The sequence below is a fragment of the Macrotis lagotis genome, chromosome X, assembly GCF_037893015.1.
Source record: "Macrotis lagotis isolate mMagLag1 chromosome X, bilby.v1.9.chrom.fasta, whole genome shotgun sequence".
NCBI lineage: Eukaryota > Metazoa > Chordata > Mammalia > Peramelemorphia > Peramelidae > Macrotis > Macrotis lagotis.
The window spans coordinates 604,218,102-604,362,280 of record NC_133666.1 but is presented as its reverse complement, the minus strand read 5'-3'; the positions used below and the strand labels follow the sequence as shown (position 1 = coordinate 604,362,280).

At 34.6% G+C, this 144,179-nt stretch overlaps 1 long non-coding RNA gene across 1 annotated transcript; it reads right to left on the bottom strand.

The window, feature by feature from the left end:
• Nucleotides 1-22,911: 22,911 nt before the first annotated feature.
• Nucleotides 22,912-127,049, bottom strand: LOC141503419 (uncharacterized). The gene is made up of 4 exons (XR_012472835.1): nucleotides 126,979-127,049; nucleotides 111,422-111,493; nucleotides 74,903-75,024; nucleotides 22,912-23,079 (listed from the first exon to the last, which is right to left on the bottom strand). It is a non-coding gene; the product is annotated as an uncharacterized LOC141503419 (long non-coding RNA).
• Between the last annotated feature and the right edge of the window lie 17,130 nt (nucleotides 127,050-144,179).

Here is a 144,179-nt window from a genome sequence, read left to right as displayed (position 1 = left end):
TAAATAAAATTTTAAAAAATATGAACATGAATATTTAATTAATTTATAAAAACAAAGAATTGCCAGTTATTTAAATGACTGAATTAATCCTTCTGTTCAGTCCATGATGAGTAGCCAAACCACTCTATCAGATTAGTACAAATGATCGTATTCTTGAGCGAATCACAGCTTAACTTTACTGGTAGCCACAACTATTGTATCCTTATGGTTCAAAACTCTAAAATTTTCTCTGATCCTATTCTATCTTTTCAACTCTTCTGCCTTCATACACCATTCTTCATCCTCCATTTCACCCCTTCCTACTCTACCAATCCATTAGCCCTCTTCTATGTTCCCTCCCTTTTCAGTACTGACTCTCTAGTTAACTAATTCAACCAAGCAAACTCCTATACCTTTAAATCCTCAGCACCTTTATCCTCTTATTTATTAAACTTTTTCAACCCTAACCCTAACCCTAACCCTGGGAGATAATTTGCCATTATAGATGTATGCTATCTCCTCTCAACCACTCTTTCATTGCTGCCAGATTATCCTTTTACTCTTCAGCAATTCAGACTCTACGTATGTCTGAAAAACTGTCACAAACCTCCTTTCCTTTCCTCAGGTCTCCTCTATTATACTTACCTCTTCCCTAAATGCAATCTAATCTCTGTCTTTTAAATCCTTACATTGTTTCAAGTCCCAATTCAGCAAAAACTCTTAATAATTGCTTTCCTGAGGAAATACAAACCCATCAATGATGAATTTCTTACTTTCCACCTCCCCAAAACTTATTGCACCTTAAGGGAATAGTGGATTCAGTCAAGAGAGTTTCAGCCCTGAGAGGTAGGAAGACCTGAAGTCAAATCCAGTCTTAGATACTTCATCTTTGTGGCTCTGGGAAAGCCATTTTAACCTTTGTTCCCCTCGGTTTCCTCATTACACCTTGCTGACTGTAAAATGGGCTTAATAATATCACTTACTTGAACCTAGTAACTAGCAGGTTCTTTAGGTGCTTATTCCCTTCCCCTCCTTTCTTCCCTTGGTCCTATCTCTGTTAAAGGGGAAAAAAAACCCAGAGTAAACCCTTCTCTATATCAGTGTCAAATATCCAAGTTATTCTGACAGTGAATAAATATTTAATCAATTACTAATTACCAGGCTCTGACCTAAGCACTGGAGATATAAAGGAAAAATAATAATAACCAAAACATACACCCTATGCCCTTGATTCCATATCCTCTAGTATCCTCTCGAACCCCATCCTTTTAATAATAACCTTTGTTTTCTTAAGTCTCTCCTTATCTATAGCTCTTTCCCTTTGGTGATGTTCAGGTCTCTACTTCCAATCAATCAATCAAAATCATATATTATTATGTGTTAGATACTGTACCTTTACAAAAAACAAACCCCCAAACCCCTCTTATTTGGCCCTGCCATCCTCTCAAGTTATTAGCCTGTAAATTTGCCCCCCCCACACTTTCTAACCCCCTTCAAATGAATCTGCCCTCTTTTCTCTGCTCACATGACCACAACCTATGGTTCAGGCATTCATCCCTACTTATCTAGCCTTTCCTTATAGTGTTTTAATTGGTCCATGCTTCTAGTCTCTCTCTCCTCTCTAATCCATCCTCCAAAAAGCCACAAAATCAATCTTCCTAAAGCACAGTTCTCAACATGTCAGTCCCCTTCACAAAAATCTACAGTGAATTCATAATGCCTGTAGGATAAAATATAAACTCTTCAGCCTGGCATTTAAAACCCTTCATAATCTGACTCAAGCCTACTTTTTCAGATTTATTGAACATTATTCTCCTTCACATTTTCTGTGGTCTTCTTGTTCTTGCCTGAATTCAATATTCTGTCTCATGTCTCTGTGGCTTTACACAGGCTATCCCTATACCCAGAATATTCTACTTTCTAATCCCTAACTTTTAAATCCTTACATTTCTTCAAATCTCAGGTCCAGCATTAACTCCAAAAGAAACTTTTTCATGTCTCCACAGATTTATTGTCAGTCCCTTGACTTACTTAACTGTATTCAATATAGTATCACCTGGTAATATTTCCTTGATTTTAGAGAGAGTTTCTCTTTTGTTTTTGTAACTACAGAATCTAGAAATGTGGTTTGCAAATAGTAGATGTGTTAGAAACATTTATAGAAAAGAACAGAGCTTAGACCAGCAGAGAAGGCGGAGCTTTGTTAATTAGAATCTTTTAATCAAAGGAAAGCAATTCAAAAAATACCAAAAAGAAAAAGGAAAAGAAAATGGGTAGGAGGCATCATACATGTCAAGTGTAAAATAATACTGCACAGAATAAAATTGATTTTCTTAGAAATGAAATGATTAGTTACTAGTAGATATGGATCATATTAAAATCAACCACTTGTGTGCTCACAGGCTAAAAATCAGTTAAAGACCAAAGTCAAAAGTAAACATCAAATTAAAAAGGAGGGTAAAAATGCGAAGACTGCATACAATTGCAAACAGATTCAAATTGATCTTTACAAATGACATGCTGATGCAGAAAAATGAGAAATATAAAAGGGCAAAAATGCTGTTCTTGATCATTGCTATTTACGGAGAATATATAATCACTGTGAACTGTCACTACCAAGAGGAGGCTAAAAAATAACACCTCAGAAATCACCTAAGCAGAAATCCTTGATGGCTAAGGGCAACGAAAGTTTCCAATCATTAAACCTTTTCTGTACAAGCCCTACTCATTCTCTTCCATAGGTTTTATTATTATTATTATTATTATTATTATTATTATTATTTTGTTTTTTTTTATTTTTAGGCAACTTGAATTAAGGGACTTGTTCAGGGTCACACAGTAAGTATCTCAGATAGATTTTCAACTAAGGTCTTCCTGACCAGTGCTCTATCTACTGTACTACCTAGCTGCCCCTTCTTTTTTTTTGATTTACTTTGTTTTATTTCATAGACATTTTTATTTTGTTCCTTCTTCCTCAGCTGCATATCCCACCCTGTTTGCCTAAAGATATTGCTACTCATTTGTCAGTCTAACTCAAGTGCCACCTTCTCCATGAAGCCTTCTTTCATACACTAATTGGTAGTGATCTCCTGCATCTGACTTAATAGTACTCTACTTATACCTCACTGAGGTATTTTTCATATTATAATTTGATCTCTATTTTTCCCATATCTATATTTCCCCTCTTTGCCTACCAGACAGTAAAATCTTTAAGAACAAAGTGAGGGAATTTTCGAATTCAACATAGAATGGTAGACCTAAAAGAGATCTTTTGGATTATCTGGCTCATCCCCTTTATTTTACAAGGAGGAAATAAAAGGCCACAGAGAGAGGACATGACTTTCCCAAGATAACATAGAAATTGAGTGGTAATGTTAGGACTAAACTCTATTTTTCCAAATCCTAGAATAGATTATTTTCCATTACACCTTGCTGCCTGTCAGTTCTAAATTATCAACTCAGACAATGGGATAATTTCATATTTAGAGTAGAGTGGGAAATGAAGTTTTTCTTTTTTGTTTTTTCTGATTCCCCAAGAGGAAATTGTCTCTCCCACATTGGAATTCATAAATCTCCTGTTTGAATGTATCACATTCTTTCTTGTATTATCTATATTTATACATGTCTTAAGCCACCTATTAGAATGCAAACTCAGTACTCTGAGTAGGTGTAAATCAAGATTTGTTTAATGCCTTACTTATGTTTATGTAAATAGTATTGAGAAACTTCCCAGCTGAATGCCAGAGACTAGGTCACTTATCCCTCTTTGGTCAGTTTTCAGTCATATAGACTGGATCAAGTTTGACCCTTAAGTAGCCTGCCTCTGTTGAGAAAAAAATTCTTTTTCTCATATTCTTTAGTCACCAATTCACAGTATCAGCAGTCTCATCCAAATACATTTATCTTTATGCTTTATCATCTAATTTTTGAGTTTTTTTTAAAAAACTTTTTTTCCTCTCTCCCCCATCCCCCAAATCTCTACTGACATTTTGTTGTAGGCAGGAACTGGCCAGTCTGATCTAGAATCTCAGGTTTAATAATGAAACAAAATGAAATATTTGTTGAAAATCTAAAATTCATAGGCATGTTTCAGAATGGAAACTGGAGCTCCTCCTGTAATTCTGTACTCAAGTGACCAGAAAGCCTAGAAATCTTAGTCCCCTGAGTCAATCAAGTGTGGGGGGATAATTTTGATATATTTTAAGAAAGAAAACTATTCCATCCTTCTCAGGGCAGGGTTTTGAAAATTCTAGGTCAGTCTATAGGTCAGGAAATATTATGCCTAAAATACTTTTGTTAAATCTATATTGGAGGTTGCCTAGGTGATCAGTTCTCTCTCTATTGTGTTTTGTGCAACTCTGTGTGTGTGTATGTGTGTGTGTGTGTGTGTATGTATTGCTTTGTGAGTTAACAGCAGAGTGCAAAGTAAGACATCTGTATCCTACCATTTCCCATTAATGTCCAAGATAGGCAGACTGAAGATGCATCAACAACTTGTGAGACAAAAAATAGAAGTGGAAAAAAAGGGAAGAAACATGAGGCAATAGAATTATATTTGCTATTGAAATCTGCACTGAATGAATTATCTAGATGAAATTCTCTTTCATTTTGATGCCAGGTTTCTGATCTATCACGCCAAGAACGAACAAACTGAGAGACTAAAATCTGTTTAAGCTGCCACACACACAGAGTACCTTGGAAAGCAAGAGACTGCCTCTTGGAAAGGCTCTCTGGTGAATATGGCATAGAAATTTCATAATCCAGGGGAAGTCAGTCATAGTCACTTTGCTCACCACTAAATTTAAAATAGAACAAAGATCTGACATTTTGTACTTATATGCTACATACTAATGGTAGCTATATAAAGAATTCCTGCAGGACCAGCTAGGAAGGTAAATTTGAAAAGGGAAAGCAAACAAACAAATTACACACACACACACACACACACACACACACACACACACACATACACACAAACATAGATATATAGATATACACATAAAACATAGAGATGTAGATATATGACAAATATAAAAATAAATGTTTATAAGAGATGTAAAATATATGAATGATATATATGATACATGCATAAAATGTATTATACATATTATATACATAGATATATGTCCATATATTAATTTGTAGTTAATGTCCAGTCATATCCAACTCTTCATGACCCCAAATTTAACTTTAAGATCTATGTTAAATCCTCCTTATAAAATTTAGGTTTTTTTTTTTTTAAGCTTATGGACCATTGCTGCTAAGATTCACATGGTCCAATTCTATTTCTTTTTGGAAATTTTAATTTAGATGAATAATTATGGGTTCAATAGTTCATATAATTCAATAGTTCAAAGGCTCTGGTTAAGAATATTCTTAACACTTAACACTGTGTTTGCCACCTGACTATAAGTTTTTAATTTATATTTAATCTAATATTTGATTCAGAATTTTTATCAACTGTTCTCCCATTCCTGGAATGTCTTCTTCCTCATTTCTGTTTCCCTTATTTCCTTTTATTTCCTTTTATTTTAATTTATTTTAATTTTATTTATTTAAAGCAATGGGGTTAAGTGACTTGCCCAAGGTCACACAGCTAGGCAATTTGAGGTTGAATTTGAATTCAAGTCCTTCTGACTTCAGGGCTGTTACTCCATCTACTGTGCCACCTAGATGCCCCTTTCCTTTAAGTTTCAACCGAAATTACACCTTCTATAAGAATTCTTTCCCACAGTCCTCATTAATCTTAGCGTCTTTCCATTGAGACCATCATCCATTTATTTTGTATATATGTTATTTGTAAATAGTTGTCAATATGTTGTCTTCTCCATTAATAAGATCCTTAAAAATAATAGTGACTATTTTTGACCTTTCTTATTTCCTTGCACTTAGGAAAATGTCTAGCATTTGTGTTTAATAAGGTTAGATTACTGACTGGATTCATTACGGTTAAGGCAAAATTTCTTATTAGAAATGTTTAGGTAATGAGATCGCAGATTATATTATTTGCTGTTGTTCAGTTGTGTCTGATCATGACCCATTTGGGGTTTGCCATTTCTTTCTCTAACTCATTTAACACATGAGGAATGAGGCAAACAAGGTTAAGTGACTTGTCCAGGGTCACAGAGCTAGTCATCTGAGACCAGATTTGAACTCAGGATGAAGAATCTTTCTGACTCCAAGTCCAGCACTCTATCCACTGTGCCACATAGCTAGCTTAAATGATATTACAGTGACTATAAATAGAAAGAAACAAGGAGAAAATGTTTTAGATGGTGGACTTTAATTCAAGATGCAATACAGTCTTATGCTCTAAGATGACTGTTGAGTTCATAATTCTCTTTGATGTCACCTTTCTCTGTCAAAGCTCAGTTATATTTTGCTCTTCTGTGACATACTATAATACCATGCTTTTTTCCAACATTTTAATGTATCTGGTTCCCTAGCTTGATAAATTATAGACAATCACCAGGGCAAATCAAGTTTTGTCAAATTAACTGAATATGATTCTTTGAAAAAGTTACCATATTTTGAAGGAATTTTTCATATTTAATATAAAGTGTAGAGTGAGATTTATTTATTGGACATCATATCATTTATTTTAATTGGATTAACATGAAGTAAATTGATTATCCAACCTGTTTACAAACTCATGCATACATACACACACCTACGCTCCTCTACTTCCATAGAACAGTGTTTTAAATGTCATATAGCCAAATATTCTTTTTTTAAAATAATTGTTTTGCTTTATTTATTTAATTTTTAAAATTTTCATCCATTTGTACAAGCATATTTATTTCCAAGTTATAAAATTTCCCTCCACCCTTCCTTCTCACCCCCCTCCCCTCAGTAAGGAACAATCAGGTTGTTATTTTACATGTATATTTTGTTAAACATATTTAGAAATTAGTAATTTTTGGCATGGGGAATTAGGATTCTGGGGAAGAATTACATAAGAGATAATTTTTAAAAAATGTTCATCAGATTCAGTAAGGGTAGTTTTTATTCCTCTGGTTGAGGATAATAAAGGCCATTACCAGTTGACCTAGCCCTCTGGATTGTTGAGGGGAGTTGCTTCCAAAAAGATTGTTCATCTCATAAAGTTTTTGATGTGTACATTGTTCTCTTGGCTCTACTCCCTTGGCTCAGTGTTAGATTCTGTAAGTCATTCTATGCTTCTCTAGAGTCCGATCATTTATGGTTTCTTATAGAACCATAATATTCCATAGTATTCATGTACCATAACTTGTTTAACCATTCCCCAATTGATAGGCATCCCTTCAATTTCCAAATCTTTGCCACTTCAAAAAGAGCTGCTATAAATAATTTGGAACATGTAGAACTTTTCCCATTTTTTTTTGCAATTTCTTATGGATATTGTCCTAGAATTGGAATTAGAGGGTCAAAGGGTATGAATGGTTAATTGCACTTTGGGCATAGTTCCATATTACTCTTCAGAACCAAATATTCTTAATCCCCAACTTTTATGGCACAAAAATGTTTTCAAAATAGATCTCTCATTTCCTCCACTCTAACATTTGTCTAGTATTAACTGTACCACTTAACCAAATGAGAGATTACATTCTAGTACTTTTATTTAATTGCAAATTCTCCTGTCCACAGAACAGCAAATATCAAGAATAATAGAATAGATAACAAGTTTTCTCCAATTCACTTTTCTTAATGCCTTCAAAAAGAGGAGAACAAAATAACTATTGTCATTATTGTTAATACAATATCATTATTATTATAATGGTTTTAATTTATAGTGCATTTCATTTGGGGGACAGCTCTAATTATTTGAAGTTCTTCCTAAGATGTTCATATTCTATATATGAAGAAAATTTCATAGTAGTATTATAATTTTGCCTTTTCTTTTACATACCACAGAATGTGTGTACAGATCTGTCACTAAGCTTGTCAAAATCAACTCAAAAATCCACCTGTCTTATTAACACCTTCTAATGCGTTTGCTTCCCCATCCCCTTTTTTGCTTTTTCTATTTACAGCAAATCAAAGGCAACTTGGCATTTATATTACCCAGTCCTTTTCAGACTATTGACATATATCCATGAAACAGTACAGTCTAATAGAAAAAATCAGTGGATGGAAACCTGAGGACTGAACTTAAAGTCTCATCTCTGCCACTTAATAGCCGGGTGACTTTGCCTTAAGTCATTATACCTTCATAAACTTCAGTTCCCTCATCTGCGGATTTGGATTAATAGTATCTGTACTCCTTTTCTCATAAGATTGTGAGGAGAGCATTTTGCTAATAAATAATTAAATGCTAAATAAATTTGAGCTAGTATTTTACTTGTAATTTCAAGAAGAAAAAAGATATTAGAGATAATATTTGCCTAACCAAAGCTTTAATAGTGAATTTCAGGTAATAACAATAATAACTGAAATTTGTGTAGCCCTTTGAGGTTTGCAAAGTAGTTTTCTAAACAATATATTTTGTGAGTTTGTCCTAACAACAGTTTGAGGAGATAAATACAGAAAAGTCATATCTTACATTGTGCTTATGTTCTGAAGTCAGTCATATGATTAAAATACCTAATCAAAACTTTCCTTAAAAATTCCTTAAAGTGCCCACACAATATAGTGTATTGTTTTTAAAAAGTTTGAACAAGAGTAGGTATAGGATCCAGTTTATAGGGGGAAAAGTAGTTGCTATGAAAAGAATTAGATGTAAAATTAATTTTTTACACCTGTCAACCAGACTGGAACCGGTCTCTAATCTGTGCATGACCAGAGCTGAACAGAGCAGGCTACAGACAGAAGAGTCAGGGATCAAAAAGAAGTTTAATTAATTTCAGAGTGAAGAAAATGGCTCGAAAGCAAGGACAAATATGCTGGAGTCCTACCCTATTGGGAGGAACCTGAGGCAGAATGGGGAATATCTCAATACTTATATTATGGTTGCCTAGTGAGTGAAGAGTAATGGTAATAATATGACAAGTTTGATTCATGCTTGTCCAAGCTCAGAGACCACCTGATGCTGGTGTGAAGCAGTTCTGGAATTTTCCTATGGCTAAGGTCATCCAGAGGGTGAGATCTGATTGTTATTGTGTACAACTCAGGGTACAACCTGTTTTCTGAGTCCTTCACTCTGAGAAACCAGGATATTTCCTAGTATCTTGAGACATCTAAGTAAGTTATTATTTAGGAAAGATTTGGAAAGGGGAAATGAGGGTTAGTAGAATATGGAGCTTGGGACTAGAGCTTAAGACATAGTTGTCTAGAGTCATACAAGTTAGTATGTGTGACAGGTGGCCTGTGAACCCCAGTTTTGTGTTTTGAAGGCCACCCCTTGACATATCATACCACCCTAATATTTCTCTACCATAGAAGCATTAAAATAAACCATTTGTTACTTCTTAAGAAGCTATGTTTTATCCATTTTTCTCTAGAACAAAACAATGCCTGATTCTTGGAAATAGGCCTCTCCTCTCGATTTCCTACTTATCCAATACTTTAAATAATGTTATTTGTGAATTTCTTATCCACCTTTCATTTTTTTCATTGTTTAAATTAATGACCTTGAGGAATTTTCATGCTCTTAAAGTAATCAGTTCATGGAATAGCTCTCAAAAGCATTTCTGCCTTTCTAAGTTAATCACTAAAAGGAATAGATAAAGATATTCTCAGTAGCAACATCCCAAGCAGGGATCAGTCTTTAGAATACATACTTGCATTATCCTCACTTTAATAATTCGTTATTGGCATAGCCTCTCCTCTCTCTCTGTTCTCTCTCCATCTCTGTCTCTCTGCCTCTGTTTCTCTCCCCTTCCTTCTCCTCCTCTCCCTTCTTTCTTTTTCTTCTTCCTCTTGTTCTGATTCTTGTTCTTCTCCTTCTCTTTCTTCTTCTTTTGCTCCTCCTCCTTCCTTCTCCTTCTTTTTCTTCTTTTCTTCTCCTTTCTTCTTCTTCAGGGGACAAAACACTAAACTTATTCTCATGCCTCTCTGGTTTATCTCCTTGGTGAGTACTTTTTCTTTTCTTTCTGTTAACCTGTTGAAACATGACTAATCTGATGTAGAGAACTCTACTACTGGTTACACTGTTACTAAAAGTCATTATGGATTCTCTGCTAAGTATTACATTAATATATTTTATGTACACATTTGTGATTTATTATCTGTCATTCAGAGGGAAAAACGTTAAGGGAAATTGTTTATAGTTTCTTTATATTATTCTGTGGCTCAGTGACCATCTAGTCTTACTTGACTTCAACCAAGATATCAATTCACAAATAGGGCTTATCTAAAAGTCAATTCTTGCAATGATATGGTTAGAAATGTTCTTTGACAAATTCTGGGGGTGACTAGCTGGCACAGCAGGTAGAGCACTGGCCCTGGAGTCAGGAGTACCTGAATTCAACTCCAGTCTCAGACACTTAATAATTACCTAGCTGTGTGACCTTGGGCAAGCCACTTAACACCATTTGCCTTGCAAAAACCTAAAAAAATATTCTGATGCAAGAACCACTGTTTGATCCCTGAATCTGTGAATCCTAAGTGTTCTTGGAAGCAAGTAAAATAGATCACCTAATAACCCCATGCGATGGAGGAGGCCCATTCCTTGTATAGAAGTCCCAAAAGTCTTAGTGCAGTTTTAGGATTCAAGAACTTAATGACTTTTGGGACATTGCTTTAAAAAAAAGATTAAAAATACTTCAGGCTGGTTTACATTACAAGGTTTAAGGTTTTGCATCTCAGATGTTGCTATTCACTACAATGATAATGATATAATGATGCTTGTCCTTCAGTCTAGTCAAAGATCATGGCATCAGAGAAATGATGCCATGAGAAGCAACTGAATTAGATTTGAGTGAGAAAGTGCTGTGCTAAATCACTAGCCTTACTTTCTCCTCCCGAGTCCTCTAGGTCCAGGAGTTAGTAAATCAGGACAACTGGGTGCTAAACACTCAGGGTTAAGTGACTTGCTCTAGGTCACACGGCTAGTATATGTCGAAGTCCTGAGGCATGACTTGAACTTAGGTTCTCCTGACTCTATAAGTGGTACTCTATGCACTTCACCACCCTAGAAGCAGCAGGGTTTATAGACAGAGAGATCACACACTCCCTTCTTTAACTGGAAATTCCTCAAGTTTGATCAGTAGGCATTTTCCTGTATATTAGAGTTGAAAGATGAGCTGAATTCATCCCCAAAATATCCTTTAACAAATTTGACTTCAGATTTTTAAATTTGTGCATCTTTCATGTCTTAGTGTGCCTACAGACCTACCACAAAAGAATTTAATTTTTGAGGGTTTGCTTCTGAATGTTCAGGAGAAAGGAGAAAAGCCTATTCAACTACCAATCCCACCAAACCCAATTCATTAGTACAACCTAATTGACCTAATTAGTCCAACCTAATTGACCCCTAAATGCCATCTAAAATATTCTTAATCAATGATCATTTAACCTTCACTTGAAGAGTCTCCCTAAGGATTAACCCAATAAATTCCAAAGCAAGATATTCATCTTCCAGGAATTCATGATTTCCTTGTATCAAATCTAAAGTTCTATGATCTGAGGCAAAGCAGAACAAATTTAATCCCCTACAAACTCCTGTCAAATATTTGAAGACAGTTATTATGCCCTCTCTCCTTATCTTCTCTTTTACAGGCTTAAATATCCTCAGTTCTTTCAATAGATTCTGGTTTAACATAAATATGGATTCACCATGGATACAATCTTGTTTTAACTAGTCTGCTTTTCAAGATGATTATGTAGGTCTATAAGATAATGGATATTATATTTTTCTATAAAACTTTATTATATTAATTTAATTTATCATCATAACCAACATCACTATACACTGTGTGTATGTGTATATATGTATGTGTGTATGTGTGTGTGTGTGTGTGTGTGTGTGTGTGTGTGTGTGTGTGTGTGTGTAATCAAGCAATAATGGTTGGGTGCTAAGGATAAAGAAGAAGAGAAAGAAGTTGAAAAGAATTGTGGCCAAAAATGGTTTTAACTGGAAGTTGCCTGTATAGTGATGAACCTCTCAACACTTGGCGAAAAGACTGTCCTCTGATGACAGGCACACAATATGTCATTTGAACCCATTATCAAAGTCTTTCCATTTTGGTAGGAATACCAGAGTTACTATTGCTTTGCCAAAGACTTTGACCAGTAACTGGACCAAATCAAATTTTAATTAGTAGAATACTAGATAATCAGTGCTACTGAGATCCAATTCTTCCCCAACACATTTTTGTGATCTTAGGAAAGTCACTTACACCCTTTGGGCCACAATTATTTCATTACAAAATGAAAAGGTAGAAGTTGAGGATCTGTAATGGTCACACTAACTTTTGATCTTTGATGCTATGATTCCATGCTCCCAGAAAGGAGACTAACAAAAGTCTCCCTTTCTTAAAGAATGAAGAGAGACATAGACAAATTAAATGAAATGGCATCTTTATTCTGCTACCCAGTGCTGTATGCCAGGCTAATAAATATTATTCCATAATGGTTGGGAAGGCCAAAGGTGGTTTGAGAGTTTTAAGATGATAATTTGTTTTACTATATTAAATTATTAATTTATATCATAAATGATAACAGGCATAATTTTTTATTCTAAGCAACACAACTACAAAAAACCAATCATTGTTAAATACAGTACATTATACATAATAATAATACTAGAATTGAGGTAGGGAAAAGTTTGAATAAATCTCCCACTTGAATGGGACATTAAACACAGAAACAGGGTGTGAAATCACAGAATTACACGTAGTAGGATTGAAATAAATGTTTTTTTGAATTGAGCTGCAATGAATTAAGGGGTGAGAGAGGAATATACTTAAAGAAAGGGAAGAGGAGGGAGAAAATGGAGCAAATTATCTCATATAAAAGAGACAAGAAAAAGCTTTTACAATGCAGGGAAAGAATGAGGAGCTGATAGGGAGTGAGTGAACTTGACTGTCATTAGAACTGGTTCAAAGAAGGATTAACATACATACATACTCAATTAGGTATAGAAATGTACCTTACTCTACAGGAAAGTAAGAAAGGAAGGGGAAAAGAGGAGTTGGGGTGGGTTGATAGAAGGGAGGAAAGATTGGGAGAGGGATATTCAAAATCAAAATAATTGAAGAGGGTGAAGGTGAAAGAAGAGAGTAGAATAAATGGAATGGGGGGGTAGGATTAGAGGGAAATACAGTTAGCAATAGTAACTATGGAAAAAAGAATTGAAGTAGGTTTCTCTGATAAAGGCCTCATTTCTCAAATATATAAAACTGAGTCAAATTTATAAAAATAAAATTCATTCTCCAATTCACAAATGACCAAAAAATATGAAGTTTTCAGATGAAGTAATTGAAGTTATCTATAAGTTGAATGAAAAAGTACTCTAACTCACCATAGAATTGATCATCAAAAATTAAACAAATATAAAGTATCATTTCATACCTGTTAGATTGGCTAATAAGACAGAAAAGGAAACTGACAAATTTTGGAGGGGATGTAGGAAAATGAGACATTAATGTACTGTTGGTGGAATTGTGCACCAATTCAATCATTTTCTAGAGTAATTTGGAATTAATGCTCAAACGTGTAAAAATTATGCATATCCTTTGTCTTAGCTATACTACTACTACTACTACTACTACTACTACTACTACTACTACTACTACTACTACTACTAGGTCTGTATCCTAAAAGAGAGAAAGACTAAAAGGTAAATGCCCTATTTATGTACAAAAATACTTATAGAAGCTCTTTTCTGTTAGCAAAGAATTGGAAATTGACGGGAAGACTATCAAATTGAAGAGTAGTTGAACAAATTGTGGTATGTGATTATGATAGAATAATATTCCCCTATAAGCAATGATGAGTGGTTTACTCTCAGATAAACCTGGACTTATATGAGCTGATGCAAAGTGAATGTAAAATGTAACATCAATATTGTAGAATGATCAGATGATCTAACTTTTCTCAGTCATACTATGACCTAAAACAATATCCTCAAAGAAAGAACCGATACATAGATTAAAGCACGCTTTTTTTCACTTTATTTTTCTTGAGGGGTTATTTTATGGTCTATATTTTGTTTCACAATATAGTGACTATTATGGAAATATTTTGCAGGACTACACCTCTATAGCCTATATCAAGGTGGGGGGTTGAGGAGGGAGAAATGTAGAAAATTTGGAGCTCAAAATGTTAAAAAAATTATAATTGTTTTTACATCTAACTGAGGAAAAATAAAATATTAAATAAAGAACTAGTTACTAGACTAAATAGTAAAAGTGAAGTTTAAAGTGCCCCTTCCCCCCATCCCCACACAAAGAGATCATAATTAACTTAAAATCCCACATCAAGGAATAGAGTATGTGCGGCTAGGTGGCCCAATGGATAAAGCACCAGCCCTGGATTCAGGAGTACCCGAGTTCAAATCCGGCCTCAGACACTTAATAATTACCTAGCTGTGTAGCTTTGAGCAAGCCACTTAACCCCATTGCCTTGCAAATAAAACTAAAAAAAAAAATAGAGTGGAAAAATGAACAAAATAAAACAATAACAACAAAGAATGATGTTGATTTAAAAAAAACTAGCTTGGAAACAGAGAAGATCAAGAAACAAACACAGAAGTAGAAAATAAAGTCAAAACAGTTACAGAGACTTAAGAAAAACATGAATTGGATACAAGTTCAACAAAAATTCCAGGAAGGAATAAAATTATAAAAGTTGTAAAGGAAAATTAGGTAAAGAAATGAAAGTAAAGAAAGGACATTATGAACAGACAACAGTTTTTTTTAAAAGACACAAGAATTTACTAAACAATTTGGTCAAATGGAAAAAAGAGGTATAAAAATTCACTGATGTAAAATAGCTCTGTTTAAAGTAGATTTGGAAGGGGCGGCTAGGTGGTGGTAGTGGATAAAGCACCAGCCTTGGAGTCAGGAGTACCTGGGTTCAAATCCAGTCTCAGACACTTAATAATTACCTAGCTGTGTGGCCTTGGGCAAGCCACTTGACCCCATTTGCCTTGCAAAAACCTAAAAACAAAAGCAAATTTGGTCAAATAGGAAAAGAGGAACAAAAGCTCATTGGATAAAAAATTCTTTAAAATTAAAATTGAGCAAATGGAATTGCATGATTCCATAAGATATCAAGAAACCACAAAACAATGTTAAAAGAATGAATAATAGAAGAATGTTAAATATCTCATTAGAAAAAATACTTAAACTGGAAAAAATGAACAGAAATAATTTAAGAAATATTGGACAACATGAAAGCCATGATCAAAGAAAGAGCATAGATATCATATTTCAAGAAATTACAAGAGGGTAAAGTAGAAATTGAATGAATTGACTTTTTACCATCTTAGGGAAATCTCAAAACAAAAACTCCCAGGAATATTATTACTAAGTTCCAGAGCTTTCAGGTCAATGAGAAAATATTTTCTCCTTTCTTTTTTTTCTGATGAAAGATAAAAATTTAATTCAACAATCAAGATCTTCACATTCATCACTTTTAACAAACAAAATTTCTAATATTCTTATAAAAATCCTACTTAACTCAAATAACAGTCATTGTTAGGGACTTAATATCAATTAAAAAAAACACTGAATTGGGGCAACTAGGTGGCATAGTGGATAAAGCACTGGCCCTGGAGTCAGGAGTACCTGAATTCAAATCCAGTCTCAGACACTTAATAATTACCTAGCTGTGTGGCCTTGGGCAAGCCACTTAACCCTGTTTGCCTTGCCAAAAAAACTAAAAAAAAAACAACACTGAATTTAGTGCTATTAGCATTTACTATTAGTACAAGTCATCTTTTACTTAAATAAAAAGAAACATTTCTGAGTTCAATACAAATTTCCATCTGATAGAAAATAGCTTGGCACTTTGCATATTGAACTAATAACATTGAAAATGCATTGGCATGATTATTGCAAAAATGGGAAAATGTTACATATATCTTTTAAAAACTTTATAATTATGAGGGCAGTTGAAGAATTCTATATAGAAATGGCATGTAAGACTAAGTCTCTCTCTCTCTCTCCCTTTGTCTCTCTAGATAGATACAGACAGATAGATAGATAGATAGATAGATAGATAGATAGATAGATGATGGATTGATAGATAGATATAGATACATGTATAGATGTTTTGTATGTGTGTATGCATGTATCCAAACATATAATCAATTGATATTGCAAATCTTACCAAGAAGACTCCTATTGGAGAGGGGAAAAAAAGGAATAAAAAAGTGAAAGTTACAAAAGAAAGGTAGGTAAAATAAAGTAGTGATTGGAAACAAAACAAACTTTAATCAAGGGACAAGATTAAAAGAAAAAGAGAAGGATATACAGAAGAAAAAAGGATGAGAGGAAATGCATAGCAAATATACTGTGAATATGAAGGAGATGAACTCCATAAAACAGAAATGGATAACAGACTAGATTACAAACCAGAATCCAAAAATATGTTGATTTTTTTTTAAAAAGATTTTACTTATTTTGAGTTTAAAATTTTTTTCCCCTAATCTTACTCCCTCCCCCTACCCACAAAAGGCAATTTGCCAATGTTTACATTGTTTCCATGGTATACATTGATCCAAATTAAACGTGATGAGAGAGAAATCATATCCTTAAAGAAAGAAACATAAAGTATAAGACATAGCAAGATTAGACAATAAGATATCAGTTTTTTTTTTCTAATTTAAAGTTAATGGTCCTTGATCATTGTTCAAACTCCACAGTTCTTTCACTGGATACAGATGGTATTCTCCATTGCAGACAGCCCCAAATTGTCCCTGATTGTTGCACTGATGAAATGAGTAAGTCCATCAAGGTTGATCATCACCTCCATGTTGCTGTTAGGGTGTACAGTGTTTTTCTGGTTCTGCTCATCTTGCTCAGCATCAGTTCATGCAAATCCCTCCAGGCTTCCCTGAAATCCTGTCCCCCCTGGTTTCTAATAGAACAATAGTGTCCCATGACATACATATACCAGAGTTTGCTAAGCCATTCCCCAACTGAAGGATATTTACTCAACAATATGTTGTTTACAAAAATATATTTGAAACAGAGAGATACATAAAATTAATATAAGGAACTAGAGTAAAATAGCTTATGCTAAAGTTAAAAAGGCAGGAGTAATAATCATGCTTTGAGATAAAGTAAAAATAAAGAAATAGATCTAATTAAAAGAGATACCCAAGGAAAGTACAATTTGTTAAAAGTAACCATAGAAAATAAAGTGATAATAGTAGTAAACGTATAGGTTTCAAATAGCATAGTATCAGTATTCTTAATGGAAAAGTGAAATGAGTTGAAGAATACTTAAACTATACTAGATGGGGATTTCAACTTTCCCTTTTCAGAGCTAGAAAAATCTAAACATAAAATAATTAAGAAAGAAGTCAAAGAGTTGAATATAATCTTAGAGAAGTTAGATATGGTAGACATCTGGAAAAAACTGAATGGTATTGGAAAGGATTATATATTTTTTTCAGCTGTATATGGCACTATCACAAAAGCTGGCCATATATTAAGATATAAAAATCTCAAAAGCAAATGAAGAAAAACAGAAATATTAAATGCAAAAGGGTGCATAATGAAATAAAATTAATTTAATAAAACACTGCAGAAGAATAGATTCTAAGTTAATTGGAGGGTAGCCATGTGGTACAGCAGATAGATCACCAATCTTGAAGTCAAGAGGACCTGAGTTCAAATCTGACCTTAGATAGTTGATACTTCCTAGCTGTGTGATCTTGGGCAAGTCACTTAACCCTATTTCCCCACCAAAAAAAGAAAAGAAAAGAAAAAGAAAAAAAGTTAATTGAAATCTAAATAATCTTATCCTAAATAATAAGTTGTTCAAAGAACAAAGAAACAACTAGTATTTTCATTAAAGAGAATAACAATGAAATAATATTCCAAAATCTGTGGGATGCCATCAGAGAAGTACTTAGGGGAAAATATATATATATATAATATGTATATATATACATATATATATATATATATATGTATACATCAATAAAAGAGAGAAAAAGCAAATCAATAAATTGGGCATGCAACTAAAAATAAAAGGAAAAAGTTAAAATTCCCAATTAAACATCGAAACAGAAACCCTGAAAATCTTGAGTTTAATAAAATTGAATGTAAAAGAACGACACATTGAACTAACAAAACCTGGAACTGGTTTTATTGATGACAAAACTATTAAATAGATAAACAATTATTAGTTACTCTGATTTTAGAAAAGGAAAGCAAAGAACCAAATTTGTAATATCAAAAATAAAAAGGAGGGACAGCTAGGTGGCGCATTGGACAGAGCACCAGCCCTGGAGTCAGGAGTACCTGAGTTCAAATCTGGCCTCAGACACTTAATAATTACCTAGCTGTGTGGCCTTGGGCAAGCCAATTAAGCCCATTGCCTTGCCAAAAAAAAAAAAAAAAAAAACAACTTAAACAAAAAAATAAAAAGGGTGAATTCACCAACAATGACGATAAAATTAAAGCATTTATTAATGCTGTTTTCCCCAGTTGTAAGTCAGTAAAACTGACAATATAAGTGAACTTAATGAATGTTTATACATATTTAAATTTCCCACATTAACAAGAAAGAAAATAGAATACTTAAATAATCCTATCTTTGAAAAAAGGAATTAAATAGACCATTAATGATCTCTCTAAGAAAATCCCCCCAGGACCAGATGGATTCACAAGTGAATTCTACCAAATCTTTAAGGCACAATGAATCCTAATACTATATAAACTATTGGAAAAAAAATAGGTAGAGAATGAGTACTACCAAAATTTTTTATGACAAATATGATATTAATACCTAAAACAGGAAGAACAAAACCTGAGAAAGAAAGCTATAATCCAATTTATTTAGTGAATATGAATGCAAAACTTTAAATAAAATACTAACAAGGAAATGATATTTTTCTACTACTAACTATCATGACTATCATACCCTATACCCTATAACTAATTGGAATTTATTCCAGAAATGCAGGGATGACTCAATATTTGGAAAACTATCCTTATAATCGATTATAACAAAATAATAATAATAAAAGTTATGTGAATGTATCAATTAATAAAGATTTTGACAAAATTTAACACTCATTCCTGTTAAAAAAAAATACTAGGAAGAATTGGAATGAAAATCAAATGATAAGTATTATTTATTTCAAACCAAGAGGAAGCATTATCTGAAAGGAGGATGAACTTGAAGTTTTTCAATAAGATCAGGAGTGAAACAAGGATGTCCATTCTCACTTGTATTATTCAATATTTTATTAAAATGGATAGCAATAATAATAAGAAAAGGAAAAGAAATTGATAAAATAAAAATAGACAGGAACAAAACCATTACTCTTTGCAGATGATATGATGACATATTTATAGAATCCTAGAAAATCAACTAAACGCTATTTGAAATAGATCTCCACTTCTGTTAAGTGGCAGAATATAAACTCATAAATTACCAGCATATCTATAAGATAATAACATATTAAGAAATCCCACTTAAAATAACTGATACAATAAAGAACACTTGAGAGTCTACCTGCCAAGACAAAGCTAAAGGATTATATGAACATAATTACAGAATGGTTTTAACACAAATAAAGACATGTCTAAAAAAAGAGAGATATTAGATCTCAAGGATAGGCCAAACCAATAAAATAAATATAATAAGTCTGCATAAGTTAATTTTTTATTCCATGTCATATTAAGCTACCAAAAACTTTTATATAATGAAAAACAAAATAAAATTCATCTGAAAGAACAAAAGATCAAGAATATCAATGGAAAAAATGAAAGGAAAAATGTTGAAAATAAAAAGGCTTAGCATTTACACCTTTAAAATTGTATTGCAAAATGGTAATCATCTAAACAATCTGGTATTGACTAAGAAATGGAAGCGTAGATCACTGGAACAGATTAAATACACAATACACAGCAGTAAATTACTATTGTAATCTAGTGATTTATAAACCCAGCAATCCAAGCTTCAGGATTAAAAACTAAATATTGATAAAAATTTCTGTGAAAACTGAAAAATTTGAAACTGACATATACCAACCTCTCATAGAGTATACAAAGAAAAAGTCAAAATGGAGAAAAGATTTAGACATAAAAATGTTAGCATAAGTAAATAAATAAATCAAGGGAGCATGAAAAAAATGTACCCATCAAATCTATGAATAAGGAAAGAACTTATGCAGAACAAGAAATAGAGGAGATTATGTTAAGTTAAAATGGATAACCTTTATTATGTAAAATTAAAAATTTTGCAGAAGCAAAATGAATAGAGCCATACTAAAATAATAACAAAATTTTAACAAAATTCTCCAAGCAAGGTCTAATTTCTCAAATATATAGGAAACTGAGTAAAATTTATAAAAATAAGAACGATTCAGGAGCAGCTAAGTAGTAGGGGCAGCTAGGTGACTCAGTAGATAGTGCACCAGTTCTGGAGTCAGGAGGACTTGAGTTCAAATCCAGATTTAAACATTTAATAATTACCTAGCTGTGTGACCTTAGGCAAGTCACTTGACCCCATTGCCTTGCAAAATATAAATAAATAAAAATAAGAGCCATTCTTCAGTTGATAGATGGTCATAGGAAATGAAATAAGAAGCTTTCAGAAGAAATTAAAGCTATCAATAGTCATGTGTAAAACAGTTCTAAATCATTTCCATTTAGAAAAATGAAAATTAAAACAATTTTGAAATACCAATTCCCACCTGTTGGATTGGCTAACATGGAAGAAAAGAAAAATGACAAATATTGGAGGAACAAGGAAAAATTGGGACACTAATGCCTTCTTTGAGGAATTGTGAACAAGTAAAACCATTCTGGAGAATCCCTGGAGAATAATTGGAAACTGTGCCATAAAAGTTATAAAACTGTATATAACCTTTGACCTAACTAGGATATGCTCTATACCCACTACTAGTTCTTTCATCCAAAATGTATAAAGAAAATGGAAAAGGACCTATTTGCACCAAAGTATGTATTTATATATGTGCATATATATATGTAGCAGCTCTTTTGTGGTGGCCAAGAATTGTAAACAAAGAAGATAGCCCTCAAGTGAGGAATTACTGAACAAGTCGAAGCACATTATTGTGATGGAATATTACTGTGCCATAAAAAATGATAAGCAGGATGGTTTAGTAAAATCTGAGAATAGGGGCGGCTAGGTGGCATAGTGGATAAAGCACCAGCCCTGGAGTCAGGAGTACCTGGGTTCAAATCCGGTCTCAGACACTTAATAATTACTTAGCTGTGTGGCCTTGGGCAAGCCACTTAACCCCATTTGCCTTGCAAAAAAAACCCTTAAAAAAATCTGAGAAGAAATATGAATTTATGCAAAGTAAATTGAACAGAACCAGTTGAACCATGTACACAGTAAGAGTGATATTCTAAAGTTTATCAACTGTGAAAGTTATTTTGATCAAGACAATACTCCAAGTCAATTTGAAAGGACTAATGTTGAAAAGTATTATTCACCTCTAGAGAAATAACTATTGAATTCTGAATGGATTGAAACATATTTTGTTTGTATTTTCTTTTGCAAAATGACTAATATGGAAATATATTTTCCATGATCTCATATGCATAATAAAAATCAAAAAGTTCATCTTCCTAAGGAGAGGCTGGTAGCAAGGGAGATAATTTGGAAATCAAACATTTAACAAAGTTTTTTCATGATATGTACTTGAGAAATCTTTAATGAAAGAAATTAAAATAATTTTTAAAAGAATCTTTGAATAGAATTTAAAAACAACTTGTGTCTATGTTTCCTTCATATGGATAACAGCATGCAGAGATTTCTTACCTCCATTTATAATATACATATTGGATATAGGACATTCATATTTCTTTCCAGAAATTACAAAAGATGAGAAAGTTTCACCTTTAAGCCTATAAACAGCTGAATGACATCATTGAAATAGTTCACCACCTGAATCTCTTCCCAAGAAGGCAATCACATTTTGTATTTTCTCAATAAGTAACAACTCTTTCAATCAGGACTGAACTATCCAATATTCTCTGTAATTAGAGGAAAACAAGGTCTGGGCTCCTTGTTTCCCGATGTCACAGGTTTCTTTCACTGCTCCTCCATCCACAATAATCATGTGATTTTTTTATTCCTCCAAAAGGCAGTGCTGTCTGGGAAGTCCACTTCTTCTAGACCCAGGGAATCCATTTGTGTCACAAAATTCCTGGGCAATCTGGAGAAGTCCTAATAATACTGTCAGTTGTTATCTACATTCATAATTGAAGAAATGCTTAATTTAATTCAGAGATTAGTGAAGATAAAGATATAATTATATTCACATTCTGAAATCTATTCATAGCCACTTTGGACGTTTGTAGACCCCTAGTTAAAAACATTTAATGTAAATTATCTGATCCCCAAATTCTGAAACTTGGGATCGCTAGAAACTGTGGTTACTCACAAAGCAATTTCCAAAGGTAGCATTGTCCAGTGAATCTCCCTTTTTGAGATTGTATCTCAGGTATCAAAAATCCCCATCTATAACTAGGAGATTAAGTTGCAAGAACATTATCCATGAGCTTCCCTCTTGTGCTGTATGATAATAATGCACGTCAGCTTCTGCTTTATGCTTTTTTGCATGGAGTCTATGAATGTCCCAGCTGCTACCATCTCTTGGGAGAAATGAATCCACTCTCAAATCTCCAGGCATTGACTAGTGCTTAAAAAGCTATGGGAATGCAGATGTACATCCATGTGCTTCTGCCCCAAAGCAATCATTTCCACTTTCTGGGGGGAACATCTTAATCATGTATACAAATGTTTCCTCTTACCAACAATGAAGGACTTGGTTGGACCTATTATGCTCTGTTCTGTCTTCTCATTAAAAGAAAAACTCAAAAAGGAGAGAAAATTTTTTATTGCTCTCATTTATAGCACAAAGAGATCTGTAAAACCACTGTAGCTTAAAAGGTCTCCCGCTACATCTTGGCCCATGAATGGCCAGTGGATCCTGATGATTCTGGAAGAGAGAGGCCAATAACTTTGCATAGAACTCCCTCACTTAAATTCAATTCTTTTGAATGTCTTGGCATCACTTCCCTGAAAGAGGAAAAATAATTACAACTATTGTTATTGATGTTAAGTTCTAATCCTGAGTCCCAGATACCTATATTTCTTGGGGTTCACTCAGAATCAAACAGGATACATCCCTGTCCTCTGAAGTAGCTGCCAATGGACAGGTACACACTATCCATGGGGTGATGTTTATAGGAATTCCTGAGATGCAGACTCCTCAGTTAAGCCTAGCTCAACTATGAATACCACCAACAATGCAAAGGTTATGGTGATGTAGGGTTTTAAGGTTTAAAAAGTGATTTAAAAATATCTGATTTTATCCTCACAATAATCCTATGAGGTAGGTTGCATTTTACTCCCATTTTATAGATAAGAAAACTGAGGTAGATATCAGGTCACAGCAGGGCAAATTCCTCATTTCTAAGATTACTAAAGTCATTTAGATTTGACAATTAAGAGATCATTAGTAAAGTTGCATTCTAAGTACATTATGGAGAATATAGATACAGTATACTGGGCCAAAGGACTCTTTCAAGGTATTTTTCCTCAGAACAGGACCAAGAATGTCTGTAATATTTTTTTTAAAGCTACTCATATTGTCATTTAAGACTGGAGAATAGCGTAATGTGAAAATGCCTGGATCAAAGACTTGAATTCAAATCATGATTCTTTTGTATTTTACTACTTCTGTGAACTTGGGAAAATGAAAATCACCTTTCTAAGTCTAATTATCCTATGTTTTAAGTGAAGATTTTGGGCTAGAAAGATTCTAAAGCAACTACCATCTATAAAACTATTATCTTATTATTTTCAATATGCACTTAATTTATTCCAATAAAATTTATTATCTCTGACTTGTCAATCAGCAATTATTACATTTGTTCTTCTGATTCCTATATGTTAAAGCATGAATTAACAAATGAATAAAAAATATAAATGGTACCTATTTATCATGTACTGTTCTATTTAATCACTGAATACTTACACAAAAGTTTGACAGTTCATACTTTCAAGGAACTTATATTCTAATGGGGGGAGGTAACAGACAGGGGAATTTGGATAAACAAGGATATTTTCACCTGAGAAATCATAGGGATAATGATTGGATCAATAGAGCAGTCAATCCATGTACCTTTACAGAAATAGTGGTGGTATTGATTTGATTATAGTTTTCAGGGAAAATAAAAGTGGGGAAAATGTGTGGGACAGGGAAGGGTAGAAAAAGATGCTGGCATAAAAGAACATGCGGGATATAGGACCAACTGAATATAACAAGGTCTTCCCAATCAGGACAGCATGACCCAGGACAAGTTTCTTATATAGGTTCTCCAGGTCTTGATAACTGGAGATCATGCCAGAAGGTGTACCAGCAGTTGAGGCAAATCAAAAAATGGCAGTTTTTTACTTTGCTAATTTCCAAAACATTCATTACTACCACCACTCCATGTTCTTCCATTGTATTAAACAATTGAACAAACAAACAAACAAATGGTAGATGGAAGTGGGGTGAGGGCTATGGGAGGAGGAGGCAGATACAGACAACAAGCATTTTATTAAGCACCTGTGCTTATGCCTATTAGGTGCCTCTTCTGGGCTCTGTGTTAAGGGCCAGAAAGAAAGATTGTCTGTAGCTACCATCACTGCTTCAATCCAGCAATCTAGTCCTGGTCTGGTCTCAGCTGTCTCCAGTTAGACCCATCTACTGTCCATCAAGCCATTTTATCAAATGAGATGATGATTCTTTTTCAAAATTACAGGAGATTGGGCTCATTAATGCAGACAGGCACACAGCTCTTGGCATAATCTGTGAGAAGCTTCATCAATTATTAAATTCAGATGTAGAATTCATAGTCTCCTGAAACTCATTCTGCAAGATGAAGTCAACTCTGAAACTCCTACCTCCTTAGAACATATCCCTCCCCAGATACTGAACTTCATTATGATCCAGATTAGGTAATCTTTCTTCTCCACACTCTTTCTTTGCAGCTTCTGCTTATGTGTTGAATTTCTCCCCACTAGATGTGAGTGCCATGACTTTCTTTATATCTTAAGCCCTTACTACCTTACCTGAGACATTTGTTGTTCCATCCTTTCAATCTTGGCTGATTCTTTGTGACCTTATTTGAGGTTTTCTTGGCAAAGATACTGGAGCATTTTGCCATTTCCTTCTCTAACTCATATTATAAATGAGTAACTGAGAAAAACAGGGTTATGGGACTTGCCCAGGATTACACAGTTATAAGTGTCTGAGCCTGGATTTGAACTCTCGAACATAAGCTTTCTGATTTCAAGCCCAGTGCTCTATCCATCACACCCACTTGCTACACAGAAGCATTAAATAAATGTTTATTGATTCTGACTGACTCTATTTGACATACTCTCCCTGAAATCCCGAGAAGCATGGGACTCAACTGCTAATCTAGATCCAAGGCAATGGGATGAAGGAGAATCTCCCTAACTTCCCTTTTCTCTTTCTTCCTCCTCCTCTTCAGTATTCTCTTCCTGAAATCCATCCTTTTTTATTCCACTCTCCCCACTCTTCTTCACATTTTTTCTCTTCTTCATTCACTTTTTTTCCATCATTCCTTTCATCTCCTTCTTAACCTCTTACTATATCATGTGGCTCCCTGTTCCCAAGATGATGAATTCAAGTATAAGGGTTACACATCTGGCTTTATGGTCTATTTGGGAATGATGTTTCCTAGAAATTTTTGTGGAGTTCATTATTTTTGAGCCATTTGATAAGATGAGAACATTTTTGGTAGTATAATATATGGATTAGAATTCAGACAGCAGAACAAGAAGGAAATGGAAAAGAAACAACTGTTGGGATTTATCCTTTATGTCTCTCCAACTGCAGTATAGGGAAATAATAATGTTCTTTAAAGAAAGGAAGCTATCTAGGTGGTCCAGTGTATAAACAGCAGACTTGGATTCAAAAAGACCTGAATTCAAATCTAATCTCAGTTATGTATTAGCTTGCTGGCCCTGGACAAGTCACATAATCTCTGTCTCAGTTTCCTCAAATGTAAAATGAGAATACTAATAATAGCACCTACCTCCCAGTGTTGTTGTGAAGATCAAATAAGATAATTGTAGAATTTTTATCAGAGTACCTAACACAAAGTAAATGAGCTATAAATATTGGCTATTATTATGGGTTATTATTATTATTATTATTAGTTGTAATACTTTCTCTTTATCCAACTGAGAAACCCATAGTATTCAATGGTGGTATTATAGACACTAACAATATTCTTTGACACAATTAACTGCAATTCCAGCTGCTCCCATTTTATTTGAGGAAGCAAGATAAGTCTAGAATGCTTAGTTTGGATCTTAGACTAGAGCAACCTAAGAGATGCAGGGAGAGGGGGCAGTTTTTGAAAATGAATGGTGAGACTGTTCAATTCAATACAATAAACAAAAATTAAGGGCCTACCACATGAAAGGTCTAATCGGTTGTTGTACATAGTACCATGCTCAAGTAGAGTCTAGTCCACAATACAATAGTGTTTTCCATGTTCTGGTTTTCTGCTAAGACTGGGAATAGAAATACAATAAGAGAAAACTAGTCCATCTCTTCAAGAAACATACAATACATTTTAATGGAAAAAGACAACACATAAAAGGGAACTAAAAAGTACAGCAGCATGTGGAGAAATCTGGAACAGAGTCAACCCAAAAGCAAAGGAATGAACATAGCTCACCTGGGAACTTTGCTGAATGGAAGTTCTAAAAGGGCCTCACCAATCAGAGGAGGAGGTACAAGACATTGAAAAAGAAGACCATAGGAAAAGAGGCATGTTCTAGAATGACAATAGAGTAAGAGATATTTTCTGGGGTGAGACGCCTGCCAAGGCATGCCAAGCGTAACAAGAGTGGGGCTTGGAGAAGACAGAAAGAGTGAGCTAAAACTGCCCTTTGTGGTTTTTTTCTGCCTCCCTTGAGATGGCATAGTCTGTTACTCTTCATTTTAGGCTTTTTGGAAGATGGTAACTGGAAGTAGGGAAATATTTCTTATACAAGATTTTCCATAAAATGACTGAATCTAATGTCTTATTCCCCTAACCATATCCAGATAGGTTTTCATTAGGAAACAAGACCACTTTGGTAATCTGAAACAGGATTAGGAGGTTACAAAATCCAAGACACAGAGGGAGAAGGAATCTGTCTGTGTGTGTGTGTGTGTGTGTGTGTGTGTGTGTATGTGTGTGAGAGAGAGAGAGAGAAATACATCCTAATAGATAAGTTCTTTATTTCCATTTTCCCCTAATATTCTTGTTAATTTAATGTTTTCAGTTGCTGAAGTTGGCAGTGTTCTTCAAATTTAATGCCTTAATATTAAAGATTTATAAGATTCACTGGTTTGGGTCAAAATGCAGTCAGAAGAACAGATGGAGCCAAAAGTGATTCCTCTCCATTATCTATTTGTTCAGTCATCATATTCTCCCAATCTTTGCTTTGGAAGGTTCATTATTGCTCAAGTCCAGTCAAATCAACAAGTATTCATTAAGAGCCTACTACAAGTGTCCAATTTTGTTAATAGCTTAAGAATAAAAAAAGTCAAAAATTATCCTTTATCTCAAAGAGTTCAAAGTCTAATAGAGGAGACAGCATGCAAATAATTATGTATAAAAAAGATGTGCACAGAATAAACTGGACATAATCTAAGAGAAAAAACAGTAAAAAAAAACCAGTAGCATTGAAGAGGACAAGGAGAGGTGTTGTTCGAAAAGTAGAATTTTAGCTGAGATGTGAAGTGCTTTATGCAAAAAAAAAAAAAACTTTAAAAAACAGGGCAGCCAATTGATGTAATTAGATAGAACACCAGGCCTGAAGTCAAGAAAACTCATCTTCTTGAGTTCAGATCTGGTCTCCCACACTCATTAGCTATGGGATCCTGGGCAAGATACTTAACCTGTTTGCCTCAGTACCTTAACTGTAAAATGAGCTGGAGAAGGAAATGACAAGCCACTCCAGTATCTTTGCCAAGAAAGCCTCAAATGGGTTCACAAAGGGTTGAATAAAACTGAAACATTTAAACCACCACAACAAAAAATTCAAAGGACAGCAAGGAGACCTGAGCTGATTCACAGATTACATGGAGGGGAGTAAGGTTTAACAAGATGGGAAGAAGCCAGGTTATGAAGGACTTTAAAACATAAACATATATTTCAATCTGGATTAAATGAGAAATCACAGTGATTCAAAACTTGAAATTTAGGAAGACCATGTAAGTAGCTGAATGAAAGATGAATTACAATGAAGAAAGATGACCTGAGTCAGGTAGATCAACCAAGCAGGCTATGTCAATAATCCTGGGATGAGATGATGAGGAATTGCAACATATAAGCAGAGGCGTATGTGAGAACTGTTATGAGAATAGAGCCAGGCTATTGGCTATGTTGGAGTGGGGTGAATGAGTGAATTAGAAATTAGTTGACAATACCACCTAGGCTGTGGCATGACCTGGGTGAAAGGAAGTGGGAAAGAATGGTTAGGAGGTAGAAGGAGAATCAGGTGTCATGGCAATTTCATACTTGAACCAGATCTCCTAACCTGGCTCTCTGTTTTCTACTTTCTTTCCTTTCAATTCTTCATGAGCTGAAGTCTGGAGGAATTCACCAGAAGGCAAGTACTTGAGCCTTAGCTCTTTACTAGCTATATAACCATTTCATCTCTTAAATTCTCAGTTTCTTCACTTGTATGGATTAAATAATCTTCAAGGTTCCTTCTGCCTCTAGCATCCTACATTTTAAAGCCCATTCTGGCTCTGACATACCGTGTCCTTACATTTTACAGTGCAAAGTCCCTTCCAGCTACACCATCCTATGATTCTGCCCACTTCAATAATTTTGAAGCAGGCACTACCTAGTTAGGGTGGGAACAATCTATCTAAATGAAAAACAGTTCACTCACTAGATTTTTTTAAAAAGCATTTTAGAATAAAATGTATTCTCTACTATATGAGTCTGCATTATGTTGCAGACATTATCCAAAGGTCAGCAGTGGATCTTAGGCCAAAACAGGTGTTAAAGACTGGGAAGGAAAAGGGATTACTTTTTTGATGTGGCTACCTGCTGTCTCCCCTGACACTTAATATTCCATCTAAATGCTTGATTGTTTCACAGAAGTGCATGCCCTTAATAAAGTGCTTCTCTCTCTCTCTCTGCATCTCTTGACATTGCTCCTTTTTGATCTCTTAAAAAAATAGTCACCTTAATTTATTCTTTTATGAAAATGATCATCATGTATATGTTAACATAATTGATAGAAGAAGCCCCTCACAGGAAACCATTGTTTATTACTTTCCTAATTAAAGCTGAAAGGAAATCCTTAAAACTATCTGCTAATATTGGACAGGCTGCTAGTATCAGAAAGGAGGGGAAATCAGAGGAAAAAAGAAGAGGAAAAATTATCTGGGATAAATCCTCCCTGGAGATGCCTGTTATTATTATTGCTTTTAATTGTTTTGGAGACAAGAGGCTTTATTAGAAGACTCTTGCCTCTTTCTGTCCAACTTTACTCAATTCAGCACAGCACACATTTACTATATGTTTGCTAAGTAAGGAACACTATGGTTAGCGTTGAGAATATAGGGATGGGAAAAATGGCAGTAACTAGATCCACTGGGTTTGGAACAGGTTCAAATTCAGACTCTGCTACTTATGGCCTGCTTTAGTCAGGCAAATCACCTCATCTCTGTGGGTTTCAGTGCTCCATCTGACAGGGTTGGATGAAAAGAACTTTAAAGTAGGTCTCAGCTCCAATTCCTATGATAATAAGTAAATTTGTCATTATGTACATTGGGAGATCAAAAATGGAAGAGATGGGAAATAGACAAAAAAGATACTCCTATATTTAAGACCTTGAGGGTGGTTTTCATGGACCACAAGTTCAAAGTGAATTAGCAATGTGATCTGGATACCAAAAATAGTTAATGAAAAGGTAGGGTGCATTTGGAATATAATTGAGCTCATGATAGCATCAGTGATACTCCCCTTTATTCTATCCTGAATAGTACATATTTGGAGGACTGTGTTCAGATTGAGTATTACATTTTAGGAAGGACATTCAAATGCTGAGGAGAATCTGAATAAAGGTAACCAAAATAATGAAAGTCAAGTTCATGATAATACTATGATCAGATGTATTTATCCTGGAAAGAAAAGAGTGATAAGCATGATAGCTGTCACCAAGTATTTGAAGAGTTGTAGCTTGGAAAAGTAACTAGAATTGCTGCATTTGGTCCGAAATTGTAGAGTTAAGAGCAATGGTTGAAAAGTTACAAATAAACAAATTCATGCTTGATATAACAAAAATCCTCCTAACAATTTAAAGTGTTTCAAAGTGAACATGGGCAACCTTAGGAGGCAATAATAACTGACATTGTTTATTGTTTTACATAGGCTAACTTATTTTAAATCCAACAACAAACTAATGCTGAAAGATAGTTTTTATAGGTAATAACCTATCCATTAACTCAAAAACTGTGATTTCCCTATCAAGTTATTTTTATTGATATTTTATTTTTCCAAATACATGTTATGAAAGTTCTTCACCATTTATCCAAATTCCTATGCATATTTTTAAGTTACAAAACCTTTCCACCCCCTACCCCTCCCCCCAGCGCTGAACAGTAGGGTTAATATTGTACATTCACATTTGTGTTAAACATATTTACAGATTAGTTATTTTTGGTATGAGGAAATAGGATTAAAGGAAAGAAATACTTAAGTGGTATTTTTTGAAAAGTGATTCAGATTCTGAAGGATTTTTTGTTTTGTTTTGTTTTGTTTTTCTTCCTGTGGATGGGGATAGCATTGTCCATAGCCAGCCTAATAGGGTTGTCCTACCTCTCTGAACTGCTGAGAAGAACTACATCCATCAGGGTTGATCATCTCACAATGTTTTTATTAATGTGTACATTGTTCTCTTGGTTATGCACTTTTCACTCAGCAACAGATCCTGTAATTCATTCTTTGCTTCTTTAGAGTGCGACCATTTATGGTTTCTTATATAACAATAATATTCCATAATATTTGTGTACTATAACTTGTTTAGCCATTCCCTAATTGTTGGTCACCTCCACAATTTTCAGTTCTTTGACACTACAAAAAAGAGCTGTTATGAATATTTTGGAAATGTGGTACTTTTCCCATTGTTTAGGATAACTTCTATAATTGGAATTGCTGGAACAAAAGGTATGACCAGTTTTATTGATCTTTGGGCATAGTTCCATATTGCTTTAAAGAATAGTTGGATCGATTCACAATTCAATTAATTGTTTTAATTTGGGTTTCTCTAATCAATAATGATTTGGAGCATTGTATATAACTTTAATTTCTTCATTTGAAAACTGTCAATTCACTATCTAGTTTCTTTGACAGAAGGTAACATCAGGTTTTTTTGAGTCCAAGTTCAATACCAGACCATGTTGTCATGTTATGTCCTCTATCAAAGGAAATTTACAAGAAATAATTGGATGACAATTTGTGACACTTATTCACATATACCTTAGCCTAGGTGGTTTCTGTAGCACCTTTCTTCTGAGATCGATTACTTTTTTGACTATGTCCATTCAATTAATTCCAAATCCATCTAATTGCAATGTTTTAATCCATTTTTCAGCAATTAGTATTGAATAATTTATCAAAAGAAATACTAAGATCTATATAGCAATTCTCTGATCTAACAGATTAGCAAAGTGCCAAAAAAAGGAAATTAGGTTAGAAAAATTAACTGCTCTTGTGTAAGACACAGGAATTCTTTAACCACCACTCTCTTTTTCACGTGTTTATTAACCACTTTAAAAATAAAGCATGCTATAATTTTTCCAGGATATTTTGGTCTATTTCTCTGACTTATAGTTTTTCAATTCTGTGCTCTTTTCCTGTTGTGAACATTGAATATTTCAATATTAGGGTAGCATTTTCCATCTTCTAGCATTTCTACTCTATTTTCCCTATAATTCAAATGTCAGTGACAGTGATTCAGCAATATCATCATTGTGTTCTTTCTTTATCCATACATGCAGTTCATTTGGGCCTGAAGATTTGAATTCATCAAGGGTAGATAGATGTTTCCTATTTCGTTATTAAAATTGAGTATCATTTCACTATTTTCCATTTTTGTTCAGTTCTTTGTAACTCAAAAACCATTGTCCTTGGCAGAAAAAAAATGGAGAAGTTATGTCTTCTTTAAAGATGCTATTCACCCCAGAAGTAGCACTATCTTTTCTTTGGTACTCTTCTTTCCCTGAAATACATCTCTCTCTCTCTGCCTCAAACAAACCAAACCATTCTTGGTTGGGAATTTTTCTCACAAGACTCAATCTTAGCTTTAGCACTTCTGATACTGTTTTATGGGACCATGTCAGGCTTTTGTATTCATTTGATGATACCTGCTCATGTTAGATATGGAGTCCAGAAAGACATTGCTTCATATCCTGTCCATATTTGATAACTATGTAGCCAAGGACAAATCACTAGAACCAGAGTTTACTTTTCTCTTCCAAACAATGGGGAAGATAGACCCTTAGCATCTGTCTTTTAGTAGCAGGGTTATGAAATTCAAATAAGTCAACATATGTAAAATACTGTGAACTTTTAATCAATATATAAAAATCAATTATTATTATATCCTAAGGTGCCTGAATCACTCATTAATTTATGAAATTTTGAATTAGGGGCAGGCATGACCAAGTCTTTTTGATATTCTTTGGAAAAGACCACAACTGGCTGTGAGAAATATGGTAGGATTCACACTTTAATTAAGCACAGAGGTTATGGGGGTAGTAAGTCCATAAAAGCAGAGACAAGTAGCAAAAAATACACAGGCAGTTGATGTGAGAACAGGGAATAATATAGTGAAGGAAATCATCTATATGTGTCTACTAGATTGCTGATAGGGAAGGGTTGGGAAAGAGAAGAGGCATAGATCATTACTCGTGTAACCATGAATTATAGTTAGGAACTCATCACAGCATGAATTCAATGGAGAGACAAGAATGTTTGAGGCGGGGCAGAAGTTTGAGGTTTCGTTTTTTTACGGTTTGGGGGAAGAAACACACTAACTCTTATCTATACCACTTTGGGGTTAGTTCATTAACATACCCAAATGATTTCTGAGTTTTCATAAAATTTCAAAGTTAATTTGTCCATATCATCTCAAAATTATCATCAACTTTTAGTCTTATGCAGGAGTTATTGAGCTTATTTGAGATTTGGATATCATTGAATACATAACCATGATAGCAAAACCTGGACACCTGCCCCTATCTTCATATAAATTCCTAGGATGTGATATCTGGTTAATATAGAATACAATTTATAAATTATGCTCCTTTAATCTTTGGGAAAGTTTGTACATATCTTCCATGTTCTCCTTGCCACTATATATTAGTTACATATTATACTGATTGAAAGGGGGAGGTGGTCAGGGCAGAAAAGAACAAGCTATAATATTAATGCAGTGATCCATTTCCACTTTGGGATAGGTCAATTTGTTTTGAAGATTTTCCTTACATCAAGTCTAAATGTACCAATTTGTAACTTTTGCCCATTTTCCTATCTCTATTTTCTTTGGGTCAAGGAAATCATCAAGTCTACGGGTCTTTCACCTTTTGTGGGGGGATGGGAGGGATGGACCCTTTGGCAATTTTATGGAATGTAGGGTTGGTTGATTGGTTGTTGCTTCATTCTTGAAGAGGACCAAAATGACATCATTTTTTTGAAACAGTCTAACTATGGCTGATTAGACCAATATGAGCTTCTAAGATTTCCAGAGGTTGGTTGGGAACAACTAGTGTATGAACATTTAAAGTAGGGATGCCTCTAAATTAGCATATCTCACATTTCTTTTGAGCTGCTACAGTTCTACTTTGTTCATAGAGTGCAGAGCCTTCTTTGATGCAGGTATATCAAGTGCTATGCCAGTGACTTTAATGTCTCACAGTTTTGAAGTTTTTCAGAGAGACCTTGAGAGTGTACTAGTATTGCTTCCTCTGATTATCACTTGAGCACTTGCCTTACATGAGTTTCCATAAAATAGTCCTTCAAGATTTAGAAAAACATATCCAGCCTCTCTGAGTTGTGTTTTTTGTAGTAGTTTGAATGCTCGGAAGTTTTATTTGAGAAGGGGCCTCAGTGTCCAATAACTCATATTTCCAGGTGATCTTCAGAATCTTTTTTTTTGGCAAGATAATGGGGTTAAGTGACTTGCCCAAGGTCACACAGCTAGGTAATTATTAAGTGTCTGAGGTTGGATGTGAACCCAGGTCCACCTGACTCCAGGGCCAGTGCTTTATCTACTGCACCACCAAGCTGCCCCCTTGAACCTTCCTAAGACAATTCAAATGGCAGCAATTCAGTTTCTTTGCATAGTACTTATTGTTTAAGTTTCACAAGCATAATCTAATGAGGTCAGCACAACAGCTCTGCAGACCTTTAAGTTAGTGTCAAATATCTCTTTTTTTGCCACACTTCACTTTGAAACCTCCTAAAGATAGAAATAGCTTCTCTGGATACTTGCCATGAATAAAGTTAATTTTAATTTTTTTAAATAATTGAAGAAAATGTTAAAATTCAGCTAAAATTAGTGAAAAAATTTTTTTCTCAAACTCCCTGAAATCTCTCCATAAAAACTTTTGGTGTTCATGGACCAAATTAAGAAGTCAATTTTTGCTCAATTCCCTTAGTTAACAAATGAGAAAACTGAGGACCACAGAATGTAAGTGCTTACCTGGGGTCATGTACCAAAGTGACTGTAAAAACCCATATGGTAAATGGACATGAAGTCATACCACAAGGAATTAGCTAAAGATATTTAGCCTGAGAAAGAAAAAAAAAACTTAATAAGACTGTGATATCAGTCTCCAATTTTTTGAAAGATTTTTATGTAGAAAAATGAATAAGATTTGTTTTTGTTGGCATCAGAGATAGAATTAGGAATAAAAGATGAAGGAGGCAATTAATGGAAGACATGTTTCAGCTCTATATAAAAAAAACTTCATAACAAATACTGTATGTGATCTGAAAAAAACTGCCTCATTAGATAGTGAACTCCCCATCCCTGGAACCAGACAGATTGGAGATAGAGGCCCATATGCCACGGATGTTGTACATGAGTTTGCAGCATAGGGTTTCAAGTAGAATAGAACTAAATGACTTCTAAGCTTCCTTTCATCTCCTAAATTTTCATTTAGGCTTGTGATTATGAGATGGAAGTTCTAATTGATCATTTGAATTAGATTAAGATTAAATTAAATCTCCTTTTATTCTTTTCCTTCCTTTATAATATTGCCCTTCCAAAGACTCCCTTGCTACCATCACAATGCCAACTTTGTCCTAATGGTGGAAAAGTAAACTTAAAAACTTCTTTCTAAATAGGATAATAAATAAAGCTGGCCAAAGCAAAATGAAAAAAAAAAGAACAAAGAAAACAAGCAAGCACTTCTCTTTCATGTTTTGCAAGGTCCTCCGAGATTTCCTTTCTGAGTGTAGATTTTCTATTTCTGTTTAGGGAAATAAAGATATTGAAAATAAGCAAGCTCCCCTTAAGGTTTGCTATTCAATAGCTCAGCAGTTTTTTCCTTCCTATTTTCTCATTTTCCCATATATCATCTGACTTATGTTCACTCTGCTGTTTATTCTTGCCAAATACAAGCCAACTACATTTCAGAAAGAAGATGGGGGAAAAAAGAAGAAAGAAACAGCCAAACAAACAAGAAAATCTAACACTACTTTAGTGTACAATTCCTCCAGCAGTGCATTCAAAATGATGATTCAAGGTATACCTGGGGGAAAAAGAGTGGTATCAGTAAATGCATGTTCACTATTAGAATATAGTGTTATTAGAACTAAAAGGAATTTCATTTCAAGCATTTATTAACTATATACTATATACAAAATATTAATCTAGGTACTGGAAATACCTAGATAGAAATAATAATTATCCCTGCCTTCAAGAAGCTTGATTTCATGGTTTCAAATATTCACAATTACAACATCGAATCTTTAATCTGAAAGATTGTGGAACATAGAATGTTAAGACACAGCAGGTTATGACAAAGAATACAGAATGTTAAAGTTAGAAAAAAAATTAAAACATTGAGTATTAGAATTATCAGTGGTCCAGAGTAAGCCCTTACTAGCTTTTATAATTAGATTTAGATATGGACATGCATATTGATATAGATATATGTAACTTTAAAGTATGGAAAATGCTTTACAAATATAATCTCATTTAAATCTCACAACAGCCTAGGAAGGTAGGCTTTATTAAAATTCCCCTATTATAGATGAAGAAACTGACACAGACAGGGGCTAAATGACTTACCCAAGGTCATACAATTATGACTGTTTATGAGATTAGATTTAATGTTCAAGGCTCCAAACTAAGGCTCTGGATAGAAACAAGCAAATTAGGATTTAGTCCTGAGAATCTCTAAAATGAGAGATCCAGTTTCTTCTTCCACCATTATACCTTTACTGTGTAGTCCTGAGGGTAAAAATCTGAAAGTTTAGGCATGGTTCATAACTAGGTTCTCTATTCAAAAGGATTAATAGGATCCCAAGTGGAAAGTACTCAACTGTGCTAGTTAAGCCAATTCAGCAAACATTGATTAATGTGCCTACTATGTGCTAAATCCTGGGCTAGGTAGTTTAGGACATTACATTAACAAAAGGCATTTAGCCCTGTGTTGTTTAACATTTTTTTCCTATTGACTTGGATAAATACATAGATAACACATCCATCACATTTATAGATGATGCAAAGCTAAGAGGGATAGCTTAATGCTATTGTCAGGATCCAAAAGCATCATAATAAGTTAGAGAATTTCATCTAAGAAGATGATTTGAAATCAGGATAAAAATAAAGTTTTATACTTGGTACGAAAAAATCAGTTTCACAGAGCTAAATTGAAGAAGGCATGCAGAGACAACCGTTGTTTTGAAATGATCTGGAGGTTTTAGTGGACTTCAAGTTCAACTGGAATTATCAGTGTGATAATTTTTTGGCATCCAAAAAAAATTAATGTGAATATGATCTAGTTCAAGAAAGGTAGAATTCTCAGGAATAGAAGGGTTATGATAATCCCTCACTGTATTTAGCTTTCATCAGGCCTTAGCTGGAGTATTGTTTAGTGTTCAGTTTAAGAAAGATAATGAGTTTGGAATGTCCAAGGGAGGACCATAAGGAAGTTAAGCCCATGTAATATTACGATAGGTTGAATGAATTGTGCATGTTTAATCTGAGAAAGACAGGGAAGGGTTTTATATCTGTTGTACTTCCTAACAGAGATGTCCAAAAGTGGAATCGGCTGCTTTGAGAAGCGATGAATTCTCCACATTTGGATGTTTCAACATAGAGACTATATAACTTTGGGTATATTGTAATGAGAATTTCTTCTATATATAATTTGGATAAGATGATTTCCACTGTCCCTTTCAAATTCAAAATTTAATGATATGTGTACATATGTATATAAATTATGAATGAAATATTGTTTTGTCTAAACTACATACATGGCATTGTGAGTGGTTCTGTAATATAGTATCATAGGGAGTTTTGGAATTTAAAAGTACTTTTGAAGTCATTGAGCTCTACTCCTCCATTTTATAGTTGAAAAAAATGAGACCCAGAGCTTACTAATCATCATGCAGTTAATAGGTACCAGAGAAGTTATTACAACCCAGGTCTTATGACTAGAAATCAGATTGTCTTCTCTAGACATTACTAATGGAAAATAGACTGCAACAACATAGAATACTGCAAATACAATGGTACATTGAGATCAACTAATCCAAGTTCCCTTATACAAGGAAAGCGAATCCCAGAAAAGTTAAACAAATGTTCCATTTTCAAAAGGTCATTGATTTTGTGGTGAAAGGGGCTTCAAAAGACATTTAGGATACTTTTTTCAGGTGGGAAACTGAGACCCATAGAGAATATGTGACTGACCCATGTATGCATATCTAATAGGTGGCACATTCAGAATTTTACTATGAACACATCCCCCCCACTCCCAATCCAGTGTTTTTTCAGTATGCCACACCACTTCTTCCAAACAATTTATTACTGCATTTTAAGCAGACAATTTATGTTATTTGATTCAGCATAACTAATACTTCACTGATTGAAGACAAAGCTGCTGATTCAAATAATATAAATTGTTCCAGAAAATGAACACTGAAAACAATGAGCCAAGAAATCTGAAAAGCGAATACCAACAGGTATTCTTGGAAGATAGAGGTTTATAGGATATCATTTAAAACATTATTTTAAATTCTTCCTTGACCAAGGAAAAGGAAGGGATGAATTAGGCTAAGTAGAATAAATCTAAATCCTCTCACATGAAAACCTGCATTTTTAACTGTTTCAAGTTAAATAATCTCAAGTTGCCTCAGCTCTCAAATGTCAACTGAGTTTTGAAAATAAAAGGTTTGCATCAAATACCTTTGATAAGGAGCTGATATTGAGATACATTATTTTTTCTATTACTAATAACCATTTATTAACTGGGGCTGAGGATTTTTCTTTTTCTTTTTACTTAGAGACTAGCACTTATAAATCAGCCAGTCTCTAAAAGACTGGGCTGATGATGAAAACTCTTCAGGAACATTCTCATCAATCTTGGGCAGGATCTCACCCAACAGGGAGAGCTTAATTCTGATTAAAGTGTAAAGAGAATCTAATCTGGATAAATTCCAGGCCTAAAAAGCATTGATCTAATGCTCTTGAAAGCCTTGTGATATTCAACTTAAGTATTCAGGTGGACATGGAATCCTTTGGCCACATATGTGGAGGCAGTTGAGTCTCATAACAAAGTGATGTTTTCAGCTGGAGGAATTGAAGCCTTTCAGCTCATCTCCTCGTATTGTTCACCAATCAAGGCTGATCTCTGACTGTCAGGGGCACTTGCTTTTTCTGAAGATATTTAAGCATTTGCTGATCTCCATGGTTTATCTTTGGTTGCCAAGAGACACCAATGACTATCAATTTATTGATTATTTGTTAGTCTAATTAATAAATTGCTTATTAATTATCATAAACTCTATTTCTTGGACTTTTCATTCATCTCAATATTCATTGTGCCTGGGAAACTTAATAAATACTGAATCATTAAAAGTCATTCCCTAATGGTCAACAAATAATTATCAAAAGAAACATTTATGTTATAAACAACTTCATGAAAAAATTGATTCCAAATAATTTTAAAAGAATTGAATTTTAATTGAGAATTTTTATTTTTTTAAAATTTTAATTTAATTTAATTTTAATTGAGAATTTTAAGAGAATTGAACTTAAGAGAATTTTTAAGAGAATTGAAAATCAAAATAACCCTGGATTCATTTCACTCTCAGAGAAAAAAAAGGAATGACTAGCACTAATTGTAGAAAGATAGACTCAGTAATATAGTGTTATTGGAGCAATGGGCCATTCCAATCATCCTGGGAAACAATTTATCAACAGATAACAGAAAAGAGTACCAAGAAATGACAAAAAAATGTCCATTACTTTGACCAATTATCGCACCATTTAGTATATTTTCCAATTAGATCAAATATATAATGGTTTCTTATACACCAAATTATTTAGAGCAGAACTTTTCATAGTAGCAAAGATTGACAAACCAACACTTGCATTCACCAACTAGATGTGAAATAGCAAACCAAGTAGATTTATATAAATAAATATTACTGTATTACTGAAATATACTTTAAGAAATAATGCATATGAATAATGTGGGGTGTCATAGAAATCCTATGGGATCTTATCCAAAATGAAATAAATAGCTAAGAACATAAAGTTTACAGCGATAATAACATACATGGAAAAGACAAATATAATAACAACTGAAAAGTAAATATTATGTAATTATAATGACTAAATTTGCAACTAAAAATCATTCAAATGCATGGCATTACCTTCTCTGAAGAGCAGTGAGGAATAAAGTATACACTGTTCAATTTGATTAATGTGTTTTTTGCTTAATTATATTTTTCTTTGGTTTAGGGATGTTGCTCTTTATGGGTGTAAAATGATATATTGGAAAATGGGAATAATGTAATGTATAAACAAATATTTTAATATTTTAAAAATAAAAATCATATATTGACAGAATATTTTAATTCCAGATATGAAAAATATTTCCATGGAGAAGGTGGCACCCGTGCTCAGCTTTGTGGAAAGGATTTTTTAGAAAGATTTGTATATCACAAACTGCTATTCTCTAAACAACTTGATCTCTCCTTTTGATCTAAAAGGAAATTTTTACCAGAGTCATTATCAATTCTTTGTCCTCTTCCTAATCCCTTTCCTATAAACCTCTTTTCTCATGTTTTGTGGGTCTTGATTTCCCATACCCTGTTACAACTAATCCCTTGTCACTGAATGAGGAATCGTTCTTATCCTCCTTTATTTTTGTTTGACCTGCTTTGAAGTACTTCTATTCCAACCATATTTTGAATGGAAAACTGTTTCTGAACCTGGATGGCACTTATGAAATAATGGGAAGTGAAAGAAGGAGGAAAAGCATAAGGCCTAATTGGAGAGAAACATTAGGCAAGTGCATTGGAACATGGGTTTCATAGCAGAGAATAGCAAAGAAGTCTGTGAAAGTTGGTAATGACTAGATGAGGGGAGTCAAACCTACCAGATTTGGGGATATTTCAGGCTATTCCCATCTGCAAGTACTATTATAGTACTTTGTCTCTTTGGTCACAAAACTATACAAACAGATAAAGAAGATTTTATAAAGCAAAACAAGTCTGCAATAGCACTGCAAGGATATGGATGTTAGAGACTTTTTCTTTAAATGCAGGTTAGTTTGGGGAAGCACTAAGCTCAATTTTTAGGATCTTTGAATGCGCTTGGTAACTTCCATTTCTCATAAGGGTTTATGAGGAGAAGAGTAATCTAAATGAATGATTTAATGATTCTATTTAGATGTTATATGCATATAGTCCTGATAATGACTGCTGCTTACCTAATTCCTGGAATTTAAAGTCTAGGGAGATAAGAAACAGATACAAATAAAATTCTTACATACATATATATATATATATACATACATATATATATACATACATATATATATATATATATATAATATATATATTATATATATGTATTGCCCACATTTAGAAGGAGGAGGCCCTTCTCAGAAAGGATCCTAGAGTCTGTACTGATTAAAATCTCAGATTTGTCCTTAGAAACCTGGTTTTCAAAGGATAGCTCTTTTTTTTAATCCTTCTCTGTGGCTTCTCATGATTTTACCATGGAATTTTGGATGGAATTTCCAAAATAAAACTTAAATTTGCTTCATAGTTAGCCAACATTTAGTCTAAGGAAGACCTTAAACATAAAAGTTATTCTATGTAAAAAGTGGTCAGTATCAGCTATAGAAAAGTTATGTATTTCCTCCCACAACAGAAGTGTTGAAAACACAAATGATTTGAATACATTAAAATATAAACTGTAAAAATTTTAAACCTATAACCAGATATTTTGTTCACATTAATCTCTAATATGAATTGCCAGAGGAGCAAACCAAGGTTCCAATCTAATTGAAGAAGGAGGAATGGCTAATTGTCCTGAATGTTCATTTTTGCCTCCAAAAAAACAGAAATCATCTCTTCTGGATAGTTAGGACCCAGAAACTACTGACTTTTCAAACTTTTGAGGTATCCCTCAAGGTTAGAAATGGCCATCTCAAGATTACTGTTTGTTCACCTTTGTTTAGTGAATGAAATACAAGATATTGAGGCAAGCAATGGTTTCAATTTCTTAGGCTAATCTAGACAATCCCATGACCCCCTCTGCCATATAACAACTAAAACTACTCCTGAGGAGAGTGAGTAGAAAGACATCCACTTAGTCCTCATTGGAAAGCAAAGAAGGAGATAGCAGAGATCTGATCTACTTGCTTTGAAGAGGTGGAGAGAGAGATGAAGACTTTGGTTTGTTTAAAGTATACTGAATCAATGATTCTTCCCAGGTCTATTGCCAATATTTTTTTTTCTACAGCTTTTCTCCTCATCTCTAATCAGAGAGACAAAGGGATCACCATTCAGGAACCTCTGGTCTTGGATGCCCTCCATCAAAGGATCACAGAATATATTTAGCCTTATCCTATTTGGCCCATTCCAAACATCATATAAGCTCATTAGATATATACAACTGCAAAGAAGTTGGTAAGATTTGATGAAGTAATATCTGACTCAAGCTTTTAAACGATGGAAAGGAATTTGACAAGCATAGGAAAGGGTATGATTATACACAGGCAGGAGGAATGACTAAAGCTCTGGGTCTAGAGTCAGGAAAACTCATCTTCTGGAGTTTGCATTTAGCTTCAGACACTTTCTAGCTGTGTAAGCCTGGACAAATTATTTTAACCCCATTGATCTCAGTTCCAGAGAAGGAAATGGCAAACCATTTTGCTAAGAAAACCCTAAATGGGATCAAGAAGAATCAGCCATAACTAAAAACAACTGAACAATGTGAAGAATGAAGGCAAAGGAAAGAAACTGAAAGCAAGGAGAACAATTTCTGCCTCCAGATTATCTCCTCTTATGTCAGTCCTTTAACATGTTGTTGCGGGCATGGTGTTATTGCTTTATTTAAACACCACTTCAGTGATTTCCCATTGTTCATTAATAATAATTAATAAATAATACTTAATAAAGCATAAAATCTTCATGTTGGCATTAAAATTCTCCACAATCTGGCTTAGATTTACTTGTTTTTCCCATATTCTCTTATCTCCCTCCTCTGCTCTCATCCCCCAATCTGAACATTCCTTGACTCACTGTTTGTTTCTCATGTATAAAATGGTCTCCCTTTTAAGTCTACAGTAAAAAATTCTACCCTTCTTCCAGACTTACCTAGGGCTTTATGAAACATTTTTATGATCTATACTACCCGTCCATCGGAAATGTAATATGAAATAATGGAAAAAGGGGTGGCTAGGTGGTGAAGTGGATAGAGCACCAGCCCTGGAGTCAGGAGTACCTGAGTTCAAATCTAACCTCAGACACTTAAAAATTCCTCAGCTTTGTGACCTTGGACAAGCCACTTAACCCCATTTGCCTTGCAAAAACCTTAAAAAAAAGAAAAAAGGGAGAAAGTGATAACTTTGAAATCATGACAACTAGATCTAAATCATTCTACTAACACCTGGTGACCTTGAGTGAATCAATTCCAGTTCTAGAGCTCTGATCATAATGCAAATGATATTGTCCATCCTAAAATTTCTCATTACACTGTCTTCATGCCTAACTCATTATCACAGGATCATAAAATTAGATCTAGAAGGGACCTCAGAGGTGATCTGTTCTATCACCTCAATTTTAAAGATGGGGAAATTGAGACAGTTCATTGACTTGCCCAGGGTCACAGAGGCAAAATTCAAATGCAAATTTTCCTAATAAATCCAGAATTGTAGCTACTACATCTATTAGCTTCCTTCTTCTCCTTTTTTCTTCTGTTTGTTTTTATGTTTTTTCTTTCCATCAGATTATGAGCTGTTTGAGGGAAGGGGAACTAAATTTCTATTTTCATATCTCTTCAGCATAGAACACTTGGCCTTCTTTAACCAGATCTCTTGAAAACCCAACATGCTAATCCTTGGAATTGCATAATCTCTTTCAAACATATGGAAGATTAAATAGATTGAGAGGAAAGAATACACATGATCTTTTGAGGGTTTCCCAGGAGGATTCCATTTCTTCAGATAAGCATTCCATTCATTTATATCTTGTTGCTGTTTTAATTGCCTGGAATCCATCAAATTTATCTAGCTCTCTCCCTTTCCCATTCATGTTTGATCCCATTGATTGATTAGTTTGTGTACAAAGAATGTAGCTCCCTTACTTTAAAGGGAAATTAAAAATGGAAGGAATAAAATAATGTAAAAAAAAATCCTGCAGTATAGAGGGAAGTGAAGAGTTTGGTTCCAAATTTTCTGAAAGGTTGAAATTCTAACACCTAAGCCCCCCCCCAAATAAAAGCCAACTTAAAACTGGGGAGAAAAAAGTTTCCTGAATTACTTTCGAAGGGTTCCACCGACCCTCAGAGAATTACCCCCAAAGACTGGAATGAAGACTAAAGAAGAGCGTGTGTTGTTTGTATTAAACACTCCCAGGCCCTCTCAGCTTGACACTGATAGTAGCATCTGTCCATTGTGGATGCTCCCCCCCAAAATAAGGGCCTTTGGAAACCATTCTGATAAATAATCCTTTCCCTTCAGCCAGGGTCAGCCAGGCGGGCACTGTCGCCTCTGAGTGCCTCTGAATTGTCTGGGACAATTAAGTCGTCAATTGAGCTTCTACCATGTTTTGTCTGAGACTCAAAAAGGAGGCACTTAGAGCTTGTCTTGCCACACAGAGAGATGAAAACAGGATTCCTTTTTCTCTCTTTAAATGCTTTTCTTTTTCCTCCTCCCTGTTGTCACTTGCACCTCAGGCACCCTACAAATAAATAAACTGAAGGGGGAGGGGAATTAAAACATTCCTGCATTGTACCCCACTAGAAAAAAATTTCTCTCTGCCTCAGTTTCCTCATTTATAAAATTGAGGAGATAGGACCAAAAAATAACCCTCTGAAGTCTTGTCTAGTTATTTTTATAATCCTATGATTAGGAGTTAAGCAGAAATATAGAGATTCAAGGAAAATGTAATGAGAAACTTAAGGAGGATAAAATAAAAGTAAATGAAATAACTATAAACAAGCAAGCACAAAATGAATTCAAATTTGACTTTAGACACTGGATGACCTTAGCTAAGTCATTTAATTTCTTTTTTTGCTGCAGTTTCCTCAGCGGCAAAATGGGGACAAGAACGGTGTTTTCCTGGAAGGGTTAAAGAGATAACCAGGACAGTTAGATGGTACAATGGAGTTCAAACACCACCTTGAGCCCTTGACACTTATTACTTGTATGACCTTGGACAAGTCACTTGAACTTTCATCCAGGGCTATCTCTAGTTGCCATGATTCTTATCTAGTAACTGGACCCAGATGACTCTGGAGGAGGAGGTGAGGCTGGTAAGTTAGCACAGTACCTCCTCATTCAAATTCAATTCATGTGCTTGTCATGGCATTACCTCCCTGATATCAAGGTCTCCATCAAGAACAATGTCACCATGGAGACAGGTGGCACAATGAATAGAGAACAGGTCCTAAAGTCAGGAGACCATGAGTTCAAAGCTGATCTCAGATACTTAATATCTGGGTTACCCAGGTAAGTCACTTAACCCTGATTACCTTCTTAAAACAAAACATCACCTGAGAGGCATGATAGAGAAAGAGGATGAATCAGAAGGTCTATTTTCTAGTCCAAATTATGGCACAAACTTACCATAGGACCGCTTGGTCTCAACTTCTTTATCACATAGGAGAATTAGGGTACATGATTTTAATGATAACTTTAAGGTCTAATTTTGAATAATATCTATGGCTTCTAGATAAATACTAAAATGGTTCTTGAGTTTAGTCTAAATGGAAAATTTCGAGAATGTAAGAGAATTTGATTACAATGAAACTTCTCCTGATATGATCTTAACTTGATCACCTTTACCAAACAATTTGTTTCCCTGGGCTTCAGTTTCCCTTATAAATCATGATTAAGCCTAGAATGGATGAACTCTAAGGTACCTTTTAATTCTCAATTCCACTGGACTGTAAATAATTTGGTGAAGAGAGCACCCTCTAACAATGTAGGTTAGTACCTTCTCTAAAATTTATAGTCTTATAAATCTGTCTAGGTCATTGACTTGTCCAGGGTCACATAACTTGCATGTGTTGAGAGTAAGACTTAAACTCCAATTTTCTTGAAGTTGATTTTGACTTTCTCTCCACTATTAGGCTGCCTTCAAAGAAATAGGGCCTAGAGGAAAATTCATTTGAAATGACTATATTGAAGAATCAATTAAGCAAGATGCCACAGAATCCCATTGTGCTAAACAAATCTAAGCAAGAAGTTTAGAAATGTAATTATGGAAAACATTAAACTGCCATAGCTATAGTAAAAGGGCAGAGATGGGCCTACTGTCTGCATTTCTAACTATAATCAGAATTTGGAAGGGGACTGGGATATACTTAGCAGGTATCTTTGATTCCAGACCTGTTTTGGCTAGCAATTAGTTGTATTACTTTGAACAGGTCTTTCACCCAGTGCTGGGGATCAATCAACTTCAAAGGGTCCAAATCATCTCTAGGGTGCCTTTCTTTGTTCCATGTTCTAACAACTTGTTAAAGGGAAGCTTACAGAGTCTTAGATTCATAAAGCTACTCAGACGCTATCCAAATGTCAACAGATTCAGAATATCTGAATTCCATTTCTGACAAGAATTATAATCATGGTTTTACTTGTAGACCTGTAGTAATGGCACTACCTCCTCAGGCAGCCTATTTTACTTCTGGTAAGATCTAATTGCAATGGATTTTTTCTCCTATATAGTGGAAAACTCAACTTCTTCTTTTCGATTACATACCATGCACTTCAACAACAGCTAATTTGTATAGTGTCTAGAGGACATTAGGCATTAGGGAGATGCATCTTCATGAGTTCAAATCTGACCTTAGATATTAATTAGTTATGTGACCTTGAGCAAGTCATTTAATACTATTTATCTTGGTGCCTCACCTGTAAGCTGGAAAAGGAAATGGTAACCATTCCAGTAGCTTTGCCAAGAAAAACTCCCAAAAGAATCAGACACTATGGAAACAAGGGCACAATAAATATCTTCATTCAAATTATTAAACATTTTTTTTGCAAGGCAATGGGGTTAAGTGGCTTGCCCAAGGCCACAGAGCTAGGTAATTATTAAGTGTCTGAGGCCAGGTTTGAACTCAGGTACTCCTGACTCCAAGGCCAGTGTTCTATCCACTGCATATTAAACATTTTTTAACAAAAATGGACAAAGCACAGATGACTATTTTTATTAGAGATATGCATTTTATTAGAGATCTGCATCTAAGTGGTCACCTAGCTATAGTTACTCAAATTTGTATATATTATTCAGTAAATTTTGAATCTACTTAAATGTTTTATATCCTCATTCATATCTTCATTTTATCCTCAATGACATCAGAAGAACCTTTACCAAAATTCCTTGGTAAAATTTAACATAACCTAAAGGAAAAAGATATAGAATTGGAATTAAAGGACTTAGTGAACTTAGTGACCCACTGGTGACTCCTTGTGGAACAAATTGCTTCATCTTTCTCAGTCTCAATTTTAATGATTTGTAAAGTGGAGTGTTAGGGGAAAGGGAGGATTAGATAATTAGGGCAGTTAGATTGCACAATGGACAGAACTCTGGGTCTGGAGTCAGGAGGGCTTAAATTCAAACCCAGTCTCAGACACTTGCTAGCTTTGTGACCCTGGACAAATCATTTAATCTTGTTCAACTTGGTTTCCTCATCTGTAAAATGAACTGGAGAAGGAAATGGCAACCACTCTGTTATTTTCACTGTGTCTCAGTCTATCTGTTTTTGTCTCTCCCTTTCTCTCCGTGTCTCCCTTTCACTATAGAGTGGAAAACTCTCCAACTTGTTCTCTTTGATTAAATACTATATACTTCAACATCAGCTAGTTGGATTAGTGTCTAGAGGACTGTCACTCTGTTTCTCTGTCTCTTTCTCTGTCTTTGTCTCTGTCTCTGTCTCTGTCTCTGTCTCTGGCTCTGTCTCTGTCTCTCTCTCTCTGTCTCTCTGTCTCTCTGTCTCTCTGTCTGTCTCTCTCTGTCTCTCTCTGTCTCTCTCTCTCTCTCTCTCTCTCTCTCTCTCTCTCTCCTTTCTCTCTCTCCCTATCTCTCTGTTTCCCTGTCTTTTTGTTCTTTTTCCTCTCTCTTTCTGTCTCTCTTTCCAGAGTTCATTTTCTATATCTAATGATCAAATCCATGATCTAAGGAATGTTCCAGGTCTAATCATATATATTCTATAATCATAGCATTAGAGCTTCATACTTTTCCCCCTTCATTACCCATTTGTTTGTCAAGGTCTCCAAATCATCAAATTCTCCATAAATCAATTATAAATTAAGGTCTACTATATTACAGGATGACATTAAGATAGAAGCCAGGAAGAAAATTTTCAGATTTTTAATATAAATATACCATTCAACATTGTTCACCTAAGGATAAAGCTAGCTTCATACCAACACCTCATATCACTTCCAGGGTAGTCAGCTCTATCTCTCAATCTTTAAGGAAATCATTTCCCTTTTTATTCTCAGGGGTTTATGGAATCATATATCAGACACTTGATAACCCAAAATTTCTTGTTTTCTCCTTAATAATCCTGCTTTCTTTTTCATAATCCTTCATCAAGTTAAGAAATTGTTTGTCTCATAGTTTCTTCTCATAATAATTCCAAATTGTTCCTCTGCTTCCTATGAATTTCCTTCATTTACCTTCTGTGCTATTCCTAAAGATGCTATCTTGTTCACAATTCTCCCTATATTTGCCTAGCTTGAGACAATTTTACGTGTATAATGTTCTATTTACTTTGTGGATATCATTGAGTGACAAAAATTTCCTTTTTTTTGAATTTTTAGTGATATATTTTGTTTTTACATCATCCTTCTAATGTATCAAAGAAAATAAATTAAATAATAATAACTAATATAGGTACATCTTCTAAGAGTTTCTGCATGCCAACAGTACCCTTATATAACAAAAGAAGAAAAAGTCATTTTGAGCTTGTTCATTTCACTTTATGAGACTGAGTTAAGCTATTTCTTGTTTTGTTTATTTGCGAATTTTATATTTTTGTAAGGAAATCATTACTTTCTGTTTAAAATTAACCTGTAATATTTCAATTGGATTGAAATCCCTACAAATTCTTATCTGTAAATCACTTAGTCACTTCTTTGTTTAGCTGTCACTCTCATCTCTTTAGCAATTGTAAAAAGAATACTTTTTCCTTGAGAAATAGAGATCCAAAGCTTATTGTCTTTGCCAATATTAAAAATATTTGAGCCCCTAGGGGCAAAATATCACCATTTGCATCTTTTACATGGAGCACATCAAAGAGCCAAGATGTTTTTCCCTATTTGTGATTATGCCATTTCAACCCATTAGCTCCACTGATCACTATACAAAGGTTACTTGTATTGAACTTGATGAAATTGGTGATCTTGCCAGTTTCTAAACCAATCTGAATAGTGCCACATATGTTGAAGAGGGGATCTGAGTAATGGATAGTAAAGACATCATGAGTTACCGGATGGGGAATGCATTTTGTACTCATAAAGATTTTTCTCATTTTGTACAATTTATACTTGGTATCCCTAACTGTGATACAATGAACAGCAAATTTTCCCTTTATGTCATAAACCATACAGAAATTTTCACCTGTCTGCTCAATGCTAATGACATCCATAAAGTCAACAGGGTAGGTAATATCAGTGCAGACTTTACCATCAATCTTGATGAGTTGTTGCATTCAGATCTTCATTTCTTCTCCAGTGAGATCTGAGTCTGTTTCTCAGGAAGATGATGAGTGGGAGACTCTCTCTAATCTTGTGGGAATCCATGGATGACCTTGGAGCAAAACTTCCTGTTAATTATCCAGCATCCACTGCTTTAGAGGTGTTACTTGCTTTAGATGCTTCTTGGGACCATGAGCCATGGCAAAGTAGTACTCAAGGTAAAATGAGAAATTTACTCAACTGTAGAGTCAGAAACTCCATTTACTTCTAAATAGGGTGTGTTTGGTCAAGTCACTTCACCCCTCTGGACATCAGTGTCTTTATCGGCAGCAAACTAGATATCCCAGAGTGGCACAGCAAGAGACCATGTGTTTCTCCAAAAACAGAACTTCCCAGGGATCTGTCTTGCTTTTCCCTTCAAAGAGGGATATTGAATGAGGCATTTCCAGGTTATGTGACCAACAGTATAGAGGACTAGAATTTTTCTCTCATCTCCCCCAAATTCTCAAAACTCCCACAAATAAGAATTCTAGACAAAAGATAAGGTAATTGTCTCTGCTGGCCAAGGCAGCAAGAAATATAGGCTAACCACATTATGAACTAAAGAAAGTTGATCCTTAATGCTTATTGTGTGCTCACATAGCACTCTCTTCCCCACTAGTCCTCAGTCTCTTGAAGGACAAATAATTTACTTAGAAAATCCTATGAAGTCAGTAGTGATACTAATGAAGCCCATAGCTTTAGCAAAGTTTCAAGCATAAAATAAACCTTAAAAATCAATATCATTTCTATGTAAAAATAACAAAAATAAGTTAAAATAATAGGGAAGAAATTCTCATTCCAAGGAACTCTAAACTACATATAATATTTAAGGATCAATATGCCAAAATATTTATATGCCTCAATGATAAAATTCTTCTTAAATAAAATTTTAATAAATTAAGGTATAGGGCCTGTCAATACAATGAAAATGGCCATACTTCAAGGTTAATTTATAATTTTAATTCTTTACCAATCATACTATCAAAAGGATATTTTATATACTAGCCCATCAAAAATAACAAAATTCATTTGGAGAGTCAAAAGATAAAGAATATAAAAAAATTAAGGAAAGAGATTAAGGGGGAATAATACTTCCATATATCAAATTATATTATAAAGCAACTATATTCAAAGTGATATGATATGGGTTAAAAAATAAAGAGGGGAAATTAGTGAAAGAGACTAGCCAAGATAGAGTAATAGAACTTAATATCTCAGTGTTTGATAAATTGTAAACAAAAGTTTAATATGAAATAACTCCATATTTAATTTTTAAAACTGATGGGCAAATTTGAAAGCAGTCTTGAAATTGAGTTTAGACAATATCACATACTGTTTTATATATGTATATATGTATGTGTATGTTATTATTAATTCAATATAGATATGTGACAATATTTAAAGATCACACTATTAAAAATTGAAAGAGAAGCAGATAGTATATTTTTCATTGGGTTTTGGTAGCAGATATACTATTTTTTTTTAGGTTTTTGCAAGGCAAATGGGGTTAAGTGGATTGCCCAAGGCCACACAGCTAGGTAATTATTAAGTGTCTGAGACCGGATTTGAACCCAGGTACTCCTGAATCCAACACCGGTGCTTTATCCACTATGCCACCTAGCCACCCCAGTAGCAGATATACTATTAAGAAAACAAGGAATAGGGGCAGCTAGGTGGTGTAGTGGATAGAGCACCAGCCCTGGAATCAGGAATACCTGGGTTCAAATCCGGTCTCAGACACTTAATAATTACCTAGCTGTGTGGCCTTGGGCAAGCCACTTAACACCAATTTGCCTTGCAAAAAAGAAAAAGAAAAAAAAGAAAACAAGGATTAGCAGAAATTTCAAAAGATAACTGATTACATGGAATTAAAATACTAGCATTCAAAATGAATGTACTTAAGATAAGAAAGTTATGTGTTCAAAGGGAAATAATCTTTATGGCAAATTTCTCAGAGAAAATCTTGGTATACAAGATAGAAAAGAGGTCAAAGGATATGAATGAACAGTTCTCAAAAGAAGAATTGCATAATATTAACATGGAAAGAAGTTCTAATGAGTGAAAATGAAAGGATTTTTTATTAAAAACAATCCTGAGATTTTACCTCACAGCCTACAAACTGACAGGTTGACAAAAAATGGCAAGTCAAAGTTGAAAGTGTTACAGAAAGATAAAGAGACTAATGCAATGCTGTTAAGCTATGAATTCACATATATTTTAGACAACAATTTAGAATTGTGCAAATAAAATGATAAAAAATGTCTATTCCTTTTGATTCCAATATTCCACAACTAGGCATATGACCCCTGAAAGTCACTGATGACACAGGAAGTCCTCATATAGCAAAGAATTGGTAACAAGGTAGATGGTCATTGACTAGGAAATAGAAAACAAATTGTGATGAATGAATTTGATGAACTATTACAACGAATGCAGAGACACATGGAAAGGCTTACATGATCTGGTGCAGAGTCAAAAATACAAAATACATAATCACTATAGCAAAGTAAATAGAAAGAAAAGAAACCACACTAAAAAAAACCCAGAAATGAATATAGCAAAATTGAAAGGAACAAGCATGATCTCCCTAAAAGGAGATATCAGAGGACACATCTCCCCATAACTTCTGAAGAGGTGGGGGTGAAGAGGATCAATGGGGTAAAATTTACATGGAGTATGGAACATATTTTCAGACTTTTTCTAGGTATTGATTATTTTGCTGATTAGTTTTTTTTCTCTTTTTTAGTTCCTTTACAAACATTTTATATGAGATGATTCTGTGGGAAGTCGGAGGGACAAGGACAGTGGGACAATTTCTAGTTATAAAAAAACAAAAGATATAAATTTTGTTTTATGAAAGATAAAAATTAATGTGATATGAAGGACATTGTGATGGTGCTCTATTGTTATAGTATTAGAAAGTGATTCACAGAGCACTTTGAAGTTTTCAGTGTACCACACAAAGATACTCATATGTGGTCTCACAGCTATGAAGTAGGTTCTATAGGTATAATTATCCTCATTGAATAAACAAGGAAATTGAGGCTCATAGACCTCAAGTGACTTAATGCACAACCAGTAAGTGTAAAAGGTGATATTCAATTCAAGTCAAATCAACAAACATTTATTAAGTCCTAATTGTGAGCCAGTGACTGAGGTAAGCACTGGGGGACACAAAGGAAAGGAAAAAAAAAAACAGTCCATCCTTGCCCTTGGGACCTCACATCCTAATGGAGGAGATAGCATGCAGAATGAATTTATGAGAAACATAGAGAATAATAGAAGACTCTCTTAGAGGGAAAGGCATTAGGTGAAGGGACACAGAAAGGCTTCCAGGTCTTCCTGATTACAAGCCCAGCGCTCTATTTCTTTTCCTATGCATGGTAGATTTAGCTAGGATGTCTTTAGACATTTTTATTTTCTAGGAAATGTATGCCTAATAAAATCTTAGTGAATGAATGACGTCCCTGCTCTTTGTCAGGACTGCTAAACATGTCATCATATGATTCTACCCGTCCATTACTCCGAGATAGAAATTAGAATGGGGGGGGGGGGGGAATTGGCAAGAAGGGGCAGTAAATGAGTTAAGTTTTAAATCTTTCAGTTGCCATAGGTATGGGAATGGTACTTATCCATGTCACACCACTTAAATTCACTGACTGGAGACTTCTTATATTTCAAGTTTTGCTCCAGTCCTAGTCCTGTTTCAAGAAGTTAAATAGGAATGGACGAAAAAAAATCCTGCCTAAAGGTGAAATTGAATGAAATAAAATGCCTCATAAATAGAATGATATTTTCTCCTTTGTTCATCAAGAAGATACAGACCCTGGAGGGAAGAAAGGTAAAGGGGATAACCTTTTAGACACTCCCTACTTTTCTCCCTCTTTTTAAATGTATGCCACCTGCCAGACTTATATGACTCCCCTCTGAATGGGACTCATTACTTCCCTCCTGGGCATTTATATTTGAATGCATTACCCATGGTGCCCTTGAGGTGTGGCCCAGAGCCAGAGCATAGTGGAATAAAGGCCATGGGGCAGAGGTGAGGGAAAGGGTAAAGCTGAAATGGTAGATGGATTTACTCGTGGCACTTTTTAAGGCTAGAAGAATGTAAAGGTTACAGTCAGTCAGAATAAAGAGGCAGGAAAGTTAAGAAGTCATACCATTCACTGTGAAAGTTTTCTCCTTTTTTCCCCTTTCTTTTTAAAAAAGACAAAAACCTGTTTGTCTGTAGAAGAAGAAATTCACATAATACGTGGTCAGACTGAGGACTCAGTCATCATTGAGTTGGAAAAAACTTCGCAGTCTTAGTCACCAAGGGAAAAAATAGTATAATCTGGATTTTTCTCATAAAATTAGATTATGTGGTGTGAGGGGTGTAATAATTCCACTACCCTCCCAAAATGTGAAATGTTTTCCTGGATTCTTCAACAAATCCAAAAGGCTTTGGCCATTTCAAATGCCATCCTTTACTCCTTTAACTGGTCAATTTCTTGGGAGGGTTCAACAATTTGCACATTGGAGTCATCTCAAAAAGGAATGGATTATGCAAAGGACTAAGGAGGCTCTGTTTCTCTGGAGATCTTCCAGCAAAGTCTGAAGGACCACTTGTAAGAGGGATGTAGGACTTAGAAGGGAGATTCTTATTTGGATTCTAGTCATACTAATTGACCACCAAGGTCTCTTCCTACTCTGAGGTTCTAGGAGTTTATGAGTCCCTTGTCACTTGAAGTTTAGTAGAGACTGAATGCTTATTTATCAGGAGTTCTTGTTCAGATTCAAGTAGTTCAAGACCTGGATGGACAAATCTGAGATTCTTCTGGGAGTCTCACAGGAGTAATCGTGTACAGCTGGCCAGGCGGTAGAACTGACAGAAGAAGAACTTTATATATGGAGTATATTAAGGTAAAGCTACAGAGACAAGCAATAATAACTGGTCTAGGAATGGGGGTGAAGGGGAGAGATCTTTTACAGTAAAGTAAAAGTGGGGAAAAGATGGGGGAGACAGAGAGATATGAGGTATTCCTAGGCCTGAACAACTTTGTTGTAGTTAGACTAGGGATAGTGAAGTGTGGTTTAGGGGTACGGGTAATTATAAATAAAAAAAGAAAAAACTGATCAAATAAAATCAAAACAATTTTATTCATTGTGAAATAAATTATTAATAGGGAATAATAGATGCTGGCACCTAGGACCTTTTTGTGATAATTTGAAAGGAAATATGTAGGCAGGTAGTCTGTATGGGGTATGGACAAGTGACTTGGTGCCTAATCCCCAGCAACACCTAGTCTCTAAATTTACTTTAAAAAAAAACTTCATGAATGATAGTTTTTGTTTTAGTAGGGAGTTTGTTTTAGACTTTTAGTATCATGCTCCGTTCTAAGAACTGTATTTGAAAAGGGAAAATGAAAAGTTGTCAAATATCCAAGAGTAAGGGAAGGGACTGGAAAAAATATCCTATGATAATAAGTGGGAATAATTCAGTGTCTGCTGCTTAAGGAAAAAAAAAACATATTTCTTCTTCAATGCAGGATATCAGCATGAATAAAACACATTCAGAGAAAATGGGAAGGTGTACTAGGTGGCACATTGGATAGAGCACCGGCCCTGGAGTCAGGAGGACCTTAGTTCAAATCCAGCTCAGACAGTTAATAATTACCTAGCTGTGTGACTGTGGGCAAATCACTTAACTCCATTGCCTTAAATAAATAATTTTTTTAAAAAAGAAAATAGAAAAGAAATATTAACCTCATATGCCTGGGTATGTGAAGAGACAACTAAAAACAAGAAATCAAATTCTGTGAATTCTGGGTAAGATTTTCTTGATATGGAAACCATCATCATGATTCTTGAGCCACTGAAACTTGCTCACCATTAACATTTTTACCATATTAATTTGTTTTTGAATCACATACAACCTTTCAATGTGATCTTTCACATCAGTTCCTTGTAGTATTGCAATTAGGTCAAATTTTGTTCAACAAACCAAAATCTCTGACCCTTTCCTGAATATGAACCTTCTGGCCAGACCCCTCTCCTATTCACCAAATTATGTTTACTTTATCTACTCCAGGAATATAAAGGTCATCTCCACCTATCCCAAAACTTATCCTACTTAAGAATGTGACAAGAAGAAATGGAATATTCTCAGTAATACAATTTCATGACGAAAAATGCTGTGCATTTCCAGAGAAAGAACTGATGGTGTCTGAATATAGATTGAAGCCTACTTTTTTTAACTTTATCTTTATTGAGGTTTTCTTTTTTTGAGGGTGGGGTCTATATTTCCTTTTATAAGATGACCATTATAGAAATATTTTCCATGACTACATATGTATAAATTATAGTTAATTGCTTGCTTCTCGGTGTTGGGGGTAGAGGTTTGGGGAGGGAGGAAGGGAGAGAATTTAGAGCTCAAAGTTTTGAAAACACATGTTAAAATGGGTTTTACATTTAACTGGGGAAAAATGAAATATTAAATAAAATGTAAAAAAAAGTGTTAAACCAGAAAAACTTAACCTGGTCAAAAAGGAAATTGCAGGAGGAAGAATAAGCAGGAGACAATAGGTGGGCATAATCACCCTCTTCATATATCTAAAAAGCTACCACAGGAAATCTATAGTAGACCTTCTCTTTCTTGCTACAGAGAATATATCTAGGATCAACAGATTGAAGCTATGGGGAGTTCTATTTTAATTCAATTAAAAAACCTTCCTAATAATTGTAGGAATTTATGATATTTTAAGGTTTGTAAAGTATTTTACAAATATTATCTCATATTTATCCTTATAAGAACCATAGGAAATAGGTGCTTTTGTGTTCTCTCAGTTTACAGATGAGGAAACTGAGGCAAGCAGAGCTTAAGTGGCTTGCCTGGTGTCATCTAACTAGAAAGGGGCAGCTAGGTGGTACAGTGATTAGAGGATCCACTTTTCCTAGTTCAATTCTGGCCTCAATGCTTAATGGACAAGTCACTTAAGTGCTTGCTCAGTTTACTCATCTGTAAAATGAGCTAAAGAAGAAAATGGCAGACCGTTCCAGGGTCTTTGCCAAGAAAACCCCAAATGGGGTCACAAAGAGTTTAGACATGACTGAAAGATGAATAAACAACTCTAGTAGCATGGCTTGCAAGTATTTAAAACTTAATTTGTACTGAGGGCTTCCTACCTTCCTATCTCTAAGTGCAACTGTCTGTCTACTCACCCTACTGTCTACTTGCCTCAACAACTATGTTCTACAACAGTAGAATGGAGATTATTTGAGAGGAAGTAATTCCCTTCACACTGCTTCCTATGATCCTAGAGCATGAATTCAAAAAGCATAGCTAAAGGATTTATAGGTAAAGGGAAGCAGCTAGGTGACTCATTGGGTAGAACACTAGGCCTGGAGTAGGGAAGACCTGAGTTCAAATCTGTATTCAAACACTTAGTAGCTGTGTTACCCCAGGCATGCCACTTACCCTTGTTTGCCTGAGTTTCTTCATCTATGAAATGAGCTGGAGAAGGAAATGGTAAACCATTACAGTATCTTTGCAAAGAAAGCTTTGAATGGGGTCATAAAGAATCAGAAGCATTTTAAAAATAGCAACAATTAAGCTTATAAGAGGTCTCATGTAATCCAGTTCAGTCTCATCCTATCTCATCATTCAGCTAAGTGGTACAGTGAAAGGAGCGCTGGGTCAGAGTCAGGAAGACTTATCTTTCTGAGTTCAAATATGACCTCAGACACATACTAGCTATCTTTCTAGAATGCTAGCCATCGGCAATATGAACTAAAGAAGGAAATGCCAAACCACTCTAGTAACTTTGCCAGAAGTTACTGGCAATATGGTCTAAAGGATCTCAAAGATATGAGCACAGGATCTCAAAGAGTCAGACACAACTAAATGACTGAACAACAAAAAAGGTTTATAAGATTAAAAAATTGACAATTGAAAGCAGGTGTCTGCTGGAGTAAACTTTCCCTAAAACTGGCTCTTGAAACAGAGTCTATTGTTGGAATTGATTGTCAAATTTTCATCATGAGCATTTATACCTCAAAAATCAGGAAATGCTACAAATCAGAAATTGACTTACTACTACTACTACTACTACTACTACTACTACTACTACTACTACTACTACTACCACTACTACTGATGATGATGATGATGATGATGATGATGATGATGATGATGATGCTTTTTGTCCTTCATTTTCAAAGAATTTTACATTTGGGAAGTGATGTCATGAGAAGCACATGAATTGGATTTGAGTGAGCATTACTCTATTGTCACCAGCACTATCTCCTCCAGACTCATCTAGATCCAATGCAGAGATATGGATCAGAATGACTAGAGATGGCCCCAGATGCAAGGCAATCAAGGTTAATTGACTTGCCCAAAGTCACACAGCTAGTAAGTGGCAAATAACTGAGGTTGGATTTGAAGTCTCATCCTCCTGAATCCAAACCTAGTGCTCTATCCACTGTACCATCTAGCTTCCCCTTCTTACTTATCTAAATACTTATTATATATATATATATATATAATATTATATTATATTATATTATATTATATTATATATATTATACATCTAAATACATATTATCACATATTTTCATATATATATATATATCCTTAAGGACATGATGAAGAAAATGTTAATATACTAATACAGATTAAACTTTAAAAAGTGTCTAAAGCCTACTTTATTTTTTTTTCTTCTGGAGAACTGATTACTAAACACTTACTACTTTTCCCTTACCCACCACAGATGATCCCTGTAATATCAGAACCATGAGTGGAACCCTTTCTTTCCAATAGCTCACAGCCTTGTCATCCCCAGAGACATTCTAACTAGAGTCCAATGGTTCATGTGACCATTATGTAAGAAGTGAGTCTTAAAGAATAAATTTGGGGAGTAGAGTAAAAGAAGGGGTAGAGGCTTAAAGGAAAACACAAGAGTCTATTTGTTGGAAGATCAGTCTTCGGAGCTGAGGTTCACAGCAATGGCTGTATGCTAACCAAGCTCAGAGGTAGAATTGAAAAGCATCCAGGAGTTGTTCTAAGTACCTTTTGGCAAGCATGCTTATGTTAAGGGTGCAGGAGGAAGATCAGAGGAAATGACCTTGAATAGAGACAGACAGCACTCAATCACAGCAAGGATGTGCCAGAACCACAATTGCTTCCTCTATTACCCTCTCTTGTTCATTATGGTTTGGATAGGTCCCAGGAGAGAAACAGGAAGCATCAGAGATAAAGGTATTTTTAGCATAAATAGATTCAAGGAGAGAAAGGACTGGGAAAAATATATCTTGTCCCCAGAAAAATAGTCAGATCAAGGAGGATTTTTGACAAAGTCTATAGTTTACAACTAGACCAGACTTTATAGGCCATAGAGTCTCACCCCCTATTTTTATAGATGAGGAAACTAAGGCACAGAGAATTTAAGTGACATGCTCAAGATGCTATAGCTAATAAATATCTGAAGCAGGACTCAACTCAGGTTTTTCTGATCTCAAGTCCAAAGTCGATTCACTTTGCTTTGTTGCCTCTTTATCCTATTTTCTTTGTGTATGATGATAATGATGATCTTCTCTGACCAGCATAACCATGAGTAGTCAAACATTTGCTTTGCAGATATGTTTGGGACCTGTTGTCATGGAAGACAAACTGATGAGAATGAAGGAAGAACAGAGAAGAGCCCTACCAAGAGTGAAGTCATATGCCAGGATGTGGTCATCACCTGGAGAATTTGATACATATCTTTCAACCCTGTCCCTCTAGAGCACTGAAAGGAAATGTTAGACAATAGATAAAAATATGAAAATGTTCCTTCTCCCTCTCAAAGAGCCTGCCCAATATCAAGTGCCCAGAGGCAGGCCATGTTTATATCAGATTATTAGGTCTGGCTATGCCAACCTTTTCAATTCATGTGGCCTCCCTTAACTCTCAACTCCTCTACCCCCTTTTGGTCTGTTTATAATTGTTTAACATTCCTTTGTACTTGAGGGTGGCATTTAGGTGATGCAGTGGCTAAAGCACTGACCTGGAGGTCAGAAGATCTGAGTTCAAACCCATCCTCAGATACTTCTTAGCTATATGATCTTGGACAAGTCACTTAGCCTCCATTTGCCTCAGTTCCTCATAGCATAATGAGCAGAAAATGGAAAATCATTCCTGTATCTTTGCAAAAAAATGGACAATTCTACAGAGTCACAAAGAGTCAGACATGACTAAATAACTAGACAACAACAAAACTATTTAAGGTTTGTCAGCATCTTGAAGAAGGAAACCACAGGTTTATAAAAGACACATTGTCATATGGTAGAAAGATCTGCAAAATATATGTATTATCTCCTTAGAACCTCATCTCCTAATGTCAGAGGAAATGCATATATTCTCTGACTATTTTCTATTGACTTTGAGGCCTATCTTAACTATCTACTGAGCTGGAGCTCTGTGGGTATACTTAAAGGGGTGACCTCTCAGGCTTCTCCTTTCCTCTCCCCTTGAAGTACAAGGATAACTGCCTGAATTCTGGTTTGGGAAGGTTAGAAGGAAGCTTTGAGCTAACTCATAGTAACTATTATTGTTTTACTTCATTCATATGATCTTGACATTATTGAAGTATGTCCCCACAGGAACAAACATTCCATCTACTTATGATTAAGCTTTTACCTTGTCATGGGTATGAGTGGAGAAATAGTTTGATATAGTGGATAGAGACTCAGGAAGACTTGTGTTCAGGTACTATCTCTGACACATCTCTGTAACCCTAGGCAAGTCACTTAACTTCTAAATTCTGTAGGCAACCCCTGATACCTTTTTTTATATGATATTTTTATGCATTAGGAGGGTAAGATTCCTCTCTAAGAAATTCATTATCTCCATAGACGCATGCACACATATATTCTTCACATGCATTATTTTGCCCTACACTCAAAAAAGCATCAGAGAGTACTTCTCAAAAACCCAAAACTCTAGAAATGGTCCAACTCTGTTTGCTTATTATTTCATTCCCAAATGTCTTATAAGCAATCAAAAGAGGGTATCTAACTTAGTTTATATCTATACATGCAATAGGACCAATCTCTAGTCAAAGATTCTAATTTAGAAGTCATGACTTGTCTCCTCCTCATGTCACAGGATAAGGACTTGAGATCTAGTATTTTTTCCCCTGAATGTCATGTTGCCAGGCAAGATTGCATATGGTGTTTTGTTACAAGTGCCTCATTATTCATGGAACAGGGTATGTTGTTACACAAAAATAGGCACTGGTAAAGAAACAGAAACTTGATACCATCATTCCACCAAAAGATTTCTGACCACTTGTTCAATTCTCTGGTTGACAGAAAGCATGTCATATTCCCTTTGACACTCCCAAACATTCACTAAACTTGGTAGCTTCTTCCTTATTTTCTAATCCCAATTTTAGGTTGCAAGGCAAAGTAAAAGGGGTTACACTTCACTGGATTGTTGAAAGGAAAAAAAGGATTATAAATCCTAATCACTTTAGAAATCTGAGCCATTATTATTAGTACATTGAATCATCAGGTGAAGAACTTCTAAAGGTTTCTAGACTACCCTGTACCCTGAGATGAATTCCTTCTATAAAATTTTAGGAAAGCTACCATCCAAATCTTCACTTAAAGACCTTTGAGCAGGACATATTGAGGCAATCCATTCCACTTTTGGGTAATTAAAATCTTTAAGAAGAGTTTCATAATATTAATTCCTAAAAATAAATTCTCTGAAATTTTCTGTTGTTCCTAGATGAAATGAAATATTATGATGAAATATGAGATGAAATATGGTCCAATCCCTAAGTTAGGTAAGCTTCCAAGCAATTGTACAGAGGAGAGGGAGGAGAAATGTAGAAACTTAAGCTACCTCTTGCATAAGTAAATGCAATACAAAGGAAAATGTGGTCAAGGCAGAACAGAAAGATTTGTTTGCATGTGGGAGATCACAGAAGGCTTTACAAAAGCACCTAAAATAGAAAATAAACAAACAGAACTCTGACAGATAGAAATGAGAAGGTAGCCTATTCCAAGCATGGAAGCAGCTTGTGTGAATACTTTGGCAGGAGTATGCAAAATGACACTAATAGCTATCTGTCCAGTTTATTTGTAGTATAGAAATATCAAAAGAAAACAATAGGAATATGACAGGAAAGACAGGTAAGAGTACAGAAGGGAAAGTGATTGCAAAAACTCAAATTTATACACATGAATTTATTCAAGAATAATTATAGAGTAATGTAAAAGAAAATGTCAGTCATTTAACAAGAATTTATAAAATAATGTAGTCCAAGACTTGTATTAAGTATATAAGTATATAAGTATATAAGTATATAAGTATAAGGCAAATGAAAGGCAGACCCTGACCTCAGAAAACTTATATTCTAATGCAGAAGACAACACATAAAACGAAATAAAAAAGTTGGGGACAGTATAATTTTGGAAAAGAGCAGGCACCGAGAGAGTAGAATCAGAGCTGAGATATGGGGTGAAAAACCTCTCAAGTCCTACAGATCTGACTAAATGTATATAGGACTAAAGGTAAAGGAAGGACCAATCAGAATGAAAATGGAATTACAACAGCAGAATTTAAGGGAATGGAAGCAAAATGTAAGGGAACTTACAGAACATGTCATTCATTAGAATATGTCTCCCTTCCCCTCCCCCCCCCAATTAAGTCCCTTGAGGACATATTCTATCTTTGCTTACAAATAAGCACTTAGACTTGCTGACTGAGTCAAATTCCTTAATTGACAAGTGATGAAACTGAGGCTCAGACAAGTCAGTTGAGCTGTCCAAGTTGCAGATTGTTAAATAGTAGAGCCGGAACCAAAACCCAGATTTTTTTTTTAATCTGCCTCCTTTCCTAGTACACTTTCCATTATTTCACATGGCCTGCCTCTTCACATTGGAGAAAGTTCCACACATTGATAGCTAACGTGTCTATATTTTCCATTTTGAATTTTCCATATGTTGTCCAATATTCATTGAAAGATTCAATAAATAATTCAATTGAATTCTTCAATATTCATTTAAGAATCAATTATTTAACCCCTCAAATGATATTGAATTTCATTGATAATGGAGTTGTATGGGAAGGGATACAATGAATATATTTCCTTATACATAATTATAATTCTAGTATCATTATAGTATTTTGATTGATGATTAATTAATTAACAAGTAGAAGTGGCAGTTTTAAAACAATTTTCAAGAATTAAAGCCAAAGCTTATTCCTCCAGATCACATAGCCTCTTACAAAAGATCAAGCTAGCAAGTGTAGTATTGGGTAACAAAGAATGAATCAAAGAAGAATCAATGTTATCTGAAGTCATCAGAGGATGCTTCATGGAGTAGACTGGCCATGAACTAGTCCTTGAGAATTCCTCTATTCTGAAAGTGAAATCAGTAAAGCATGGATCAAAGAGAGTAGAAAGAAGTCAGAAGGATGCTTTGTATACCAGCTCCTGGTAGTTGACAAGTAACTCAGAAAGATATTGTACCCTTGTCAGTTTTGACTGCAAAATACACTAGATTTCCCATCACAAGAACAGTTCATCCTATATATCACTCTTCAGCTTTGGAGAGGAGCTGCTATTCCCAGTCCTTGATCTTAGGAGGCTTAATATCTTTAGAACAGTCCTTCCCACAGTCACCTGGACCTATAAGTCATCATCTCCTTTTGTAGAATTTCATGTTTTTTCTCTCCTGTGGTCATATGTTGTTGCTTTTTATCTTCTAGCACTGAGAATGTGATGAATAAGGGTAGTGAAAGAAGAAGCAAAGTGATAATGATAAAAGATAATGGCAATATTCTAATACATACCTCTGATGCCTCATCACAGTATGGACATGACCCTGAATTCCAAGTAAAGCACAAGCATTAGCAACTGAAACCACTATCAAAAGGCATAAAGGACAGAGTCAGCAATGAATGGACTGTGTTTGTTGATCAAGATCAGTCTAAACAACAATGAAGAAGCTTATCACCATAAGACTGGCTACCAGGTATCAGATTTGCCTTAGCCTCAGTAATTTATGAAATCACATTCTATTTGTTGAGGGTTTGGGATCTTCATCTCTCCAAAATCAAATCATAGATCTTTGGAGAATTATAAACAGAAGTCTGTTCTCAGGGTAATACAAAGAAAAATAAGATTTGACTTCAAGGTTTGTTGAATTAAATTCAAATTGAATTGAAGAGACGAAGTCATTCAGCTAGCAATTAAAGGCACAAGCCCCAGAACTATCAAAAACTGAAATCTGAGATCCAAAGCTAGTACTCATGATTGAATTGTCAAAAGTCAGAGCAAATTATGAACCTGTGGTTAAATTCATCATAAGAATAAACTACATTTCTACAGCACCTTATATAATTCAACAAGTCTTTATCCAATAGTACTGTGCAAGCCACTGACCTAAGAGGAGGGATTACAAAAACAAAAAGGAAATAATCCCTACCCTCAAAGGATTTACATTCTACCTGAAGGGAATTGATATGCGTAAAATAAATGTATGTAAATCATACAATAAATAATTTCATGAAGATGGGGGGCAGTGTTTTGGAGATCAGGGAAGTGAGGGTAAGAAAAGCCCTAATATAGAAGTAGGTGATAGATTTAAAGGAAACTAGAACTTGAAAGAGGCAGAATCTATGAGGATAGAGCACATTTGAGCTACAGGAGGCTGCAATGCAAACACTAAATGGGAAAAGGAATGGTTTGTTGTATAAAAAGCAGCTAAAGAGACTATTACAAAGTACTTTTTTTATTCAAACAGGAAAAAGCTGTGTAGCAGATACTCTCATTTTCATAGTCACAGACCTGGAGAGTTGATATGCCCAAAGAGCAATAAAAGTGTACTTACCCCTTGATCCAGCAATTCCATTACTAGGTCTGTATGCTAAAGAGATCATATAAAGGGAAAAAAGATCCACATGAACATGCATATTTTAACAGTTCTTTTTGTGATTGTGAAGAATTGGAAATTGAGGAGATACCCACCAATTGAGGAATGGCTGAACAAGTTATGGTATATGAATGTTATGGAGTACTATTGTTCTTTAAGAAATTATGACTATGGGGTGGTTAGGTGGTGCAGTGGATAGAGCACTGGCCCTGGAGTCAGGAGTATCTGAGTTCAAGTCTGGCCTCAGACACTTAATAATTGTCTGTGTGACTTGGGGCAAGTCACTTAACCCGATCACCTCGCCAAAAAAAAAAAATCATGAGTGGGTAAACTTCAGAAAAAAGTCTAGAGAGATATGTACAAACTAATACTAAGTGAAGTGAGCAGAAGCAGGAGAATATTTTACACATAAACAGTACCACTGTGTGATGATCAACTATAAAGGACATAGCTCTTCTCTGCAGTTCAATGATCAAGGATAATTCTAAGACTTAAGATGAAAAATGACATTCATATCCAGAGGTAAAAAAAAAAACTATGGAATATGAATGCATATAAATTCATGTTATTTTCACTTTTTAAAACTTTGTTTTATGTGTTTTTCTTTTTTCATGGTTTTCTCCACTTTAATTCTGATTCTTTTTTAATTGATATTTTATTTTACCAATTACATGTTATAAATGGTTTTCAACATTCATCCATATGCATATGGATATTTATGTCACATAAGTTCTTTTCATGCTCTCTTTCTACCCCCTCTCCTCAGCAACACACATACACACACACACACACACAAAGACACACATACACACACACACATTTGCGCTTAATATGTTTACAGATGGGGCGGCTAGGTGGCGCAGTGGGGGAGGCTAGGTGGAGCAGTGGATAAAGCACCAGCCCTGGAGTCAAGAGTACCTGGGTTCAAATCCGGTCTCAGACATTTAATAATTACCTAGCTGTGTGGCCTTGGGCAAGCTACTTAACCCCACTGGCCTTGCAAAAACCTAAAAAAAATATATGTTTACAGATTAGTCACTTTCTGTATGAGCAATTAGGACTAAGGGAAAAGGAAGAAAACTATGAGATAGGAAAGAAAAAATTAGAAGAATTTTTAAAAAGTGAAAAGTTTATTTAGAATCTGTAGGGTGGTTTTTTTTTTGGGGGGGGGGGGTTTGTTTAGTTTTGCTTTTTTTGTCTGAATGTGGATAGTATTGTCCTTAAAAGTCTTCCAGGGTTGTCCAAGCTTTCAGAACTGCTGAGAGGAGCTGCAACCATCAAAGGTAATCAATTGACAATGTTGTTATTAATGTGTACAATGTTCTTTTGATTCTGCTCCTTTCACTCAGCATCAGTCCCTGTGCTTCTTTTCATGCTTCTCTAGAATTCAATCATTCTTGTTTTCTTAAAGAACAGTAGAACAGTAGTACTCCATAACATTCATATGTTATAACTTGTTCAGTCATTCTCCAATTGATGGGCATCCCCCTCAGTTTGCAAATCTTTGCCACTACAAAAAGAGATGCTATGAATATTTTGAAACAAGTGGGACTTTTCCTTTTTTTTTTATAATTTCTTCTAGATATAGGCCTAGTATTGGCATTGATGGTCAAAGGGTATGATCATTTTTATTGCTGTTTGAACATAGTTCTATATTGCTCTCCAGAATGGTTGAAGCTCTACCAAGAGTGCATTAAAGTCCCAGTCTTTCCACAACTTTTTCAGCATTGGTCATTTTCTTTTTTTGTCATCTTAGCAAATATGATAGGAGTGAGGTGATACCTCAAAAGTTGTTTTATTTGCATTTCTCTAATCAGTAATGATTTGGAGCATTTTTTTCATATAATTATAAACAACTTATTTTCCTTGTTTGAAAATTTTCTATTCATATCCTTTGACCATTTTTCAATTGGGGAATGACTTGAAATATTATTAATTTGATTCAATTTACTATATATTTTAGAAATGAGACTTATTGGGGGTGGCTAGGTGATGCAATGGATAGAGCACTGGCCCTGGAGTCAGCAGTACCTGAGTTCAAATCCAACCTCAGGCATTTAATAATTACCTAGCCGTGATGTCTTGGGCAAGCCACTTAATCCTGTTTGCTTTGCAAAAAAAGAAAAAAAAGAAAAGAAATGAGATCTTTTTCAGAATCCCTAGCTTTGAAAATTGCTTCCCAAATATGTTTCCCCTTCCAATCTTGATGGTACTGATTTTATTAGTGCAAAAACTTTTTGATTTATTATAGTGAAAATCATCCACTGTGCAATTTATGATGTACTCTATTTCTTGTTTGGTCATAAATTTCTCCCCTTTCCATATATCTGACAGATAAAGTATTTCTTGATATGTTAATTGGACTATGGTATCACCTTTTATGTCTAAATCCTTTACCCATTTGACCTTATTTTGCTACAGCATGTTAAATGTGAGTCTATGTCTAGTTTTTAAGCAAACCATTTTCCAGTTTTCCTAACAATTTTTGTCTTTGAGTTTGTCAAACAATGATTACTAGTTATTTACTACTGTTTTTGTTACCTATCCTAATTCACCAGTCCATTATTGTATTTCTTAACCATTACCAGGCAGTTTTGATGACTACTTCTTTATAGTCTAGTTTTACATCTGGTAGAGCAAGCCCATCTTAATTTATCTTTTTATTTCTTAAGTTTCCTTGATATCCTTGACCTTTTGTTGCTCCAAATGAATTTTGTTACTAATTTTTTCATACTCTGTAAAATAGTTATTTAGTAGTTTGATTGGTATTTCATTGAATAAGCAATTTAATCTAGGTAATATTATCATTTTTATCACATTAACTCCACCTAACTGAGTAATTGACCTTTTTTCAATTGCTTAGATCTGACTTGTGTGAAGAGTATAGTAATTGTTTTCATACAGTTTTGGTGTTTGTCTTGGATTCCCAAGTATTTAATGTTGTCTGCAGTTACTCTAAATGAAATTTCTCTTTCTATCTCTTGCCTTTGGACTTTGTTGGCCATATACGAAAATGCTAATGATTTATGAGGATTCATTTTATATCCTGCCACTTTGCTGAATTACGCAATTCATTGATCTTCTCTTTCCCTATATTATTCACATAAGTACTTAGAGATATAAAATTTCCCCTAAAAACTGCTTTGGTCACATTCCATAAATTTTGGTATGATGTCTTATTGTTTTCATTTTCTTGTATGAAATGATTATTTCTGTGATCTGTTGTTTGATCCATTCATTCTTTAAAATTAATTTTTCATTTATCTTTCGGGTTTTTTTTTTAGGTTTTTTGCAAGGCAAACAGGGTTAAGTAGCTTGCCCAAGGCCACACAGCTAGGTAATTATTAAGTGTCTGAGACCGGATTTGAACCCAGGTACTCCTGACTCCAGGGCCAGTGCTTTATCCACTATGTCACCTAGCTGCCCCCATTTATCTTTCCATGACCATTTATTACATATAATTTGTATTGCATTATGATCTGAAAAGTATGCTTTTATTATTTCTGCCTTTCTGCATTTGATTGTAAGGTTTTTATACCCTAGGCTACAGTTAATTTTGACATAGGTACCATGTACTACAGAGAAAAGGAATTTATTTTCTGTTCCCATTAAGTTCTCTCCAGGGGTCTATAATATCTAAGTTTTCTAATATTTTGGTTATCTTTTGTACTCGCTTCCTGCTTACTTTGTAGTTAGATTTATCTAGTTCTGAGAGAGGGTTTGAGGTTTCCCATTATTATAGTATTGCTGCCTATGTCTCCTCGTAATTCATTCAGCTTTTCCTCTAAGAATTTGGATGCTATAATACTGGATGCATATAACCTCTTGGCCTATGGAGCCTTTTAAGAAGACGTGGTTTCTTCCTTATCCCTTTTAATGAGATCTACCTTTGCTCTTGCTTTGTCTCAGATGAGGATAACTACCTCTGATTTTTATTTTTTACTTCCATTGAAGCATAATATATGTAGCTCCAGCCTTTTACATTTTCTTGTTTGTATCTCTGCTTCAAATGTGTTTCTTGTAAACTATATATTGTAAGATCATGATTTTTTTTAACCCATCCTTCTCTCTGCCTCCATTTCATGTGAGGGTTCATCTCATTCCCTTTTACAGCTATGATTATTAATTCTTTATCTCTCTCCATGTTATTTTTCCCATTTGTGCTTTTCTCTCTCCTTTGTTCTTATTCCTCTTTACCTATGTTTCCCCCTTTAACTTTTCTTCTGAATTTTAAGTTTACTTTCACTTTTACCTTCACCTTCCCTTTTGCCAATTCCTTCTTCCCTTTTCTTTCCCTTCTACCCCCTTCCAGGTAGGATAGGATAGATTTTTAAAACAAATTGGGAATGTATGCTATTCCCTCTCTGAGCCAAATTAATTTAATAGGATTTATTCAATGTTCACATCCTCCTTTCTTTCCCTCTACTATAATAGGTCTTTGTCCCTCTTCACCTGGTTTTATTTATCCACTAATGTCTAACCTTCTCCAAGTATACTGCTTTTTTATTGTTTTAACCCTGTCTTGTACTTAAATCCCCTTTGTCAAAATATAGTCCTCCTTTTATCTGACCTGATAGAGGCACTGTTCTCAAAGGTTGATTGATTAATTGCTTGATTGCTGTATAAGTAGCATTGCCTCATAGCAATTAACCATCCCTCTCTGTCTCATCAGAAAAAGACTTCTTAAGTGTCATGAATCACATAAGATTATAATCACCTTTTCAAGTATCCTCCATGGACACACAATCCTCATGAGTCAAAACATCATGCAAAGCCAAATCATTTTCATGAACAATTTGTACCCTCCCAAGCCTACACCCTCCAATTGTAACCAAAGTGAAAAGCAAAGCAAAATCTCTTCATGATGTTGTTATGTCCAATACCTCTAAAATATATTCTCTTCCTCTGTCTATATAGCTCTCCAACCATGATCCTACAACCCTACCCAAATTAAGTATCAGGTACACTCTCTCCCACTATCACTTTAGCACCCAACCATGGTACTAAAATTCTTGTAAATTAAAGTATGGATTAAGATAAGATCATTTTCTAAATATGCTCAATTTTTCAGGGTAGTAAATTCTCGGTTGTAAATCAAGGTCCTTAGTCCCCTGAAATATCAGCCCCTCCCCAATCCTTTAATGTACTGTGATTAGTACTGTGTAATTATGATTGTATTTCGTTTGGATTTAAATTGTTTCTTTTTAACTACTTGCAATATTTTCTTCCTTGTTTGAGAAAATCTGACTCTGATAGTCCTTAGAGTTTTTAAACTGAGGTTTCTTTCTGCAGTTGCTCTGTATATTTTTTCAATGGCAATTTTGTCTTCTTGATCTAGTATATTTGGACAGTTTTCCCTGATAATTTCCTGAAAGATATTTTATAGGCATATCTTTTTGTTATAGGCTGTCTAGTAGACCAAAATTTTGTAAATTATTTCTTCTGAATCTATTTGTTAGTTGTTCCTAGAAGGTACTTTATATTTCTTCAATTTTTTTCAGCCTTTTGATTTTGTTTGATGAAATCTTGATGTCTCATAGACTCATTGGTTTCTATTTGTCAATTCTAATTTTAAGGTTTTATTTTCTTCATTTAGATTTTGTTTACTTTTCCAGCTAGTTACTTTTATTTTTTGCTGAGTTGTATTCCCTTTCCAGTTGGTCAATTCGAGTTTTAGATGGCTTACAATTCCTTTCCTAAAAAGTCAATTTTATTTTTTGAAGAACTACATTATTTTACTAGCTGCTTATTTTTAATCTTAAAGGTGCTGACCTTTTTGGTCAATTTTTCATAATTTGCATGCATAGTTCTCATTTTCCCCCCCATTTTACTTCTTCCTATCTTCCTTGGTTTTTAAATTCTTTTTAAAGCTATTCTATGAGGTTTTAGATTTGAGTACAATTCATAAATTCCTTTGAGACTTCCATTGTATATAACTTGATGCTGTTTTCTTTTTCTGAAGTGGCATTTTTCATCTTTATCTACTTAGTAACTTTCTATGGTTAGTGTTCATTTAGTCTTTTTTGTGCATTTTGATTGTTTGAGCTCTGCTCCTGAAGTATAACATATATAGACCCAAGATTTTGTGCAGGGGTTGTGTCTGATCCTTTATTTATCACTAGTCAAGAGGTAGTCAGGGTTAAGTGATTTACCCAAGGTCACATAGCTAGCAAGTGTAAAGTTTCTGAGCCTGGATTCAAACTTCTGTCCTCCTGACTCCAAGGTCAGTGCTCTAACCACTATGCCACCTAGTTTCTCTGTTATCTGGAAATCTCTAGTCTTCTTATTTCATATATGGCCACTGGACTGTGATGTCTCTGGAGGAGAAAGTGAGATTAGTAATTTAGCACAATATCCTCTCACTCAAAATCAAATTCATGTGCTTTTCATGGCATCACTTCCCCTGATATCATAGTCTTCTTTGAGAATGAAGGACAAACATAATCATCAACTGGTCAGGATGTTGTCTATGCAACCCAGGCATTACTTCTGCAGAGGTTTGTTTCCTCCGTAATGTCCAGACTCAGTCTATGCAGAGGTTTGTTCCCAATTCAGTCTTGTCTTTTGCCTCAATAGTCCCACAGTTCAGATTTTTGTCTGGGATTGAGACCCTCCCTGCTAACTTGCTATCTAGCTGCTGGGACCTAAGCTATGCTGTGGTTTGAAGCCTGATGCTGGCTTTCCTGGTCTCCCCCCAGATGGGCTTTGCCTACCCTTTTCACGTAAGAAGAGACAGTCATCACTGAAGATACTCCACGATATCTACACTTGAAAATTTGCTTTTATCTTTTATTTTTTTATAGGATCTATAGCTTTAATGTTTGTGTAAAAATTTCATTCAGTGTTGTGTGGAGAAAAAGTCCACTACTAACTTTATGCTACAATCTTAACTCTGCCCCAGAAAAACTCCAATTCTTTTGCAACATGGGCAAATTTTAGAAATCTAGTGTACAGAATTGCATTTGCTCATCTAGGCCAGAATACTTGCAAGCATCAAGACTGCTTTGAGGAAAATGATGAGGAAATACATAAGCTACTAAATGAAAAATGAGAACTCCACAGGGTTTACCAGTAGAATGATTCATCCATTTCTAAGAAGGTAGTATTTAATTCTGTCAAAAGTAAAGTAAAGGTGAAGCTTAGGAAGATGCAGGACTCTTGACTGAGTAAGAAGACAAAAGAGGGGAAGTTAGGTGGTACAGTGCATAAAGCATCGGCTCAGGAGTACCTGAGTTCAAATCCAGCTCCAGACACTTAATAATTACCTAGCTATGTGGCCTTGGGCAAGCCACTTAACCTTGCTAAAACCTAAAAATTAAAGAAGACAAAAGAAATTCAGATAGCATGCAGATAGTAACAAATCAAAGTGCTTTTATGATATCTTGAAGGCTACATATGGGTCAAAGACCTGTGATGCATCTCAACTACCCAGTACTAATGGATACACATTGACTAACAATAGAGACATGATCATAGAGAGATGGACTGAAACTATTGAATGTTTTTTCAACATTCATCCATATATATATGTATATGTATATTCTTAATTTACAAAATTTCCTTTCACCTTCCCTTCCAACCCCCTCCCCTCAGAGGTGGTCAGATTAACATTGTACATACATATTTTTGATAAACATGTTGACAGATTAGTCATTTTCAGTATGAGGAATTAGGAATAAATGAAAGAGATCATTTTTATAAAGTGTTCATCAGATTCTAAGAGATTTTTTAAATTTTGTTTTGTTTTTCTTCCTCTGGGTGTGGATAACATTGTAGATAGCCAGTCTAATATTGCTTAGAGGAGCTGCTTCCATCAAAATTGATCATCTCATATCTCACAATGTTGTTGTTATTAAGTACATTGCTCTCTTGGTTCTACTTCCCTTCATTCAGCATCAGATCCTGTAAGTCATTCCATACTTCTCTAGAGTCTTACCATTTATGGTTTCTTATAGAACAATATTATTCCATAGTATTCAGGTACTATAACTTGTTTAGTTAAAATATTTATTTGGCAGTTTGATGGTATGGCAATGAATAAGTAATTTAATTTGGGTAGAATGGACCTAACCATGAGCAGTTGACATTTTCCCAATTATTTAGATCTTACTTGAGAATTACTTTATAATTGTGCTCATATGGTTTCTGGAAATGTCTTGGGAGTTAGATTGCCAAGTACTTAATGCTTTCTATAGTTACTTTTAATGGAATATCTCCTTCTATCTCTTGCACATGGGCTTTGTTATTCACATAAAGAATTGCTGATGATTTATGTGGGTTTATTTTCTATCCTGCTACTTTGCTGAATTTGTTTCAAGGAGTTTTTTAGGTGATTTTTTTTCAGGTTCTCTAAGTATATGATCATATCATATACAAAAAAATGAAAGCTTTGCTTCCTCATTGCCAATTCTGATTCCTTCAATTTCTTTTTCTACTCTTATTAATAAAGTCAACATTTCTAATACTATATTGAATAGTAACGGTTATAATGGGTATCCTTGTTTTCCCCCATGATTTTATTGGAAATCCTCTGAGATTATTCCCATATCATGTAATATTTGATGATGGTTTTAGATAGATACTATTTTTTTAAAGGAACACTCTATTTATTCCTAAACTTTCTGGTGGTTTTCATACAAATGGATGTTGTATCTTATCAAAGGTTTTTTCAGTATCTATTGAGATAATCACATGATTTGTTAGGTTTGTTTTTGATATGTTCAATTATGTTGTGTTTCCTTAATGTTGAACCATCCCTGCCTACCTGATCAGGGTATTATCCTAGTAATAACATACTGTGTCTCATTGCTAAAATTTTATTTAATATTGTATATCAATATTTAATGGAGAGATTGGTTTATAATTTTCTTTGTTCTGGTTTTTCTGGTTTATGTATCAGCAACATGTTGGCATCATAAAAGGAATTTTGCAGAACTATTTTTTGAAATAATTTATGTAGAATAGGAATTATTTATTCCTTAAATATTTGGTAGCATTCACTTGCAAATCCATCTAGAAACCTTTTCTTAGGGAGTTCATTAATGGTTTCTTCAACTTCTTTTTTTCTGAAATGGGGTTATATAAGTATTTTATTTCATCTACTGTTAACCTGGGAAACTTGTATTCTTGTAATTATTCATCCATTTCAATCAGTTTCTCCTAATTATAGGCATACTGTCAGGCAACATAACTCAGCATTATCTCTTTTATTTTCTCCTCATTGTTGTTTAGTTCGCCCTTTTCATTTTTGATAGTTTTAACTTGGTTATATCCTTTCTTTTTTAAGTAAGATTAAACAAAGATTTATGTATTTTATTGGCTTTTTCATAAAACCAACTATTTATTAGATCAGTGATTTTCTTACTTTCAATTTTATTAATCTCTCCCTGGATTTTCAGATTTTTTAAAACTGGTATTTAATTAAGGATCTTTAGTTTTTATTTTTCTAGCTTTTTTAGCTGCATATCCAATTCCTTGGTCTCCTCTTTCTATATATTTTATTCATATAGGCATTTAGAGATATAAAGTTTCCCCTCAAAACTTCCTTGGATGCATCCCATAAATTTTGGTATGATGTCTCATTAGTATCATTTTCTTGGATATAATTATTGAATATTTCTATTATTTGCTGTTTGATCCATTCATTATTTAAGATTAAGTTATTAAGTTTCCAATTAGTTTTTGGTTTATTTTACCATAACCCTTTATTATATATAATTTTATTGCATCACAATCTGAGAAGTGTGCATTTATTATTTCTGTCTTTCTACATTTGCTTGTAAATGTACATGATCAGTTTTGGTGCAGATGCAATTTAATGCCAAGAAAAGATATATTCTCTTTTATCCCTATTAAGTTTTCTCCAGAGGTCTATCTTATCTAAGTTGTCTAAGATTTCATTCACCTTCTCAACTTCAGTTTTCTTTATTTTGTGGTTAGCTTTATCTAATTCTGAGTGAGGGAGATTGAGGTCCCCAACTGTTAAAGGTTTTCTGTCTATGTCTCCTTGTAATTCACTCAATCTTTGTCTAGGAATTTTGATGTTATACTACTAGGTGCATACATATTTAGTAATTTATAGAATTTCATTACCAATAATACCTTTTAAGAAAATATAATTTCTTTCCTTATGCCTTTTAATGAAATTGATTTTTGTTTTTATTTTATGTGAAATCAGTATCGTTATTCCTGATATTTTTTATTCAGCTGAGGGGTATTTTGCTCCATCCTTTCGCCTTTACCCAGTGTGTATCTCTCTGCTTCAAATGTGTTTCTTGTAAACAACATCTAGTAAGATTCTTGTTCTTAATTCATTCTGCTATCTACTTCCTTTTTCTGGGAGAGTTCATTCCATTAATATTGTTCTGCTTTTTTGTGGTCAAAAAGAACAAGATTTTATTTTATAGATAAAGAAAATGAATCTCAAATGGGCATAGTGATTTGCTCAATTCTTACCTTTGAGAAGTTGCTAAACCAAGTCTTGAATGGAGATTTCCTGGCTTTAAGTAGTGTTTCCTTTCCCAGTCCCTATACTATTTTTCATCCAAAAAAAGATCTTCCTTCCCCCTGGCTCCTTTCTGAGGACAGAACATAATAAAAATAGCTTGCTTTTATATAATACTTAAGACTGGAGAAATATTTTACAAAATATCATCACATTTTTTCTTCACAAGTACCATCAAGTGGGGGTGAGTGGCTGATACTATTATCTTGCCCATTTTACAAATAAAGGAGGTAGGGTTTAGTGACTTGTCCAAGGTCACCTTGGAATTCAGGTCTTCCTGACTATCAGACTAGCAAGTTATCCACTGAATCACCTAGATACCTATTTGGTCCTCCAATGCTTCTCAGCTGAAATCTCTGTAGGAAACTGCCAGGAGAGAACTAAGGGTTTTTTGTTGTTGTTGTTTGGTTGTTGTTTTTTTACCTGCTCCAGTAAGTTAGGGAATGGAAGAGGAATGACAAATGAAAATTATATAATTTTACTAAATCAATGAAGTCAGGTAGATCTCTTCCCAAAAAATCCTTACAGAGATATAATTCACAAGATTCATTAGTTTAAGAAAATTTCATGATCTCATTCTCACCACACTTCAGAATTTATGTTAATATAATCATGTCCTAACTATGAAGAAAAGCTTGCTGAGCCAAAAAAGAATTCAGTGGTTGACAAGGTTATGTCCTACAACTGAGAGGCACCTTGGCATGGTTGAAAGAAAGAAAGATTTTGAGTCAAGAAAACCAGAGTTTTAATCTTTACTAGCATATTTAATAACTGTGTAACCCTGGGCAAATCATAGAACTTCTTTGGTACTCACTTTCTTCATCTTAAAAATGAAGATAAAAATAGACTTCACAGGGTTATTGTAAGGATCATATGAGCTAGCATATGTATGAGAGCTTTTCAGCCCCTTAAATGTTATATAAATGTTAACTAATATTATTATAAGAACTCACTACAAGAGACCCCACAATCTGTTTCCTATTCATAGCAAGCTACAGTATCATTGTGGCTTTGATTTAATGCCAACAAAATCTGCAACTTGACTCAATATGATAAATTTAATTCAACAAGCATTTTTAGCACTTAGTACTTGCCAGAAATTGTTTAAAGATTTGGAGATTCAAAGAAAAATACAAACAATAATCCCTGCCCTCATGAATGTTACATTTTATTGTAGTGAAATAACATTCACATTGTAGTAAAATAAGATAAATGAAAAAGAATTCAAGGAAGAAAGATAACTGTGAGAAGTTTTGAGAAAGGTTTCCACTGGGGTGGCTAGGCTGGGCAGTGGATAAAGCACCCGCTCTGGAGTCAGGAGTACCTGAGTTCAAATATGAGCTCTTTTTGGCTCTGACTTACTAATTACCTAGCTGTGTGGCCTTGGACAAGCCACTTAACCCCATTTACCTTGCAAAAACCTTTAGAACAAAGAAAAGCAAGAAGAGGGGTAGCTAGGTGGCACATTGGAAAGAGCACCAGCTCTGGAATCCAGAGGACCTGAGTTCAAATGTGACCTCAGACACTTACTAATTACCTAGCTGTGTAACCATAGGCAAGCCACTTAACCCCATTGCCTTCAATAAATAAAAGAAAACTTTAAAAAAAAAAGAAAAGCAAGAAGACATTTCTTTAAACTGAATGTATCACACATACATGTATTGCTATTTTGAAATATATATGCTATTAGGGTTTAATAAATTATAAATTATTTTTAAAACATTATAAGGGGGAGCAATGAAAACTGTATTGAGAATGACTCTTGGAGTCAGGAATAACTGGGCCTAAGTTTTACCTCAGACACACACTGGTTAAGTGACCCTGGACAAGTAATTTAACTTCTCAATGCTCTAGGCAGCCCTCTTAAGACTATCATTTACAGAAGTTCAGACCTGAATTGATAATGGGGACTTACTCAACTAAAAGTTTTTTTTTAAATCAATGAAATTGCAGGTTATAAAATCACAGGGCAATTCTCCATCCTCATTAAAATTATGGTATTTATTTTTTCCATCATGAGTAAACAGATATGTTTTCCTTTTTTGGTCAATTTTGCCACACTAAAGGGTATATGATAGAACCTCAAAATTCTCTTGAATATCTATAATTATTTATAGCATTTGTATTTCTTAAAAAGTTATCTACTCATATCCTTTGGCAATTTATCAATAGGAGAATGACTAATAAATTTGCTTATCATGATAATTATTTTCCTTTTTTTTACTTTAGCTAAAATATAATACATTTACTCTAGTCCCTTATATTAGTCTTGTGTGCATATTTATGTTTCAAGTGTTTCTTATAAGGAGCACACTATTGAACTCTACTGTCTCATTCAAGTATCCTCTTTTATTTCATGGGTGAGTTCATCCCATTCATATTAAGTTATGATCATTAATTGGGTATTTCCTTCTATTCTATTTCACTGCACTTTTCCCTCTCTGTTTCCCATTCAGTCTATGTAAATAAAGGAAGGTAGTGAGATAATAGTGGTATTCACAGGACTAGAGTTCTCATTTTGGTGCAATCAGCTTCTGCTCCATTCTCCCTCATGTTGAGACCATTTACAGCTTCTGATTCTTTATAAGTGTCCTTTTGAGATACAATCTTCTTAGAGCTTATTTTGCTTAGGAATGATTCATTCTTTAATCCTCCCTTCTCCCTTCTTCCCTTTTGCTACATTTTGCTCATTTCTATACTCAATGATATATCTTTACTTCCCTCCTTTCACACATGCAAATGAGAATGAGATTCAAATGCTAATCACTACCCCCTCCTACTTCTATTTTTATAGATATCTATCTACTCATATACTCTAAATATATGATATAATTTCACCCAACCTTCCATTCCTTTCCTGATCTAATATTTAACTCTTTCCTTCTCCTTTCATTGATCTCATAAATTCATTATAACATGCTAGAAACACTCTCAGAGTTTATCTAATAAAATTTCCTCTTTGAACTCTGATGCTATAGAGTTCTGAGGGGGTACATGCATCATCTCCTGTATTAGAGTATAAATAGTCTATCCTTTGTTTTGTCCATTGAAATTTCTTGTTTACCTTTTCATTATTCTCTTGGTGTTAGTATTTTTAGTTTAATGTTCCCTGAGTATTCTCTATTTCATTAAAGATCCATTTTCTTACATATAGTATTAGACTCAGTGTTACTTGCTATATGATTCTGGGTTGTGAGTCTATATCCTTTGCTTTTCTGCAATATTGTATGTCAGGCTTTCTGCTGCTTCATAGTGGTGGCTACTTGTGCGATACTGACTGGCTCCTCAATACCCAAACTCTTTTTTTTCTTGAATTCTTGCCATATTATTCATGAATTTTTGTCACTAAAAGTTTGAATTTTGATATTTCTTTCATAAAGTGACCAGTGCCTTCTTTCTTTATCCACTATATATTCTTGATATAGGAGATATAGGTATTTTGTTAATTTTTTCTTGAAATATCATTTCTAGGATCAATTATTGGTCAATTTTCACATAGACTAATTATTTCTAAATTATCTCTCTTTGAAATGTTTTCCATTTTGGGGGAGGGAATATATTATTCATTGCTGTTCAATCATCTTTGACTTTTGTGATCCCATTTTGGGATTTTCTTTGAAAAGATATTGGAGTGGTTTATTATTTTCTTCAGGTTATCTTCTAGAAGTGGAACTAAGACAAGCAGGGTAAAGTGAATTTCCCTAGGTCACACAGCTAGTTATTGTCTGAGGAAATAATTGAACTCATGAAGATGGCCTTTCTTTATTGTACCTTTAGTACTCTATCCACTGCCTCACCCAGCTACCCAAGTTTCATATTTTTTCTTCTATTTTTCAGTATATTTTGCTTTATTTGAATATTTTTGTGAATCCATAATGTCATTAGCTTCTTTTCAACCCTTTCGAATTTTTAGGAAATTATTGCTTGGGTAAGATTTCTTACTCCTTGTGCCAACATGTTAATAGCTTTCTAATTTTTCCCCATTGCTATAATTTCTTTTCTGTTTTTTCTCTAGTATTCTTATTTATAAAAATAGTTCAAGTCTGTGAAAAATGTTTAATTCTAATTCTATTTGAATTTATGCCCAGGCTATGTTCTACTTTAAAACTTTGATTATAAATGTTTTATAATCACTTTTTCTGTGATTTTTGTTTTTAGTAGATTTGTCTCCATTAAACATATTATACATATATGTGTATAATATGTTTAACTACATTTGCATATATTAATTGTGATTTTTGTTTACTTGATATTTCTTTCATTTTATTTGGTAACTTTGGACTTAATGTTGGAATTTGGCTCTGTGTATCTCTGGAAGAAATATTGCTGTCTTCTTATGTCATTGAGTGTTAGGAGAAGGGTTCAGGGAAAGGTTAGACTGGGGAACATATAAGTTTTTCCCAAGTTTTCTCTTCCAAGGTAAAATTTCATTACTGCCTGGCTGGTCTGAATTTCACAAGTTCCTGATATGTGCTTGGATCTGTTAGCTTGCCCCTGTTTGGGAATTTCAAGTGAATTTTGCTGTTGAATTCAACCTTAGTCAGATGGAAGGCCTAACTACTTTATTCTGGCAGAACTGCTTGGTCCTACTTTGATCTGGAATTTCTGACTTGCTTATTACTTTGCAAGTTTCAGATTAGACTAGAATTGAGATTAAGACCCTGTAGTTAAAAACCTATAACTTCTGCTTGCTCCTAAGATTCCTTCTTCCTTGTTTTGTGACCTGGCACCAATTATCATGGAATACTGCCTTTAGTCTCATGTCCCCCTCTTTAATTTTCCACTGGTGTCCATGGTTTATCCAGTGAATGAAGAGTTACCATTTGTACTTTTTTCTACAACTTGATAAGATTTGGTTCTTCTATGTGAATCCAGGACCTTTTCTTGTCATGGTGCATACATAGTCTTGCTTGTTTTTTTTTATTTTATTTTATTTTATTTTTTTATTCTGTCACTGTACTGGAAGAATCTTCACCGCTATGTCTGACTAGACTTTGTCCTCATTGTTTGAACGTTTCTTTGTCTGTCTCCCTCTGCTCATATAGACTGGAAAACATATTTCAAGTATTTCTTTTTCTTGGATTGACCAAAACTAGAATTTGTCTGGTGCATTTTTTAAAATCTGTGTGAAAAAGGTCTGGTAGGGACTTCAGAGTGTTTCTTCCTGTTTCTCTACCATCTTAATTCTGATCCCCTAAACAACTTGAGTAGTATCTATGTACTGGTTAAAATAGGAAGTTCCTGAATTGAAACAGAACAGTTGGAAAATCAATCAAGTTACTTAAAGAGAAATGAAATCATCCCTCTTTTCTATAACTGAAAGTGATTTCTCTCACTTAAATCTTTTTGAGAGGAGCTTTTCTTTGTCCCATCACAATTGTTTATATCCACATCATTCCTCCCTCCCCATAGTCACCACAACAGATTGACATCCTTTGAGGACAGAAACTCTCAATTTTCATTTCTGGATTCTCAGCACCAATCAAAATGTCTTTTCTATAAGTTACTTAATAATTACTTGTTGAATTAAGTGAATTGAACAGAAAAGAATGTATCTAATTTGAATTTCATAGAACTGTGAAATTATACAGCTAGCCAAAAACTTGGAGATCATGTAATTTTTTTAAAAAGTTTATATAAAGGGGAAACTCATGGCCAAGGAAGTTTTTAAAAATATTTAGTCAAATACAATATCATAAAAGAAGCATTAAGAAATAACCTGTTGGGGGTGGCTAGGTGGTGCAGTGGATAGAGCACCAGCCCTGGAGTCAGGAGGACCTGAGTTCAAATGTGACCTCAGATTCTTAATAATCCCCTAGCTGTGTGGCCTTGGGCAAGCCACTTAACCCCATTGCCTTGCAAAAATGAAAGAAAGAAAGAAAGAAAGAAAGAAAGAAAGAAAGAAAGAAAGAAAGAAAGAGAAAGAAAAGAAGAAGAAGAAGAAGGGAAGGAAGGAGAAGAAGAAGAAGAAGAAAGAAAGAAAGAAAGAAAGAAAGAAAGAAAGAAAGAAAGAAAGAAAGAAAGAAAGAAGGAAAGAAAGAAAGAAAGACAGAAAGAAAGAAAGAAAGAAAGAAAGAAAGAAAGAAAGAAAGAAAGAAAGAACTTGTTAATGTGCAAGACTTTATGCTAGGTGGTAAAATTTCTTTTAAAAGTCCAGCTTTTAAAAAGTTTACAATCTATTGAAAGGGAGCAATGGATAAATAAATAAGTATATATATATGTATATATATATATATATATATATATATACATATATGATAATTTGAGAAAAGGAGACTACCAATAACTAAGGGACTGAGACAGTTTTTAAGAGGGATTCAGAGTCTATGATAAAATTAGAGATGATAGAAGGCAGAGAGAAGGAAGAGGTGTATTCCAGACAAAGCAATCAGGGGAAAACAACATTAGATAGCATATCCAGGATTGGTTTTATGATAAAGTCTGTTCAAGAATCATACCATGATTTAGAAAGTTTTTGTTTTGTTTTAGAGGAGACTTTAAAATAGTCCCAAAAGAAGCACACAAGACAATATAGTTTAGTGTAATTGGCAAAGGAAATCCTAAAATCTCAGAAGTTGGAAGGCTCATCAGAGATTATCTAGTGCAATCTGTGCCACAGGAAGGAGTCTCTTTTAGAATCTATCTATTAACTGTTGTAATGTCCTGAGAGTAAAATATCCACTGTTATCACTTTTGGAACAGCCTAAGAAACTTCTGGACAACCCTCATTGTTAGCCTTGGCATCTTCTACTTAATTATGACTTCTGGAGTCAAGTAGAAGAAATTCTTGCCTGGCTTTCCTACATCCCTGGATTGCTTTCCTTCTTGACCTCATCCTCTGAACTTTGAGTAATTCCTTCAAGATGCAGCACAGATTCCCACGTTGTGCAGGAACCTTTCCTAACCCTGAATACTGTTATTCAATCTAATCCAATAAAAATTTATTAAGTGCCTACTATAGAAGAAGCATTTACTAAGTAGCCTCCTTAGGGTATATGGTCAGTAATATGGTGGGGGGAGGGGCGAGAAGAGACAACACACAAAAGAATTCAAGAAAGGATGATGGAACAAAAACAGGGTGTACCCCACAAATGCATCTTGTTCTGTGGAGTTGAAACCAGGCAGAGTAGAAGATGTAAAGTGGAGTGAGCTGAGAGTCCAGCGTTGATTCTCTATAGGTACTGAAAGGAGTTTGGTATCTACCTCCAGCTTCCATTATTGCTGGACTGCAAAGTTATGGGGCAATCATGAACAAGTTTGACAGCATGGGCAGGCATGAAAAGGTGGTCAGAAGGAACACCCAAATTTCTGAGATTTTTAGATCTAAACTGAGTATTTGAAAAATGGTAATTTCTATTTCAAGAAGCTTTTATAAGAATCAAATACAATAATATACTTAAAGAGCTTTGTAACCATTAAGCATTTTCAAAGTGAAAGTTACTTTTCATTATTATTAATATCACCATTGTTATCATTGTAAAAAGCATATAGATGCACGCAATCTCACATTAGGATGTATAATGGAGTTAAAGAATAATAGGAATTAAGAGGGTGTCAGTAATTTAAGGTTCCTTTGCCTGTAACAATGAATTATTCCTTCATCATATTGTTTCCTCCTTCTGTAATTAGTTTTTTCCCTCTGAGTGCTTGCAAACCAAGTTGTCCTGACCTAGAAACAAGTTGACTTTCTTAATTTTTTTCCACTCTAAATGATGACCTTATATGAGATAGTTACAGAATTCTTGTTCATCCTGCTGCACTATTTTCTAAGATTACCTTCTCAGTTGACCAGAGAAGCTTGCCCTCTGCTTTGACAAATTCAGTCTAGTTCACTGCTGTGTCATGAGAAGGCATAACTCTCATCAGAGAAATGAGGCAGAGAATGAAGGAATACTTGGCACTTAACACCTTATCCTGGTACCAACTGCTTCGTGTACCCTTACTAAACTAAGAAAAAGAATCACAGAATTTTAAAGTTTTAAGTGACCTAGACAGTCAGATAGTCCAAATTCTTCCAGAAAAGAGTATCCACTTTATATAGCCAGTAGATATTTATCCAGTTTCTGCTTGAAAACTTAAAAGGAGGTAAGAATATACCCCCAGTCATGGAATGATAGATATTATAAGTTGAAGAGATATTAAAGAACTTATATCCATGATCCTTTCATTTTACAAAGGAGAGATTGAATTTCTTGCACATCACAGGTGCCAAATAAATATTTGCTGAATTTTTTAAGTGCTCAATCATTTCAACTCTCGATACCAGATAATAATAATCATAATCATAATCATAATGTTTGAGCTTCATTTTTCAAAGAAGACCATGATGAGGTGATGCCATGACAAGCACATGAATTGGATTTGGGTAAGGGGCTGCTGCATGAAGTCACCAGCCTTACTTTTTCCTCCAGAGTCATCTAGGTCCAGTGGTCAGATATGAATCAGGATGACAGGAAGTGACCCTGGATTTGAGGCAATCATGGTTAAATGACTTGCCCAAGGTCACACAGTAAGTAGTAAGTGTCTGAGATAAGATTCAACAACTGTCCTCAACTCCAAGGCCAGTGCTCTATCCACTGTACTGCGCAGATGCCTAGATAAAAGACTCTAATCAAAACAATCCCTCTGAAATCATAATTCAAAATATGAGTTCTACTGTCAAAAGCATTATAAACAGAGAAAAGTGGATGAAAAATGGAGTCAAGTCCTGTCAGCTTAGACATTATGAGAAATCAATTAATAGTGATCTTATTTGCTTTACTTCCAGAAAATAATTTACTTCCTGACCTTTGCATCTCTTATTTATCACTTTAATAGTCATGAAAATAAAACTCAGTCTACTAATATTGGCACCTGGGAAATATTTGGTTAAGGATAAGAGAACAGTGACAGCCATGGTAGTAGCATAACTGACCATCTGATCATATAAAAAGAGAATGACCTGTTGCCTCTGCAAAAGTCCTAGTTTTACATGCAGAAGTCTAACTGATGATCTTTGTGCTTGAGAAAAAGCATAAAACATATCTGTAAAGAGAAGCACATGACAAAATGCTCTTGATTTCTGAGGAGGATGTGGGAAAGGGAGGAGTTGCCAGGGGAGCTCAACTATGATAGGGCCTGTAGGGAATGGCAACTAAATGACTATTTCAAAATTGTAGGTTTTTAATTCTATGATTTTGTGTTGCAAAAATGTCCTAGTTTAAATAATTATTACTAAATACTAGAAAGACAAAATGGTAGAGTAGCAGAGGAGCTACTTCATCAGAAAGATCTGGCTTCAAGTCTCTCCAAAGATCCATGCTGATTGTATAATACCAGGCAAATCATATTCTCTCTAGTGCCTGGCAACTCTCTAAGACTAAATTGCAGAGAAGGTGCCAACATGGACTGGTATAGGAAATTCTATACCAGAAACTCCTTACATTGAGATGATTATAGGTCCAATATGAAAACAACAAATTAGCTGCTAAACTCAATGTTCCCTAAATATTATTACCAGAGAAAAAAGTCCCTATTCCCATCTTAGTTACAAATTTTTCCAGAAAGTTTTGGGGGAAAGATGGTCCCTGGATAAGAGTTGACAAGTTACATAATCTTAGATATGAAAAGTTAAGAATTTGTTTCCTTACAATAGTAGAAAGTAGTCAAAGACCATGAGATTAGATGCTGGAAGGTACCTTTTATTCCTCACTCTAACTTCACTTCCATCTCTCTCCTTCCCCCACTATTGTTATTTCATATAGGTATCCAAAATCAAAACCTTGTTGAGGGGATGGAGCCAAGATGGCAGCATGAGGGCAGGATTTCCCAGAAGCTCTGTTCCAAAACATTCCAAAAAACCTTAAAATTATGATTCTTAAATTTTAGAGAGGCAGTACCCACATAAAGACCCAGTGACAAATCTCTAGCTCAAGGTAGCTTGAAGATCTGTGGGAAGACTCTGTCACACCAGGGTCAGAAGGCAAGGCAGTACAGCCAGGGTTGCAGTGTGCTGGAGTGAACAAGCTCCAGTCTTCCAGGAATAGCCCACAGGACCTCTGGGTCCCTGTGGCAACAGAGGCTATATCCAGGCTTCCCCACCCATCCAGGGATCACCAGGCATAATTTGGAAAATCAGCAGGGAAACTTTGCCAGAGTGAGCATGGAGTTCAGAAAAGTGTGGTCCTCAGCACAACCATAGCACTTAGCACAGCCAACTGTCCAGGAAACAGAAGCAGGTATGCAGAGCCACCCAGAAGAGAGCTGTCCAGCAGCTGTTTCCAGAATGTTCAGCACACAAAAAAGGTAAGAGGGTGGAGTGAGACTGTAGAGACCTCTCTGCTATCCTTGGGACAGGACTCTGCTATATTTTGTCCACATTCAGCCCCTGGTTGCAGTCTTGGCCTCCCCATTGCCATAGACCAGGAACCCTCTTCACAACTCCAGAGCAGAGTGCTTGTGGTCATCCACAGACCAGAGCACAGGCAAGGAGAGCAGTCAGAGCTTCTTAGGGGAATTTAGGGAAGAATTGAGGGGGTGCCCCAACAATACCTCAAAAACTTGGGAAGCACCTCAAAACCAGGGCACAGGTTAGAGAACTGAGTAAACAGAAAAAAGGAATCTCACCATAAACAATTACATTGGTCCCATGGAGGTTCAAAATACACACTTAGAAGATGATAAAATCCAAGCTACTATATCCAAAGCCTCCAAGAAAAATAGGAGTGGATTCGGGCTACGGAAGAACTCAGAAATATTTTGAAAATCAAGTAGGGGAGATATAGGAAAAATTGGGAAAAGAAATGAGAGTGATGCAGGAAAAACATTAAAACCAAATCAGCAGTTTGGTCAAGGAGATACAAAAAAATGCTGAAGAAAACAATGTGTGAAAAACCAGTTTAGGTCAAGTGAAAAAAACAGTCCAAAAAAGTTAATGAGGAGAATAATTACTTTAAAAAAATTAGTCAGATGAAAAAAGAGATAAGAAAGTTCTCTGAAGAGAAAACAACTCCTTCAAATATAGGATGAAGCTAAAGGAAGCTGATGACTTTATGTAAAATCAAGAAACAATAAAACAATACTAAAAGAATGAAAAACTTAAAGAAAATGTGAAATATCTCATTGGCAAAACAACTGACATGGAAAACAAATACAGGAGAGACTCTATAAAAATTATTGGGCTACTTAAAAGATATGATCAGGAAAAGAGCCTTGACTACATTCTTAAAGAATTTCTACAGGAAAATTACACTGATATGCCAGAAGCAAAGGATACATTAGAAATTTAGGGAATCCACTGATTTCCTGAAAGAGACCCAAAAAAGAAATAACTCCCTATAATAAATAACTCCCTATATTGTAGCCAAATTCCAAAACTCTCAAGTCAAAGAGAAAAAATTACAAGCAACCAGAAAGAAACAATTCAAATATTGTGGCATTGCAATCAGGATTACACATGATTTAGTGGTGACATATTAGTGGCTTGTAGGGATTGGAATATGATAATCTGGAAGGCAGAAGAGCTTGGAATGCAACCGAGAATCAGCTACCCAGCAAAATTAATCATCTTCCTCCAGGGGAAAAGATAGACATTCAAGGAAATAGGGAATTTCAAACTTTCCTATTGAAATATCCAAAGCTGAACAGAAAGCTTGGTCTTCAAGTATAGGACTCAGGTGAAACAGAGAGGATGGACAAAAAGGGTAAATATAATGATTTTGGACTGCTTATATTCCTGCACTGGAAGATGATACTGATAACTCATATGAACAATATCAATTAATAGAACAGTTAGGAGGAACATATTTAGACAAGACACAGAAGAGAGCTGAATATGAAGGTATAATATATTTTAATATTTCATTTGTCTTCCAATTATAAACAATAGTATAGTTTCTACCAATCATTTTTGCAAGATTTTGAATTTTGCAATTTTCCTCCTATCTCCCTTTCCTCTTCCCCCAAGAGAAGACAATCTGATAGCTTTGACATTGTTTCCATGATATGCACAGATCAATATCAAATGTGTTGAGAGAATCCTTAAGGAAGAAAGAAAATATTAGAGATAGCAAAATTATGTAATACATAGGACAACTTTTTTAAAAATTGAAGATGATAATCTTTGGTCTTCATTCAAACTCCACAGTTCTTTTTCTAGATACTGATGATATTCTCCATCACAAATCCCCCCAAATTATCCCTGATTGTTGCATTGATGGAGTGAGGAAGTCCATCAAGGTTGATCATCATCACACATTGTTGTTAAGGTATACAATGTTCTGGTTCTTCTCATCTCACTTAGCATCAGTTCATGCAAGTCATCCCAAGCTTCTCTGAAATACCATCCCTCCTGATTTCTAATAGAATAATAATGTTCTATCACAAATATATACCACAATTTGTTTAGCCATTCCCCAATTGATGAATACCTCCTCAATTTCTAATTCTTGACACTACAAACAGAGCTGCCATGAATGTTTTTGTACAAGTGAGCTTTTTCATGATCTTTTCAGGATATAGACCCAGTAGTGGTATTACTGGATCAAAGGAATGCATAATTTTATTGGCATTTTGGCAAAATTTCAAATTGCTTTCCAGAAAGGTTAGATCAGCTCCTAGCTCCACCAACAATGCATTAGTGTCCCAGATTTCCCACATCTTTTCCAATATTGATCATTTTCCTTTCTGATCATAGTGGTCAATCTGAGAGGTGTGAGGTGGTACCTCAGAGATGCTTTAATTTGTATTTCTCTAATTAGTAATGATGTAGAGCAATTTTTCATATGACTATAGATAGTTTTGATTTCCTCATCTGCAAATTGTCTTTGCATATCCTTTGACCATTTGTCAATTGGGGAATGGCTTGTGTTTTAATAAATTTGACTCAGTTCTCTATGTATTTTAGAAATAAGTACTTTGGGGGCAGCTAGGTGGTGCAGTGGATAAAGCACTGGCTCTGGAGTAAGGAGTACCTGGGTTCAAATCCGGTCTCAGACACTTAATAATTACCTAGCTGTGAGGCCTTGGGCAAGCCACTTAACCCCATTTGCCTTGCAAAAAAAAAAAAAACACCTAACAATAGAAATAAGTACTTTGTCAAAAATACTAATTGCATAAATTATTTCCCAGTTCACTACATTTCTTTTGATCTTGGTTAGAGTGGTTTTGTTTGTGCAAAAGCTTTGTAATTTAATATAATCAAAATTATCCAGCTTTTTATAATGTCCTCTATCTCTTCCTTGGTCATAAACTGCTCCTCTTGCCATAGATTTGAGAGGGAAACTAGTCTTTATTCTCCACTTTGCTTATAATATTGTCTTTTATATCTAAATCCTGCACCCATTTTGAGCTTATCTTGGTATACAGTGTGAGACGCTGATATAATAGTAATTTCTGCCATATTATCTTCCAGTTTTCCCAGCACTTTTTATTGGAGTTCTGATCCCAGAAATTGAACTCTGTATTTATCAAATAGTTATTATACGTTTCTGCTGTCTCTTTTGAACCTAATCTGTTCCACTGATCCACCACTCTATTTCTTAGTCATCACCAGACAGCTTTGATAACTGATGCTTTAATAATATAATTTTAGATTTGGTATGGCTAGACTGCCTTCTTTTGCAATTTTCTTTAATTCTTAGACTTTTCTTCTTCTAAATTTAGTTATTATTTTTTCTAGCTCGATAAAGTAATTTTTTGGAAGTCTCATGGGTAAGGCATTAAATAAGTAGTTTAATTTAGGTATAATTGTCATTTTTATTAGCTCAATCTATCCATGAGCAGTTGATATTTGCCCAGGTATTTAAATCTGATTTTATTTGTGTGAAAAGTGTTTTGTAGTTGTTTTCGTAGAGTTTCTGAGTCTGCATTGGCAAGTAGATACCCAAGTATTTTATGTTGCCTGAAGTTATTTTAAAATGAGATTTCATTTTCTGTCTCGTGCTTTTGTATTATGCTGAGAATTTATGTGCACTTATTTTTTGTCCTGCATGCTAAAGTTGCTATTTGTTTCCAGTTTTTAGGAGATTTTGGGGGGTTCTCTAAGTATATCATCATGTTATCTGCAAAGTGTGAGAGTTTTGTTTCTTCCCAATTCTAATTCCTTCCATTTCCTTTTCTTTTATTATTGCTGAAGCTAACATTTCTAATATAATATTGAATAATAGTGGTAATAATGAGCATTCTTGTTTCACACATCTTATTACGAATACTTCTAGCTTATCCCTATTGCACATAATTGCATGTAATCCCAATTGCAAATTGTTGATGGTTTCAGATAGATAGTTTTTACTTTTTAAGGAACAATCCATTTATTCCTACAGTCTCTAGTGTTTTAAGTAGGAATGGGGGCCGTATTTTGTCAAAGACTTTTTCAGCATCTATTCAGATAATCATATGATTCTGTTAGGTTTACTAATAATATAGTCAATTATACTGACAGTTTTCCTAATACTGATCCAACCCTGAATTCCTGGAAGAAATCCTGCTTGGTAATACTGTATTAGCCTAGTGATAACTTGTTTTAATTGCTTTGCTAAGATTTTATTTAAGATTTTTGCATCCATCTTCATTAAGAAAATTGGACTATAATTTTCTTTCTCTGTTTTGACTCTTCCTGGTTTAGGTATCAGTACCATATTGGAAATATAGAAGAAATTAGGAAGAGATCTGTCTTCACCTATTTTTCCAAAAAGTTTATATGGTGTGTGGTACATATTATAAAGACAGAGTCAAGGGGTGGAAAAGAAATGTAATGAGAAAAAGGGAAAAGAGAGGTAGGATGGGCTAAGATATTTCATTTAAAAGAGTAAAGAAAAAGCTTTTGCAATAGAGTGGAATGGGAGAAGGTGAGGGGAGATGAGTGAGCCTTCATTCTTATCAGAAATGGATCAAAGAGGAAACAGCATACAATCTTTTTTTAATTTTTTTTATTAAAGTTATTATTTGAGTTTTATAATTTTCCCCCAATATTACTTCCCTCCCCCTCCTCCCCAATGGAAAGCAATCTGTCAGTCTTTACTTTGTTTCCATGTTGTACATTGATCCAAATTGAGTGTGATGAGAGAGAAATTATATCCTTAGAGAAGAGACAAGAAGTCTAAGAGGTAACAAGCTCAGACAATATCTGTTTTTTTTTTTTTAAATTAAAGGGAATAGTCCTTGAACTTTGTTCAAACTATGGCTCTTTATCTGGATACAGATGGCACTCTCCTTTGCAGAAAGCCCAAAATTGTTCCTGATTGTTGCACTGATGAAATGAGTGAGTTCTTCAGGGTTGGACATCACAACCCATGTTGCTGTTAGGGTAAACAGAGTTTTTCTGGTTCTGCTCATCTCACTCCACATCAATTCATGCAAATCCCTCAAGGCTTACCCAAAATCCCATCCCTCCTGGTTCTAATAGAACAGTAGTGTTCCATGACATACATATACCACAGTTTGAAGGACGTTTACTTGATTTCCAAATCTTTGCCACCACAAATAGGGCTGCTATAAATATTTTTGTACAAGTGATGTTTTTACTCTTTTTCAACATCTCTTCAGGATATAGACCCAGTAGTGGTATTGCTGGGTCAAAGAGTATACACATTTTTTGTTGCCTTTGGGCATAGTTCCAAATAGCTCTCCGGAAAGGTTGGTGAGTTCACAGCTCCACCAACAGTGTAATAGTGTCCCAGATTTCCCACAACCCTTCCAACAATGATCATTATCCTTTCTGGTCATATTGGCCAATCTGAGGGGTGTGAGGTGGTAACTCAGAGAAGCTTTAATTTGCATGTCTCTAATAATTAATGATTTAAAGCAATTTTTCATATGGCTATGGATTGCTTTGATCTCCTCATCTGTAAATTGCCTTTGCATATCCTTTGACCATTTGTCAATTGGGGAATGGCCTTTTGTTTTAAAAATATGACTCAGTTCACTGTATATTTTAGAAATGAGTCCTTTGTCAGAATCATTAGTTGTAAAGATAGTTTCCCAATTTACTATATTTCTTTTGATCTTTGTTACAGTGGTTTTTTTCTGTGCAAAAGCTTTTTAATTTATGTAATCAAAATCATCTAGTTGGTTTTTGGTGATGTTCTCCAACTCTTCCTTAGTCATATACTGCTCCCCTTTCCATAGGTCTGACAGGTACTCTAGTCCTTGATCTTCCAATTTGCTTATAGTATTGTTTTTTATGTCTGAGTCCTGCAACCATTTTAACCATTTGGATCTTATCTTAGTAAAGGGTGTTAGATGTTGGTCTAATCTAAGCTTCTTCCATACTAACTTCCAATTATCCCAATAGTTTTTATCAAAGAGGGAGTTTTTATCCCAATAGCTGGACTCCTTGGGTTTATCCAACAGATTACTATATTTGACTCCTGCTTTTGCACCTAGTCTATTCCACTGGTTCACCACTCTATTTCTTAGCCAGTACCAAACAGTTTTGATGACTGATGCTTTATAATATAATTTTAGATCAGGTAGGGCTAAGCCACCTTCTTTTGCACTTTTTTTCATTAATCTCCTAGGAATTCTTGACTTTTTATTTCTCCATATGAATTTACTTACAATTTTTTCTAACTCATTAAAGTAATTTTTTGGAATTTTGATTGGTAGGGCACTAAACAGGTAGTTTAGTTTTGGTAGAATTGTCATTTTTATTAAATTAGCTCTACCTATCCATGAGCAGTTGATATTTGCCCAGTTATTTAAATCTGATTTAATTTTTGTGAGAAGTGTTTTATATTTGATTTCAAAAAGTTTCTGAGTCTGTATTGGCAAATAGACTCCCAGGTATTTTATACTGTCTGAGGTTACTTTGAATGGGATTTCTCTTTCGAGCCCTTCCTGCTGTATCTTGCTAGACATATATAGAAAAGTTGAGGATTTATGAGGGTTTATTTTATATCCTGCAACTTTGCTAAAATTGCTAATTGTTTCCAGTAGTTTTTTGGATGATTTCTTGGGATTCTCTAAGTAGACCATCATGTCATCTGCAAAGAGTGGGAGTTTTCTCTTCCTTCCCCAATCTAATTACTTCAATTGCTTTTTTCTTCTCTAATTGCTGAAGCTAACATTTCGAATACAATATTGAATAGTAGTGGTAATAGTAGGCACACTTGTTTCACCTCTGATCTTATTGGGAATGCTTCTAGCCCCTCCCCATTGAAAATCATGCTTGTTGATGGTTTCAGATAGATACTGCTAATTATTTTAAAGAACAGCCCATTTATTCCTACACTCTCTAGTGTTTTTAGTAGGAATGGATGCTGTATTTTGTCAAAAGCTTTTTCAGAATCTATTGATATGATCATATAATTTCTGATAGGTTTGTTGTTGATATGATTGAGTATACTAACAGTTTTCCTAATATTGAACCAACCCTGCATTCCTGGGATAAATCCTACTTGATCATAATGTGTTATCCTAGTGATAACTTGTTTTAATCTTTTTCCTAAGATTTTATTTAAGATTTTTGCATCTATATTCATGAGGGAGATAGGTCTGTAATTTTCTTCCTCTGTTTTAACACTTCCTGGTTTAGGTAACAGCACCTTATTGGTTTCATAGAAAGAGTTAGGCAGAGTTCCATCTTTCCCTATTTTTCCAAAGAGTTTATATAGAATTGGAATCAATTGTTCCTTAAATGTTTGGTAGAATTCACTTGTAAATCCATCAGGCCCTGGAGATTTTTCCTTGGGGAGTTCAGTGATGGCTTATTGAATTTCTTGAGATAGGGGTGTTTAGGTATTTAATCTCCTCTTCATTTAATCTGGGCAATTTATATTTTTGTAAATATTCATCCATTTCACTGAGATTATCAAATTTGTTGGCATAGAGTTGGGCAAAATAATTTCAGATTATTTAATTTCCTCCTCATTGTTGATGAGTTCACCTTTTTCATTTATGATACTAACAATTTGGTTTTCTTTTTTTTAATCAAATTTACCAGTTGTTTATCAATTTTATTGGGTTTTTTTCATAATACCAACCAATCTAATTACTTTTGGCTTTATTCATTAATTCAATAGTTTTTTACTTTCGATTTTATTAATTTCTCCTTTAATTTTATAATTTCTAATTTGGTATTTAATTGGGTATTTTTAATTTGTTCTTTCTCTAATTTTTTTAGTTTTATGTTTAGTTCATTGATTTCCTCTTTCTCCAATTTATCCATGTAAGCATTTAAAGCTATAATATATCCCCTGAGAGCCACTTTGAGTGAATCCCATAGGTTTTGGTATGCTGTTTCATTATTATCATTATCTAGGATAAAATGGCTAATTTTTTCTATAATTTGTTTTTTTGGTCCACTCATTCTGTAAAATGAGGTTATTCAGTTTCCAATTAGTTCTGGGTCTATATCTCCTTGGCCCAATATTGCATATGGCTCTTATTGCATTGTGATCCGAGAAAGATATATTCACTATTTCTGCCTTTCTGTAGTTGATTATTAGGTTTTTATGCCCTAGTATATGGTCAATTTTTATATAAATTCCATGTAATGCAGAGAAAAAGGTATATTTCTTTCTATCCACATTCAATTTCCTCCATAAGCCTACCATTTCTAGTTGTTCCAACAATTTATTTACCTCCTTAACTTCCTTCTTGTTTATTTTATGATTCAGTTTATCTAGATCTGAGAGTGGGAGGTTGAGGTCTCCCACTAGTAGAGTTTTGCTATGTTTTCCTATAGTTCTTTCAGCTTCTCCTCTAAGAATTTGGATGCTGTCCCATTGGGTGCATATATATTCAGTATTAAAATAGCTTTATTATCTATGGTACCTTTTAGTATGATAAAGATTCTTTCTTTATCTCTTTTAATGCTATCTATTTTTATTGCTGTTTTGTCTGAGAGAAGGATTGCTACCCCTGCTTTTTTTTTTACTTAAGCTGAAGCAAAATATATTTTGCTCCAAACTTTTACCTTCACTCTATGTGCCTCTCTCTGTTCCAAATGAGTTTCTTATAAGCAGCATATTGTAGGATTCTGGTTTGTAATCCATTCTTCTATTTGTTTACATTTTAAGGGAGAGTTCATCCCATTCACATTCAAGGTTATGATTACTAATTATTGCCCTCCTTACTTTCTTCCCTCTGTTTGTATTTTCCCCCTTCCCCCTCCCTTTATCCATATTCCCCAGTATTTTGTTTCTGAATAAGCACCCCTCCTATATCACCCCTCCCCTTTTTTTCCCTTTCTCTTTTTCCCTTTTCCCTTCCTTTTGTTAGTTCCCCTTTTTTCCCCCACTCCCCCTCCCTTTCTCCATCCCCCTCCCCTTTTCCCCTTTTAATCCTTGAAAGGTTAGATGTTTTTTAAGTCAACTAAGTATGTGTAAATTGACTTTAAGCCAAGTCTGATGAGAAGAAGATTTAGCTATTTCTTATTTCCTTCCTTCTTCCCCTCTATTAACAGAGGTATTTTGTAACTCTTAGTGTAATGAGATTTACCCCATTCAATCCCCTCCCTCCTCCCATCTCCTTCCTGTCCCCCTTTTTAAGGAGGTATTGTGTTTTAGATCATTTTATCTGAATCATAGAAAATTATGAGTATCTGTCACTTCTAGCTATGTACATTCTGTCTAATACAGTTAAAATTCTTGAGAGTTATGAGAGTCCTTCTCCCAGGTGGGGTTAAAGCCAGTTACATCCCACTGGATAGCAGTCTCATGGATAGGTCATGAATGTCCATCAATTCTGGCTAGGTATATTCTCTTTGCTAGAGCTACAATTCTCAAGATTTATGAGAATCTTTTTCCCCATGCTGGAATATAGCCAGTTTCAACTTATTGGATAGCAATTTTTTTAAACCCCCCCCCCCCTTTTTAACCTTTTCATGTGTCTCTTGAACCTCCTGTTTGATGGCCAAATTTTCTATTTAAGCTCTGGTCTTTTCATCAGAAATTTTTGGAATTCTTCCATTTTGTTAAATGTCCATCTTTTTCCCTGGAACTTTGTGGGATAGTGGATTCTTGGCTGCATTCCAAGCTCCCTTGCTCTTCAGAATATCTTGTTCCAGGCCCTTCGATCCCTTAATGTTGATGCAGCCAGGTCCTGGGTGATCCTTACTGTGGCTCCTTGATATTTAAATTGCTTCATTCTGGCTGATTGAAGGAGTTTCTCTTTTATCTGATAGTTCTAGAATTTGGCCACAACATTCCTTGGTGTTTTCATTTTAGGGTCTTTCTCTGGAGGGGAACAATGTATTCTTTCAATATCTACTTTGCCCTCTGGTTCCATGATATCAGGGCAGTTTTCCTTCACTAGATCCTGTAATATTATGTTCTCAGGAAGTCTAATAATTTTCAGGTTGCCCCTCCTCAACCTATTCTCAAGGCCAGTGGTTTTGCTGATGAGGTGTTTTACATTTTCTTCTATTTTTTCTATTTTTTGGTTTTGTTTAACTGGCTCTTGCTGTCTCATGGAGTCATTAGTTTCTGTAGACTCCATTCTTTTTTTTAGAAAGGAGTTTTCTTCATTAACCTTATGCAACTCCTTTTCAAATTGGTCCATTCTACTTTTGAAAGAGCTTTCCATTTTACCAAATGAGGTTTTGAGTGAATTATTTTCATTTTGCATTTGTCCAATTGATGATCTAAGAGATTTATTCTCATTTTGTATTTGTCCAATTGTATTTTTAAGGGTTTTTTTTTTCTTTTTTGCAAGGTACTGTCTCTCCCAAATTTTCCAGTTAATTTTTAAATGCCTTCCTTATTTCTTCAAGGAAGTTTTTTCCGTGTTGAAGACCAGGTCATACAATCCTCAGAGGTTCTAGGTCTCTCTGAGTTAGGGTCTTTCCCTTCCAAGAATTTTTCTGTGTGTCCACCTTTCCACTGACCCTTCATTTTGCTAAAACCTTGAGTTGGGGTGGGGCTGGTTCACAGGGGCTTCATATAGCTAGAGGCTTTACTCACTGAGTACAATTTCTCTGGCTGTCCAGTAGGAGGTGATGGTTGCTTTTTCTGGAGTGTCAGTGACCTTGATTGAGGCCTTCTCCCTTAGCTTGAAGGGCAGAGTTGGAGCTAATGAGTTCTTTTGCCTTCAATTAATGGTGGGCTTTACCCTGGCCTGAGGTCATTCCTCTCTTTATTGTCAGCTGGGCTGGTTCTTCTGCTCACACACCTGTGCCTGAGGCAGAAGTAGTCTGCTATTGTTTGTTCCAGGAAAAGGCCTCAGCAGCAATGGAAGAGTGGACTCAGAGTTCTTCAGACCAGAGGAACCCAGGGATGGTGTGTCCACAGCTATCCTGCAAGGGAGCTCTCCCCCCCCAGACCTGTTGGTGAGGTCTAGAGGGTCAGCACACCCCTGCTCCCTAGATGACTCAAGTCCCTGCCTTCTAGCCCCACCACTAATCCAGCAAGTCTGGCTCTCCGGCCCTCAGACTTCCTGGCTCCAATTCAGCCACTAATATCTGACTGATCCAGGGCTGATCACCCTTCTGTGCCCAGACTCACCTGCCTGAATTCATCCAATGCTGCTGAGGGAGACAAATCCTGAGTGAGATGTTCTTTCTCCTGGATTTTCTTTCTGGGTTTTTGTGGGTCAAATTTCTTTTTAGAGGCTTGTTTCATATGATAGATGGGGAAAGATCAGGAGACTTTAGAACTATGCCTGTCTTCTCTCCACCATCTTGAGCAAACAATCTCAATAGAGTATAGAGATCTATTACCCTAAAGGGAAAAAGGAGAGGAAGGGGATGGGAGAAAGGGAACAGGGGGAGGGGAGGGAGGGAAGTAATACAGGGGGAGGGAAGATCATGGGAGTTGGTAGTCAGATACAACACACTTTTTTTGGCAGGGTAGTGGAATTCAGCGGCCTTCCTGGGACCACATGGCAGGATGGTTGTTGGTTGTCTGGAGTGGAATGGGGGTTTGGATCCTCCTGGCTCCATAGTGGGTGCTCTGGCTGCTATGCCTCTCGGCTGCCCCATAGCACACTTTTGAGGACAAAGTAAAAGGAGAAAGAAAATAGAATAAATGGGAGTGGAGAGGAATGAATGGAGTGAAATAAAATCAGCAAAAGCAAATATGGGAAAAGATATGGAAGTAATTTCTCTGATGGACTTATGATAGAGAATGCAATCCACCCCAGAGACAGAACTGATGTTATCTGAACATAGAATGAAGTACAATCTTTTTCTTTCTTTCACTTTATTTTTCATGAGATTTCTCTATTGGGGGGGGGGGGGGAGCGGGGATTAATGCTTACTCTTAAAACAGACTATTTTAGTCATGTGTAAATAAATAAAATATGTAAAAAGAAAAACAATTTTAAAACCTTATTGTCATTTACTTGTAAAAAAGACTAGGAAGAACAATGGCCTGAGAAGGGTTCTAACAGAACAATGGCACCCTATATTAAGAAATGTACCCTTAAAACCTCAAAGAACTTTGTCATTATCATTTCTTCATGTTAAGTGATTTAATGTGGAACACTTATGGGTGTATTTCAGCAAGTCTATCAGCAGTGTGATCCATGACAATGAATGAAACACTATTAGCTAGTCCTGACTTCTTTAATTGTCATTAATAAAGAAATGGGCAGTTTAGATACTTGGAAAAGGTATTCATTAGTTTAGCTGAACAGTTCCTGTGCACGAAATATCAGCCCTTACATTCAACAAACATAATCAATGCTTACTCTATGTAGATCATGAATTTGGAGTTGGAATCTTGGAGCTACCTATTCCATACTCCACATTTTACATATGAGGGAAATAAATCTAAAGGTGAAGTGATTTGCCCAAGGGAATCAGGTACTAGGGTCAGAGGATATGTTTGAACACAGGTCATCTGACCTAAAATTCATTTTTTTCACAAGAGCAATGGTACCACATTGCCTGGGTGCAAACAATTTTGACAAAATTTTAGAGTAGGGAGAGAACTGAAGTGGGAAAGCCATTCAATGGCAAGTTAGTTCCTCCCTGATTAAAGAAAATAGTTTCACACAGGTTGTTTTGTATCTCTTATTAGCATTATAACTCATATTTCTCTAACATATTGAAGTTCACTAATAGCTTTCTTCACAATGATATTTCCTCCATCCCCCAATTTATTGTGATGTGGGCACTGTTATCCCTATTTTACTGATTAGGAAACTGAAATCCAGACAGCATAAGCAAATTTCTTGGAATCCTTTTGCTAAAAAAGTAAGAGAGTGAGGAATCTCAATGGCATGATCTGTACACATTTTCTCTGGGTAATTATTTTCTTTCTATTCTCACTACTGCTTCTCCTTCCTTTCTGAGCTGGTCTATCTTTAGTCTGGCATCTATTAAAATACATAGATATGTATTTTCAAATATATCTGGAATATGTCTTAAACAATTGATATAAATAAATCAGCACCATCGAGTTCATTATGAATAGGCACCAACCTGCAATCGAAATATTTCCATGCTAGAGACAGCATGTTTCACAATTCTGAATAGAAGTGAATAGATATAATATATATTTACTTTTCTCCTGAAGCAATTTTTAAAAGACCCAACATATATATGTGTTAATATCATTATTCTTTATATTCTACATCATTCATCTAACAGCTCCCTCCACTTAGCTTTGTCATCTTTGAATGAGATTGATCATCCTAGTTTCTTTCTCAAGAGAAACAAAAGAGAAGTGAGCCATATGGCAATTTCATAAAAATATATTCAGAATAGGGAACAGCTTCACTTGGATTAGTGGGAAAGAATCAGAAAATCATGAATTCCTATTGTTGATAAATTCAAAAATATTATATCTAAAGCTTAAAAGACCTTAAGGATCGAGTCCAGTCTTTTATTTTATAGATGAAGAAACTGAGGTCAAGAGATTTTAAATGACTTATTAAAAGATCCAATATTACAGAGTTGGTATCTTAAGCAGTCTTCAAAATCAAACCTTCCTGACCTCCAAGTCCAGTGAATAATTTTATATTTTCTTTCAGTAATTTCATAAGGAAAAGTAGACTGACAGAAAATCAGTTCGAAATGGAGAAGATTTTGATCTACTTTCCAATTCCAAATCAATGATGGCTCCTGTTTTCAACATGGAATATCCTCTTTATGGACCATCTACTTTTTCCACTGATGAGCTCCTCCTAGAGATGCCATTTTGTGAAAGGACTCAAGCTAGCTTCTGTTCCTGGTTTCCATACTTCAAAAATTATTTTTTGTGAGATGTCTTCCCATGTAAGGATGTAAGTGCCATGAAGGCAGGGACTATGCTTTGTGTGTGTTTAGTTCAGTGTCTTGATACATAGCAAGCACTTAATAAATGTTTATTTCCTCCTTTCTTTCCTTTCTTTTAAAATATTATTGTGTTGCCTAAAAAAGGATGATGCAAACTTAGGCTGCACTAATCCAATATGGGAATTGCATTCCTACTATCTTTTGTTCTAGTGAATTTACATCTGAAATATTGTAATCACTTTGGTGTGTCATATTTGAACAAAGGTGGCAGAATGGTAAGGAAGTAGAGACCTTGCCATTTGAGAATGTCACGAATCTGGAATTTTTATCCTGTAGAAGAGGAGACTTTGAGGGAAGAAGGACTAGACATGATTTGGCTACCTCCACAAAACCACATAGGGACTTCATTTCAGGTCAATAAACATGCTACTTAATTGAACTGTGTGAAAATTGAATAGGTTAGTTCATGAGGTCTTGGGGTTTTGGAGCCAGAAGTTTCATTAAGCATCATTGAATCCAACCTACTTATTGAATAGATGAGAAAACAGAAACCCAGAGATACAGTGATTTGCCAAAAGTCCTATAGGTGGCAAGCAGAAAACTGAAAATCAAACACAAATACTTTGACTGAAAATCCTGTTCTTTCTACTGTGTCATAGCTGCCAGTTAACCAAAATATTCAGAGTAAGATGGAATCTTGTCAGGGGTACTGAAGAGAAGATTCATGCACAGATAGGGAGGGTTAGATGATCTCTACCTATGATTACTTCCAATTCTAAAATTCAATGAAATGGGACATAAAATGAAATTGAGAGTCAAGGAAAGTGGATAATGGAGGGTGTCATTTAAACACCATCATGATTCTCTAGTATTAAAACCATAGTTCAAAGAAAAATGCCAATAATACAAACCAGGGAAGCTCAGGACCAGGAGTCTAGGTAGAACTTCATGGTCCAGAAGAAATAATGTATCCAAAAATGGGACAAAATAATGTGCAATTTGCATGTAGGCTAAGGAAGTATGAGGCAAGTGATCCATGGAAGCCACATAATCATGAGAATATTTAGAGTCAGGATCAATGTATGGAAGGTCTGACAAGATATAAAAGAGAGCCAGTATTTGGAAGTCTGAAAATCAGAGATAAGTCCCATGGAAGACTGAGATATCATGTTGGGACAAATACCAAGGGCCAGCTTCATTTTTCAACATCTTTTTAAAATGTAACCTTCTTCCATTATGATGTAATAAGTTCCTTGAAGGCAGGCACTGTTTTTCTTTGCTTGATTTGTAGACTTTAGTACTTTTTTTGTCCCATGGAAATGGTTTAATAAATATCTGTTGACTTGACAAACTAGGAAAACCAGACAGAAATCCAGTTACTAAGGAGCTGATATTAACAAACTTCATATTTACTCATTCTTCGTGATATAATTAGCAGATGTCATTTTCATTGTTTCTTCTGTTTTCGTTCAGCCATTTCAATCACATCTGATTCTTGTGATGTTATTTAGGATTTTCTTAGCAAAAATACTGGAATAATATGCCATTTTCTTTTCTCCAACTGAGGTAACTAGGGTTAAGTGACTTGCCCAGGGTCACACAGCTACAGATTTTAACTCACAAAATTGAGTCTGACTCTGTCCATTGCACCATCTATCTGCCTTTCTAGAGTAATTGGGAGATATAAGAAATGCCTCTTCCTCTATTTATCTCCTGTCAGGACCAGTGGATCTGTGACTGAATTGGGGAGTCAACATTCTACTAAGAAAAATGAACTTCCTTTCATAAAAAAATGATGCATCCCTTAAATTAAAATGGCATTGTCCTTTTCTCTAATGACTATACCCATCAAAAATGAATAGAAACAGGGGCGACTAGGTGGCATAGTGAGGGGCAGCTAGGTGGTGTAGTGGATAAAGCACCAGTCCTGGAGTCAGGAGTACCTGGGTCCAAATCTGGTCTCAGATACTTAATAATTACCTAGCTGTGTGGCCTTGGGCAAGTCACTTAACCCCGTTTGCCTTGCAAAAAAAGAATAAAAACTTACTTTATTAATGCAAATTAGCACTTCTCTTACCACAAATAATCTTAGAAAGAGATAACTATAAAAGTCAGAAGTAAGTGAACTGACTTTTCCAAAATTACATAGTTACAATGTCTCAGAAATGGTACTTGAATCCAGGTTTTTCTCACTCATCATCTAATGACTATATGACATTTCCCTATAAGTATTAATATTAATATTATTATGGTCATTGAATATTTTGTTCTATTAGTTCTTTATTATTCAGACTTTTTCAATGTGTAAATACTGATAGGTTTCTCTAAATATTTCATATACATGATTTCTTATGGAACAATAACATTCCAGCTGATTTATATGCTACAAATTTTAGTGATTCCCTAATCAATGGGCATCCATTTTGTTTCCATTTTTCACTAGAAAAGGAAACTGAATGAGTACCATATTACACTTAGAATTTTTAAAAATGCCAGTAGCCTCCTTAGGATATATAGCCAGTAATTATCCCCAAAAGTTTTTCAAGCAAACTCTTCTAGCTTTGCCCATCCCTTCTTGTATTTGTGACAGTGATTTTTTTTAAGCTAAGGGCAAGTCTTTATATTTATCTCAATTAAATTGTGTCTTATTTGATTTCTTCCAATATTCTAGATCTATATTATTGAAATTAACATATTTTATAATAAAATTTATATATATAATCATATCTATTGTGTATTATAGCTCTAGTTCTATAAAATTCTATAAGGTAAGTATACTGTGAGGAATTCACAAACTTACCTTTGTTCAATTTATTTTAAAATATCCAGAAGTATAAAAATTATAACTTCTTTAAAGTTCACTGAAATGACATGTTGGAAGGGGTTCCAAAAGTGACCCCTACTATGAGCTTTCCCACCTTGCTACCTTAGCTTCTTTTATCAATATTTTGAGGATATGTGATTTCATCAATATGGCTACTCCCTCTGCCAAGAAAGATCCCAACCCTTCTTTGACTTATTTTCCAGTCTTCCAGACTGTCATTCCAAAATTCATTACTATATGACTAAATTAGAGCTATTTCTCTTAGTTGTTAGAAAAATGCCTTCAAGAGAAAAGTCAGAAGAGAAAAGTTATCTGAATTGAGTAATGTGACTAGAAACAGAATATCTCCTAGATTTAAACAAAAATAAAATGGTTAAGCAGGGAATGTATCAAGGAAATGGAGTATTTTCTTCTGCTTTTCCTCACCTACTTAATAATGAAGATGGACAATTTATGTATTTATTTATCCATTTAATAAACATTTATGAATTTCCTACTTGTAGCAGAGAACTGTGCTATACTTTGACAGAAGTATAAGGTTTAGAAGTGCGAAAGCTCTCATGTAGCATGTATTGTAGTAAATAAATAACATACAAACTTAAACAATCAAAATATAAGAAAAAATAGAAGTAGCTAGATAGTACAGAGGATTGAGTGTCAGACTGGAGGTAAAAAAGACACTTAGTAAATATGTAACCTTGGACAAGTCATTTAACCTTGTTTGTTGTAATTTCCCCCTCTGTACAATGGGGTTAATAATAACACCTATCTCCCAAGGTTTTTGTTAGGATCGAATGAGATAATAAGTTTAAATCACTTAGCACCCAGGGACTGACACGTATAAGGCACTATATAAATGTTAGTTATTATTAGTGGAAAGAGTATGGCTACTAGATTCAGAAGTGCTGGGTTCAAATCCAGCCCCTAATATGTATTCTTTGTGACCATGGATACATCAGTTGACCTTTGTCTAAGTTTTTTTGTTCTATAATATGAAGAGTTTAGACCGATGACTTCTTAGCTCTCTTTTTAATAAATCTATTCTATGAACCAACATTCATTGAAGAAAAACAAATTGAAGGCCTTTGTAAGGTTTGGGGGAGGGGGACAGGAAAGGGAGGGATTGTTATAACATGTAGATGCAGAAAGGACTTCATGAAAGAAATCTCATTTGGATGCATATAAAATGAGCTATATAGATGATAGCCTTCCACAGTCACACCATCTGACACTAAAAGAGGCAGCAGAGGATAATAGAAGAAAATGTCAGACTTCAATTCAAGGGAACAGGATTTGAATTTCTTCTTCCTGGAGAATAATCAGATATATAAACTCTTGCAATTCATTCAGCATTTGTAAACTTCAGTTTTCTACTTTCTAACATGTGTGTTTTTCTAGCACAAGCATTTTAAAAATCTTATAGCCCCATCTAAGTATTGTTATTCATGAAATTTTTGGTTTATATTGTATTTTGCATCCATTGTTCCACTTGTTCCTCATAATAACTTCAGGAAATAGGCCATGAAAACATTTTCACCACCATTTTACTGATAAAGAAATTTAGTCTCTTAGAGGTGAATTTATTTGCCTATGGCCATACAATTAGATTATTTCATCAAAAAATGCCACCCTTTCAAAAAGAATAGCCCAAAGATCACAAAATACTGATGTTCAACCAGAAAAGACAGTACTCTTAAAGTTTTTTTTCAATCAACTCTATAGTCATGTGGTCTCTGATAGCTTCTAAAAACCCAGGATTAATTTTTTGGGTGTCAGGAAAAGTTTGTTGACAGGGCTGTGGACTCATGACAGAGTCCATTCAAATGAATATCATAAAAGTAGGTGGTATTTTTTAAAAAGTGTTTTGGGATTAGAGTCAGGCAACCTGGGTTTGATCATGACTCTGTTACTTGCTAGCTACATAATCTTACATCCCTTAATCTTTCTGTGACTCAGTTTCCTCATATGTAAAATGAATGTGGATTCAAGGATCTCTCCCAACTATATATCATGACTTTTTTAATTCAGTTGTCAAGTCATAATTACCATTCCTTCATAACATCTCTCAAATCTACCCTCTCCTCTTCACTCTAATTCAAGTTCTCATCATCTCTCACATAGACAATTTTGATAGCTTCCTGATTTGTTCTTCTTTAGATCCTCCTCTTTCCAATTTTTCCTACATGCAGTAGCCAAATTTATATTCAGTTTTTTTTTAGGTTTTTCAAGGGAATGGGGTTAAGTGGCTTGCCCAAGGCCACACAGCTAGGTAATTATTAAGTGTCTGAGACCGGATTTGAACCCAGGTACTCCTGACTCCAGGGCCAGTGCTTTATCCACTATGCCACCTAGCCACCCCTAAATTTATATTCTTCAAAATTAGAAGTTTAACCACTTCACTTCCTATCCAAGAAGTCTTTGTGTTCCCCTATTATTTCAATAATAAATATATCTATATTGAGGCTATTACATCAACAGTGAGCCTGGGGTGAGGGAGACAAGTTCAAATTTTACTTCAGATACTTATTAGTTGTTTGACCATTTAACCTAAATCTGCCTCATTTTTTTCATCTGTAAAATAGAGATAATAATCCCATCTACTTCCTATGACAGTTGTGAAGATAAAACGAGATAATATTTGTAAAGAATCAAAAAAGGTCTGGCATATATAGTAGGCATTTTAAAATGTTCATAATTGCTATTATCATATTTAAAACCCTTCTCTTTGTGTCTTGTGTTTACAAATTTTGAAGGAAATTTTAATTTTCTTTAAGACACTGCTCAAGTATGATTTCCTACACCAAACTTATCCTCATCCCAATAATTATTAAAGTTCCTTCTCCCCATAATTTTATATTTATTTTAAATAATGTCCCATTTTTTTCATTCACTTATCTGTAGAACAGAAGAAAGAATACAGAGAATAAGAGGATCTAGTTTCAAATTTTGTCTCTGATGTTTCTATCAGTTTGACCATAGGCAAGTCACTTCACTTCTCTATTTCTCTATTTCTTCTTCATTTGTAAAATAAGGAAATTGGACTAGATAGGCTCTGAGGTCTTTCACAGTTTGAATGCTAAGATCCTATGCTGTTTTTACAATTAAGTAAAACCTCCTAGAACTCTGAAATCGTTGAATTTTGAATCCCAAGTGCTTATCACAGAGTTTGGCATACAGCAGCTGCTTAATAAAGTTGTTGAATTGGAATGGAATTATTAAATACCTGTGATATGCTGGGTACTGTGCTAAGCACTTAAATAATACCTCCTTTGAATTTAATTGCTATATTGAAAAAAAGTTTGATTCAGGATTGTGGATATAGACAGAGTCCAGCAAGAAAGAAAATGAAAAAACAAAACTTTGGGCCACTATCCCTAAAGATACAAAACATTTTTCAATAACATATTTAGAAGATACTTCTTGCTACATAATCTATTTTTTTTTACAACTGATTCTATGAAGTAATTTCGAATTGATCCTGTGACATTTGTCACACATGGAAAAGGACAGCATTTGCAGACTTTCTCATGTGAACAGAATGTGAACAATTCTCAGGTTGTCAGCCAACAGATGCGTGTTCGTTCTCCATTACTGTGAAGCAAATCTACTAAAAATCAACTATCCTGTAAACCTTGTTTCCATATTAGTCATGTTGTGAAAAAACAGAATGAAATAGAAAAAAAACTTTTAAAAATAAAAGTGAAAACTACTAGAGATTGATCTGCATTCAGAATCTTACCAGGTTTTTTTTTCCTCTGAAGTAGATAGCATTTTCCATCATGAATCTTTGGGGATTATCATGGATCACTGTATTTCTGAGAAGAGTGAAGTCAATCATGGTTCATCACTGTACAATGTTGTTTTGTACAGTGCTCTACTGGGCCTACTCATTTCTTGAATGGATAAATGAGTGCACAAATTGATCATCTTCATTATGGAGTAAGTGGGGAAAAGGAGAAGAAAACACTCCATTTTCTTCATACTTCCCCCTTTACCAACCTTTACTTTTTTCTTATCTACAAAAGATTATATATAATATTGAGTAATTGTTCAATCCCAGAAACTGTCTCTCCTGAGATATATAAATAAATAATGTGAATAGTGTGGAAGACAGAGAAGTAGCAGAGAGCATTCCAAGCATTTAACTAATTAGGTTGTCCTCTAATTTGGGCCTCTGTGATCTCATTGATTAGGGCAATCCCTTCATTGCTTGAGATCAAAACCCATCCATACTTTTTAATCCTGCATGATCCTTGTGGTATGTTCTCCTCAAAATCAATTGCAGAGGATATTCCCAATTGTGATAAGAATCAAAAGACTGCATAATGTGACTTAGGAGGTACAAGAAGCTCAGAGAAAGCCCTTGGCAATCTTGCAATCCTTCCTTTCAATTTCTTTTTCCCCTTGGGTTTCAAGAACAGTTTCAAAATAACTAAGAGTAACACCTCTTTCTATGGCTCTGAAAACTAGGCCAGTTTGAAAGTACAATGAGAAACAATGCAGTTCAGTGGAAAGAGCCTTGGATTGGGAGTTAGGAAATTTGTGTTAAGTTCCATCTTGTCATTGGTTACCTATGTGACCTTGGTCTTGAAGGAAAAATATCCTGCTTAGTTTCCATAATTATAAAATGATCAGAGATTTGTAGGTGGGAGAGATCTAAGAAGCCTTCTAGAATAAGCACTTCACCTTAAATAAGGAAATTGAAGCCCAGAAACTTTAAGTCTTGCCCAAGGAGACTTATATAGTAAAGAGGAAGCCAAAGGTTTTTGGAGTTGAATCCCTGACTTGGAACCTATTATGCCATATTCCCATTTTTTTCTAAATAACAATTTATTTTTTCCAATTATATGTAAAGACAATTTGGGGCATTCATTTTCATAAGATTTTGAATTCCAAATTTTCTCCCTACCCCCCTCCCCTCTCTACTTTATAACACAATAAGTAATTTAAGTTATGAGTGTGCAATATGTGTAAAACATGTTTCCACATTATGTTGTGAAAAAAATGGAAGGGGGAAAAAACTTATGAAAAATAATTAAATGAAAAAAGCATTCAAATTCTACCAGTTCTTTCTCTGAAAGTGGATAACAATTTCCCTGAGGTTTTTTTTTTTTGAATTTTCCTGGATAATTGCATTTCTGAGAAGAGCTGAGTCAATCAGAGTTGATCATTGCACAATGTTGCTGCTGCTGTGTACAAAATTCTGGTTTGACTAATTTCACTTTTCATCAATTCATGTAACTCCAGTAAATCACATTCTCTCATTAAGAAATGTTTTCCAGATGGGAGTCATATTAAAGTACTATTTGAACCAGAAAACCTGTGAGATCCCCTTCTCATTCTGATCTTCTGAGTATTTTTCTCTAAGCCAGAATAAGATTGTGCTTATAGTTGTAACTTTGAAAACTCTATTTCAGTATAATTGGTTTCCTTTATGCTGCTCTGCATTTTATTTTATGCATTTAAAAACATTATTATGAGAAATCCATTGGATTCACTAGACTGTCCAAGAGTTCCATGCCACAAAATAGGCTAAGAACCTCTTCTTTATATAATGCCTAAGTCATTTCACTTCTCTAACATTCAATTAATGAAGGATAATATTCCTAAAATGCCAATTGTATCATGTTATTTCAATGCTCAAAATCCCTCAAAGAATTCTCATTCCATTAGCTTCAGTCATATTCTTTATCCCATCACTCAAAGTCTTCTATATTTTGGCCAAACTTAATTTTCTAAATTTATATCCCACTAAAATGTTCATCCATTTGTTCTGGTTAAACTGGTCTTCTCTCTGAGTCTACCTAGCTCATTCTTAAATCCAAATCTTTCTTCTTTCAAACCTCCCTTCACTCCAAGTTATCTCTCTCTTTCAATATTCTTTTAGAACTATTTCAAGGTCAACTATTCCCATGGATCCAGGTCATGTATCTCATTTTCCTGTCCTAGAACACAAATTCTTTCTAGATCTCAAAGTCTGTATTCATTCTTTGGACATGAATTATTATATCTTCTGTATATGCATGTATTTTTGTGCAAGTTTGTCTTTTAATTCCAGTCAGACTAAGGTTCAGAAGGACTATGTCTTCCATTATTCTTGACTACTTGCTTCCATACCCTGCTTTGTTGTTCAGTCATGTTTGACTCTGTTCTTGGAAAAAGATTCTGGAGTGGTTTACCATTTCCTTCTCCAGTGATCCTTGAAGCAAATAGAGGTTAAATGTTTTGCCCTCACACACACAGCTAGAAAGTGTCTGAAGTTGGATTTTAACTCAGGTCCTCCAGGTTTCAAGGCCAGTGTTCTATCTACTGTGTCAACTATCTGTCAAAGGTCCTGCACATTAAGATCATAACTTCTCCTCCTCCCCACCCATGACCACCTGAGCACAAATCCCAAAAAGTGGTCATCTGGCTTCTTTTTGGAAGTTTCCAAAGGATGGGAAAGTCACTGCTTACTGGAACTGTCCATTCTACTTTAAACCAGTGTTAAAAGATAGAAAACTGAGGTTTCTGTTAATAGGAAGATGAGTTCCTATTAAATTTCCATTGAATCTAGTCAAAGAAAGAAGGCATATAAGGACTAATGGCAGAGACAGATTCTGTTGCCTGTGGCAGATGAAAGTGTGTCTTGAGCTTGCCAATTTAGGCTGGTGTAGCTGCCAGAGTGCTAGGTCACTAGAGTCATTTTGAAAGTGATGCAGAGAGAAGGTCAGAGTAGTGTTCTGAACATTTATTTTTTAAAAATTTCTCCCAGGGAGAGTGAGTCTGCTCTGAGTGTCATTAGGAGGAAATTTTCAGATATATGCATAAGCAAAAATATACATATATCATCATGCAATCCTCTGTAAGGTGAACTGTGTACTCACTGATGATGACTGCTGGTTTGTTCATTTTGTTTGGGAGATGAGAGATTTACATGAGACTTACAAGAACCTAAAATCCTTATTTGAGTCCTTTCTAAATTTGCCTCTAAACTAGGGAGTTTTGGGCAGTCTGGTGATGTCTATGAACCCCTTCCTAGAAAAATATCTTAAAAATGCATAAAATAAAATGCATAGGATTACAAGGGGAAACTATTCACATTGAAAAAACTATTAACATACATCTTTTAAAAATTGTAGACTCCCTGAAATCTAGTTATTGATCTGTACCCCAAAGGATCAATGGCCCCCCAGGCTAAGAACCTTTATGAATCTATACTTTCTCCTTTAGTGATCATATCAACTCAATTGCTATCTTTATTCCATAGCTTTCTCTAAGACTCAGTTCCCTAATTTGTAAAATAGGCAAAAATAATACTTTACCAGTCTACCTTTCAATTAGACCATGTACATGAATCATTTTATAGAACACAAATACTGTGGAACATAGATTTGGAATCGAAAAAGACTTCAGAACTCATCCAACCCAGTCTTCTCAATTTATTTCAGAAGAAGTTAGAATCTAATAGGTTTACGTTACCTGCCACAGATCTTAAAATGGATGTAGCAGAGCTGCCATTTGAACTTAGGTCTTTCAGACTCCTTATCCATTGTCCTTCCCATTCTATACCATCCTTATCCTTTTTCACAAAGAATTTTTTTTTACAAGTTATTTCCAATTTCATGTGAAAACAGTTTTTTTCATTTTTCACAATTTTGTGGTTCTAAATTCTTTCCTTCCTTTCTTCCCCTCACCCCTCCCTGCCAAGGCAAGCAATTTTATACAGGTCATACATGTGAAATCATGTAAAATGTTTCTATGCTAATCATGCTATAAAAGAAGACACACACCAAAAGGAAAAAAAAGAAGCAAAAATAAATAGTAAGATTCAATCTTCATTCATATACCATCATCTTTCTCTGAAGTTTGATAGTATTATTCATCATAAATCATTTAGAATTGTTTAAGATCTTGGTTTTGCTGAAAATAACTGTCATTCATAGTTGATTATCATGCAATATTGCTATTACTGTTTACAGTGCTTTCCTGGTTCTGCTTATTTCTCTTTACATCAGTTCATATAAAAACTTTCCAGGTTTTCTGAAAGCATGAAAAAGAATTTATTAAGAAACTACTGTGGGGCAGCTAGGTGGCGTAGTGGATAAAGCACCAGCCTTGGAGTCAGGAGTACCTGGGTTCAAATCTGGTCTCAGACACCTAATAATTACCTAGCTGTGTGGCCTTGGGCAAGCCACTTAACCCCATTGCCTAGAAAAAACCTAAAAAAAAAAAAAAAAACTACTGTGTCAGACATTTGAGCACTAGACATGTGGTAGCGAAAAATCCTGAAACAATTCCTGCTCTAAAGATGCTTATGCTATATGATCCTGTTTGATAAAAGGAGAGACAATGCCTAGTGTTTAACTAAGATTTTTGGTTCATTCTTTTTCTCCCCACTAAAATTAAATTGCATAGTTGATATATCACTTGGTCCAGAATTAAGAAGACTTGAATTCAAATCTGGCCTCAAACACTAATTTAATCTGTGACCTTGGGCAAGTCACTTAGCCTCTATTTGCCTCAGTTTCCTCAACTGTAAAATGAGGATAATAAAAGCATCCTACCTTACAGCAAAGTTTATTGTGAGAATCAAATGAGATAAAGTTTGTAGAGTGCTTAGACAATAACTGGTAAATGGTAAGCATTCAAAATCAATGTTTCCTTCCTTTCTTATTTCTCTAGGGGAATCTAACCAGCTTCATGACATTGAGTAGTACATACACATATAAATACATATATAATTCACATATGCTCATACATATATGGATTTACTGCATGACCCTGGATATATGGATGCAATCAGCTGAAGATATATGTGTATGTTCTTATATGCATATGTCTGTGTTTCATATACATACTATATACACATTAAATACAAAGTCACGGGGTATGGAAAGAAACTCTGGGGTTCAGGACAAGTTTCATGTTGAAGGTGACATAAGCTGAATTCTGAAGAAAACCAGAGATAGTAACTCATTTATAATGAGGGGTTAGAACATTCTAGGTATCTAGGACTGCTGCTGCAAAGGTGCAGAAATGAGAGAGTAGACTGTTGGGTAAGAGAAAGAGAAGGATGGTCAAGTCACTGACAAAGTGAAGGAAAGTTATAAATTTATTAAGGTAGGGGGAAGGGGCCAGGTTATAAAGAGCTTTAAATACCAAGCAGAAGAGTTAGTCAACAAGCATTTAGTTAAAAAGCCTTATTCTGGGCCAAGCTCTGCACTAAATTTTCCTGAAGATCCAAAGAAAAACAAACAAATAAACCAAACACAAACAAAACAATCTCTGTTTTCTAGAATAATATTTTTAAATGAGGGGAAAACATGTATCTATCAAGGAGCATATTGATAGTTTATGAACAGCATTGGTATATATTTGATCTAAAGGTAGTGTGGCCCTATAGATATTGGGTTGAATTTGAAATCAGAGAGGCTGGGTTCAAATCTTTCCTTTTATTTCTGATATACTTACTTTGTCTTTGATTTGAGCAAGTCATTTAAATTCTCTTGGCATTCAGAATCTCACCTAAACAATGTGGGAGTTGACCAAGATGACCTCCAATGTCCCTTCAAGATCCTAGTCAATGATATTTTAATCCTAGATATAAGAGAGATCTATTAGAATTTAAGTAGAATCAGAAAATTATTATTCTCTTAATTGTGATGATCATTTCAGTGAGAGGAACAAACTAGAAGAGTGCCTTCATTGTGTTGAATTTCTATGGTGGATATTTAGAAAAATCATTACTAGAAGGGCTCAGGGTGAGCAGGCATGCAGTTTGACAAGCAGTAGGGGTAGAGAATACCTTTGCTGATGAGATCATTAATTCATTGAGTCAGTAAGCATAGATAGTATTCAAATTTGTTGAATCAAAATGTTCTCCTCTGCCCATTCTGACTGGGGAAGTCTTTGTGTACTTGAAGTAAATATCCTCTTAACTCACTGATTAGTTTGAGAACTGTCATTTACCTTCAGCCTGGGTTATCTAAATGAGATGATTTTTAGCAGACTGTGGTCACATCCATGTTAAAACTTCTTAGAACCACATGAGAATTGGGTGACTTTTGCACACCAAGAATAGGCAATTCTGAAAAGGGCTCAGCAAGTCCTCACATCAGAGGTGCTAGTCCTCCCTAAATACTTCATATTGTGTAACAGAAAGAGCCTGGCGAGATATCAAGAACTCCAAAATCATCCACTGAATCTCAAGGCATCATCAGTTATAATGACTTTTCTTGCTACTGAATTTTGATGACTGTGGAAGAGAGAATGAGGCTGATGACTGTGCAATCTTGTTTCACTTTAATCCAATTCATGGGCAAATTAAGGGCACTACATAATGTTACTGGTCCACTTTGAAAATGAAGTATGGACAATAATATTGATACTTATTAATTGTGTTATTACTATTATTGCTCCTACCATATAGACAGCAGTTATACAATGTGGTTCTTCCCTTAAAGGGACTATAGAATATTAGTTTTTGAATATTTTACATATATTTAGAGAATCATTCAAATATAACTGCAGCTATGGAGTATGAACTGGAATCAAGACATTTGCTCAGATATTTACTATCAAAGTGACTAAAAATAAATCATTTAGCCTTTCTAAGTCTCTGTTTCCTCATTTGCAAAACAGGAGGGGTAATAATAACATCTACCTCATAGAGTTGTTGTGAGGAACAAATGTGACTATATCTATAAAGTGCTTCACAAATTTTAAAGGATAGTATGAATGCTATTATGATTGGATTACAAAGTCGTTGTTAGAATCAGCTCTCAGTTTTTACATTTCCAATCAAACTTCATGTTTTTATTTGCCTGACACCCTTTACTGGAATTCTGAAACTTTCTGCAGTTAACTTATGAGAAATTTGGCAAAAGGATTTTGTTTCCTTCTGTTTGTGTTGCTCTGCTAAAGTCACAGGAGACAGCTTTGACTTTATTTTATATGAGGTCTTTTAAAAGTATTTTGACACTGGTTGACCCATCTGGTTCCCAAATTTGACAAATGTGCTTGGTAAAATGCTTTAGCTCTAAAAATATATCAATAAAATGCAAATCAATGCTATTGTAAATATGTTTTAAAAAATAACTGTAGTTCAGGTCACTACAGACAATCAATATCCATAAGCTTTTACTGAGCCCCAAACTTGAGCTAGACCTGTAGGAGAAAAAAGGGTTGAAACCACATCCCCTGTCCTCAGGTCACTTAAACTCTTTCTGGGGAGGCAGCAACTGTTCATTAAGTGATCAGCCACAGCAAAAGGTCACATCTGCTAGAAGGCACTGGGTGGTAAAGACAGCTGCTACCATGTTTTGAAGGCAAGAGCTCATTTTAGTCTATAGCTATCATTTTCAATTTACCATTCCATTCATCATAAGACCCTCAAAACTAAGAATTTACAGTCTACATTCACTTCCTCATTATCCCAATACCTTGTCATCTGGATTCATTTCCCACCATGTTAATGAGGAGTTTCTCTCAAGGTAATCAATGACTTTCTAGTCATTAAATCCAAACCAATGTTTTGGGGTTTTGTTTTTGTGTTTTGCTCTTATTTCCGGATAATTGACTCTCCCTTAATTTCCAAAGCACTTTCCATTTTCTGATTCTCCTTTCTGGTCCTTCTCATTCTCCTTTGATTTCTTTTACTTCTATCACACATGAATTATGGGTAGGATTCAAGGCTTAGATCTCAGTCTTCTTCTTTCCCTCCCTGTGATCTTTTTCTTGGTTATTTTCATCTATTCACTTACAACATCAAAGCAAATGACTTACATTAGACCCTAATCTCTCTTGAACCCACAGGACATCTCCATTTGAACCTTAAAATAAGTATATTCAAAATTGAGTTCATCATCTTCTTTTCTTAAGGCTAATACTCTCCATAACTTCCTAATTCTTGTTAAAAACCACTCATTCTTTTAGTCACCCAGACTCAAAAATTCATATTTATCTTTGATTCTTTAATCATATATATATATACATATATATATATATTAATTTGCTAAACCACTGACAATCCTTTTATTTTCTTCAATAGATCAGAATACAGAAAAGTTTACATGATAGTGCTGTAGAAGACATAGAAGCCCTATTGTGATATAATTTCACAATTTAAGAATAAGAAGGAAAACCAGACGTCATCTAATCCATGAATCTCTTCAGTCTCATCTCAAATAAAGTCATTCAGTCCCTTCTTTACTCCAGAAAGTGCACACCTTCTATCTTCTGGTACAATGAATTTAGGATTTTGTGAAGATTGATTGGAATTTATGAGAAGTTAAAAAGTTGTCATGAGCACACTCTATGTACCTGACTAGAAAACAGAAATTGATGAGGAAAAGAAAAAAAGGATGATAAACTTACACAATTCTTCCAATGTCCAGAGACTTTAGCAACATGTTGGGATATTTTTACGTATGGAAGATTTGACTTCAATAAAATAATGCCCAGTCATGGGCAAAGTCCAACTTTTATGGGTCACCAGTTTTATCTCTACCCATTACCCCCACAGGAATTAATGAAAAGGACAATTAGTCCTCATGGTTTGGTACCAAATTTCCTCTATGATCTGCCCTTCTAACCTGAAAAGGGCTGCCATGAGGAAGTCTTTAATAGCTTAAGTAAATTAGCTTCCTAGCTGCTATTAATAACTTATAAGAACTTGTTCCTATTACAGATAATCAAAAGGAGGTAGGGTTTCTGTGTTAATTTGTTTCTATCCTTTATTTTGTGTTCTGATTGGTAGACCCCCTTGGCATTACAAATCCAGGGAAAGTCATTAACACTCACACTTTGAAACTAATTTTCACTTTCTCTTTCTCTTTTTTCCCCCTTTGCTACCATTGCCTCCTTTGATCTGGTTTATTCATTAATTAAGTTAAAACTGTGAATCATAGAATGCTAGAATAGAAAAGGACCTTTGAGACAATCTGGTCTATATTCCCTTATTTTTCAGAGAAGGAAACTGAGGGAGATTATACATTTGTTACAAATATCAAATACTCTTTAATTCACAAGTGCTATGGTCCTGATATGAACCTCAATTTCCTAGTTTGTTTTTTTCCCTTTCAACCTAATGAAATGGTTTTCCTCTTATGGATTTTCTACAATTTTCAAACTGTTTCAGTGTGATAAAGGGATTCTTTTAATGTATAGGTGGGAATAGTTTACCACTCAGGTCCCTTCCAGCTCTCAAATTGTGAGATTCTGAGATTTGATTGTTTAGAGATTGGTACACTGAAGAGAGATTGAGAAGAATTTATTTGATTATAGAGTAAAAGGATTTCCTTAGATTGAGACATAATTAAGTTCTCAATTCAATTCTGGACCACCCAATTTAGAAGGAATTAGAACAGTAGAGTAAGGGGACTCAAGATTTGTCTCACATAAGGATGAGATTAAAAAATCAGCAATGTTTAGATTGGGGAGACCAAGAAAGAATATGAAAGCTGCCTTCAAGTATTGGCACTGAGGCAGTTTGGAACCACAGGAAGTAAAAACCCTAGACTTAAAGTCAGGAAGACCTGAGTTCAAATCCAGTTTTAGACATTTAAGAAAGGTGTGACCTTGAACAAGGTCTAAATCTTTCTCAATCTCAGTTTCTGCATCTGTACAGAGATCAAAATAGCAACTACCTTCCAGGATTGTTGTGAGGTTCAAATTACATATATATATATATATATATATATATATATATATATATATATATGAATAGATTACCACTCAAGTCCCTTCCAACTCTCAAATTTTGAGATTCTGAGATATGTAGATAAACATATGCATGTTTATATATGTGTATACAAGCATGCATATTTATATATTTATATACATACATATATGTATATTTACAAACAATACTTTCGACACCATAAAGCATTATGTTAAATTTAGGTGTTATCATTATTTTTGTTGTTATTCTCATGTCTGTCACCAACAATAGAAGAGAAATATTATTTTCTCTGATTAACTTCAAAGGACAGATCAGAAATAATGAATGGAAGTTTCAGGAAGAAAAAATAATCACATACAATGTGAGGAAAAACTATCAATAATCACAGTATTCCAGAGTAGAGTGGGCTACCCAACTCACTTTCCTTATTATTGTAGATTCCAAGCAGAAAGTGGATGAAATAATTTGTCAAAAAAAATGTGAATAAGATTCATGCTCAGGTACATGATGGGTGACAAAGCTTCTGGGATCTGTTCCAAATCTGAGATCCTTTGATTCTTTCACCTTAATTCAGTGTCATCCCCTTTGAACTTGGATATTCTTGCACCAAGGCTCCCATTTTATTGGGAAAGAAGTACTTAGTAAAGGCTAAAACTCAAAATAAATTTGAGTTGAGAAATTTATAAATCTGGAACTGTAAGGAATTTCAGAGGCTTTACATTGTTGGTGGAGCTGTTATAACTCATCCAACCCTTCGGGAGAGGAATTTGGAATTATGCCCAAAGGACAACAAAAATATACATACCCTTTAATCCAGTAATACCAGTACTGGGTTTATATCCTGAAGAGGTTATGTACATCACTTGTACAAAAATATTTATAGCAGCCCTGTTTGTGGTGGCAAAGAATTGGAAATTAAGTGAATGTCCTCCAATTGGCAAATGGCTTAACGAACTGTGGTAAATTTACATCATGGATCATTATTGTTATATTAGAAACCAGGAGGGATGGAAATTCAGGGAAGCATGGAAGGATTTGCATAAACTGATGCTGAGTGAGATGAGAAGAACCAGAAAAACATGTACACCCTAACAGCACCAGGGGGTGATGATCAACCTTGATGAACTAGCTTATTCCATAAGTGCAACAACCAGAAACAATTTGGGCCTATCTGCAATGGAGAATACCATCTGTATCCAGATAAAGAATTGTGGGCTATGAACAAAGACCAATTTAGAAAAAAAATCCATTATCTTATTGTGTAATTTTGCTATCTTATACTTTATTTTTCTTCCTTAAGGATATGATCTCTTTCTCATCACATTCAACTGAGATCAATATATACCATGGAAACAATGTAAAGACTAACAGAATGCCTTCTGTTGGGGGTGGGGGGTAGGTAAGCAAGAATGGGGGAAAATTGAAAACTCAAAATAAATAAAATCTAAAAAATAAACATGAAAGAACAAAAAAAGACAAAAGAAAAAAGTAAGGGTCACAGAAATAACAGGCAATACAAGCATCATTTAAACTATATTCTCAGACTCAGAACTAGCACTCTTTTCACTGTACTTTCCTCTTTTTATGAACATATCACACCTCTGATATGTTTCCTCTGACTCCAACATAGGACTTCACTTCAGTCATTATTAGAAAAGCATGGTAGAGAATAATAAATCATCATTTAAATTATCTTGTCATTGCAAAAACATTTCACCCTAGACTTCATGTTAAAGGCATTACTTTCCTGATGAAAATCAGGTCATTAAACTTATTATACAGTTGGTTAAGTTCAAGTCCAAAGGACATATCACTTTCAACTTTTCTGTTTTTGCATGAAGCCCTATATCACATGCTCATTTACTAGCTGTTACTATTCCATTCCTAGCCTAAAACCTGGTAAAGTGGGACAAATATTGGACTAAAGGTCAGAGGCCTGAATCTGTGTTGTTACTAGTTCATAGTAGAGAAAACTACTTCAGTTTAGATAAACACAGATCTCTCTTAAAAGGCTCAAATGAGATAATTGATTTAAAAATCATTAGTTTTCTCTAAATAACTGATAATGCATAAAATAACAAGGTGTCAGCACCATTCATCCATTAATCCATTCTTCCAACAAATCCTCCTCTGTTGTTTCACTAGTGTACAGAAGTATGTTGGAAACTTAGAAGGCAATAAGAAGATTCAGGGTGAACAAGATAGCCATCATCTAGAATCTAAAAGGTTACCAAGCAGGGAAATTAATTAAATGCACAACTAGGAACCATGGGTAGCTATTATAAAGACATAAATGTAGCTTTGAAAAAGCTTCCTAATAATCCTAGAATGGAATGAATTGCCTTGACAAATAGGAGGCTCTTCCTCACTAGAAATCTTTAACCAAAAGTATAAATTGTCACAAGGTAGTAGGGATATTTTTGTAGGTGTAGAGGGGGCTAGATGACTACTAATGTTTCTTCCAGCTATGAAATGAATATGTTCTTGCTATCTAAACCAGGTTGTAAAGCCTTCAAGTGTAACAATGAGGATGTATAAGGAATCCATAGACAATTTTAGGAAAAGGTGAACAAGTTCATCATTTCCAAAGTATTGGCTACTAGGGGACAATTTTCTTTCAGACAAAGCGATTCAGGCAGACCATCTACTAAGATGGGGGGATGTGGGTGGATTCACATCATCAAAACCATAAATCCTTGAAATACTGAAGTATTATCATTATTTGGGGGGTGATTATTAATAATATAAATGAGTTCATGTCATGTGTACTTTAATTTTGAGAAGGAGGATATACGTTAAGGGAAAGGAAGTATTTAAATATAAAGAGGAAATGAGGAATAGACAGTAGAGGAGAGAAAAGAAGAGAAGACAGAAGAAAAACCCTTTGGCCTTGATTTCCACAAAGTTTTGTAATATTAGTCTATTAAAGAGACCTGAAGTACAATCCCATGGTATTTTTCTCTGACAAAATCAATGTATGACCCAGATGGAATGATTCAAGATAAGGATTTCATGTCAAGAGAGTTAGGTGGGAGAAAATACAAATAGCTCAAACTTATATCATCCTTTAAGGCTTTCAGAATCCTTTACTCTTATTATATATTAGCTTTTCACAAAATTGTATGGTAGGAACAACTATCTTCTATTTATAAATGAAACAGAAAGGTTAAGTAACTTGCCTCTTAATCATCTAGCACATCAGTACCTGTGGTGAGATTCTTGCCTAGGTCTTCCTAACACCAAACTTCACTCTTAATCCATTACAAATTGCATCCTGGCTAGGAAACTCTTTAAAAGAGAGAGAAAAGTTTAATAGGAAAGCTACATCACTGAGGAAATGAATCAATTTGTTCATTTGTTCATATGTTTCAGTTGTGTCCAATTCTTTATGATCCCATTTGGAATTTTCTTAGGAATGATACTAGAATGGATTGGCATTTTTTCCAAATGAGGGAACTTAAGCAAATGATGAAAGTGACTTGCCCTGGGTCACATGATTAGTATGTGTCTGAAGCTAGAATTGAACTCAGTTTTTCTAACTATCCACTCTATTACCAAGTTGCATCCAATTTGGAACCTTTGAAAAACTAGAATTCAAAACAGAAGGGTATACTGGTAAGAATATGGCAGAATATTCTGGTGCTCTGCTGAATGCTTTGCTTAAAGGAAATACTTTACCTCAACCACAAAACTGAATCTGATAAATAGTTTCAAAGCTATTTCTCTGATGGTCTGTTACCTTAAAGCTATAAGAACTGGATGGTGAAAGAGAAGGCATTTATCCCTCAGTACACCTAGGCAATTATTTAAAACTAAAAGTTGCAGAAAAAAAAATTCTGATTTACATTAGTTGAGGTAGTTTACTCTTTGAGATTTCCCAAAGCAAAGAAATCTCTATTCCCAAGCCTTTCAATTTCATTATTATATTCAATTCCATGGTTATACCAACTCTATAAAGTTAAGCAGACTAGGTATTATTATTGTCATTTTACAGAAAAAAATACTTTGAAAAAAGTTATTTGCATATGATTATAAAAGACTGAGTGGTGGCAGAACAACTGGACAGATGAAGATGTTTTCTCCTGACCCCTTATTTCAGCCACTTTTCACTTCACCACCCTATCTCATTTCCTCCATATTAGGAATTTAGCTTAAGCCTCCTTGAGGCTACTAGAACAAGTCAGATCTAAAAGAAGGTCCACTCCAATCATGCCTCTATATTGGGAGGATTCAGAAGGCAAGAAAAAATAGCTGAAGCTGGAATACTATTCTTCTACATCATTACTTTGTATTCAATGGCATTCCAACTCTTCCCCATTAAAGCCAGTATCCAATTAACAGCTTTGGGGATTGAATAAATGCTTTAGCTCAACTAGAACCATTAATCAATTTCACCAGCTGTTTACAGCTTTATTTACTACAGAGAAAGAGAAGGTAAACCCTTTAAACTCAATAGATCTAAATTAACTGCAAGCTTCTAAAGTATTATTGCTATGGAGCCCAAGTGTTACTTCTTGTACTCTCAGGGACAAAACAGAAACATGACTTTGGTCAGCAAATAGTCAATTTAGATTTTTCTTTCTGCTATCAAGAATATGAAACACTATCTTCGTCTCCAGTGTGGAGGAATAGTGTTAAAGGTGTCACCTCTGGATTCCCATAAGAAGAGTTAGAGGCAGGAGAAGAATAAGAATCCAGATAGATGGATTTATACGCTCTGATTCTCTCACCTCTTCAATCAATGGACTTCATTTGCTTTGCTTCTCTTAGTGTGGTGTGGGTATTTACATGTATAAATGTAAGCATGTATATGCTTATGTGTATGTGCATATATCTATATATGAACAAACATATATGTGTATGCATGTATACACATGTGAATATGTGTGTAGTTCAATATCTACTTTTTACAAGTTGTTCACTGGATATAGATACCTGTAACTTGTCATTTCCTGGTCATTAAGTTAAAACTTACAACCCATTGTAAAAGAGACATGCTCCAAAAGAAAGAGAAGAAAAATATACCTGAATTTTGAATAAATATCATTTTATGCCATTCCACCACAAGCTAGGTGGCCCCCTTTTGAAAGATTTTTGGTGTAACATGGATAGGATGGATTGTCATTTGAGTACAAGCATCAATAGATATTTAATACATTAAAGAACTGGAGTATTTGTTAATTATATTTATTAATACAAGCTTACTCATTTCAATTCAAATTGAAAAGCATTGATTAAATGATTGTTCTATACAAAGTACGGTTTTAGAAAGACTAGATACAAAATACTAACTACTCTTCTGAAACTTACTATATAGGGTGAAGATTATTTTTTTGTCATGGTCAAGGAAAATCTAAGGATCCTTTGTTAAAATAATGTCTTTAAATGAATAAATGAAATATTTAGAATTATAATGAATCTAATTATATTGAAATACAGTATGAAAAAATCTCAAGAAGCCTCAGTGAAAAGACACAGATGCAAATGACAAAATTACAAAATAATACAGAAAATGTTCATGCAACCAAGATGCTGAATGAAGTCCAAGACGGAAAACATTGCTAGGTGAGAGTATCAGGGAAGTCTTTCTGGAAGATTTGAGATTTGGAATTCATTTACATAAAGGGAGATAGGGAGAACACTTTAATCATAAGGATTAGTATGGACCAGCACATCTGCAGCATAGTAAGTACTTCAACTAGTTTGCAGTGGCATAGGGCACATTAAGGTGTACAAACTCATATAAAACTGGAATGACAGGCAGCACTGGATTATAGAGGGCATTGAATGTGAGGTAGATAAGTTTGCATTACAGTTAGTGCACAGTTTGGAGTCATTACTATTTCAATTCAGTTCATTTCAGCAAATGTTTCCTGAGTGGTATCATCAATTTCACATGCAGAAACTATAATTAATATAGCTCAAAAATGAAAATTTAGAAGGCATAACATTGAAGTCTTTACTTATAGTAAGGGTTTTCTCAAAGAACAATTAAGCTTATTATTTAGTAACAAGCTGGAGAATTAGAAATAATTTATAATAAACTTCACATAAATATACAATATATAAAATGTGTAAAAACATCATTATAAATAAAATTGCTAATAGTAAAGATGATTTAAAAATGTACTCAATAGACAGTGCATTTTCCTTTCACAGAAAGACTTCAAAAGATGGTTGACTATCCAGTTATCAAGGAAATTTTTAAAGTACAGGTTGAACTAAATGGCCTCTGGTCAAGATAAAGTAGAAAGATATTGGCTTCTGTTACATATAAAAAGTTCAAGAGCCTTAGTTTCTAGGTAATTAATCATTTTATTAATTATACTAGTGGGTAATTATTAAAAGAGTCATAGGAACTCTCAAATGTCAAAGGCCCCTCATGGAACACATTCAGTGCTTATATGCCCATGAAAGAGTGGATATTCCTGAGGGTGGCAATCAAGTCTGACTGATTTACAATTAATGAAAAGATTGAATATTATAATGAGAGGTAGATCCATTCTAATGTGGGCCTAGATGACATGGCTTTGATCACTCTCCCTGCCCCTCTCCAAACTACTCCCAATTTTGAGTAATCCATACAGAGTATCTACCCTTACCCCACACCCCCCTACCCCAAGCAGTAGTAGAACACAATAGGCCTCTCCACTTCAGTGGGATCTGAATAAAATTGAGGACAAGTTAAGCCAGTTTCATTATCAGAGATATCCTTCAGATGCTGAATTTATAGTAGAAAAGAATGAGGAGACAGAAAGAGAAAAAATCCTGGATTTTCCTTAATAATTATTTAAGAATCACTTTTTTTCACTATTGAGCTGAAGGTCCAAATTTTGTCCATGAAGCTTGGTTCCTACATAACATTAGGCAGGTCATAACTTTCCTAGGTCCCAATTTTCTCATCTATAAAATGAGAATGGTGGATTATATGTCTTCTGAAGTCACTTTTAGCTCTAGATCAATTATGTTATGACTGACTGCTAAGTTTTCTTCCCATATGAAGATTCTGATTATATGGTTGATTGATTATTATTCTTCATTGTCAAAGAGGATCAAAACAACATTGTAGGAAATACAATCATATAAAATCACTATAAAGCATATAAATGCTTAAATATTAGAAAGCAGTTCGAACAATTTAAATGTGGACAGTCATTGTAAGTGTTCCTATAATTTTCCATTTATGATACCTGCTAAATAAAGAATACTGGTACATGAAAGAAACTAAATGAATGAAAGATATGGCCCCTCTCCCCATAGAGAATAATCTGATTGGAGAAAAAAGGAATGAAACAATTTGTGAACTAAACCATAAGGGTAAAAAAATGATACTTTTAAGTATACAAGATAGGTTTCCTTTTTTAGGATGCTTGTCTTCTCCAAACCATGCAAACTCAGGGGGAAAAGGGAAAAACAATTGATCCAAAGAGTGAGTGATGAAATTGTATATGGAGGAACATAGAGTAGGTTTTTGCAAGTAATGGACAATAAACTTGAATTCTGGTAAGAGTCAAATAATAAAAGATTTTAAAGGCCAAACAAAGGAGTTTGTATTTTCTTTTCTAAAGGTAAATAAGGGATACTGAAGTTTCTTGAGCAGGACGTTGCCATAGAGATACAAGTGCTGTAAGAATATCAGTTTGTCAGCTATGTGGAATATATGCTAGAAAGGGAAAAGTTTGTAGACCACAAGACTAATTGAGAGGTTACTGTAAGAGATGTGTTCTGAAGGAAAAGGTAAAAAATACACTCACTCAACTCCCTAGGCAGTCCCTCAAGACTAAAATGTGTTCTCACCTTATTTTTATCACTCAGAATTCCCAGATTTATCCAAAATTTAGCTCAAATTCCACTTCTATACATGTCTAAACCTATCCCCAGTTACTAGGTTCCTTAATTCTCCCCCAAGATATCATCTTGTCTTCATTTCCCATTTATTGTTTTCCCTCAATAGAAGGTAAGTTCCTTGAGGGCAGGGATAGTTTCATTCTTGTCTTTGGATCCCTAGTGCTTAGCTCAGTATTTGACATGTGATAGGCAATTAATTAATTCTACTTGAACTGAATCAAATTGAAGGCAATAGGTTTCATCCCAACTTATTCATTCCTCTAAATTGACATTAAACAGAAATTTCAAATCTAAAAGTAATTACATTCCCTTGCTATCTTCACACTCTTCCCACCCCAAGCCAAAATGTTCTTGTTCTATTCACTGAGCAGATTTGATTAGGGGGACATGACCAGTCCCAATGCTGCTAGTTTCTGAATCCTAATAGACATCTCCAAGCCCTCGAGCCAGCACTAATCCAGAGTGGAGCTAGCCAACACAAGCACTTACAAATATGCTTAATCCTTTTACACAGGAGGTATTTGTCAGGCTACAGACACCAGCCTTCCTGGTACACCAGGAAATGCCTGAGCAATTTGAGTGCATAAATGCTGGTCTGTGGAGCTATTATCTGGTTAGATACTTTGCTGAGAAGCACAGACTTGAAAGCTCCAGACAAATTGAGCAGGTCTGCAATGTGCACAGAATGGTTTTGACACAATATAAGTAGTTACATCAATGGAGCTAATTCGGTAGCTTGCTCTAGTCCAGTGAAGACAGGAACAATTGAGTTTGTTGTTAAGCAGTAAGGGAGAGAGGATAAATAGAGAAGAGAGAAATAGAAGGGTTCCAATGTATATAAATAGTACTGGAGTAGAAATCCATAAATGAATGTGTGACTTTTTGTAAATGGCAAAGGTACAGAGGAAAGGGAATTAAAGTATCTGATTATTCAGAGAGGAATCAAGGAATTAGGAGAGTCATAAGTGATCCAATAAATAGAGCTCTAGAAATGGAACCCGAGACCAGAGTTCAAATCCAACCTTCAATTTTTACTATGTATTATATTAATTATATATTATATTACATTATGTTACATTGCATATAATATTTATTATAATATAAAATTCTATATTATGTTATATTATATGTTGTGTTATGATATGATACGATATGATATAATATTATAATCACCCTGGGCATGTCATTTAACTCCAGTTTGTCTCAGTTCTCTAAAATGTAATATAGGAATAACAATAGCATTTGTCTTCTAGTACTGTTTTGAAGATGAAATGATATATTTGTAAAGTATTTTGCAAACCTTAAAGTGCTATTAATGAATCATTATTATCATCTAATAATAATAATGACTATTATTATTAGAGGAGTATAATATATACTATGTTTCATTGTATATTATTAAAATTATAATTTTCAGTTAATAATGATTATTATTACTTCATTATGTCCTCCTACCCTCCTACCCTGGCTACTTCTGGAATATTGAATTCATTTTTACATGTGATATTTTAGGAAAGACAAAGACAACATAGAGCACACTAGACAAGAAAGACCATAATGACGAAAAGTCTCAAAACCAGGACATATAAGGATCATTTCTTAAAACTAGCAATATTTAATTAGTCTGGAGAACAGAAGGCTTAGCCTGAGAGCTTTATACTAAATACACAATAGTCCTATCTCTCATTGTGGACACAGCTCTTTCTTCACTGTAGTTTGGGATCACATTGGTTTGCAGAATTATTAGGTCACAACACTTAATAGTTCCAGCCCACCCAAACCACCCAGATCCTTGCTACTAAAACTATTGTCTAACCTGCTCCATTTTGTAAAGAACTTTATGCTTATCCTCATTAAATTCTATCTTATTGTATTTCATCTCATTCTAGCATTTTTTGATTATATTTGAACTTAGACATCCCATATATTATTTTCTCTCACGACTTTGTGGCACTGACACACCTGGTAAGCATGCCATCTTTGCTTTTAAACAAATTATTGAGTAAGATGCTAAAAATTATAAGTCCAAAGATAGATCATTAAGGTTCATCCACTAGAGACCTCCTTCAAAGTGGCATCAGTTCATTATTGATTATTTTTTGGATCTGACCAATGAACCAGCACTGAATCAACCACCTAGGCTAACATCGGACTCATACCACTCTGTTAGGACAATATAAGAAACTATTTAAGACTTAATATAATTATCATAATATCAACTATAAACAAGAGCATCTGCATAATGCTGTGATCAAAGTCAAAAGGGAGACATGTGCATATTCCAAAGATGTTTCCACTAACATGGAACAGCAGAGGGGGAAATGTATTTATTAAGATTTCATTGAAACCAGTAACTATACTAAGCAATTTACAAATATTATCTCATTTGATCTTTACAACAACAGTGGGAGATAAATGAAGCATACAGGTTAAGTGTTTTGCCTAGGGTCACATAGTTAATTAGTGTCTGGAGAACTCAAGTTCTTATAACAGCAGACCCAGCACTCTATCCACTGCATCACCTAGCTGGCCAAAAAAACTGAATCTTAAGAAGATACAATGTAGAGAACAAGTCAGATCTTCTTTATAGGTGGTAGAAATATGTGTAGATATTTAACTTTTGGAATCAGTTCATGGCACCATACTATTATCAGCTTTCTTTTTGGTTAACATAAAACCTAAAAGAATCAATTAAGGGAAAAGATATGAAAGATCTGATTGTTACCAGTCAGGAGAAACTGGTTTCTGGAATGGAAATGGAAAGAAATTTAGAGGGAAGTGCTCACTCCAGAAATCAATATTTTCCTTGTTGCTGAGAATCAAATCTTTATTATAATTTCCCTTTATTACTTCCTCTTATTTTTTAGTGTTAGGGGAAAGGAAACCATGTATCCTCAATTTGGGGAAACATATTTGAGAGTTTTTAAAGGATAAAATCATCATTAACACAAGTCAAAAATTATTGGTTATTTTGCTTCTGGCAGAAGGAGAGCTTGGTAATTATAGTTCACCTTTATAAAACACTTCAAACTTTACAAATCTCTTTTTGTGCCAGCAACTCATTTATGCAGAGAATATAAAGGAAACTGATGTTCACAGTGCCTGAGCATCTATCTCAGGATTACATAACTAAGAAATGTCACAGTCAGAACTTGATCTCAGATCTTCAGTGACTAAGAGCGAGCAGCAGTTACATGATATCCTGTTACTTCCTGTTATGCACGACTCTCTTTGACATAGCAATTTTACTTCAGCAATTCATGATTTGATCATATTATTACCCCTCTACCCCTTAATCATCATTTTCATTTTAAAGGTGGCCTAAGTAATCCATCACCTGCTCAATAGGATGAAAATAAAGAAATATGGTAAGACATATGAGTTGATTCAATGTGAAGTAAGTAAAACCAGGAAAACAATTTTATGCAATTACTAAAATGTGTAAATGGAAAGAGCAATAAAACCATCAGAACTGAATGTTGTAAGTTTATAATGCCAAGTTTTGTAACCTGGATTTTCTGGACATTACCAGACCCACCCAATAATGAGGTACCTTAGATCTCCTGCAATGGAGACAATCTTCACTCATGACTATATGGGTGGATATAGCTTCCTCTAGTTGACTGTGGAAATGGAACAAACTGCATCTTTAAAAGTGAAGAAAATTGGAAATATATTGAATATGTCTTTACATGTATAACCTATATCAGATTACTTATGTGGAGAAACGGAGGAAAGGGAGAGATAGAAAAATGTGGAACTCAAAAACTTATAAAAAGATAAATGTTTTTGCATGTAATTGGAAAAAATAAAATAAAAATAAAACAACATTCAAATTGGATACACACAGATAGATATTGCTCATTTTTCTCCATTCTTTCAGCCAGACAGTTTTCTGTCTCACATATTTTTCCCACATGTTCTTTCCTGCTGTGTTCAGAGAGTAAACATCCCAGTTCACTCACAGTGTAGGCACCATGAACTGAACTAGTTGGAAGGGAAGACATTCTTTCTATTCACCTTTATCTCTTTTACCCTGGCTTGGTAAAATGCACTGAAGTATTTGTCTTGTTCTGTATCATTTGTCCTTCTCAGTTCCAATCTCACCTTGGGTTTGGTTCCCAGACAACTTGGCTTTTCAGGGTTTTCCTGCCAGACCAGTTGACTATCCCATTCTACCTGCCATGCTGGCTCCAAAGTCAGCATGACTCAAAAACTGGTAGAAATCATTGTCTGTATCCTAAACTGAAGACAAATGAAAGAGAAGAGAAACAAAGATCCCAGGTTTATTCTGCATCCCAGAACAGCATGTACATGTAAGAAGGCTATTATTTACGTTTAGAAAAGAAGTTGGGATAAGCATCTCTAAATTCTTCTTCCCCCACTCTTATGCAAGGGAGACCTCTACTCCTGCAAGTAGGAGAAGTAGGAGGCTGGAGTCAGAAGTTTGGCTACTGTCACCTATACCAAAATTGACCATGTACTCAGGCACAAAAACCTGAAAGTCAAATGCAGAAAGGCAGAAATAATAAATACCCACTTCTCAGATGATGATGCAATAAAAATTACATGTAATAAAGGGTTATGGAAAGAAGGAACTAAGAACTAATTGGAAATAAATAACTATCTTAAATAAAGGGTGGCTCAAACAGCAAATAATAGAAGTAATAATTATATCCAAGAAAATTATAATAATGAGACATCATATCAAGATTTACGGGATGCAGCCAAGGAAGTTTTGAGGGGAAATTTTATATCTCTAAATGCTTATGTGAATAAAATAGAGAAGAAGGAAATCAATGAACTGGGTATGCAACTAAAAAAGCTCAAAAAAATAACAAATTAAAGTTCCCCAATAAAATATCAATTATCAATAAAATATCAAACCATTGATCTCATAAATAAAACAGAGTTGGTTTTATGAAAAAGTCAATAAACTAGATAAGCCTTAGTTAATCTGATTTTAAAAAAGTAACCAAATTACCTATACCAAAAATGAAAAGGGTAAACTAATCATCAATGAGGAGGAAATTAAAGAGATAATTCAGAGTTACTTTGGCAAACTTTATGCCAATAAATTAGAAAATATGAGTAAAATGGATGACTATTTACAAAAAATATAAACTTCCCAGATTAACAGAAGAGGAAAAAATTACTTAAATAACCCCATTTCAGAAAAAGAAATTGAAGAAACCATCAATAAGCTTCCTAAGAAAAACTTTCCAGGTCCAGGTGGATTTACAAGTGAATTCTTCCAAACATTTAATGAACAATTAATTCCTTTTCTACATAAACTATTTATAAAAATAGGAGAAGGAGTTCTGCCAAACTCCTTTTATGATGCCAACATGATGCTGATACCTAAACCAGGAAGAATCAAAACAGACAAAGAAAATTATAGACCAATCTCTCTAATGAATATCGATGCAAACATCTTAAATAAAATTTCATCAATGTGACTACAATATGTTGTAATTAGGGTAATACACCATGATCAGGTAGTCAGGAATGATTCAACATTAGGAAAACACTCAACATAATTAAACACATCAATAGAAAAACCAATATATGTCATATGATTATTTCAAGATGCTGAAAAAAGCCTTTGATAAAATACAACAACCATACCCTTAAGAACACTAGAAAGTTTAGGAATAAATGGAGTTTTCCTTAAAATAAAAATATTAGTATCTAACTAAAACCATCAACAAATATTATATGTAATGGGAATAAACTCAGAGAATTTCCAAAAAGAATCAGGGGTGAAACAAGGATGCCCATTATTATCATTATTATTCAATAGTGCTAGAAATACTAACTGTAGCAATAAGAGAAGAAAAAGAAATTGAAGTAATCAATATTGGCAATGAGGAAGCAGTTTTCATTCTTTGCAGATGATATGATGGTATACTTAGAGAACCTGAGAAAATCATCCAAAAAAACTCTTCGAAAAAATGAATAAATTCAGCAAAGTATCAGGATATAAAAAACCCACATAAATCATCAACATTTCTATATATGAACACAAAAGTCCAAGATCAAGAGAGAGAAAAAGAAATTCCATTTAAAATAATGATAGAAAACATTACATAGTTAGGAATCTATCTCCCAAGAAAAACCCAGAAATTATATGAACACAATTATAAAGAACTTCTCACCAAAATAAAAGCAGAACTAAATAATTGGAAAAATGTCAAATGCTCATGGTTAGGTCAAGTTAAAATAATAAAAATGATAATTCTACCCAAAGTAAATTACTTATTCAATTCCATACCAATAAACCTACCAAATAAGTACTTTACCAAGCTAGAAAATATAGTAACAAAATTCATCTGGAGTAACAAAGGTCAAGAATAGCAAGGGAATTAATAAAAAAAATGTAAAGGAAGGTGGTCTAGCTCTACCAAATCTAAAACTATACTATAAAGTGGTAGTCATTCAAAACTGCCTGGTACTGGTTAAGAAAAAAGAGTAATGGATTAGGATAGGTTCTAAAGAAGTCACAGTAAATGACTACAGCAATCTATTTGATAAAACCAAAGAAAGCAACTTCTAGGATAAGAACTCACTATTTAACAAGACTTTTTGGGAAATATGGAAACTAATATGGCAAAAACTAAGCAAAGATCTATATCTCACACCCTATACCAAAATAAGATCAAAGTGGGTACAGGATTTAAATATTAAGAGTGACACCATAGATAGATTAACATACCAAGAAATACACCATCTATCAGATCTATCAAAAGGGGACAAATTAATGACTAAACACTAACTAGAGTATATTATAAACTGCAAAATGAATGATATTAACTATATTAAATTAAAAGGGTTTTGTACTAATAAAATCAATGCTGCCAAAATTATAATGAAAGCCGAAAGCTGGGAAACAATCTTCACAACTAGGAGTTCTGCTAAAGGTATCATTTCTAAAAATATAGAGAATTCCATCAAATTTATAAGATTACAAATCATTCCCCAATTGATAAATGGTCAAAGAATATGAATAGTTTTTCAAATGAAGAAATTAAAACTATATATAATCAAATGAAAAAAATGCTCCAAATCATTACTGGTTAGAGAAATGCAAAGTAAAACACTGAGTTACCACCTCACCCTATCAGATTGGTCAAGATGAGAAAAAGGGAAAATAATCAAAAATGAAGAGGATGTGGGAGAATTGGGACATTGATGCATTCCTGGTGGAGTTGTGAATGTATCCAACCTTTCTGGAGAGCAATATGAAACTAGGCCCAAAAAGCAATAAAACTGTTCATACCCTTTGACTCAGCAATTCCAATTCTTGTCCCATATCTAGAAGAAATTATTTAAAAATTCAAAAGTCCTTCATATTCTAAAAATAGTCATAGCAGTTCTTTTTGTAGTGGCAAAGAACTGGAAATTGAGGGGATGCACATCTACTGGGGAATGCTAAACAAGTTATGGTACATGACTACTATGGAATATTATTGTTCCATAAGAAATCATAAATGGTCAGACTCTAGAGAAGAATGATGGAATGACTTATGAGATCTGATGCTGAGCGATGGGAGCAGAGCCAAGAAAACAATGTACACATTAACATCAACACTGTGAGATGAACAATCTTATTTTATTTTATTTTATTTTTAGTTGTTTTTGTTTTTGCAAGGCAATGGGGTTAAGTGGCTTGCCCAAGGCCACACAGCTAGGTAATTATTAAGTGTTTGAGGCTGGATTTGAACTCAGGTACTCCTGACTCCAGGGCCAGTGCTCTATCCACTGTGCCACCTAGCCACCCCTATTTATGGTTTATTTATTTTATATTACAATTGTCTTCTTGTGAAAGTAAACATAAACCCTCTCCCCAAAAAGGATAGAGAAACATCAAGAATAGTGAGAGAGAAAAAAATGTGTACTTCACTCAGTGTTCAGATTCCAATGGCTCTGTCTCTGAGATGAGTTGCCTACTTTATCATAAGATCATCAGAGAAGTGGCTTTGATATATTTTCCCACAGACACTCTCATTTATTCTATTCTTTCTCTCTCTCCTTTCACCCTGTCCCTGATCAGAAGTGTGTTGTATCTGATGACCTTCTCCCATGAACTTCGCTCTCTTCTATCACCTATTCCCCCACTACACCCATCCCACTTATCCCATACCTTTATTCTCATTTTTCTCTAAGGTAAGATAGATTTCCTCACCCTATTAAATGTATATGTTATTTCCTCTCTGAGTCATTTCTGATGAGAATGAAGGCTCACTCATTTATCCTCACCTTCCTCCATTCTACTCCATTGCAAAAGCTTTTTCTTGACTCTTTTATATGAAATATCTCAGCCTCTTCTTCCTCTCCTTTCCCTTCTTCCCAGTATTTTCCTTTATCACCTATTGACTCCATCTTTATACTATATTATACAATCATATTCAATTCCCTCTTGTGACTTTGGCATTGCTCCTTCTAACTACTGTTATAAATGAGAAGGTTCACATGAGTTATCAGTATCTTCTTCCCATGCAAGAATACAAGCAGTTCAACATCATTAAGTTCCTCCTTAGTTAATCCTTCTCCTGCACCCATTCTGTGCTTCACCTGAGTCCTGTACTTGGATATCAAACTTTCTGTTAGTTGTGGTTATTTTAATAGGAACGTGAAAGTCCGGTTTCACTGAAAGTTGATCTTTTGCCCTGAAAGAGGATGTTTGGTTTTACAGGGTAGATGATACTTGGTTATACTTCAAGCTCTTTTGCCTGCTGGGATGTCATATTTCAAGCCCTCTGAGCCCTTAATGTAGATGTTGCCAGATCCTGTGTGATCCTGACTGTAGAGTCACGGTAGTGGAATTGTTTTTTCTGGCAGCTTTTAGTATATTCTCTTTGACTTGGGAGTTTGGGAATTTGGCTATAATAGCCATGGGAGTTTTTATTTTGGCATCTCTTCCAGGAGGTGATCAGAGAATTGCCTCAATTTCTATTTTACCCTCTTCTTCTAAGATCTCAGTGCAATTTTGCTACATTATTTCTTGAAAAATGATGTCTAGGTTCTTTTCTTGGTCTACTTTCAGGTATTCCAATAATTTTTAACTTATCTCTCCTTTATCTTTTTTTTTAGGTCAGTTGTTTTTACAAAGAGATATTTCAAATTTTCTTCTAAATTCTGGTTCATTTTGAATTGTTTTATTGTTTCTTGATTTCTCACAAAGTCATCAGCTTTCTTTAGTTCCATTTTACATTTGAAAGTTTTTTCTTCAGAGATCACTTTAAATCTCCTTTTCCAGCTGGCCAATTTTGTTTTTAAGGCATTCATCTCCTCATTTGCCTTTGGGGTTGTTTTTATTTTCCATTTGTCCTAAACTAATTTTTAACATTTTATTTTTTCAGTATTTTTTTTGTGTTTCTTTCACCAAGTGCTGTCTTGGTTTACAAGATTTACCTGCATTGCTCTCATTTCTCTTCCCAATTTTTCCTCTACCACCCTTACTTTTTTTTCATAGTCTTTTTAGAGCTCTTCTATTTTCTGAGCCCATTTCCTATTTCTCTTGGAAGCTTTTGATACAGAAGCTTCGATTTTGTCATCTTCTGAGTGTGTACTTTGATCCTCCTTGGGACCAAAATAATTTCCTATAGTCAGATTCTTCTTTTTCTGTTGTCTGCTCTTTCCTCAGCCTATGACTGATGTACCATGCTTCCAAGGCTTTGGGGGGTTTGGGGGACACCCCACAAGGACCTTAATTCCTCCAAGGTCTTATGGGAAGCTCTGACTGATCTCTTGCCTGTGCTCTGGTTGTGGATGACCACAGGTCCTCCCCTCTGCCTTGGAACTGTGAGGAGGGTCTCTGCTCTGCTATGATAGTATGGGGACTCAAACTGGACCCTGGATCTGAGTGTGGGCAAACAGCAGAGTCCTGCCCCAGGGAGTGCAGAGAGACCTCTGCAGTCTCTCCCCAACACCTTATCATCTGTGGGTTGGGCACTCTGAAAATTCTGGGTGGCTCCCCCAATGACCCCTGAAGGTTTTCACTGCAGGGCTGCTCTGATGCCAGAGCTCCACACTCACTCTGTTGCCACAGAGTTCTCTCACCACCCTTTCAAGGTGAGAGTGGGCCAAGAGGTCTGAAACCAGCCCCTCTGCCAGGGTCATAAGTGCCCTCAGGGCCCCAGGTGCCCGGCAAGATATTCCTGGAAAGCTGGAGCTGGTTTGCTCCAGCTGTGCTGTGGTGTGGCTGTTCTATGACTCATTACATGCCCTGGTCCTGATGAAACAGACTTTCTTGAGGATCTAAGTTTTCTCAGACTGGGAAATTGTATCACTCAGTTGTTCTGTGTATTTTGCCCCTCTAAATTTTGACTAGTCTATTTTGGGGGGAATGAGATTCTAGGAATTTCTGCCTTCAGGACACTAACTTGGCTCTGCCCAGTGATATGAACAACCTTAATGGAAGCAGCCTCTTCCAGCAGTTCAGAGAGCTAGGACAATAGTATTAGATCAGCTATAGACAATTTTATCCCCATACAGAAGAAGAAAAATAAAACAAAGCAAAAAACCTTCAAAATCTGATGAACACTATAAAATTATCTCTTTTGTATCTCTTTCCCTTAATCCTAATTCCTCATACGGAAAACAACTAATCTATTAAACAGGTTTATTGCAATTATGTATGTACAATGCTAACCTGACTGTTTGTCACTGAGGGGAGGGGTGTGGACAGGGAAGGTGGAAGGAAATTTTGTAATTTAAAAATATACGTGTACATATGAATGAAAATACACAAATAAATAAACAAATAAATAAATAAAACTGGGGGAGGGAGTAGTTTGGCCACTCTGCTCCTCTCAGAGAAAGAAACTACCAAGTTAGAGTTTTATTTATTTATTCCCTTAAAAAAAAGTAGTTTAGGGGATGTAGTTTATTGAGGAAAGGAAGACTTTAAGTTTTATATCCAAGTTGTGATTCCCTTTCCACCTAACATACCAATTCCATAATATAGACATAGGTAGCAAGTAGAAAAGAATCCCACTCAACAGCAAAACAGAAATCAGAGAAAGTGTACATAATATACCAGACATTACAGAATGAATTGTCCTATTGGAATGTGCTAACTTACCAAGTAAGGTTATCCTAGTTTCCAAGGGGAAATTCCTCAAAAGTCTCTAGTGTAGTAAGCTGGGGATGGGGATATCATAGTTATGCCAACTCCTCTTATACTGGTTTCTTTGCAGATCCTTTTTCTCCCTTCACCAACATGAAGTGGGGTTGGTACTCTCTGTCTTTTCTCTAGAAGTGAGAAATACCTGAAGAAGTCACTGAGCCCAAAGAGACAGAAGAGATCCAAGGAAACTTAAGACTGTCTTTTCTTCTCTTCATTTCTGTCAACTTTTCCCCTGCCCTCACTATTGAGTTCTACCAATGAGAAAAGATAGTTATACCAAACAGCTTTAAAATTCAGGTTAAAAAGGTTATCTTTCCTGGACTGAATGGCTTCACCATCCTCCCTGGTTTCCTGGATCTAAGATACTATGGCTCACTCTTAGTCTAATGAACATCACTACCTGTACCTGAAACTGAGCTAAATAAAAACAGAACATATGCAAATGTCTCCAGACCAATTACTTGGAAACAGGGTAAAAGATAGGGTGAGCAGGAGGAGGAAGTCCTTTCCCCCTCCCTAGTTCTATTCATGATGTCTGTATAATAAGTGACCTCAAAGCTTCAGTTTCTAAGATGTCAGGAACATTCAAGAAAAAAAAGGTGTTAGCTAAAAGAGCCTCTTATGATTGGGGAAGGGGGATGAATAATACCTTTGTCTTAAGAGGTCTTTTCATCCTCCAAAGACTTCTTAGTGTGCCTCAATGTTGGAAATTTCCAGACAAGCCTGGGTTATAGCTTGATTCCAAAGAAGGGTTGTGCAGAAGTAGTATGTATGTGTGGAACACTATATAGTACTCATATTTTTCAATATCTTAGTTCTACTGAACTATCTTTTTTCCTTTTTTTCTTTATTTTAAGGTGGGATAAATAAAGAGATACACTGAGAAATCTAAGTGACATAAAAAAACAAAAGATGTAAGTAATTTTACTTTGAAAAAAATATCATTACCCAATTAATTCTCTGCATATGAGTCTCTCTCTCTCAATTTAACTCTGCTGCTTCTCAGGTAAGAAATATACAATCCTGAACTAGATCTGTAATTTTCAACTTTTTCAACTAAGTGAAGACTGTCAAAGCTACAGGTTATGTCATCATAACTCAAATTTTCTCTTTGATGTACTATTCTGTATTCTGGCTCTAGAGCAGCATAGTCTATATTCAAAAACTGAGTGAAAATAAGCATATCCTACAAACCCTGACTGCTTTTTCCTAGAGATAATAAGAAATCACTGAATACTTTTGAGCATCAGAGTGATGTGGCTAGACTTTGATTCAGAAATATTATGTTGGCAGCTGTGTAGTGGATAGAGATATGGGAGTCAGGGAAATTAATCAGGAAAATAATTCAGATGAAAAGTCAAGCAACTGAAGAGATGGGTATTGGATAGGAAATATTTTATGGAGGTTAAAATCCCCTAGAATGGACAACTGATTTGGGGAGTGTGAGGGAGAGGGAAGAGTCAAAGAAACAGGATCAAATAACAGTCCACCACTACCAAGCTGCTACAAGCTCCCTACTTAGCCATTGATTCTCTTATTCTCCTACGCACTATACCATGAACTTCACAAAGATTAACTGGCTTGAAAATCGTTCACCAGCATTGACTATATTGTGCACCCAGCTTAAATACTGCCTGTTTCCCAAGCCAAGTATTAGATAGAACTTCTTTATTCTCTCTCTGGGGGTCAGATCTGACCAGGTTCTTTGTTTATCCTCATTCCCAAAAGTGGCAGCTATTGACCATGAAAGTAAGCTTGAAACTCAGCATACAGAACACTGGCAGTATATTCAGCCTCCAACCCTTAACCCTTAGGTTAAGCTAAGGATCAGACTACAGAGATGTTCAAAAGGAAAGTATATTTTTTCAGACTATCGAACATCAAGCTAAAGAAATATTGGATAAACACATTGGGGCTCCGCTCTCCTCCTCTTGAATGTCTGGCCAGAAGGCCACTCTTCTTACTTCCTTTCTTCCTATAAAAAATTAAATCTTTGAGATTAAACAATAAACAGTCCTTTCCTTCTGCTCTCAGAGGCTTCATAGATACTTATCTCTTCAAACTTTTCTCTACCTTTCCTGCCCAGGGAAGACCCCTTATCTAATATTCAAATTTCTAGACATAGTGTGGGATGAGGATGATCCAGTATTATATTTTATTGCAACAAAAGAGTTACTACTTGTTCCTTCTCCCGTTTTTCTCTTACCATTTGGTGTTTTTTATTCCAGCTGAAAAATGTCTTAAAAAACATGGATTTATAATTTGAGGTTGCTTAGTTGTTTCAGTTGTGTCCAATTCTTCATAACCCCTTTTGGGGCTTTCTTGGCAAAAGACACTTGAGTGGTTTGCCATTTCCTTTTCCAACTCATTTTGCAGATGAGGAAATTGAGATAAATAGGCTTAAGTGACTTGCCTAGGATCAGAGAGTTAGTAAATATCTGAGGATAGATTTGAATTCAGGAAGATGAGTCTTTTGGACTCCTATCTTAGTATTCTGTCTACTGCAACATCTAAAGGTACATGTCATTTTGAAACAAGGAGGACTGTTGAGGAAGTGGAAAAAGAAAACCACAAATTTATGAGGATAAATGGGGAGGCAAACAAACATGTAAACACAAAATTTTGAAGTGAATTTCTATCTAATGTCTGCTTATTGAGCATTTTGGAGAACTGCTACCACCCCCCCCCATGATTGATCCTTTATGCTGTAAGGTGGTGGGCATGGGAAAAATTTAGCTTAAACCCAAAAGTATCATGGATGAATTGCAGACAGAGAAAAGAGGAAGCAGAATGAAGACATTATAGGCAAGGGCCTTCTATTGCTTAGTAGTTAGCAGAGAGAAATACATTAGCTCAATGATAATACCAGTAATAGCTATTATTTTCATTGTATTTTAAGTACCTAATCTCCTTTAAGCCTCAGCAGTTCTATAAGTACTATTGCTATTCCCATTTTACAGATAAGAAAATTGAAACTGTGAGTGCTTAAGTTGCCTAGGGTCATATAGCTAGTAAATCAAGATATGGTTTTGAAGCCAGGTCATATAGAGTCCAAGGCATTCAGTTCTGGAATGCAATAGGATTTAGTTCATTTAAACAAATATCAGTTAAGTGTCAACTGCATTCCCAGCTATGTTTTAGATGTTAAATATATAACAGAGCTTATATCTAATGGGGAGATACTTCTATAACACCAGTAATTGTACATAAAATCTACACAGAATAACTAATACAAAGGGATTTCAAAAGAAAGAAGGAGCTAATAGCAGAAGGAAAGGCTTCATGTAGGAGTTGGGACCTGGATAGTACTTTGAGCTAAGGATTAGACCAGGCAAAGATGAATTTGGAATACATTACAGACACAGGGAATCACTTGCAAAAATCTCTCTCCCTCTTTACCTACTGAATTCTTAACCATCCTTTAAATCCCAAGTCAAATGTTTCATTTAAGAACCATTCCGATACCCCAGTTGCTAATGATCTTCCCCCACATAACACTTAATTTTGCATTTCTCTAATGTCCTTACTAGATAAATGTTGCTTATTATAGTTACCATTAATTCATGTACAATTTTAAGGTTTTTGAAACACCTTAACAATATTATTTCCATTTTCCTTACAACATCCCTGAGAGTGAGCAATATAACTATTTCCATTTAATAGAGAAAACAGAGTCAGAGAGAAGTTAAGTGACTTGCCGAGAATGATATAACTAGTAAGAATCTGAGGCAAGATTTGAACTCAAGTCTTCCTGACTCTAGATCCACTTCTCTTTTCTTTTTTGCCATCTAGTTGTCTCATTTATCTCTTCTGGGGCATTTATGTTTGTATGACCACTAGAGTAGAATACCACTAGATTTTATCCTGCAAACATTCATATAATACGCATAACAAACATTTGTTGTTGCTCCCATGTACAGGCAGCAACAACTCTGAGATGCTGCATCTAACTGAGGAAGGAGATCTGTGAAACCAAGAACTTGGATTATAATGAGTCATCAGATACATAACCTTTTGTTGACTATTACTGGGTTCTAATAAATAGACCACAGGTCCTCTCACAGATAGGGTCACTATACATTGTCAAAGGGAGCAAGCTGTTATTCTTTCAAGGATCAGAGACCATGACATAGTTTACAGAGACTCATTAGATGTTTCAAATGCAGAGAGCACTGTAAAGTTTCTGTTCCCCTGAGGCAGGCTGTGGTTTTCTTTGTTTGTGGGCAAAAATGAAGAGTAAGCTAAATTAGTACATCATTTTTACATCCAATACATTTAGAATCATTATGTTGATCAATGGAGGCTGAAACACACTTTAATCTCCTCTTTTATTGCATTTCAGACTTTGAATGAAACATAATGGCATGGATATGAGCTAATGGATGAGTAAAGTTCAGGGCAGAGATTAATTTAACTAACATTTCTGTTGTTTGATAGAAAATGCAGATATTGGTATCAAGGGGCTAGGCATAGATGGGGCAGAATAGCTGAGAAAAGAAAGTGAAATCCAACTTACTATTTCTCCTTTTCCATCTTTAACACTGCTTATATTTAGGAGATCACAGGAAAGTGACCAAAATCAGCACATATTTATTCATTCCATAGAAGAAGATGAAGTCTTCTGGCTCTACCAAATATTAAAATATAAAAAGGTAAAAAAATTACTGTTATTTTTCTAGTAGGAAATGATTTCTGCTCTTTAGCTATTAATCATTATCTTCTCAGGCAATGTTAGGTCTGAACATGACTGACTTCTTCCTAAGAAAATGTTTTTATTTTAATATTTTATTTTTTAATTACTTATAAAAATTTTAGCATTCATTTTGTTAAATTGCTGAGTGAACACATTCTCTTTATCCTTCTTTTCCCTAATCCTTAATTGAGAAGGCAAGAAATTTACAGTCATTCAAAATATATTTCCACAATAATCATTTTTTTCATTTTTTTTTATTTATTTGAGGCAATGGGATTCAGTCACACAGCTAGGTAATTATAAAGTGTCTGAGGCTACTTTTGAACTCAGGCTCCCCTGACTCCAGGGCTAGTGCTCTATACACTGAACCACCTAGATGCCCCCTCCACAATAATCATATTGAGCAAGAAATTACAAATCAAACAAAAAGAAAAGTAAAGAAAAAATTAAAAGTAGGCTTTTATCTGCATTCAGATTCCATCAGTTCTTTTTCTAGAATTACTCTTGAGAACACTAAATTATTAATAATTGCTCATTGTACTATATTACTGGATACAATATTCTCCTGGCTCTTCTGGTAAGTTTTTCCAAGATTTTAGGAAAGCATCCTGATTGTCACTTCTTATAATACAATTTATTACATCACAATTACATACCTCAATTGATGAGCATTCTGTCAATTTCTAGCTGTCACCACAAAAAGAGCCACTATAAATACTTTTGTGCTAGCCCTCCGGTCATAGTTTCAAATTGTTCTACAGAATGGTTGGATCAGTGCACAACATCACCAACAATGTCCCAGTTTTCTCACATCCTCTCCAATGTTTATCATTTTCTTTTTCTGTTGTATTAGCCAATCTGATAGGTGTAAAGTGGCAACTCAAAGTAGTTTCAATTTGTATTTCTCTGAATCATTTCACGATGTGATTTAGAGACTTTTTTCATATGACTACAAGTGGCTTTTATTTCTTCTTCTACAAATGCTTGTTCATTTATGCCCAAAGGGCAATAAAACGATGCATATCCTTTGACCTATTAATAACACTACTACTAGATCTGTTTCATAAAGAGATCATTAAAAAGGGGAAAAGACCACATGAACAAAGGTATTTATAATAGTTTTCTTTGTAGTTGCAAAGAATTGGAAATTAAAGGGGTGCCATCAATTGGGGAATGAATGAATGAACAAATATATGAACGTGATGGAATGCTATTGTTCTGAAAGAAATCATTAATAGTGAGACTTCAGAAAAGCCTACAAATACTTAACATGAACTGCTGCTTAACAAAGTGAGAACCAGGAGAACACTGTATACACTGTCTGCAACCATTGTGTGATGACAAATTATGATAGACTTAGCTTTTCTTAGCAGTACAATAATCAAAGGGCATGTGATGGAAAATACCATTTGTATTCAGAAAGAGAACCATATATGGAGTGTGAATACAGACCAAAGCATACTATTTTCTATTTTAAAAAATTGTGTTGATGGAGCGCTAGGTGGCGCAGTGAATAGAGCACCAGCTCTGGAGTCAGGAATACCTGAGTTCAAATGTGACCTCAGATATTTAATAATGTGGGATCCTGGGCAAATCACTTAATCCCATTGCATTAAAGAAATAAAATTTAATATTTTTTTAAAATGTGTTATAATTTATTTTTTACTTTTTCATGGTTTTGGTTCTCTTGTCCTGATTCATCTTTCACAGCACCATGATTAATATGGAAATATGTTTAACATAGTTATACATGTATACCCTATATCAAATTGCTCCCTATCAAGGGGAGGGGGAAGGAAAAAGGAGGAAGAGAAAAAATTGTGGAACTCAAATTTTACAAAAAGGTGAATTTTGAAAACAATCTTTGCATTTAATTGGAATAATAAATTTAAATTTAAAAATGATAAAATATATCAAAATCCAAAAAAATAATGCCTGTTCACATCATTTGACCATTTATCAATCTGGGAATGACATATTCTAATAAATTTGACATGGTTCTTTATTTAAGAAATAAAGAAATTTTCTGTAAAATATTTTCCTGGTTTCTTGTTTTTCTTCTACTTTTGCTTGCATCAATTTTTTGAATGTGCAAAAAAACCTTAAGATAATGTAATCAAAATTATTCATTTTGCAGGCTGTAATTTCTCTATCTATATTTGGGCATGATTCTTTGCCTATTCATAGATCTAGTTCATACTCCCATAATTTGTTTATACTATCACCCTTTAGGTCTAAATCATGTATTTGTTGTGATCTTATTTTGGTAAATGGTGTGAAATATTGGTTTATACCAAGTTTCTGCCAAACAACTTTACAGTTTTTCCAGCTATCAACGCTGTTCAGTCATTTCACTCATTTTTTTTTCTTAAAGACCCCATTTAGGGTTTTCTTGAAAGAGATACTGAGTGGTTTGTCATTTCCTTCTCCTTCTCCAGCTCATTTTATAGTAAGGAACTACTAGAGCAAAAAGGGTGAAGTTATTTGCCTTGGTTTGCACATCTACTTATTGTTCACTCAGCTATTAAGTTCAGCTTTGAACTCAGGAACATGAGCCCTGATTTCATGCTCATCATTGTATCTATTATGCCACCCAGCTCCCCTAATTTTTCTAGCATTTTGTCAAACCATGAGTTCTTATACCAAAAGCTTGAATCTTTGAATTTATAAAAAACTAAATTAGTATGGTCATTTATTGTCTATCATGTATTATTCCATTGACCCACTACTCTATTTCTTGGAACCATATTCTTTTAATGATTAGCATTTTGTAATACACTTTGAGATTTAGTACAGCTAATACAACTTGTTTCACTTTTTTTTCTTATGACTGACATTGTATTCTCCCAAATGAATTTTATTATTTTTCTAACTCTATAAATTAATTTTTGGTAACTTGACTGCTTTGGGACTGAATTAAGTGAATTAATTTATGTAGAATTGTCATTTTTATTATATTGACTTGCCCTACCCATGAGCAATTGATATTTTTCCAATTATTAAATCAGATTTCATTTGTGTCAAAAGTGTTTTGTAATTGTATTCATATAGTTCCTCAGTTTTCTTGGAAGATAAATTGTCAATTTTTTATACTTTCTATTATTATATATGGGATTTTAAATGATATTTTGAATGGGATTTTTCTTTCTGACCGTTGCTATAGGACTTTGTTGGTTAATATATAAAAATGCTGCTGATTTGTGCAGGTTTATTTTATATCCTGAAATTCTATGAAAATTATTGTTTCAACAAGCTTTTTAGTTGATTCTATAGGATTCTGTAAACATACCATCATATTATCTGTGGAGGGTGATACTTTTGTTTCTTCATTGTCTATTCTAAGCCCTTCAATTATGTTTTGTCTTCTCATTTCTATAGCTAGTATTTCTACTACAATATTGAATAATGCTGGTGAAAATAAGCATCCTTGCTTCACCACTGATCTTACTGGAAAAAATCTAAATTATTCCCTTTACCAATGCTACTTGCTGAAGGTTTTACAAATACTATTTATCATCTAAAGGAAAACTCCATTCATTCCCATGTTTTCCAATATTTTAATAGGAATGAATGTTATGTCAAGTTTTTTCTTCATCTATTAAGATAATCATACCATTTTATTGTTGTTCTTTTAGAGATGGGAATTATGCTGATAGTTTATCTAATATTGAAATAGCCATGTATTCTTGCTTTAACTCTCAAATGAATATAGTGAATGATTTTTGTGATATATTGTTATCATTTCCTTGCTAGTGTTTCATTTAAAATATCTGCATCAATATTGATTAAGTAAATTGGTCTATACTTTTCTCAATGTTTTGGCTCTTCCTGGTTTAGTTAGTACCATATTTGTGTCCTAAAAGACATTTGATAGAACACATTTTTTGCCAATTTTTTCAAATAATTTATATAGTATTAGAATAAAATTGTTCCTTAAATGATTGGTAAAATTCACCTGTGAATTCTTCTGGGGATTTTTCCTTAGAGAATTTATTGATGATTTTTTCCCTTTTTTTAAGATTGAGCTAATTACTTCCATTTGTTAATCTTTCCAATCTAATTTTTTACAAATTTTTATTCATTTATTGCCACATAATTGGCAAACTGCAAAATGATTTAATAATTGCTTTAATTTTCCTCTTCTTTAATGATAATTTCACTTTTTCATTTTTGATATTGATAATTTGTTTTTCTTCTTTTTGCACTCAAATTAACTTGTGGTTTAAATATTTTATTGCTTTTTTCCCATAAAACCAGCTCCTAATTTTATTTTCTAGTTTAATGCTTATCATTTTGTCATTTATTAATCTCTACTTTGATTTTGAGGACACATTGTAGTACTTAATTGGAGATTTTTTGTGTTCTTTTTCTAGTTTTATTTAGTTGCATGCACAATTCAGGGTCTGTTATTTCTCTTTTATTGATGTAAGCATTTAGAGACTTAAACTTTCCTCTAAGGACTGCCTTGATAATACTCCATAATATGAGTGTTGTCTCATTGTTGCCAATCTATTTAAGGAAACTATTTTTTTATCAGATTTGTAGTTTGACCCATTCATATTTAAGTATTATTTAGTTTCTTTTTTATGTTTCTAATAACTTTCTTAAATGCTATTCTATTACATTATGATATAAAAGGAATATACTTAATATTCTGCTTTTTTTTCATTTGGTTGTTTCTTATATTGGTCAATTTTTGTGCAGGTGCCACATACCATTTAGAAAAAGGATCATTCCTTTCTATTTTTATTCAATTTTCTCTAGAGGTCTATTATTTCTAACTTTTCTAAAATTCTATCCATATCCTGAACTTCTTTCTTTTCATTTTTCTTATTAGATTTATCTACTTCTGAGAGAAGAACATCGAGTTGTATTTATTTATAATTTATAGTTTTATTGTCTTTTTTCCTATAAGCCATTTAACTTTTTC